Genomic DNA, 144,179 nt, shown 5'->3' with positions numbered 1-144,179 from the left:
ATTCACCTGGCACCACAGGAAGGAAGAATTTGAAAGGACTGCAGGTTGTAAAACAGTTGATGGACAATAACTTGAGAAAAATATTATTTTGTTATTGTTGTTTTCATCCTATTTTTTTCCTGAGTTGGTTTATTTTAGGGAACTATGGATTGCAAGAACTTCAGACTCCACCTTCCAATATCTCCAGCCTCCATCCTTTCTATTTCCTTTTCCATGTCACCACTCAAGCCTTCTTCAGCTCTCAGCTGGACTATTGCAATAGCGTCCCAACTGGTCTGACAGCCTCCAGCCTCTCCCATTTCTGATCCATCGCACACAGCTTCACCAGATTGCCTTCCTGATTAATCATTGTCACCAAGTCACTACAAGATCAAATTAAGTACAAACCACTCACCATCTCCCTGATAATCCAGTCCCAGCCCACCTCTCCAGCCTTGAGCTTTGATGAAGCAGCCTCTTTCCCTGCTCCTGGTGTCCTGTGCTTAGGTCTCTGACTCTTCCCCATCTGGGTTCATTATGATCCTACCATTTCTTCAAGCTTTGTTTCAAAGAACACCTTCTCTGTGGAGCCCTTCCTGATCGCCCAACAATCTCACTCACCTCTGAGTCCCCACAGCACATTCCTTGTACCTCTCTCCTCTAGCAATGAGTACTTATGAAGCATCTCCTCTGTGCCAGGCAAGGATGAGTAGACAAGACCTTGGGAGCTTGTGTCTAGGAAGGGAAGTAGACACTTCAACAGACGATTTGTATGGCAACCTGATAACTGATGCATCAGAACTGAAGCACAATTTTACTGAACACTTAATAACACTTTCAGGTAAACGGCAAACTCAGTCTAGTCCTGAGTTATTTGTGTATCTCCCACACCTTCTACCACCAACTGACTGCAGCTGATTGCAGGTTACCTGGGAATGTGTCTTACTCCATCTAGATCCATGGCAGTGATTCACACAATGCTTGGCACGCAGACATTTTTTTCATTCAAAAGAATTTCAATTTGAATAGAAGGGACAGAAAGAGTCAGCTCTGATGGCCTAGCGGTTAAAGTTCAGTGCTCACTGCTTCGGCCGCCGGGGTTCACTTACAGTCATGGAACCACACGACCCGTCTGTCGGTTGCCATGCTGTGGCTATGGCTCACATGGAAGAACTAGAGCAACTTACAACTAGAATATACTACCATGTACTGGGGCTTTGGGGAGGAAAGAAAAAAGAGGAAGATTGATGACAGATGTTAGCTCAGGGTGAATCTTTCCTTGCAAAAAAAAAAAAAAAGAAGGGACAGAAAGTCCTGCTCATCTCCAGTCCACATCCCTCTATCACCCCCAATGGACTAGGAGACCTACATTCACCTTGCTCTCCAAGCAGCAAAAACAGTACAGCTTGACCACATACCAGGGTACTGAGTAGCCTCAACCCCCAACTACATCCCTGTCTGGGTTTAGAAAGCTTCCTCTACAATATCAAAATCTATACTGGCAACTATTTTTCCCCAAACCCCAATACCTTCCAGGTCCTTGAAATAGAAACAAGAAGCAAAAAATAAAACATAGGAAACAAGGAACAAAACTAGACAATTGCACCAGAGACAAGACATAATATATTTAAATTCCACGGTATTGGCATTAAGTAAATTAAGGGAATAAAAAAAGTCCAACTCATAAGAACAAAGAATAGAATTGCGGTTACTAGGGACATGGGAGAAGGGGAAATAGGGAGTTGCTAATTAACAAGTATAAAATTTCAGTTATGCAAGACGAATAACTTCCAGATATCTGCTGTACAACATTGTGCCTATAGATAACAATACTGTGTTGTACACTTTAAAATCTGTTAACAGCATAGAGCTTATGTTGTGTTTTTACTATAATTTTAAAAAATGAATATGACCAAGTGATAGACCATGAAATCCATGAATGAAAGGGAAGATGTGCAATAAAGGAAGATTCTAATAATTACATTCTGGAAGAATGAAAGTCAAAGTATGTGTTGACAATCTCATAGCATTCAAATTGTGATTATATATATTATATATATATGTACACACACATACGTAAACATCCACACAATGTGGAGTTGAAAAGGGCACAGGACTTGGTATCAAAGGACGTGGGTTCCAGTTCCTGTTCTTCCCTCTTGTTTGTCCTTGAGCAAGTAATTTGACCTCTGGGACTCAGATGCCTGCGGAATAAAGGTTTAGACTAAATGATCTCAGAAGTGACTTTCAGCTTTGAAATTCTAGAATTCTATGATTACATTGAAGAGAAATAGTTTTTCCATGATCCTAAATGGATGTGATGCTAACTTCCTGCTGTTGCTATAAAACATAATTAATAGGAATGATGTTATACTCCATAATTACAAGAGGACTTTCTATCGTTTTAATTCTGACTAAAGATCTGAGAATGTTGGCATTAACAAGCTCAGAGAAGTGTTAGGATTTTTATTTTAAAGTGGCTGCAGCAAAGAGTCTAGTAACATTCAATAACACAAGTTTTTTTTAGAAAGGAGTTCTAATAAACAATAGTTGCTAACTTATTTTCCATTTTTAAATAAATGTATACAATACTGCAAATCCAAGGAGATCACAAACTATAGAAGTAATAAAGAATCAGTGTGAAGAGAAAAAGGAGTTACTCTAAACTAATCTCTTGGCCTTTATTGTCCTTTATGATATGACTGTAGCTATTGGTAAGGCTGCCCACACATCCCAATTTGCCTGGGACAGTCTTGGTTTATGTCTTTTTTCCCCATGTAATTAATGAAATCTCTCCCTTTTATTTTCAAAAATGTCCTAGTTTGGATGCTAAATTATAAGGTCACCCTACTGTTAGTAGATTCCTTTCTGCTTTGCTTAATTCCTAAACCCACTTCAAAGATATCCTTCATCTGGTTCTCAAATGTTTCTTCAGATAGGCCTTATGAAAATCAATTGCAGCTAGAAGAGTAGGTTTTCCTGTTTCTTTATTTTTCATTTCCTAGCTGCAGCATTATTAAGAGCCAAATTTGCAATGGTGATCCAAATTGCTGATATTAGAGCAGTTTCTGCTCTGACACGTTATGACTGCAGAAGTTGTTACTCCCCTCCTTATGACAAGGAAAAGCTGGTCGAACTGAAAATCAAAGAATTTTCTTGTCCCTAAAAGAGAAACTCAGGTCACAGGGCAAAACACAGCCCCCAAATCTGGAGAGTTGGTCACAACCAGTAAGATACCTGGAGCAGAAGCTGCCAGATGCCACGCTGGTAGGAATATTTAAAGAGTAATTTTGACAAATTGCTGGAGGCTGAGTGCAGACTAGCATAAGTGTGAAAAACTCCTGGGGGCCACAGTCATGGAGTGGGGCCACACTTTCACAGGCTTTTCCTTGAGGGACCTCATCAGGTTCTCACAAAGAAGATTCCAAAAGCTCCCCAAGTGAATCGTTAGGGGCAAAGAAAGAGTTGTCATTGTGAGACCCTCTCAGACTCTTTTCCCTAACAAAGGACTGACTTCCAAGGGGAAAAACTGAGGAGACAATTCTGAAAACTTATCCCAGCTGAAGAAGAGAACTGTGCCACTCCGGCCTACTTCAGCCTTTCTGTCTCACCTAAAGAAAAATAAATAAATAAATTAGTAGTCTAACGGGGTAGGGGGCTTTGAGGAAAAAATCTGGGAATGCTAAAGCCAGGAAAGGGACTGAGGGCAAAGAAGGGGGAAAGCTCTACAGGAAGAGAAGGGACAGAAACACTTCTGAGACACACTCCTGAGATGGGACAACTAAAAGATTGAGAGTTAATTAGGAAAGTAGAGAATTTCCCCCACAACCTAGCACTACACTAACAGAAATGATAGCTGCAGTCATAATGGATTAGAGCAGAAAGAGCTGCAAGACACGGCAGTTCAAAAGGAAGCCCCAAAACCAAGCAGGGAAGAAAAGACAAACCACTAGAGGAATTTGAACCCCTGGTGCGTATAGCTGCAACAAACACTAAACACAGCCCAACTGCTAACCAGAGTATCATAAATCATTACACAAACAACCTATTTATCTCAGTTATTATTACCTGATAAAAGATTCCCAGCTTTCCAAAAAAAAACTCAAAGTGTGCCAAAAGGCAAGAAAAACACCGACACAGAGACAAAGCAACCATCAGAACCAGACTCAGCTATGACACTGATATCAGAATTATCAAAAATGTAATTAAAAGTAACTATGATGGGGACCGGCCCGGTGGCTGAGCGGTTAAGTGTGCGCACTCTGCTTCGGCGGCCCAAGGGTTCGCAGGTTTGGATCCCAGGCACGCACTGACACACCGCTTGTCAAGCCATGCTGTGGCGGTGTCCCATATAAAGTAGAGGAAGATGAGCTCAGATGTTAGCCCAGGGCCAGTCTTCCTCAGCAAAAAGAGGAGGATTGGCAATAGATGTTAGCTCAAGGCTGATCTTCCTCACAAAAAAAAAAAAAAACAAAACTTTATGATGAATATGTTAAAGGCTCTAATGGAAAAAGTAGATAACATGCATGAACAGATGGGTAATGTAAACAGAGAGATGGAAACTCTGAAGAAGAAACAAAAGGAAATGCTGGAAGTCAAAAGCACAGTAACATAAAGAATGTCTCTGATGGGCTCATCAGTAGACCAGACACAGCTGGCAGAAGAATCAGCGAGCTTGCAGATAGGTCAACAGAAATTTCTCAAACTGAAATTCAAAGAGAAAAAAGAATGAAAAAACAGAGCAGAATTATGGGGCAATTATAAAAGGTGTAACATGTGCATAACTGGAATACCAGAAAGAAAATAGAGAATGGAGCAGAAGAAATATTTGAAGTAACACTGTCTGATAATTTTCCAAAATTATTGACAGACACCAAACCACAAATCCAAGAATCTTGGAGAATACCATGTTGGTTAAATACTAAGAAATCTGCAGCTAGGTGTATCATATTTAAACTGCAAAAAACCCAAGACAAAGAGAAAATCGAAAGAAGCCAGAGGGGGAAAACACCTTATCTGTAGAAGAACAGGTATAAGAATTACAGCTGACATCTCCTCAGAAACCATGCAAGCAAGAAAAGAGGGGAGTGAAATGTTTAGTGTTGACAGAAAAACTGTCAAACGCAAATTCTATATCCAGCAAAATTATCCTTCAAAAATGAAGCAAATCAAGACTTTCTCAGACAAACACTGAGGAAATTCATTGCCAACAGACCTACCCTACAAAGTTAGAAGAAAGTCTTCAGGCAGAAGGAAAATGATATATGTCAGAAACTCAGATCTACATAAAGAAAGGAAGAATATCAGAGAAGGAATAAATGAAGGTAAATATATTCTTTTCTTTTTCTTATTTTTAACTGATATAAAAGATAATTGTTTAAAGCAATTAGATCAACAATGTGTTAGTTGTTTATAGCATATGAATAAGTAAAATGAATGCTAGCAATGTCACACGGATGCAGGATGGAATTGGGAATACTCTGTTATAAGGTACCTGCACTCCACACGAAGCAGTACAGTATTATTTGAAGGTAGATTTAGATTAGTTGCAAGCTATATTGCAAACTCTAGGGCAACCACTAAAATGTGTTTAAAAGTTAAATAATACAATAGAAGAGAGATAAAATGGAATCAAATAAAATGTCAATTAAAACCAGAGAAGGCAGAAAAAGGGGAAAAAAGAAACTAAGTACAAATGAAACAAACAGAAAACATTTACAAAGATGGTAAATTTTAATCCAACTATATTGACAATCACTTTAAATGTGAATGTTCTAAACACACAAGTTAAAAGACAGAGATTGTCAGATTGGATTAAAAAAAATAAGACCCAACCCAGTTTAAAAATTAAGACTCACTGTGTTAACCATGTTTCTAGCTTCTGTAACTTGATGCTTTAACATCTGCCCTACATGTAAGTGCTAGATATGTCTTGTTCTAGACAAACTGTTAATATGCCTGAGTCATCTTGCCTCCCTCATTGCCTTCCTCCCAGAGGAGTGTGCTTGTCAAATACAAATGAATCCATCCAGGTCCCACCCTCTCTTTTATCTGGCTTTCACACTCCGAGTCATTATCCCCTTGCTCTAATCACCAGGGCCAGGTGCCCCTATGCCCCAGAGCCCACTGAAATTATTCAAACTAGCCAATCCTGTCTGCCCTTCCTTGCCATTTCCGTCCCAAGGAAACCATAATAAAGGCTCTTGCCCATCATTCCCTCTCTCTCTGCCTCTTAGCTGACCCCAATCATTCCTCCCGTGGCCCCTTGTGGCATGGCATGCCCTGTCCTCTTAGGAACTGTGTGTAATAAACTATCTTTTTAATGGCAATCATCCCCTGATCTGTTGGCCTTACTATACCTCAGATTTTCTAATACACTATATTTTGAAACACTCAGATACATAAAACGTAAAAAGATGGAGAAAGGTATATCATGCGAACACTAATAAAAAAAAAAAAGCTAGAATGGCTATATAAATTTCAGAGGAATTGTAGTTATCCTAAAATAAGATGAGGGTTTCTAAGCCATCGCACAAGCACTGTGATGCGATGAGATTTCTGTAATCCCTTGTAATTTTAAAAAAATCCCTTGTAATTTACAGTTCCTGTCTACCAGGATAAGGCATTAGGTTGGAAAAGATGATGGGATTGTTTTGCATTTGAATCTAATGTGTGCGCTGTGCATAAAAGCATTAAAGGTGAAGATGGAGAAGTTACATGAACTTTCTCAGTGACTGATGGGCTCTGGAGGACTAATGCTGAGAACAATGGCCTGAGACAGGTAGCTTCCAAACAAGTGGATGACCCGCTGGGCTGGATGGGGACTGTATTTACTTTCATGTTGAAATAGGTGGTGAAAACAACTGCCACTTCGTCCCTTTCGTGAGCAATGATTCAGCTACAGAAACAGGACAGAGTTCAGCACTCTGTCATTTGGGGTGCATTACTTGTACTGAAATATTATTTGCCATCAGTCAGGGATCTGAGCCAGATTAAGAAGCTGCCAAAAAAATATATTCTCTTTTTGTGGGAGCTAAATATAGAGGGAAGTTGCATGTCTTAGAACTCACGGGTTCCCCAATCCTTTGTAGAAGGTCTGTATCCTATGAACCTGTCCACAAACAACCATGCCATCATTTATCCATTCAGGTAAGATCAAAGAGGCTAAACATTTTACACAGTGGCTGTAGTAAATGAGATTATTTATTCTATGTACAAGGACACCAACCTTTGCAATTAATTATAATTCCCATTGAAAATTAGTATTAACAAGTGTCCTGACTCCTTGCTCCTTTCTCCCTCTTATACAAACACCCTTAACTTTCCCAAATACAGTGTCTTTCTTTTCTTGACTTAGTTGGCTTGCTATGTCCCTCTCTTTTGTGATGCTGAGAGTGACTGGCTAGGCTAATCTTGGACACCCTTTTTTTTTCAGTAAGTACCCTGAAAAAATTTCAACCATCCCCAAGTTGGATCTAAAATTTTTATCATTCATTGTGGATCCTATTGAATTGATTTGACCAACACATAGTAGAGCATCAGAGCATGCCTGCCCCAATACTTTATAAACTGTTACAAATTTATAAACTGTTAGTGTTTTTGGTTCTCTTCTTACGCTTCTACTTTTACTTTTTTAAAAAGATCCCTTTTCTTTTCATTCCCACATCAGCTCCTCCTTCTCAATAAAAGGGAAAACGTTTATAATTTGTTTTTCCATTTTGATAAGAACATGGACATAAAGCACTTACCCCAGCACCTGCTGTCAAGTGGATGGACAAGAACCGTTGATTTCTACCCCTTCCCTAGGGGTGATTAAAACCAAAAAACCCCAAAACCTTCTTGCTTTCTGGGTCTCTCTGTTGACTCCCTCTTGGAAGAAGGTACATCTGTGAGAATTCGAACTATCTGATGTTGTCAAGAGGTCCTTCTCTCTCTTCTCTCTAGGCCTTCATGTGGTTCCTCAGCCCCGAGGTTGCACCCATCCCAGCCCAGGGGATGCTTTGCTCTTTTCTGGAGGACGGGCTGGGATCCCTGAGTCTTGGGCCTGTCCCTGGGAGCCTGACTTCTGGCCTGTCTGCTGAAGTGCTCCCCTTTACATGACATCATTCTCTTCTCCAGTTCCCAATGGCCTCTCATGGATTTAGTCCTAGGGAAGAATTTTCCTCCCACTTTCTTCACCCAGGGTATGTCTTTTAAAAAGTGCGTTATTTGAAAAGAATTTAAGTTGATGTGGGGTTTGGGGAAAAACAAATAAACCCAACTTGTGTGGTGGGATTTTATTCCATCCCCCACCCCACACATGCTCCGATCTAAACACTATCATGGCTTTAGGGCTTCATTCCCCCACTGAGGCACTCTCGTGCTATGACAGGGTCTCCTGTGCGCACACACACCATACTTCCTGCTCTCCTCAAGCCTGGCTGGGAAGGGAGACCTTGGAAAGGCAGGGTGGAGAGTCGTCCAAGTGATGCTTCGATAGTCCTCAGAAGTCTTCTAGTTGCTCCCTTCTGGCGAATGTGCAAGACCCCTGTCTGCTCTGCAGTGCGTGGTAAGGGCCCATTACAGACCTTGCAAGATTGTCAGCTGTCAATATGACTGGAGGGCTTTTGCAGCCACACAGGTGGAGTTGCCAGAACCCCACAACTACTGAAGGCAAGGGGGACCCAGGGAGGGACAGGTTATCCTAGATAATTCATCCGCTAAAAACAAAGGAAAAAGTCTTCAGGCCATATGATTCCATTATGTGAGATTTTAGAAAAGGCAAAACTATGGTGACAGGAGGCAGATCACCAGTTGCCTGGGGCAGGAGTGGGCACAAATGTGCAAAGGAACACAAGGGAGCGCTTGGGGTGACGGAAGTCTTCTACATCTTGATTGTCATGGTGGTTAGATGACAGTATAGACATGTCAAAACTCTTTGAATTACACAATTAGAATTGTTTGTTGTTGTTAGTGCCGTTGAATTGATTCCAACTCCTAGCAACCCTGAGTACAGCAGAATGGAACCCTGCCCCGTCTTTTGCACCAGCCTCTCACTTCTGATGCTATATGAGACAAGGCTCCACTGCTATTCATAGAGTTTTCATGGCCAGTTTTTTCGGAAGTGAGTGGATAGGTCCAGAAAGGTAGGTCCTAGTCTGTTTTAGTCTGGAAGCGCCACTGAATCCTGTCCACCATGAGTGACCCTGCTAGTATTAGAAATAGTGGTGGCAGAGCTTTCAGCATCACAGCAACATGCAGCCGCCACAGTATGAGAACCGACAGACAGTGGTGGTGTTCTTTGACCGGAAATGAACCTGGGCCACAGTGGTGAGAGCACCGAATCTTAACCACTCGACTACCAGGGCTGGCTACATTTAAAATCACACTTCAATAATTAGCTGATTTTTTAAAAAATCAGCTTACTTAAAACAGGTGGGAGAGGCAAGGGTGTAAGCTGAACCGGCTCCCCCGCTTCCTTCCCTCCCACGTCTCCTGGGGGTCTCCTCCACTGGAGATCCACGGTCCAGACGTCCTGAACATTGACCAAAGGGAAGGAGCCCCACTGAGTGCAACCAACTGCTTTCTTATTTTCTCACTTTCCTTGAGGCTCCAAGGGTGCCGTGGAGGGTGACAGCAATACATTATAATAATGAAATAAATCTGGGATCATGTTCGCCTCTCTCCTCCTCCTAACTTGGGCCTTCTTGAGAACCAAGGGTAATCATACCCAAACCCCCAATTCCATTTCCCCGCGTCCTTGTAAACGCAGAGGCTATGGCATTCCCTCCCCTTTGACGTTTTGCTGCGACTGGAGAACACGGCGTCCTGCCCTGGCACTGCCTGGCCCCTTGTAGGGAGGGCTGGCATTAGACCAGCCCTCAGGACCTCTTTGCCCTCTCTACCCACTCTGTTTCTTCAAGAATGTCTCTTCAGATCTTCAGGAGATTCCAGAACTCACTTACAGCACAATGTATCTTTATATGTTTTTATTAATCCTGGGACTCAGGATTGGTATGAAATTTATTAGAGCACATTTAAATCATTGCACAATTTAATTGGAAGACATTCTTGAAGAGATTTTTTTTTTTTACTTAAAAGTTTAATAAAGTAGCTCCTTGGGCTACTTTAATCTGCCTGGGCAGTTGGTGGGGATGTGCTCACATCTGCAGTGACGTGCCCTCCAGACTTCACTCGATTATAAATCTGTGATCTCAACTCACCTACCCATGGCACCAAGAGTCATGAAAATGTTTTAAATTTACTCAACCCTTAGGGAATATCTTTATAATTACAGTTATGTATAAAATTTTGCAAAATCAGTGAACAGCTCCTGAAGTTATTATACAACAAACACCAAAATGGTGAGGAGTTGCATTAAAATTGAAGTCCTACTTCATTCACTCAACAAGGAAATGCTTTTATTGTCTATAACTTATTTATTTTTAATCAACTTATAACCATTACGAAAGGACATTTCTCAAAGAAAATTCTACTAAATCCACAGTCCCTTGTGATGCTGCAAGTGAGGGCAGGTGTAGCCGTTGAAACCTCCCTCCCAGGAGAACGCGAGGGAGAGCAGAAGCCCATGGGAGCTTCTACTTGTTGACTCAGGATTTGGACACTAGAGGACCAGGGCCCCTATGTCAGGACGTTGTGACTTCTTATTTCATAGTGTCTATTTCTCTCTGATAAAGTGGAAAGGGCCTTATATTCACCTTTGGAGAGAGTAAGAAAGTGGGAGCGGAAGACAATTCCATTTGGAGGACAAAGAGCCCAAAGGATAGACCCCGTGGTGGTCATCACTGAGAGGAACACATCTTTGGCATCCACAGCAAAGAAGCAAGGAGAGCACAGGAGCTGGCCCGGGTCTAAGGTATAGGCGGTAGAAAGTGTCCCCCGTGTCATGGCCTGAAGGCTCTTGGCTGTCTCGTGAGAGAGGGAGGGATGTCATATTTCACTTGGCAGGAGCCCCACTTAACACCTGGAATATGCCTATTGGATGCCCAGCATTTCTTCCTTGTAAGTATCCTTAATGTCATTTTCTGAGATATGAAAAATAAAATCTTTTTTGAGTGCCCATTCTGTGTCAGACACTATGGCAAACATCTTCACACACATTAGCTCATTTACTCCTGAACATAAGCCTTGTGAGGCAGACGGCTTTCTCCTCAGTTTACAGGTGACATTTAACTAATGAAATCTAATAATAACACCTGTCACCTTTGCCCCTCATGGACAGCTATGGAGAGTCCACAGAGCCCATGGGTCACTGCAGGTGAGCCCCCCACCCAGGCTTGCTCCCCCATCTCAGCCTGATGGGGCGGCTCTCCTGGCTCTTTGCTGGCCCTGCTCTGCTGTCTAGGAGATGAATTCTGTCTTCCTCATCCAAGGACCACTATTCTTCTGGAGAACATCTTAGCCGAGCGAAAGGCTATTCCTTCCCAGCACCACTAAGATTCCAACCCTCTCCTCCTAAAGTCCCAGCCAGTGTTTTGTATTGTTTCCTGTTTTGGCTGGAGTTGGCAGTGGTGCTGTGTCCTGGTGAAGCTGCCTTTCCTTTGTGTGCCTTGGAGGCTTGTTTCTCGTTCTCCTCGCAAGGTGTCAGTACCCTGATGCTAAGAGAACTTAAGATGGGTGAAAACCCTTAAATCTGTGAAAGCCATTACAGTAGAGCATTTATGAAGCAGACTCAAAAAGAAGTGCACCATGTCCCAAGCTTTTATTAGACGGATGACAGTAATTCCAATCTTTTCTTTGTAATGTCCTAGAATCTGAGAAGAAAAAAGCAAAATCTTCAGAATCATAAAAACTGCATTGCCATAAAATAGAAGCCTGTCCATCTTTAGTCATTGTGAAATCCAGGCTCTATTCTTCTCCTGAGGCCTGGGGGGTCATGAGGTGCTTTCTTGTAACACAGGCCAGACTTTCTCTGTTGGACACTGGCTAAAGCTTGTCCCTTGGCCAATTCAGCTCAGGAAGGAGAGCAACACGATCGAAAAGTGATGGTTGTTCTGATAAGTTCCTGTGGTGAAAAGGAAAGGTTTCAGAAGGACTTAGAATAATTGTGCCCAGTGTAAGTTGGCAGGAAGAAGACCCCAGCCCCTTATCCCAGGGACTTCTCAGGCCTTCTGCCCGACGCTCTGCCTCTGCCGCGTGTCACCTGCTTCCTGTGTGCATCCTCTCTGGTACCTTCCCCTTTGTTTAGAGCTTCTGTTTAGAGCCTCACAGGCAGAGGCTTGTGAATTGCTGCTTCTTGTTTCCGCGGGGACTCCCAGCACAGATCAGAGCCATTGTTGATCAGGACGGTGACTCTGCCCCAAACTCTTAGCATCTGCTCCAGAGGCATCATTTTTCTACCGCTTCACTTTCTGTTATTTTCTATCACCAGGGAAAGTATTTGGCTTTCTCTTTCTGAACCAGGGGGACCCAACTCTTCTTCATCTCATAAGCATCACCATTGATCAGATGGATCCGGAGAACAAAACATGGCTGACCTGGGGCTATTGGACGGTGGAAAGGCCCTTGGCTTGTGCGTCTTTGCAGCCACGAGTCCAGGTCAGAGCTGCACAGGGCGGGAGTAGTGGTGAATGGGGGAGGGAGCTACGCGCTTCCAGGCAAGAAGGGAGCAGTTCCCACTGACCGCCAGGCTTATCGTCAAAATCAATTTTGTCCAAATTCTTGTACCGTGCTTTCTTAACATATAGATCTCTTATAGGCTAAACCTTTGAGGAGAAAATATTCTACACCTCTCTGCTATGTCTTTTACATTTCAGAACATTTTCTGCTTTCTTGCCGTCACTGCTGGGTTGTTGTTTGTTTGCTTTTTTAGGAGCTGGATAGTTTTAATATTTCCAGAACAAAGACGTTAACTAATAAAACGGAGTAAATTGTCAGCAGTCACATCATACCTCAGATATCATCATTTAAGTTAGACACTAAGTTGCTTAATTTCAGGAAAACTGTTAAGCCCCAAATCTAAGAGAAGTTTTCATGTGAAAAAACAAACCAAAAAAGCTATAATAAATTATAACCTGGATAAATTGTTTTCCATGCCTTTAAACTCTCTACCAACTAAATCGTAGTGAAATCTGAAAAATGAAAACTAATCTTCCCTGGAAGTTGACTTCTTCTTTTTTTTTTTGCAAGGGAAGATTTGCCCTAAGCTAACATCTGCTGCCAATCTTCCTCCTTTTTTCTTCCTTTTCTACTCCCCAAAGCCCCAGTACATAGTTCTGCATAATTCTACGTTCTTCTGGTTCTTCTGTGTGAGCCACCGCCACAGCATGGCTACTGACAGTCAAGAGGCATGGGTCCCTGCCGAGGAACCAAACCCAGGCCTCGGGAGAGGAGTGCACTGACCTTTAACCACTAGGCCATCAGGGCTGGCTCGAAGATGACTTCTTAACACAAGGACACACCTCTTAATTCAAGGTATGAGGGACATAATCGCTTCAAGGGCCTATCTTAATATGTCTTTGTGGTCAGAAGACGGCAAGAAATATCATTCAAATTAATAATTGGAGTGGGGTTTTTTCTACCTAATCTGTATTCCAAGTATTTAGGAAAGAAGGGGAAAAAGTAAATTTTTGCCATTTACATTCTAGGCAAACTGCTACTTTGGTTATTTGTGATTGGAAGGTGCCAGTTATTTCAGCTGTGTTTCTTCCTTTTTACAATACGTTTTGAAAAATCATTCAGGATCAAAAACAATATATATTACCTAATCACTTGAGTTTTTTCACTTGAGACGTTTTAGACTTTAATTGAACCGATTTTTTTTCTCTTTGACTGTTTATTCTTAATAAAGGTATAACTTTGTGAATAACAATCTGATATTAAAATAAGCATGAACTTATTAAGAAAGGGAACTTTATGTAAGTGCTGAGTTAAAGTTAAATGACACAGTACTAACTTGTTAGAGCTTTTCACATTCTAGAACTGACACTTGGAACTGAGATCTGCTGTCTTATAAGGCTTAAGTTATTTTGTAACTTTTAAAAAGTGACTATATTATTATACTTTTTTGTGAGTTTGCATATCTGATAAAATGTCTTTCAAATACATTATTTTTGGACTGAATTTTTGAAAATAGAAGTAAGCAATTTATAAGCAGATTTTAGGTTGAAGTTGTAAATGAAACCAAGTTATTTCAATTTGATTATTCAAGCCATTTGAGATTATAGGCACTTTCATTTCATTGTTCTTTTCAGGTTTTTTCCCCCAAGAAATTAAACAGATTTATTCACAGGGGAAAGAAACTGCATAAGCAAACACACAAAGGCAAGGAAGAACATGGCACATTCAGCAAAGGACGGGAAGTCTGCCTTGCCCAGGAAGAAATGTTCTCCCTCACCACGGTCAGGCAAGTCCTCATGGTTCAGACCAGCATTTCCACGTGCCACTGAAATCTGCTTCTTTGGAAGTTAGTATTTTGAGAAAAAGGGAGGTCATGGCAAATAAGTTTGAGAAACAGTGGCTTAATTGAGTTAAACAGGCATTTTTTTCATACTGCAGGACTTCTTGGAATGTTTGTTATTGTGAATGTGTACAGTGAATAGCCAGCAGGGCTGATAGCATTTCTCAAACTCTCTCAACCAAAGGTCCTTTGTGGTTCTTTTCAGTTTTGAAATAGGTTTTAAAGGAATGTATGTATAGTGGACGGAAGAGAAGTAACCAGAACCACCATTGGTTCATTTATGTGACTGAACACTAGATGGCGCTGTCCCCTGAGGGACTTGACTACAGCACCAAGCGTCTTTTTAAGCATCTTGTCAGGGGTTGGTTATTTTGTGATTTCCAGAAGTCAGATAAAAATATTCCTCTCATGATGTAATCTAGGCAGAAATAGAAGTACAATGATGTACACCTGAAACTTTTACAATGTTATAAATCAATGTTACTGCAATAAACAAAAAATTAAAAAAAAAATATTCCTCTCACTTTTTGTTCTTATGGGAGTTTTAACTTTATGAATAAGCATCTACACTTGAAACAAACACGGACTTCTTGAATAATGTAACTCTAGGCGAGATGTTGGGTAAAGGAAATGATAGGATGGGAACTCTTGACGGCTTCACAGTACCAAGAACAGACTCGCGGAACTTGATTACCTGTTTGCTGTTGTTGCTAATAAACTTTAATTTTAGAACAGTTTTAGATGTACAGAAAATTTCAAAGATAGTACAGCGAGTTCCCATACACCTCGCATCCAGTTCCCCTGTTATTGACATCTTACGTTAGTGTGGTCCATTTGTCACAACTAATGAACTGATGTTGATACATTATTATTAGCCAAAGTCCACACTTTATTCAGATTTCCTTAGTTTTTACCTAATGTCCTTTTTCTGTTGCAGGACCTCTTGCAGGTTACTACCTTACATTTAGCCCTCATGTCTCCTTGGGCTCCTCCTGGCTTGGCAGTTTCTCAGACTGTCTTTATTTTTGATGACCTTGATGGTTTTGAGGGTTACTGGTTGGGTATATTATAAGTTGCCCCTCCATTGGAATGTGTCTGATGTTTTCCTAATGATTAGACTTGGGTTATGGATTTGGGGAGGAAGACCACAGAGGTCAATTGTCATGTCATCACATCATATCAAGGGTGCACACTATCAACGGGACTAATCACTGTTGATGATGTTGACCTTCACCGCCCGGCTGAGAAGGTGTCCGGTTTGTCCCCTCTGAAGCTACCTTTCCTTCCTCTCCATTCTGCACTCTCTGGAAGGAAGACACTATGCACAGTGAACACTCCAGGAGTGGGGTGTTAGCTTCACCTCTTTGAAAGTGAAACATCTACAGAAAATATTTGGAATTCTCATGCATGAGAAAATTTTCTTTTCTCCTCCATTTATTTATTTACTGATTTACTTGTTTATACCAGTGTGGACTCATGAATATTTACTTTATGATCTGGGTTATAATCCAATGCTACTTTATTTGTTACTCAAATTGTCCCAGCTCTGGTGGCCGGGAGCTCTTTCATTGGCTCCTGTGTCCCTCTCACGTATCCCCTTCCATGTGGGTTTTTTTTTTTTTTTTTTTAATTTATGTTTTGTGAGGAGATCAGCCCTGAGCTAACATCTGCCAATCCTCGTCTTTTCTGCTGAGGAAGACTGGCCCTGGGCTAACATCCATGCCCATCTTCCTTCACTTTATATGGGACGCCGCCACAGCATGGCTTGCCAAGCAGTGCGTTGGTGCGTGCCGGGATCCGAACCTGGGAACCCCAGCTGCCGCAGTGGAGCGCGTGCACTTAACCGCTTGCGCACGTGGGGTTTTTTAAAAAGGAACTTGTTTACTTTTTAATAGACTTTGTTCAGTTCAAAGAATGAAAAGACATTTCTGTCATTTTGTTTTGTTTTGTTTTAAAATTATTTTTTCTCAAAGGAGAGAGGCCAGTCCTTGTTTTGCATTACTTGGTGTAATAACACGGGCGTTTCTGTGTGGGGTTTTACATTCAGATTTTAAACCCTATGCACGTTGTTGAACACTGGTTTGGGGACGTGTGTCTGGGAGGGAATCATGGCCCCCAAATTCTCCTCTCTGAGGAGCCCCAGGGGTTTTTACTTCTTCCTCTCCTCAGACTTGTGTCGTCTCCTAGAAAGAGGGCGCTATTTTTTAATCCACAGCCCTTGCCCCAGAAGTTTGTACATATGTGAATTCACTCCTTAAAGGGATTCTTGTTACGTTATTGCTTAATAAGGAGAAAAATACTTATTCTTATTTAACTCTTCGGAGTTGAGAGTTTTAATCCTGTAAGGTTTGCACCTACTCTTTTTCCTTATTTCCTACCGCAGACTGAGCAGCTATCTGGAGGATGCTTTGGATATTTTTGAAGCTGTTGACAGATGGAGAGCTGCTGTTCAGAAAGTAAAGTGACAAGGTGAATCACTGTGGGCTGTGTGTGGGGTGGGGGTGATGTTTGTGTCTAAGATATTCCTTAGTGCCAAACAAATTCCAAGTCGTCCAGAGCCTCGCACACAGCAGGCAATTGATAAAGAGTAGTTGATTGAACAGATGGACGAAGATCTGGTATTTTATTGTTATATATGTCCCGCAGTTGAGAATAATTCACTTCTATTTCCTATCCATGAGCTCTGGTTTCTTTAGGAAATCATTTTAAATGACATCAACAACAAAATACCACGATCTCTGAGGACTGTGGCAAGAAATAATAAGAAAGTGTTCTCTTTCCTGAAATAATTTTATGTTAATAAAAGAAAAGGCTTAGCATATCCCTTGGAATAACGATATAGAGGAAGACGATCGCGACTGATGATAATTACTACCTGTGTGCGTAAGTGCGTGTGCCCATGACTGTGGCTGAAAACATATGTGCTCATCGTGTTTTCCCATCATAAGAATCAAAGACGGCTCTGTGGTTATTGCGGGTGCTGAGAGCTCTCTGTCCTTTTCCATTCTCCCTCTGGCGCTGAGTGGCGGCCTCAGGACGCGGATTGGGACCCAGTGGGGCAGGCTCAGCGAGGTACTTCCTCGGGATGCCTGATGAGTATTTGAAGCAATGCTGCTCCTCACTTCTGAAGTTCCTTCCCTCCTCTCCCCTCCCCTCCTCTCTGCCTTAAAATTGTCCTTATTTTAAGCCCCCACGGAGCAGCCAGCTGGAAGCCACGCCTTGCATGGCCTCCACGGCTGCATGTGTCAGTGCACGTGACTTCACACACTCGGTCTGTCCGTGCAGTGATTTTGCTGACGGCCTTTCCCAGTGACCACGACCAACACCGTCCACTGCAGACGGGGATGCACTTTCACATCCTTTTCTCGTTGAAACTCACCAGCCCCGTGCACCCGGCAGAGTAGGTCTGGAGCAAACTAAGGCTCCAGGAGAGGTTCAAATGGCCTTCGGGTTGGGCAAGCCAGGGCACAGCCCAGCAGGGGCCAGGCCCTGCGAGGTGGGATGCTACTGCAAGAGGGGCTGGAGGAGGTGAGCGGGCTTTGGTGTCTGTCACAGGGAAACAGGGACATCCTGACTGCTCTGCCCAGCTGGTGCAGTTTGATGTCGTGGGGTTGCCTCTTTAGTTCATATTGTCTGTTTCCTGGGAGACTGACTGGTATGGCTGAATTGTGCCCCCCAACCCCCAACCCAAAATTCATATGTAGAAGTCCTAACCCCAGTAACTCAGAATGTGACTGTATTTGGAGACAGGGTCTCTACAGAGGTAATTAGGTTAAAATGAGGTCATGAGGGTGGGCCTTAATCCGACACTTATCAGTGTCCTTATGGGAAGAGGAAATTTGGACACAGACGTGCACAGAGGGAAGACCATGTGAAGATACAGGAGACGGCAGCCATCTGTAAGCCAAGAAGAGGCCTCAGAAGGAACCAACCCTGCTGTCTCCTTGATCTTGGACTCCTACCCTCCAGCACTGTGAGAAATAATTTCTGTTGTTTAAGCTCCCAGTTTGGGGGCTTAAACAGCAGCCCTAGCAAACTAGTGCATCGAGCTTTAACAGAAGTCCTTTGTGTCGGTGCAAGCATTCCTAGGCTGCGGCAGGAGCGCTGCCTTGGAGGTGACCGGGCACAGCTTCCAGCGTCAGGAGGTACAGGATGCATTTGGCGATCAGCGGCATGGGCGGCTCTGAGCAGTGCCCGGCTCTCTCCCTGGTGCGCTAGGAACACACGGCCGCACTGCAGGGCGGGATTTCCATTCGTTCTTCTCTTCCACACTCACCTCAACTGCCCCAAACCCTGGGTGCTGTCATCACAGTTCAGTCCCATCCATCACTTCCATTGCGTGGCTGCCTCTGCTGCTGGATAGACGGAGCCATCAACTGGGCCCCCACCCAGACCCCAGCCTTTTCACCCTCCCTCTCCTCCTTCCCTGATAGCTCAGCGGGGAACATCCTTTCTACCCCCTTCTCTTTAACCGTTCGCAATCCTCTTTCTCCCCGCACTTCCCAGAAAGAGCTGGGGCTGAGAGGGGCTCTTCCGGGTGCTGGGGATGGGACACTAGCTGCCGGATTCCTGCCCTCAGGAGGCTTATGCTCCTCTCATGGCAAAGCCCTTCTCTGCTCCCCCCACCATGTTTATCTTCCTCCACCTTGTGGTTGCCTTTGACACTGTGTCTCAATCTTGGGTTTTGTTTTGTTTTTTCTGTATTCCGATGCTTGGACATCTGGGGCCTTACTGGTCTGGCCCTGGAGGGACTGTCGGTCCCAGGGTAGCCAATCCTGAGAGATAGTAAATGACTCTCCTGTGAGCACGCCTTTCACATGCAAACCAACCAATGCAGAGCCCACACCCCGACCACCTCCTCTATCTGCCTGCCACTCAGGGCCACCATCCCCAGGGCCAGGTACCAGATAACAAAGGACACCCCCACCCCAGAGCCTGCCGACACTGTTCACACTAGCCAGTCCTCAGGCTGCTCACCCTGCCTGCCTTTCCCACAGAAACCACAGTAAAGGCTCTGGTCCACCTTTCCCCTGGCTCTCCCTGCCTCCTGACCAACCCCAGTGTTTCCTGGTGTGGCCCCCCCTGGCGTGGTGTGCTCTCTTCTCTTGAGAACTGTCACAAACTATCTTTTCAATGGCAGTTGTGTCCTGATCTGTTGGCCTCGCTAGACCTGAGTAATAATAAAATTTACATTTGAAAACGCTGCTGCCCCCCTCATCCTCTGGACCTCAGGTGGCACATCATCCGCTCGCCTAGTTTCTGCCTTAGCAACCTTTTTCAGTCTTGTTTGCTGGCCCAGCTCTCCTCTTCCTGACTGCAGATTCTCCCTCTTTCTGTTTTCCACAATTTTCTCTTTTATCAGCCACTCCTATAATTTCACTAGTCTACTGCATTAATTTGCTACGGATGCTATAACGAAGTACCACAAACTAGGTGGTTGCAACAACAGAAATTTATTGTCTCACACTTCTGGAGGCTAGAAGTCCGAGCAGGATCAAGGTGTCGGCACGGTTGGTTCCCTCTGAGGCTGTGAGGGAAGGACCTGTTCCAGGCCTCTCTCCATGGCTCGTAGACGGCCGTCTTCTCTCTGGGTCTCTTCACAGAGTCTTCTCTCTTTGTATGTTCTGGCTCTTCCCAGGATGTACTTTTTATAAGGGCACCAGTTATACTGGATTAGGGGTCTACCCAGGATGTCGTCTTATTTTAACTAATTACATCTGTAACAACAACTTTATTTCCAAATAAGGTCACATTCTGAGGTACTAAAGGTTAGGACTTCTACATACCATTTTGGGAGGACACAATTCAACCTCAAAATCGAATTCCCTAGTTGAGTTTCTCAGGGTTATAATTTGAATACTTAAATCAATATCACAGAAGGAGGAGGCTGTTTAAAAAAAACCACACACAGATTTCTGCACCCCACCCCCAATCCAGAGAAAACCAATCCCTGGGTGTCGGGCAAGGCCCTCGGAGGGTCTGCAGCTGTTTCCCGCCGCAGGATCACGCATAGCTGGGGAGCTTGCTTTTCCTCCACTGGGACTGCCACAACAGCTCCTCGCTGGTTTTCCTGTCCACCCGTCCCTCACACTGCTCACTGACTGGACGTCATAGTGAGCTTTTCTGACACTGCATTTTATTTAACATCTTGGTCCACACACATCTTGATTCCACATCTTTATTTCACGGACACACTGACTTAACTGTGTGCCTGGCTCACAATGAAGTATTACTGCATTTATTCCCCATAACAGCCCTGTGAGGTGAGTACTATTCTTACCCACTTTGTAGCTGAGCGCAGTAAGCAGAGCTGGGGTAGGAAGCCAGGTGATGTGGCCCCACAGCCCAGGGGGCGCTGGCTCCGTGCAGTGCTCCCTGGTGTGAGGCTTTCTCAGGTGTGCAGTGCTGCCACAGCACTAATAAAGTCCATGCTCCTCGCCTGGGACGCCACATGTTCTTCAAGATGTGGCCTCATCTTGCTTGACTGGGTTCCCCTGCTGCTGAGCACCTGTACATCCAGTGGGTCTCCAAAGGGTGGTCCAGGACCAGGACTGTCAGCTGCCGTTCTCAGGTCTCTCCCCAGACTTACACCCCAGAACTGGAAACTCTTGGGTGGGGGGACCCCAGTGATCTGTTATAATAAGCCTTCCAGGTGATTCTGATGCACACTCAAGTTTGAGAATTTTTCCCTAATTCCATCAGTCCGGGGCGCTCTGTGCTTCCATGCTGCCCACATTTCTCTGCCTCTGGCCTTCCACATCTTCCTCTGAAACTGCTCCCTGCAGTCTCCTTTCAGCTGCCAGCGCCCTGCCCTCTTCAAAGCCAATCCTGAATGTCACTCCTTTATGAAGCCTTCTTTCTTTACCTCCATGCCTGTTCTTGTAACCAGCTCTGCGATCTCGCCTCAGAATGATCTTCTCCACATTTTGCACCTATATTTTTCCCTTCTAATACTTTTCTTGCTCTACCTATATCATCACTGTACTTCTCCCCTTAAAGCAGGCCATTTGAGACTAAATATCCATGTCCCTCACACATCTACTACCATTCCTGTGTTCAGGAAAGTGTTCTATAAAGCACTGTATTGAATGATTACTGTTAATCCACAGACACCTTATTTAAAGTTAAGTACACTGATCAAAAAGAGATTAGGAGTGATGATCCCCTCCGGGAAAAAAATGTCCTACAAAGAAGGATTCAAAATATAATTCTTTGACAGAGCAAATGTTTTAAAATGATTTCATTTATCTCTCCATCAAAACATCTGTGCCGCAGCTCCCATCACCTGCCCAAAGATTTCCACAGTGGACATGCTCCCCATTCTTTCATGCACACCCATCACCCACATCAAAGTGACTTTTCCGGGACAGTTAAGATTTGAGAATCTGCCATCAAGAGTTCAGAATTGAATGTAATGCTCCCGCACGGTCTGACTTTCGCGTTATGAAAGAGCATCTCTTTGTGGGTGGCCTCTTTCCAGCTCCTAACGTAGCCTCCTACTGCATTCCTTAACCATTTTAGCAACCACAGGGCACCGGCAGCTCTTGTGGTCAACTAAAACCATTAGATATTTATCCCCACTTGAACTGCTAAGTAGCAGACCTCCCCGAGGTGGTGTATTTGGTGAGAGATTATTTTAATGACTATGTTGTTTCAAAGAGACGCATAAATATGTTGCATCTTGGAACATAACTGCATAAAATGGGTTTTGAGCAACCACAATCCTGACGCCCTCCATTTGTATCAGATGCGCCACTGATACTAAAAGGTCTGGCACGTTCTTCAAGCTCTCTGGCTACAGGTCCATCCCCTTACCCACAATTCCAAAGTCCAAAAAGCTCTGAAAACCAAGTTATTTTAGATCTCATTTGGTGGCAAAACCTGACCTGAAGTTATTTATAGGCTATATTCATCCCACTTACTATGAATTCAGGCATTTTTCCACAGAAATGTTTTATTTGATTAAAGGTTTCTTCTCCAGTGTTCACTGAGGGCTTACCACCAAATATTCAGTACTGTATATTCATTGTATTAACCTTTCAAATAAAAAAACAAACCTGAAATCAAAAATACACCTGACCCTAAGAGTAGCAGATGAGGGATTAAGGACTGTTCAAGCCTAGAATAAGTGTAATAAAAACAATTCAGATTGTTTTCTTGCCTTGTGACGTGGTATCTACTTTTGGTCTGTAAATAAAACCACCTTTGATTCTAGGAGTTCCGTGTTAACTTTGTACATTGCCCAATCTAGGTTATTTCTGACTAATCTTTCCAATGACCTAGAGATGGGGGCCACTAAGACTGCCCCTATCATTTCTGCATTTAAGGGAAATACCCAAGATCACACGGTTGTCATCTTGGGAACCCTGTGACATTTTTGGCACTCACTCCTACCTGAAGTGTAAACTCATAAGAACACAGAAAATTAAATTGGAAGGCTTTCCTCCTACACATCTATCAGAGTAGAACTTTTTGGGATTAAATCGTAACAGTTTAACACAATTTCATGTTATGAAATGAAGCATGTCATCAAAGCATTTTATTCAAAAGTGTAGTCTCTATAGTCTTTTTAAAAAGGGTGAGTGGTGAGTCGAATTCTTGCATGAATTTTCTTCCAAAATTAAACTTAGAAGAAATTTTCCCTCACATCTGCGTGGACCCCGGTGGAGCATTTTGTAAGTAATTCCTTTGCCCACTTAAAACACCCACCTAAGCCAAGGAGATTCCACTACAGAGGTATTTCATGTGTTTTATGTCACAAGGAAACAACATGAAGGGAAGTCAATCTGTTCCTTCTGTGGCCTTTGATTTCAGATGACTGTGTGCATCTGACTTCTCAGCCGTGAAATAGTGACAGTACTGTCCATACCTTCAAGGGTTGTTTTATGAGTTAGAGGTAATTTGTATAAAGTGCCAAAGCACAAAAGAGAACACTGAGCAAATGGTGGGTGATGAGTGTCTTTGTGTATTTATAATCACCATTTGCAACAAGAAGAATGGCAAGGCCTGTCTTCACTTAATCTAAAAACTTCAGGCAACCAAAATGTAGGCGATAGAGAACTGGAGTCTCCATTCAACTGGGCAGAAGAAAATGAAGATACTAAAGGGAAAGGTAGGTGTTGTGATCTCTGAGAGATGCTGTTGGCTGAGAATGCAAGAAACTGACTGGTTGCGGAACATGGCAGTTAAAATCATAAGGGCTGGGGAGCTGAGCTATAGGATGAGCATTTGTTTTAATTCATTCTAACAGATCAGATGCTGGTGTTTCAGTACTGACTATCTTTTAACAGCTACTGCCCCGGATGTAGTATGTTCAAACAATGGAAACATAAGGGAAAGCCATCACCACAGGCGAAACTGGAAATGGGTTTATACTTATGTTTAATGCCCTCGCGATCTATCCCACCATGTAAGCAAATAAATATGGTCCCTCCTTTTATGGACCCCTTATACACTCTTGAAACAGGAGTCAAGGCTTCTGTGGTATAGGATCTCCCGTAGAAGAAGGCCTATGCTTTTCCAGTGGGATTCTGACAGAGCCTAGGGAGGTGTGCTTGGAGGGGCTACGGAAGCACCAAGTCTCCCCTTCTACTAAGGACACTGGTGTCAAGCCTACAAGTTTTACTTTAGGTCTAGTGGGCTTCAAGTTCATAAGAAAGGAAAAAGGCACATTTTCTCCTCCTCCTCCCTCCTCTACTCCTACATCCTCCCTTGGGAAACCAAACCATCTAAGGAAAGAGAAGGTTGGTCTTCTTTGGAGCAGGTAAATTTGCAATATGGGTCACAGCAGGAGAGTGGTTTTCAAGCCTGGGCACACATTGTATTCACAGGGGAAGCTTTTCAAACGTGCTGACATACACCCCTCACTGCAGAACAGTGAGGGCGGGATCTTGGGGGAAGGGGAGCGGGGAGTCTTTGTTTCAAGGTCTCAGTAAGGATCTGGGATGTGATGATGTAAGCCACTCTGCACACCACTGGAGACCCTAAGATTTTACAAACACCTTCTCAGCCCCTCATTTTGCCTGTCAGTCATGAGGAGGCTGGAATCCTACTGCCGAAGGAAGAGACTGTGCTTGCTGTCCACTGAGTACTCTGGGCCTGAGCACGTGCCGAGTGAGTGACAAGGCCCAAGGTGACGAAGGAGACCTTGGAGGAAAGGGTCACACACTTGACTGAGAGGGAAAGTTGAATGTAAAATGGCAAAAGGAAGCAGCATTGAGAGAAGAAAAACAAGGTGAAGATAAATTTAGTAATTTTCTAGAGACTTCTTTTTGCTTTAGGGATTCTTTACATTGTCTCTCCAAGTAACACAGTGGGTTATATGTGTGATTCTGAAGTAAAATGTGAACAGATGGGTATATGCAGAAAACGTACCATTGTGAATCAAGCTATGCCAACATTATATGATGATAATACTCTATCTTTGTGAATACGGCACTTGTGAATCAAGAATTTTAAAAGAGATATTAAAAAAAATCACACAGGAAAAGAAGTTAAAATTTAGGGGAAAGTAGAATATTTTATCCCTTCCCCTAGGCACCCAACACCTAGCCAACACATACAAAATGAAATTTTAACGGTGCATGCTAAGCCTATTTGAAAACAAATACTATTTGGCTCCCATAAAGGGATGGTCAGATGTCCAGGCCATCAACTCCTCAGTTCTCCAATCTGAAAACACTGAAAGGATGGAGGTAGAACTTGTACAAGTTTTTTAAACAACGTAACTATATGGAATTACCTCTCATTTTCCCCCAGCTGGTACTCATTTTTATGTTGGAAATGTTAAACACAAGTAAAAAGCTTGAGATGTTATTGGGCCAGGTATATTAAAATAAAATCACAAAATAGAAATATTATGTATATACACAACAGTAGAGTGAAACATGATGTGATATAGCATTTCCCATTCTAAGCGTACAGTAGAAAAGTTTAGTAAACAAAACCTCTCGCATCTCTTGCTACAGTCGCTCATCTGAGCCTCAAGTCACTCATTTTCTCTTATATTCTTGTATAAATAGTCTCACACACATCTTAACACAATTTAGAAAAGATTGCTGAATCACAAAAATAACCCAGAATATGGCATTTTACTTTCTAAAGTACAACTAAAGTTAATATTTGATCATTAAAATAATGTTCAAATCATTCAAAGCAATAAAGAAAACTCCTGTGTTTTATAAGGCCCTATCAGGTTCTGCAGAGATTAAATCTTACTGTTCTTCCACACTACATAGTCAAAAAAGTCTGTATTTAGGAAACTGTGGAATTGAAAAGCTGGACCATTAAAAACATTCCTTCTGAAGAGAGAGCAGTTTCTGAGGGTTTTCTCCCTTTCCAGGGAGCTCTGGGCAAGCCGCAGTCGGTGGGCTCCTCGTCACCTAGCTCAGCAGCTCTGCATGCTCACCAATGACGCTTCTACAGGGAAGTGCTGCTGCTGCCTCCTATCTGGGGTCCGAGCAGTCCCCACGGAAGGAAAATGTGTAACAGTCTCAGATTTTAGGGGGACAGGAGATCACTGAAATCTGGGAAAGATATTTTTAAGCTTCTGACTTTACCTGCAAAATCTAACAGGTTGGATTAGTAATTTTTTAACAAATAAGCCAAAGCACAGAGAAAATACAAAGAAGTGTCATGATCTGCACCTGGTTATTTCACCTTCATGAGTGAGTTTAGTTCTGCTACTATTGGGGATTTATTGAAATGGCCCACACATCCAATTGCAATCAGGAGGCCAAAGTGGGTGCATTTTGGATAGAACAGCTGTTTTCTTCTCAGAAGGTTGTATTCAGATGTGGGTCTAGTAAAGCAAGATTGCCAGCTGGGAGCCAACCGAGCTGCAAACCGTGGGCATCAGCCTATGGGAAGAGAATCCTTTTCCATGTAGAGAGTGTTCTTCCTGAGTAATTCAGCCTCACTTCCAGGAAGCAGGGACGGTGGCTCATCCCAGTACATGAAATGACTGGTGCAATCAGTGATTGTTATTTTTTCTTTTTTAACGAGGCAGCCGTCCCTGCGAATGGCTATGAGTCTTCCTGAGCTCTAAGGCTGCTGCTGATACTGCCCTTCTGTGGCAGTGTAGAAATCATCCAGGACGCTCTGTAAGTAATCAAACGTCGGCCTCTCTTCCGCCTTCTCTTTCCAGCACATTTTCATGATGTCATAGAGCTCATCCGGGCAGTTCTCCATGCGGGGCATCCTGTAGCCCTGCGACAGGGCGGTCATCACATCCGCGTTAGTTCTCCCTAAGGCAAAACAAAGCCATACTATTTAGAAAGCTGACCGAGGTCAAGCATCGTGGTAGTCTTTTTGCTACCCACATCCTGCATCCATCGCGGAAGCAGGCTTTAGAGGCTGTTAGGGCTGACCTGTGCTCCCCTGCAGATTCATATGTTGAAGTCCTGGCCCCCAGTACCTCAGATGTGACTGTATTTAGAGATAAGGACTTTAAAGAGGTAATTGAGTTAAAATGAGCCCTAACCCAATCTTACTGGTGTCCTTATAAAAGAGGAGACTAGGACAGAGAGAGGCGCCGGGAATGCAGAGGCTAGGCTGCAGGAAGACAGGCAGGAGACGGCCATCTGCGAGTTAAGGAGAAGCCTCCGGAGAAACCAGCCCCGCTGTCACCTCGATCTCAGACTTCTGGCCTCCAGAACTGCGAGAAAATACATTTCTGTTGTTTAAGCCACCTGGTCTGTGGTATTTTGTTATGGTAGCCCTAGAAACTGATATGGAGGCTAAGGACATTTCTATAAGCAGCTAAACGTATAAATTTTAGTATGAAGGGGATGAAGACAGCATTCAGTTTGCCCAAGTGAAAACAGGCAAACGTGGTAAGTAGAAGACACAGCAAGTCCTCTTTAATGACAAAAGGACACTGGACTTGCCTGACCTTTTGAATGAACTATTCAGGCCCAACTCCAACCCTGAATCTCCATTTCTTTTGTGGTATTTTTGTCAGCTTCATACATATAGCAAAAAAATTCATTTTTACATACATTATCTCATGCCAATTTTTTTAAATAATCTGCTTTTCATTGTAAGTTTACTTAAACAAGTCAGGACCCTTCAATCAGCCAGACAAATTGATTATGTCCCAATCATTAGATTGTCCCATCTTTAGTACTGGCCAGAGTCAAAGCTCACACGGACCATGGGGTGTGCACACTCTCCCACCCGGTGGGAACTAGGGTGTTCACGATTCCTACTGAATTCTGCAAGAGGACTGATCCTGGAGGAGGGCTTTTAACATGGTCAATGGTCTCAGGGTACTGCAGAAGGTGAACTGTCCATTCTTAATACTGAGAACAGCTTTAAGGAACAAAAGATCACTTCAATAACATTTCCCTCCATTATTAAAATGGGATAGAGAAATGTGCCTATTTAGCAGTACCTCTCCACATCTGTATGTTTTGCCTGTTTTCTGGATACCTTACTCTATGGATATGAGCTCCTCTGAGAGGAGCTGTATTTCATGTGGAATATGTACAATATCTGGCATGTGAAGAACTCCATTCATCACAACAATTTCCTTTCCATAGCTATCTCCTTTCTGTAGCCACAGACTTGACCACTAGTGGTCACTGGAAAGATTCTAAAGGATAGCTAGTACTTTAGGGGAAATGTCTTTTACTAGATTTGAAACAGAACCTTATTTTGAATTTATTCTCTAATCTGTTTTCAAATGGTGGGTCATCACCCACTTGGGATCAACAAATTGATATTTTAGGGAGCTACCAATATTTAAAAAAATAAATTATAACAGAATAAAATAAAAAAAAGATCAGGATGCACTGCACATAGTAAAAGTCGGTGTGGTTCTGTGAAATGTTCATTTTATATATGGAGGGGGTTTCTGTATATTTGTTACTGTAGGTCATGACCAGTGACCGCTGAACTCCCCTGCCTTTAACTAACCTTTCTGCTTCTAAGGACACAGTGACTGAAGGGCCCTGCCTGGCGTTAAACCCCTGGAAGAAGACAGGGTTATTTCTGTCTTGGAAGAGCCCTTGTTTTTGAAACTGAAAGATCCAAACAAACTTTATAATTGTTAAAATCTCTTGAAAGTTATTTACATGGTGAATTAATTTTGCTCAAGTCTACTTCTGAAACACCATCTTCAAATATTTGTGTAACCGGAATGTTCTAACTGGAAGACTTCATTTGATTCCCATTGCTTGAAGCCAAGGGACCGATCTGCATCACTTTCTTTATTTGGGGCTCTAGTCTCCATAAATTATGTGGCTTCAGTATCGCTCTGGCTCCTGTAACTAGCCAAGCTCACCTGGATAAATTTCAGAAGAAATAGCTGTATTTACTTCTACATGGGCATTGGGTGAAGTTCTGGGATCCTGGTGGGAGGACTAACACCCAGGATGACAGAAACAGCAGCTGGACCTACAAACTTGGTTAGGAATACCTCTTTCACTTCCTTCCTGGAGAACCCCAGTTGCATAAAAGGTCAGAATGTGCCCACGGAAGGTAAAGCATGGCACGTTAAGGCCTCCCGTTGTCGCACTACAAAGTTTTCCTTCTTCATTCCTGTATGTTCTCCTAACTCTGAAGAACTCCCTCAATGATGCAAATAAAGGCCAGGCATGATCCATCCTGCCTGGGAGATCTGACTTGATAAGACGAATAAAAAGAAGGAAATCTGAAGTCGATCTTTTTAGGTACAAGTAAACCAACACACAAAATGAGGCTATTAAATGACAAATCCTACGGAAGAAAGGAGAGGGGCAGGGAGATCTCAACCAGACCTAAGATTAAACCCAATACTTGGTAACTGGTCTGTTGCTGGGTTAAAGAAAGCAAACAGCCATCGGGTGGTGATCTTAAAAGGTAAGCAATTTCCTATTCCACCCTTCATTCCTTCCACGAGCATTTATTGTACTTATTATGGGTCATGAGCTAGCACTAAGTTCTAAGGGATACAAAGATAATTAAGACAGAGTCTTGTCCTCAAATGGCACACAGCCCAATGGGGAAGATACTCTTAGGAGAGGGAAGTGGGTAGGGAGCAGAGCAGGAAGTGACATCTGAAATGCGTAGGAATTAGCAGAAACTAAGGGTTGGCGAAAGAGCACAGGAAGGAGAAAAATGCAGTACAGCAGAGATTAGAAAAGGATTAGGGGTTTAGCAACAGGAGATGAGAGTGCAGCAGCTCCAGGAACCGTGACAGTCTTGAAAGACACAGGGGCCTTCTGTGTGCGTGTGTGAGGGAGGAAGTACCAACTACCACAGGACCACAGTCTCCCACCAACAATCCTTCCAGAAGGGCAAATTATTTTTTTTTTCTGAGCATTGCTTGTGACTGAGGTGAGCATTTGCAGCAGGATGAGTTTCCTGATTCTGAATTACATGTAGCATTAAGATGCTAGATATATCTGGTAAGAAACAGCCAGAAAAGACACGATGCTTCAGAAAACTTTGTCATTTTCAAACCTCTTTTCTCTTCACGAGAGCAAAGCAAAACAAAACCCCAACCACAAGGTTCCCTCTATTTTCTTTAGAAAATTCATACATAAATATTAACACAGTTTTGCTTTTAAGATAGTGAAGTAAGGATCTTTTGCCCTCCCCCTTTCTGCTGCCTTTAATTCATCCCAAGACAAAAAAGAGAACAAGAAACAGAAACTTCAACTCCATCTTTGATGAAACCAGGAGACACCTGTCTGCCAGAGGCAGAAGTGGTCTGAGCCAAGAGGAGGAACGTGAAACCAAAGCGCCTAAAAGAGGGGACACCGACAACAGGCAAGATGCTTTATCGCCCCCGGCCCTGAGAAGGGTCCACGCAGAGTCACCACACATGCAAAGGAAGGGGTGAGGTCGGGGGCCGCACACAGGACTGTGCCCAGAGCCTCCCTGGCGGGTGCCCAGGTTAACACTAGAAAAACTGAAGGAGAGAATCTCCATGCTCAGGAATGCCAGGCCCAGTGGCGGAGGAGGTAGAGTGTGGGATGGAGACTGGGAGTGAGGAGAAAGGCTGACCATGAAGAAGTGAGACACTGCTGACACCTGCCACAACATGGATGAGCCTTGAGGACATTATGCTGAGTGGAATAAGCCAGACACAAAAGGACAAATACTGTATGATTCCACTTACCGGAGGGACCTAGAGTAGGCAAATTCATAGAGACGGAAAGTAAAATAGCGGTTGCCAGGGGCTGGGGGGAGGGGGAATGGGGAGTTAGTGTTTAATGGGTACAGTTTCAGTTTGGGAAGATGACAAAGTTCTGGAAACGGATAGTGGTGATGGATGCACAACACTGTGAATGTACTAAATGCCACTGAATTGTCCACTTGAAAATGGTTAAAATGGTAAATCTTATTCTGTGTCTATTCTACCACGATACAAAAGAAAAAAAAAAAAGACACTGATGTCCCCTCCCTAGTGAGCCTCCAGAATGCTGATAGCCAGGCTCGTACCCCACAGGCAGGGCCTAGAAGATTCTCTTCTGAAGGAACTAAATGGTCCCAGAGAACAGACCTGGAGATCCTGACTTGTGAGGGGGCTGACAAGTTACCCTGGTGGTCCAGAGACCCTCGTTCCCATGAGACATCTCATCAAAGGAAGGGCAGGAAAGTAAGCGGTACAGAGGGATAGAATGACAGGGACAGAAGAGCAGATGTGAGACTCAGAGAATCACCCCAGGAGGTCTACCATCCTGCCAGCAAGTGACTCAGAAAGAGAACAGAAAACGGGGAGGAGAAAATTTTCAAAGAAGCAATACTATACGAACATTTCCCAGAATTTATAGCTACAAGTTTCCAAATAGAAAGGACAAAACCAGTACCCAGCATAACATAAAAATGACAAAATGCCACACCAAGGTACACTGTCGTGAGATTTCAGGAATAAAGAGAGATCCCGAGTTCTTCCCCAGAGGAAACAAGATCCCAGGTAGAGGCAGGATTCAGAAGCCACCAGCCTTCGGCCCAGCCACTTCAGATGCTGGATTCAGGGGAGGAGGTGGTTTACAATTCTAGGTGAAAATGTTTGCTGTTCTAGCATTCATAACATAAGCAAATTTGGTAACTGTACTTATTTAGCTATTTAATTTTATTTAAGTCATGAGTCTCTCAAGAAAAAGTCCTATTTGGGAATGCATTCTATCTTCTAAGTATGAGTTAGGAGGAGAATATTAACTTAGATGCCTCAAATCTTCATGAGGAAACTCCCAAGTCACGTACAGCAAGAATTGTGATAAACCATCTTGACGCATTTGGTGCTCACTCGTCAGTGAGAACAAGAGATTGCTTGAAGAAAGCAATTCCTCACAGCTTTGAGTCTATGGGGCTAAACATTTTAAAACACAACAAAAAATTGTTGAAATGGACCAATAGTAATTGAAGACAAAAGATTTTTGAGATTTGCCCAAAATACGATTAATAGGTGCAAAGCCTTTTTCTAGAAATCATGTTACGAAAAAGCCTTTTCCTGAATTATATTTGACGTGCACAGAAGTTCATGGTATTGGATGTGCCTGCTCAAAGTATCTATTTCAACGAGTAGGACTGCAAATGGGACACGACACTCCTACACTATCTTACCACACATTTAGTATCTGACTTCTAGAATTTTAGTACATTTTATTGACAAAATTGCATATGTAATTTATTCTCGTATTCCCAGAAGTTTGTTCTTTGTTGGTGCTAACAGTTCCGGCATCCAGCTGATATGTGTATCTGGTATACCTCTAATTATATATGCATGGATATTCCTAGAATGATACACCAAAAATTGATAACGTGATTGCTGATGGCGGGGAGTTGTGTGGCTGGAGGATTGGGGTGAAAGACACACCTTTCACATATACCTCTTTGTATCACCTGAATTTAGAACCTTGTGATCATATACTTATTTAATAATAAGTAAAATTGGGGAAAAAACTCTACTTAAGAAATAATAGTATGAAGATAATATTTAGAACTATGAGCAGCAAATATTAGAATAAATAACCAAGGTTCCTGAAAGTAGATGCCTTTGAGAAGCATCAGCAAGCATGAGGCAATTTTTTATTAGAAGTCTTTTTGCACTACCTCATTCTTTAATGTGCATATATTACTTAGACAAGAATTAAAATATTTAATAAAAACATGGTTGTAAAAAACTAGAAACTTCAGAAATTTATTAAGAAAATTAATATAACCTATTATCTCATTGCCCAAAGATAGTAACATTTTGATATATTACCCCTTTTAGTCTTTTTTTCTCTAAAAATATGTGTTCAGTTTATATATGGCTTTCTTAATTATTTTCTGTTTTTTTCCTCTTTTATAGTATTCCCTTTTTATTTTGCAAAGCTAGGCACATAGCTTCCAAACTACTTAAAAAAAAAAAAAACAACAGGGGCCGGCCCCATGGCGTAGTGGTTAAGTGCGCACGCTCTGCTGCTGATGGCCCGGGTTCGGATCCCAGGCGCACACTGACGCACTACTTGTCAGGCCATGCTGTGGTGGCGTCCCATATAAAATGGAGGAAGATTGGCATGGATGTTAGTTCAGGGCTGATCTTCTTCACAAAAAAAAAAAAAAAAAGAAGAAGAAGAAGAAGAAGAAAAAAAACAACAACATATCCAGCACTTTTCCTGGCAAAGAAAATATCCTCAGATGACTCAATTATCAGTGAGGTCTCCCCCATAAGCAGTTTTCTAACAGTGATGGAAATGGCACATTTTGGCAATGTTCACCAACTTCTGTGCTATCTGTGAATCGAGTCCTTTGATATTTAAGTCATTAGGATTGTTCAACTGTTCACATGTCCTCATGCTAGAGGCTCTCCTAACACACAACTCTTGTGACTGGAAACCAAAGCAATATAGAACTCCCAAAGATATCGGACATCCCCAGAACTTGCAAAGGACAAGCTAACCAGGGAACAGACCAGCCAATGGCTTCTGGTTGGTCCTATCATATATTTTTTGTGATTTGCACCATTTTTCTACTGGTTCTTTTATATCTTTTATGATTTTTTACCCAAAATATTTTAAATCCTAGGCACTCACTGAGCACAGTGGGTGAGAGCCAGATCTTGGGAGGCCCATGGGTCTGGAGTTCAGAAGCTCCGCCAGGAGCTAGCAAGGCATTTCTGGGCAACAGTCTCCTTCTCTGAGCCTCAGGGGCCTTGTATGTACATCATTGTGGAGTATGTCATACCACACAACATCGTTTTATGAGGTTATATGTCTATTTGATCAGGTATCAGATTATATATATAATCTGAATATATAATCTTTCTCTACAGATATAGATATAGATATAAAATATCAGACATCAGGGTTGATCAATAAATATTTCTCCTGTTTTATAGTAGTGTTATTCATTAACTTCAGGGTCTATAGCAGAGTGGCACTCAGAATATGAAATGTCGGCACAAGAGAGATTTTACGGGACAGTCAGCCCACTTTGCAGGCACCCCCTGAAGGCTCTCCCCTCCCAGCTGGGCCCCCGTCATCCCCCACTTCTCTATGGCTCATCCCCAAAGAGCAGTGAGAGTGATCAGGAGTGGGGAGACAACATTGCTGCTCTGTCCAAAAGCCTTCCATGGCTTCCATCTCAAGCAGAGTAAAATGCTAAGCTCCTCCATGGCCTCTAAGGCTCTCCCATCCACTCCACCCCCAATTCCATGGCCTCCTCCATCACTCACACCTCCTTCTTTCTCATCCATAGCATGGAGTCTATCTTACAATTAAATGGCTTAGATGAGTCATTCATTCATTCAGCAAATACTCACGGAGGCCCAAATCATGTGGCGTCCTGCTCCTGTTCAGGAACCCATGCACTGGCTGTTTCCCCTGTGGGACACTCAGCCCCTGGACAGCCCCACGGATCCCTCGCTCACTCACTGAGTCCCTGCTGCTGCCAGGACCACTGTATAAAATCAGCAACCCTCCCTCTCCACTTGCCAATCCCTAATCCACTCCAGGCACTGTCCATAGTGCACTTCACCATCCAACACACTGTAGTCTACTTGATTATTATCAGTCTCTCCCTCCTGGAATATTAGCTCTCAAGGGCAGGAGCTGTGACGGGCTGTACCTGGGTACCTCAAGAGTGCCTGTCACCTGCAGATACTTTTTGAATGAGAGAATGATTTAAACACTAAAGATTTAATTTTAAATTCACCTTATCTATCGATTTTGTTAAAAGCCAAACATTAATAAGAATGTGAAGGCTTTGGGGGAAATCCCTCTTCTTGCACATTCCAGCACAGATCCTGGAAAAAGGGATGATTGGCAGAATCTGGAATTCTCCAAGGGCTTTGGGTGTCAGGAATCTGGAAATACGGAATGATGTCCTCATATCCAGTAAGTTAAGGATCTGAAGGATCTTTCACTGATAAACAGAGGTGGGTATTTCCTGAAGAGTCAGAGACTCCAAAGTACTTTATACAAACCTCTGTTTTAAAATTAACCAAAAAGCATCGCAAGTCCTCATTTCTATGCCTCTTTCCTCTTTCATCAGGTGCACTGCTTAGGAGGAAAGCCTATGTCTAATCCTCTAATCCATCCTCATATCTGCAATTCCTACGATGGTGCCAGGTACACTCTAGGCGTTAAGTAAGCGGCAGGATTAATTAGTGAAGAAAAAGAATATGCACTCAATCAAGTAAGAAGGCAGAGAAGGGTCTAAGCATATCTTAGAACCCTGTCCACTAAAATAGTCAAAATCACGTTCTAGCCCAACGGGCTCATTCTTGTTTATCTTTTTTATGCCTCATGCCATTTGGCTTTGTCTATACACACCACTTGAATGGACACAGCTAGGTAAACCATACCTGGGTAGGGGATTTTCCCATAGGTGACGATTTCATACAGGAGGATGCCGAAGGACCACACGTCAGACTTGATAGTGAAACACCCAAAGTTGATGGCTTCTGGAGCGGTCCACTTGATGGGGAATTTAGCACCTACGGGAGAAGACACGTGAGTCTTACTTGGGCCTCTGGGCTGAAACAAAAAGTCAGGGGCATTTGACCCTCATGCTTTCTTTCTTTGGGGGAAATTTTAACTATTTATTTTGAATAGGTAACACATACACATAGTACAAAAGAGAGATGGTACAAAATGTCATACTAAAAATGTGTGCCTCCCTCCTGTCTTTCCCTTTGGGGCATTCCCCTCTTAAGAGGCAAACTTTCCTGGGTATCCTCCCAGAGACATCAGAACGAGCCCACTTTAAACAAGAAAGAACATGACACAAAAGGAGAGGCATTCTCAGCTTGTACATTTTGCCCTCAACACCAGTCTCTAAAGCATATATCTCTAGTGTTCACATTTTCTCTAACGAATCCATACCATGTTTACCTGGAATATAAATCTCTTCTGATGTGTATATTCTTGTAGATAAACCTCTTTAAGCCTGTACCAATAGGAATTTTAGATGCCACTCCATACTTTAATGTCTCGTGCTCTCATTTGACAAGACCAAACATTATTACACTTTCAGGAACTGGGTAGGATGCTGATCTTCCCAGAATGAGATAGCAATGACACTAGGTTTCTCATGAGGAGTTGGCGAGGTTAAGGGACACTCAGCTACCAGTTCACATGAGAGGCAAACCCGGCCAGGGGGAACTCTCAGTGTTACGTTGAGGAAAGTAGGGGCTCAGGCACAGACTCTCATTCCTATACCCTGGAAAGGCTAGGAGTTTCCACCAACCATATTTAAAACTTTTAAACATATTTGTCTTTATTATGTTTTTGCTTTAGAATTTTTTGTGGTGTCAGACCAAAACTGGAAATCTGAATAAGAACAATAAGGATAGCAGAAAGCCTCGAGGGGCAGCTATCGTGTGCCGGGCACTCACTGTGTACATCCTGGCATTAACCCCCCTTCCCCCTACCAGTCCCCCCCCACTTCCCCAGGCAGCAGGGGGCAGGGCAGGGCGCTTGGTCAGGTCCGAAACCCGCAGCTGGGGTGTGAACCCCAGTTCTGCTGTTTCCAGCTGGGTGTGACCCTGGCAAGTCACTCACTGACTTTGTGCCTCCTTGGTACCTCCATCTGTGAAGTGAGGAAACAGAAACTCCCCCCCTTGCTGTCAGGGTTAAGTGGGTTCACCTGCACCCTTGGCACAGTGTAAATAGCAGGGAAAGGTAAATATCACTGCTGTCGTCCTGACATGGTTACTGTTTAATTCTAGAGCCCGAGTTCTCTGCACTAGGCCACCTCTCTCCATGAGAACAGTTATTTTTGTGAGACTCTGGGCTTGTCAAATTCAACAAAACCAGTGGAATAAATTCTAGCTCATGTACTTTGAGGCTAGAACTCCTGGGCTTGAATCTTGGCTCTACCACTTACTGTGGGACCTCAGAAGCTGCTGAACCTCTGTTTCCTCATCTATAAGGTAGGAATAATAATAATAATACTTATCACTTAGGGTTGTTGCAAAGATAAATGAGATAATGCAGGAAAAGCACTTCGAGTAGTGCCCGCCACACTGCAAATGCTCACTACAGTTCAGAGATTATTTTTTTAACTCCTTTTCCTCCAACTCTTCTCCTTCACCTGCCTTTCTGCTGAGGATAATGAAGGCCAAGGATAAGTTAAAACCCACCTAGGAGAACACAGGCTTGAGGCAGGAGGAGAACCACCTTAAACATGATGGATGCAAGAGATGCTCAACAAACGAAAACGGTGTTTTCAAACTGTTTGTCACCTCTATAAATCCTGCGGCCATCTTCCAGAAATAACACACAGGTAGTTAAAAGGGAAATAATCCTTGTTTAACAGTTCTTAGGAATGTCAAGAAAGTGCTTGGCTCTTTAGGGAGAGAGCAAGCACTGTAAAAATATTCACTCAACTTCCCTGAGTGAGACTCGCAGACTCCTCAGGTCATAGGCAACATGGATGAGCCTGCAACAGGAAAGGCCGTGGGCCTGGCCACAGAGCCGTGCCAGGGGATTGGGAGGCTCCCGCTTGTCTGTGCGTTTTTGGTTCACGTGTATAATAGGGAACGTGGGAAAATAAAGGAGTGATTTTTGTAGCGTTATATTTACTTCTGTGGGTGTGATAATTTCCATGTTTTGATTTGTAATTAAAAGGCCAGAATATACAATTATTGTCACAAATATTTTCTCTATAGTTAAGGAAAGTGTACTTCATTGTCTGGGTGAAAACATAATATAAACAAAGGATCTTGATCTTGCCAAATCTCTTTTTGTTTGGCTTGCTTAATTGAAATACAAGTGATAGCATTTGTACACTTTATAAAAGTATCAGGTGGAGTTAATCAAGAGAGTAATTTTTTAAAACAGTCATTAAAATAGAACCACAAGCAGCTACTATGGTACATTTTGACTATTTCACCAAATGAGTTCTTTTTTTAATGATGACTATTGTAACTTTCTTAAAAACAGACAAAAACAAAACCAAACTGAACAGCAACTAAACACCTGCAGACTGTCACTACACACCTTCCCTTGCCGTGTACTCGTTATCCTCAATCACCCGAGCCAGGCCAAAATCCGCGATTTTGCACATGAGGGACTCGGAGACCAGCACATTCGCTGCTCGGAGGTCTCGGTGAATGTAGTTCTTCCTCTCGATGTACGCCATTCCCTCCGCAATCTGCAAACAGGAGAAGGTTCTCAGTTTTTGATTAGGCTGTCACAGAGCGCCATCAAGGAAAACCAAAAGTCTTATGGGTTCCTGAAATCCTTTCATGTATATTATTCTGATCACTCAAGTTTTAAAAACTTGGGTAAATTACAGTCACCATTTGGAGTCCTTTCTAAAATAACTGCCCCCCTCAATGTGCAATGATGGTAATCATGTCTCAACATGGTTTTTTAAATAGCTACATGTCTCCACATTTTCTAATGTGTAGAGAATCTTTTTAAGACCCTACTAAATTCTTGCATGTAGATACACAGATGTCATTATCCCAGTGTTTCAAATGAGGAAACAGGCGGAAAAGGCAGCACGCTAATACAAGGAAATCACTGCGGAGTTGAGAACAGGAGGCCCTTGGTCAGCGGCACCCTTGCCGTCAGGTTCATCAACAGCCCACAGAACTGGTTCTCCAAGTTCTCTCCACACAGTCCCTCCAGGGCGACAAGAAAGATTCACCCGGGCAACAAAGCATGACAGGGGGGAAGAGTCGCAGATTTACACAGAACAGTAAAACAGGGCAGGGGAAACTACTACACATCGCTTACTAGGAAATTGGGTTTTTAAGGAAATCAAAATCAGATTTTTAAGGAAAACATTACCAAATTATAAAGATAAGGATCTGGAAGGAAGCAAGGAAAGAACGAACGAACCAAATAGCTGTATCTGGTGAGCAATTAGAAGGAAAACTCTAATCAGGATTATGTGACACAGGAATGAATATCTTCTGCCAGATTCTACCTTGAATTCCCAGGGGCTCCGCTTGGCGGCCCCGACTCTTCCCACTCATCCGCAACAGCATCTCTCGTTACCACTCAGCTCAAAGCCCAGCTTCAGCCAGGCCATAGGGCTTAGCACAGGTTTAGTTCCTTCTCCCTGGGCATGCCTCTCCTGGCCCTCCACCTGGAACACCTTTCCTCTCTTCTCGGCCAATCCCTCAGCTTACCTTCTGCCCAGGGGGCCTTCCCTGAACTCCTCTTGGATAATTTCTCTTCACTCCATGCCCACCCTCAATGGTCGATTTGTACAAAAACTATTTGCACCTACTGATCGTAGCTTTGTCATGAGTTTTATGCTGTTTGCGCAGTGCTTATTGTTGTCATGCCCTCCGGACAGTCAACATCTCCAGGGCAGGAGGCCCACCTCACATCTTTTCTGTTCTCACTCGTCTCTAGGGGAACCTTCAACCTTGTCGCCAAACCTCTTCTCAGAGCCAAAGAAAGTTCTTGGGAAAGCATGCTGGGTTTTTACTACTACCAGAACACTACGCTGTTGGCACGCTGCTGTAGGACTTTGGCAGATGTTCTTGTGGCCATAAAATCTGGCGTATAATAATCAGTCTCTGATATAATAATCAGTCTCCAAGTCCTGTCAGCCCAGGAGTTCGCATCTGACCGGCACCAAGGAATACTGTCTCGAACACAGAAAATCATAAATCAGAAAGAACAAAAGAGGTCTGACCTTTTCCTGTAGCAGAAACGACGATTTAATAACGTATAGCTTCTATAACCAAGAATAACGCATGCGGTGCTCGAGCGGTGCAGGTGATGTGGAGAAGACCCAGGCTATGTGATGCCTGCCGGGTGAACTCCACGGTCCCCGCCTGGAGAGCTTGGCCAGCTCACACTTCTTTAGTAGTTTGAGCTACTGCATCCCTCCACAGGAATACTTTCATCCTTTGTGCAAGTCCAATCAGGTCACCCCCTGCTTAGAACTAGCCTCAGGACAATGTCTGACCTTAACACTGCTGCCAAGGCCCTGTGTGACCTGGCTCCTGTTTATCCCTCCCGCCCCCCGCCCATGACCATCTCCTCTCCTGTATCCCGGCTTCCACACCTGCCTCTGCCTGGAACATTTGCTCCCTGCCCCTTTTGCTTGGCTAATTCATTCCACAGGTCTCAGCTGAGGTGTCACTTCCTCTAAGAAGCTTTGCCCCGACTCTCCTTCTCCCCTGTGGGGTCCCAGGTTCCCTGCTCCTCACCTGTTTACCTGTCTGTGATCATCTCAGGCATGTCAGTCCCTTAGGGCAGGTGTAGGGTATGCACATTCCTGTTCTTTGGCACTTATGTAACGTTCCAATAATTATACACAAACTGGCCAGGAACCCGAAAGAGCCGAAGTTGGCTGCAATCCCAACTTAGGCCTGAAGCTGCAGGTGACAGTAGCAATCAGGAACCTGAGCTGGACACGGCTCTGAGGATGCTTACTGAGCCACACAGATGGGTGCCGGTGGCACTGACAGAGCCTCTAAGACGTGGCACCAAGGACCCACATCTCTCATTCTTGGTGACGGATTTTCACGACGAGTTTGTTAAGAAAAGCATTCTAGGAACTTGTTGGTAAGGGTTTTATCACATCTACCCAAGTTCTGCATTTAGACAAATCTGAATGCATTTTTAAAAATGATTATCTGAAATAATAATACTTGCAACAAGCCCAGTTTATCTTGGCTTTCTTTTCCACGTCACAGTGCTTTAAGGAGCTCATGTTCCAAACAATAATAATAGTATTCACCAAGACCAAGATTCGAAACAATAGCATCAGCCAACTTGAATAAATAATACACATGGGAGCAAAATAAAATCTTTTAGATATGACTTGCTTTTGAGGTCATAAAAGACAACAACTCTCTTCTTACATAAAAATTATTCTTTCCCTGGTCTATATGTATTGTTTTTTCTTGGTTACTTTTTCCCTCAAAACTTAATTTTTTTTTTCTGCTGTTGTATTTACTTTGGCTAAAGTAAATCCGGCTCTATTTGGCAACAGCAGGAAGAAATGGCTAATGGAATCTAGAATCAACTTGTCTTTCATGGAATACCTTCTTCCTTCCCCAGGCCACTTGGGCTAACAGTTGTCAGCACTGCAGAAAGAGCTGTCGCATCAATACGGGGACCCAGGGAGAGGGGAGCACTTGCCTCCCACCCTCTATTGCTCTGTTATCCTGGAAAGGCGACTCGGGAAGGATTATATGGAGTTGCTCAGGTCTGGTGAGGAAAGAATTTGACTCAGGAGATTGTCTTGTGCCCACAGATATTTTACTATGATGATGATGACAGGTAGGTAGAAGACTGATAGGTACATAGATAGATATATAGACGGATAGATAGATAGATATTAACAACCACCACTTCTGCCACCACTAATTGAGCACTCATTATGTACCAGACACTGTTTTACATCCTTTACACCCAATTCATATTTCATTTGAATAACAAATCTACCAGGTAACTTTATTTCCGTTGTATAGATGCAAATGAGGCTTTGAGAGGTACGAGAACCTGCTGAAAGCCACAGAGTGAAGGAGAGAGCCAGGATTTACACCCAGGTGTGTCTGACCTCAATATCCATGCTCTCAACACCACATTCCAGAATGTCACATCAGCAAGAGAGCTCAGTACTAGATAGATAACTAGATGCTTCTGGAACTCAAATTTTTCATCGAGAGAATACTTTTTTACTGAGAAGACAGAAGAATGCTTTTGAAGTTTTCTCCCAGAATTCATTGTGGTTAAGGCCAAATTTCACCCCTCAGAAAAGGTATCACAAATTCTCCCCAGGTAGAGTTCAAGATATCCATCTCAGGAAGTACCTACAAGCTTAGTTTGGGTTGTCTCTGACTAGGACAGAGTTTCTCAACCATTTTTCATTATCACCCCCTGAGAAGAAAAATTTAATTAAATTAAAATTTTAAATTTTAATTAAAGTTAATTTATCCTTAAGAGAAATTAAATACAAAGAAATAAGATTTTGTCAGGTAGATTTGAGCTTTGCAGGGCCACAAACTATTGTAATATCTAAGATTTCCTCATCCCCCAATTTTCACTCCCTTGGGGGTGGATCTTGCCCCCATTTTGAATGCTTAGTCTAGAAGATGCTAAATTGAACAAAGAAGGTTTAAAGTCAATTTTGCCTTATGACTCAAAAGAGGGAAACAAGGTGGACGATGATATATTCTTGGCTTGGATGAGGTTAACACTCTGTCAGAATGAAAACAACCAGGCTAAAATTAAGCAGGAAAACATTCTTTCACCCAAATAGCCCTATATGTTGTTAAAAAGAAAAAAGCAATAACTGTCATTCCCTTTGGAACTTTGATGAGGCCAAAAGGAAATTACTTTCCCAGAGTCACACCATAGGTGAGTGCAATGGTTTGGAAGTGAATTTAATTTCCCTTCTGTGCATTTTAGCGGTTAAATTGAGTTTTAACCCTTACACTAGTATTTCTTAACTCTCGCTGTGTTACCTGGAGAGCTTTTAAACAATACCACTACCTGGGCCTCACCCTAAAGCAACTAAACCTGAATCTCTAGGAGGGGGGCCTCCCAGGTGAGTCTAACGTGCAGGCCAGGTGGAGAACTGCTCTAGGCCCTTGACATGTGGCATTTTGGACTCTGACCCTGATTTATTCAATCAGAATCTGAATTTTAACAAGCTCTCCAGGTGATCTGAATGCACACTACACTTGGAGATGCACTGCGCTAGATCATATGCTTTTAAACTTAAGCTATTTTAGGATTTAAAGTTCTAAATAGATTGGAATGAAATCTCACTCACAACACGTTGCCTACAAATAACTTCACCAAGTGGACTGTTGTCTTTATAATGCTTGGGGAAGGAAGTCCAGATGCAACTCAGCTTGAGAAAAGAGAATGAGGGGCCGGCCAAGTGGCACAGTGGTTAAGTTTGCACGCTCTGCTTTGGCGGCCTGGGGTTTGCGTGTTCAGATCCTGGACGAGGATCTACACACTACTCATCAAGCCATGCTGTGGTGACGTCCCACATACAAAAAACAAGAAGGCTGGCATGGTGTTAGCTCATGGACAATCTTCAAGCAAAAAAAAAAAAAAGAAAGAGGAAGATTGGCAACAGATACTAGCTCAGGGCACATCTTCCTCACCAAAAAAAAAAAGAAAAGAGAATGAGCAAGATGTGCGCAGCCGCAGTGAAGAGCCCAGGGCAGGAGGTGTCACGTGGGAGCCAGGGAAGGGTCAGGGCCAGATGACAGAGGTGCTGGGAACACTCTGGCAGAAGTCCTAGTGCATCAACAGCCTGGAACATGAGTCTTGAACTTCGTAAATCCCATAACTTAGGGAGAAGGAGTCCTGGGCCTCACAGCCCGGAAGCAGGGGACCCCAGCATCTCTCCCTCTGTTTCATGGCTCTGGGGCTGGGCTGTTGCTTAGAGAGTTTAGGAAACTGATTTAATCTTTAGATTTTAAATCATATGAGGGGATTCTCTTCGTCTTGGGCCATGCCAGCATCATGGTGCCAGGCCTGGTGAGGTACAAACACGAGACAAACTCGACTTTCTAAACCACCTGCCAACGCTAAAGAAGTAACTAAAAACGTTTCTTGTCTTCATGTGCTAATTTCTAACTGTATTAGAGAGTGTGTGTGTGTGAAGCTACTGGAAATATGAAGTAAAAAGCACCCCCATTACCTAAAATGAGAACAATCATGTAAGAAGATAACGTTAGTGATGCTTTCCTCCTCCTATTCAAAGCTAACTGGTTTAGGTTTAGATGTGCTTTGCATTTCTCCTGCTCTCTTCAGCTCAAATAGCATGGCCAATGTGCAATTCTTGGTTCCTCTTTTTGTACCTTCAGTGGAAATATATGATGACGACATTTTCTCCCTTTGACGTTTGTGTGTGTGTGTGCGTGTGTGTGTGTGTGTGTGTGTTGCTGTCCTGGGAGGACAGACAGGAACTACCAGGAGAGTGAACCACTGGGATCCCAACTGGAGCCAGTAACCAGACGGGTTCTGGTGAGATTCTAGGCATCTAGTACCCGGTGGAAGTTCTAGGCACAGAGAAGATGTTAAAAATGATGTTTCCTGAGTTAAAGAGCAGCCTTATCTTGTCAGGTGCTAAATAAACAGACTCCCAGTCTCATGCAATGCAAGTCTCCCAGAGAGGCCTTTCAGATGTCCTGTGAGAAGAAAAGGAGTTGGCCATCAGGTGTCTGCCAATCAGCTTCCGCAAGGTGGAGAGCTGAAGGGGCCAGAAGCACATGTGTGACCAAAGAGAAAAATAAGGTATTACCGAATGTGCTGACCCTAAACACGCAGGCTTGCCACTCCCATGGCTGGTGTGAAATAGCAAGTGTCAACCCTCCCAGCAGATGAACTCTCGAGGGCCCACAGGCACAGTTTCCTCCAGCTGGAGGTGACCCAGCAATCTTGGCTAGTTAGCGAGCTGGATCAGGGATGGATTTCAGACCCTCATCAGCCTCTCAGAGGACCATTATGGACACATACTCTGCACAGTAGTATTGTCAATGTGTATCTATTTTTCAGTATATCCATATCTACATATATGATTTACATACACACACACACACACAAATACATACAATCCTATGGAAAGTTTTCAAAACCCTAGCATTTTGTAAAGCATTACTGCTTTTGTGCCCTCTGCTCATCGTTTTCTACCACGTATGCACACATTTACACACACACACACTTACATACATGCATGCTTATGATGGGCAGGGTGGGGACAGAACACAAAATCTAGAGTCCCATTTACTTTGCAAATAAATTTTTTTCCAGGGTATGAGGTCAGAAATGTTAAATCAGACCAAAGTCTTCAGAAGCATTTGAGTCAAGCATACACATTTAAATTCCCTCTCCAATATCAATGTTTAAATAGAAAGTCCTATTCCCAAAATGAGGAGTTAACGTTGTGAGCAGTCTCAGCAGACTGTCTTCACACACCTCCGCCTGGACTCCTCTGACAAAGGCCACACAGGTCCCTCCCTCTCAAACAACTACAGCTTTGCGTCGTCAAATACATCTACCGAGAAGTGAGCTGCCCGGGACTAAATTGGGGCTCGCGATACAGTTATGCTTGGGATAGGAAACCCCTAACAACTATGGCCCTTGGGCATATATAAGATAGATTTATTTTATGTGGAATACCATTCTAGAGAAAAAAAATCTCAATTATATTTTATACACCAAAGCAGAGCTCAAATAATACCACTTACAAGTGACCTTTCTTGCTAGCAATGACCACAGAGGTCACTCATCTTTCCCTGTTTTTCTCAGAAATCCAACCAGAAGCCTGTCAACCTCATCCCACACAGTATGCTCCAGCTTCCAGCAGGCTCCCCTCCACTCGTTCAGATGCTAAGGGTCTGAGCTACCAGTAGCATTCTCATGCATGTGCTCTGTGAATGGTTTGCTCAGCGCACACACTGGGCTGATGTCACCAGTAATTCGAGTGATGCTTTGGACAAATAACGAAATGTTTGTGTGGATGGCCTGCTCTGGAAGTCTTTTTAGTGTTCTTGTGTTCATCCTAATTGCTATCGCTTTTCTGAGAAACTGGCAAATAACAGGCTATCTTGCTTAGTGAGTTATTTTTTATTTTAATGGGAAGAAACGCACATTTGAGTCACATAATAGAGGGAACAAAGGAATGAAAGGAACCTAATTGAGGGACTCAACGTGATCTCTCAAGCAAAGCTAAACTCTACCCCAGGAAATTCCAGCTTAAATGAGAAACTGGAACTGAAAATGCAACCTGTCTTAGAACTGGCTGGTTGGAAAACATTTGTCATCTAGACAAGCAGTGAGACAAATTAAACAAGAAATCTGCCAAAAAGCAGGAAAGAATAAAACTCTGGTTTTCTTGTCGCTTTACCTGTAGGCATTGTGTGCCTCACTCTCTAGCTATGTATTTCCTTCCTACACTTGGTTAAAGTAGAATTCGAATAATTAATTACTTTCAAAAGCCCCAGGAAGCCTATGCAATAGTGATACTGATAATATTAATCAGTTGGAACTGAACAAATGAGTAGCAATTGGGTAAAACCTCCAGTCTCTCTGAAGGTCCTTTATAACAGGGAGCCCCTGGGGTCAATCCCAAACTGACATAAAAAGACCATTTAATGACAACGGAAGAATAGAATGTAAAGAAAACAGGGAGTTTGCAAAAAGAAAGTTTAAGTAAGAACACATCTCCTCTGTACTCCAAATATGACAGCACTTGTTTTACAGCACTTGACAGTTTTTAGACAAGCGCTTGCCACCTATTATTATTCATTGATCCTCCATACCAGATCCTATACTCTTTAACCCATAGTTTGGATGGAGGAAGGGATGGACTAGAGAGCTCATTCCTTGCTGTTTGGGGGTGAAAATTTCTTAGAAACTTTATTTTAGCTTCGTTGGGTTATTATAATATTCTTCCTTATTCCTCCTTTCCAAGCAAAACTGCTAAGAAATAATGAAGTCTATTACTCTGATGATAATGGTGATGATGATAGCTACCATGTATTGGGCTGCCTACTCTGCCCACGCAGTTACAATCCTTACAACAAGCCTATGGAGGAGCCATTACTCATAGTAAAGATGAGGAAGCCGAGTCTTGGAGACGTTAAAATTTTTCCTAGATAGACTTGGATTTGAACCCAAGTCTGGCTGGTCCCACCACTGTGCTCTTAACCATCTGTCCACAATGGCCTCTTCCTTTAAAAAGAGGTACAAACAGTGGAATGCTCACAAGTCAATGGCAGGAAAAAGGAGGGAAAAGAGAAATAAAAAAACTAGATAATTTAAAAAGTGGCTAAATTAAAGTTTGCAGTCTGTTATACCTTCATAGCTCAAAGATAAGGGCAGAGTTTGGCATATACAAACTTAGGGCTGGTGAGGTTTCTTTGACTGGTCAAAATTTAATGAATCCAACAGCATACAAGGACTCACAATGCCTCAGTCAGACATGATTTCCATAAAGACAGCTTTACTGAATAATCATATTTAAATCAGTAAGTTTCCATGAAAGAGATTTACCTTCTCTAGCAGGAAAAAAAGAAAAGTTTGGTAACTAATTGAGGATGGGGAGAAACTGGAACACTTATGCACTGCCAGTGGGAAGGTAAAATGGTGCAGCTACTGTGGAAAACAGAATGAGTGTTTCTCAAAAAATTAAACATAGAATTACCATATGACCCATTGAGTCCACTTCTGGGTGTATACCGAAAAGAGCTGAAAGCAGATATTTGTATACTCCTGTTCACAGCAGCACTATTCACAATTGCTAAAAGGTGGCAACAACCCAAGCGTCCATCTATGGATGAATGGTTGAACAAAATGTGGTATACACATACAATGGTATATTATTCGGCCATAAAAGAAATGAAATTTTGACACATGCTGCAACATGGATGAACCTTGAGAACATTATGCTAAGTGAAATAAGCAAGTCACAAAAGCACAAATACTGTATGATTCCACTCATATGAGGTACCTAGAGCAAATCCATAGAAAAGTAGAATAGAAAGTAGAATAGTGGTTGGGAAGGGCTGCTGGGAGGGAGAATGGGGAGTTGTTTGATGGGTACAGAGTATCAGTTTTGCAAGATGAAAAGAGTTCTGGAGATGGATGGTGGTGAAGATTGCACAACAACGGGAATGTACTTAATGCCACTGAACTGTGCACTTAAAATGGTTGAAATGGTAAATTTTATGTTATGTATATTTTACCACAATTAAAAAATACAACTACTCTGGAAGCTTCCACCTGTAGGAGAGCAGGAACAGAACCTTGTAAAGGAAAGCAGCCAGCACTCACCACCCACACCTGTGGCAGTGCGGCTTACGACCAAGGAAAGGGTTTGGCAGCTCGTGGTGGAGGGGAGTGCCCACACACACAGGGCAGGACTAAGCCAAACTGGGAGCCATCAAAGCTCCTCCCATGTCACTTTCTCTCCATCGGCTGCTCCTCAATCCAGCCGCAAATAAACCTGGCTGTGATGGGAATCCGTAATTAGGGACTAGCAGGAAGTAGAGAGACTACCAATGACCCCTCAGAAGAAAGCTGGACAGTTACAACTACGGATCAGAGACTTTAGAACAGGTCAACTTGGGTTTATATAAAACAGGGGCAAGTTTCTTCTCCAGAGTTTTCCACTCTACAAAATGGCGATAATAATAGTATCAACCTGGTAGAGTCCTGGTGAGACTGAAAAGGAGAATGTAAGAATGCTCAATGCAAGACGGCTATTAACTGTTAGTATTATTAATATTAATACTACTACTATTAATAATGAAAAGCCCCAAATCCAAATTTGGTTCATAATGGTGAAACGACAAACAGTAGAGCTGATCTTTTAGAGCCAGGGGCCAGTTGGTGGGAAGCTGCCCACAGGTACACAAGTGCGGTCTCAGGCACACTGTGTCCCTTTAGCTAAGTGGCTGCCATCAACCTGGGGAGAAGCTGAGTTCGGGATTCTGGTGTGACTCGGCTCCCTTTACCAGCTGCCTGAGGGTGTGAGGGGTGACCTGTCCATGATCCATCCCGCTTCTTACCCATGAAAGAGACTCACCACTTCTGTATGCCCAGGACAGGGCGGTGAATAATGACACTGGGGGATTAGAAATCTCTCCTCGTCTAATCAATTTCACTGCTACTACTATACTACGATCTAAATGACCTACCCCTTGATCTGTGGCTAATGAGCCCTGCTTATTACTTTGAAAGGAGAAGAAGGAAGCAGAAAGTTCTCAACTTATCCCAGCGAGGGAGGAAACGAGAGAAAAGCCATTGGCTCTTATTTCACTCTTTTGCAGGAGACAGGAGGTGCGGCTGGCTGGATGCTGATCGCCTCTGAGGTGAATGAGACTGACCAACACACCCCAGACACCCCACATTGAGAAGCAGTTCACTCTACTCAAATGCCAAACTTTGCTCAGTGAAAACAAGCTGTGAATGTCAAGAGACTAAAAACATTCATACTCTGATCTTGTTATCAGCTACTGGGGGATGGGGAAATCTACAGTAAGGAAATAAGGTGAAATAAGTAAAGATTTGTCCACAGAAATGTTTTGTATTGTTATTCATACTTGTAAAAAATTGGAGATTCTCCAAATTATCTATAAGAGAATGTTAAAGAAATCATGATACAGTCATAGGAATAGAATATTATATTGTAATAGGTACATACACGTTTATGGAGATTTTTAAATACAACGAAGAATTATAAATTCAGTTCAATACATACAAAACAGCACATATGGTGCAAACCTAATGTGTAATGAATAGAATAATTAAAAAGGATGGACAGTGATGAGCTAATAGAAAAAATGAGCAAGGGACTTAAAGAAAGAGTTCCCAGAAAAATAAACTGCAAATAAAGAATAAATATGGAAACAATGCTTGAGCTCATCTATATGAAATAAACACAATTACAATAATGGAATACTGAATTTGACCTATCAGACTGAATTAGAGAGTGCACACCCACTTTGGGCAAAGGTGTGAAACAAAAGGTACTCTCGTTTTTTGTAAAGAATTTTAGGAATAACTATCAAATTTAAAATGTATACACACTTTTGGTAAAGTAGTTAACAACCTAGAATTTATCCTTCAAACATACGATATGAACATATATATGCACAAATATATGAACATATATAGAGAAGGATCATCACCATACACTGTTTGTTACAGTAAAAACAGTACAAACAAATAAAACCACCCAGAAAAGCACATAAATGTCCATAAATAAGGGAATAGTTAAATAAATCATAGGACATCTATAAAGGAGAATGCTAAGCAGCTTTAAAAGAATGAGGTGGATCATTCTGTACTAATATGAAAAGACAGCCAAGTTACATCACGCTAGGATGTTGCAACGTAATATATATTGTATAATTCCATCTGGGGGGGAAAAGGGCCATAATCTATGCTGTTATATGGAAGGATGCATTAGAATTGTTAAACTTGGTACCAAGAAGTCAGGGTATAAAGTTTTTGTTTTATAAACTATAGTGGAGTTTGACGTTTCTTCTTTTTTAATCCATTATCAATGTTAACGCTTTAAAAAAATCATTAGAAAAATAAAACTGAAACATCGCATGAGAACACACAAAAATGCCTGTAGCAGTTGCTTTTGGAATCAAAGGACCTGAGTGCTATTTTTTCAGTAATCCTTTAATAAACACCCATTGATTTCTAGTCAGGGAAAAAAAACCCCTACTTTAAAAAATGAGAACTGATACAGATTCACACTTTCCCAGAATTTCCCAGAGCATGAATACTTATTTTGTGCTAGATGAACTCTGAAAGACTTCCAGGATTATTCACTATATATTCACATTTATATAACCATATCAATACATGTATATGCCACAGTGAGTTAACAGAAAACAGCTAGGGGTATAATTTAGGGTTCTGGTCATTTGTAGCTTCACTAGCATGCTATGCCTGGAGGACACTCATATAGTAAAAGACTGAAGGTCAATGTACTTCTTTTTTTTTTTTTTTAATGTTCTTAATCTTTTTTTTTTTTAATTTTTTGTTTATTGCAGTAACATTGGTTTATAACATTGTAAAAATTTCAGGTGTACGTCATTATACTTCTATTTCTGCATAGATTACATCATGTTCACCACCAAAATACTAATTACAACCCCTCACCACACACATGTACCGAATTATCCCTTTCACCCTCCTCCCTCCCCCCTTCCCCTCTGCTAACAACCAATCCAATCTCTGTCTCTATGTGTTTGTTTATTGTTGTTATTATCTAGTACTTAATGAAGGAAATCATACGGTATTTGACTGAAGGTCAATGTACTTCTGAGGCAGAGTTTTCCATTAGCCTCTGAGGACTGTCATTCATTCATCCTTCCATTTACACACAGTCCCGCCTGCCTGCTAGGAGCCCTGCCCTGTTCTAGGCACAGTAGGCAACTGAACACAGTCTCTGCCCTGTGGAGTTTACTTTCTAGAGGGGCAGACAGAAAAGAACACATCAGCAAATAGATATACACGTGTAAGACCGCTAAGAAGTGAAGAAAATACACAGTCGGCAAATGCACTATATAGTAGTCCCCCCTTATCCTGGGTTACTGGTTCCGAGACCCCCAGCACAAATAGTACTGAACTCTATATATACTATGTTTTTTCCTATACATACATCCCTATGATAAACTTTATCTTATAAATTAGGCACAGTAAGAGATTAACAACAATAACTAATAATAAAATAGAACAATTATGGCAATACACTGTGATAAAAGTTACCGTAGATTTTAGCAATCTCAGCATACGATTTCTTTTCTTTCCTTATTAAGTCAAGAACTTCCACCTTTTCACTTAAAGGAAGCACTTTCCGGCTTCTCTTGGGCACATCCGAATTGCCAGCATCACTGCTCTTGCGCTTTGGGGCCGTGATTAAGTAAAATAAGGGTGACTTGAACAGGAGCACTGCGATACCCCTACGGTTGATCTGACAACCAAGACGGCTACTAAGTGACTGACTGGCAGGCAGTGTATACAGCGTGGATACGCTGGACAGAGGGATGATTCACATCTGGGCAGAAGGAGCAGGAGCAAGATTTCATCACGCTATTCAGGACAGTGCACAATTGAAAACTTGTGAACTGTTTATTTCTGGAATTTTCCATTTAATATTTTGGACCACGATTGACCGTGGGTAACACACCATGGAAAGCAAAACTGCAGATAAGAGGGAACTACTGTATTTCAACACCAACAAAATACCTTAAAGAACTTAACTTTTATTAAGCAGGAAGAATTCCCTGGAAAGCTTGAACTCCAGCTCTGAAAATAATCCCTGATTTAACCGTCCTGTGACAAATTTAAAGGAAGTCTTTAAGGAGATGTGATAAATTCCAAATATACCTGAAACAGATTTGCTATAATCTTTAAATTTCAACCCTTTTTAAATGAGTTGTCAAAATAACATGTGTTTATCAATGGAGCCTGTGCAGGTTGCTCTCTATGGTGCTCACGCATTTCCCTTTTCCTAAGGACACGCAAGCAGGAGGGGGATGTTGGGGTGAGGGGCCGGAAATGGCTGAATCGGAGGAAGAAGCACTGTCAAGCATTTCGCTCACCAGGTAGAAGTCTTCCAGGCCTGATGATCTGGGGAAACAATTGCTGGGCTTCGCTCACTTAAAGTAGGGAGGGAAGTACCCTTCCTCCCTAGCGACTATAGCTTTATGATGAGGGAAAGAAGCCTTCCTTTTTAAGATGTATGACCTAGAAAAATGATCACTCACTTAGTTCAGCAAATTCTCAAAGGCAGTGCTTCCCAGACTCACCCAAGCCCCCAAGGCACCTGTGGCTCTGGCAGCACCCTACTCAATTACTGATGTCCAGGAGAGGGACCCAGAGTAGGTTTTAAACAAGAGCCCAAGGCGAGTCTTATGATAGGGCAAGTACATCAAACGCTGCAACACAGATTTCCACACAAATATCAGAATAAAAAATGTATGAAAAGAGGTGACTTCCGAAGAGAATCTGTGAGAAGACTCAGACTGCAGGCAAATAGCCACTATGGGGCCTTCAGCTCGTATTCTGAGTGAGGCGAGGAGCACAGGGAGGCTGAGAAGAGGACAGTGTCGATCTCGTTTTGTTTTAAAAGCAGCACTCTGGCTGCTGTGCTAGCAATGGGCTCTGAGGAAGCGAGCTGAAACACAAGACTAGTCAGGCAGCTACCAGGAAATTCATCCTGAGAGACTATCCAACCTGGGTCAGACGGACAGTGGTGGAGAAGTTAGGAAAGTGAATCGATTTTAAAGGTAGAATCAACCAGATTTGCTGAAGGATTGAATATACAATGCAAAAGAAAGAGAGTCAAGAATGACTTCAAGGTTTGAGGCCTGACAGCTAGAAGGATGGAGTCACCATCATCGGAAGGGGAGAAGACTGTGGGTGGGCAGGTTTTGGAGGGGGAAGGGCAGGAGCTCGGTTTGGGAAGTGTTCAGTTTGACATGCCTGATGCACATCCACGTGGAGATGCTGAGTAAGCAGTTAGCTCAGGGGAGCAGCCTGAGCTAGAGATACAAACTTCAGAGTGGTCAGAGTATGGACAGTTGTACTGGATCAAATGGTGTTCCCCCCACCATCAAATTCACAACCATCTAGAACCTCAGAATGTGACCTTATTTGGAAATAGAGTCCTTGCAGATTTAATTAGTTAAGGATCTTGAGATGAAATCACATCCCGGATTCAGGGTGGGTCATCAATCCAATGACCAGTGTCTTTATAAGAGAATGGCAGAGGGAGATGTGAGACACACAGTCCAGAGAGAAGCCATGTGAAGAAGGAGGCAGAGATCAGAGCGATGCTGCCACAAGCCAGGGAATGCCTGCAGCCACCAGGAGGTGGAAGAGGCAAGGAGGATTCTCCCCTAGAGCCTTCGGGGAGAGCACAGCCCTGCCGATACCTTTATTTAGGACATCGGCCTCCAGAACTGTGAGAGAGTAAATTCCTGTTGTCTTAAGCCACCCAGCTTGTGGTAATTTCTTACAGTAGCTCTAGGAGAGTAACACATGGCTTTCAGTAAGATCACTTAGGAGGGGAGTATGGAGAAAGGGGAGGTCTGAGGACGGAGCTCTGGGACCTTCCAATGTTTAAATGTTGGGAGATGAGGAGGAAGTGACCAGTCAGGACGAAGGAAAACCAGAGAACGAAGTCCCAGAAGCCAAGTGAAGAGAATGCCTGGGAGGAGAGAGAGACCAACTGCACCAAACACTGCTCGTGGGCCACCCGAGAAGAGGCTGATGAATGCCCTTGGACTTAGTGTCGTGGGGGTCACTGATAACTGTTTAGTCAGGTGGTGGGGGGTTCAAAAGGAACCAGAAAAAGTGAGTATAGTCCTTCAAGGACTTTTGTTGTAAGGGGGAGGAGAAAAATGGAGGCATATGTAGCTGGAGAGGGATGTGGAGGAAAGGGAGGGATGTATTATTATAATTTCTATGGGAATGGTAGAGAAATGAGGGGAAAATGCTAACGCAGAATTTCTAGAACAATGTCTTGCAATGGCAAGAGAGGACAGGACCTGGTGCATAATGCAGGGTGGCTGTCACATCAGGAAGAAAGGAGTGTATGGGGGCTTTCTCCTGATGGCTTCTCCTTTCTCAGTGAAAGACACAGTAAGGAAATCCACCGAGAGGGAATGGGAAGGAGAAGTTAAGATTTGGGGACAGAGGAGAAGGAGAAGGTGAGAAATAGCTGTCTAGGAGCATGTGAGTGGGATTAAGAGGCACCTCCGTTACTGGTCTTGAACTAGAAGTGCAGAAAGCTAAGTCCCGGGCCGGCCCCGTGGCTTAGCGGTTAAGTGCGTGCGCTCCACTACTGGCGGCCCGGGTTCGGATCCCGGGCGCGCACCGACGCACCGCTTCTCCGGCCATGCTGAGGCCGCGTCCCACATACAGCAACTAGAAGGATGTGCAACTATGACATACAACTATCTACTGGGGTTTTGGGGGAAAAAAAGGAGGATTGGCAATAGACGTTGGCTCAGAGCTGGTCTTCCTCAGCAAAAAGAGGAGGATTAGCATGGATGTTAGCTCAGGGCTGATCTTCCTCACAAAAAAAAAAGAACGCTAAGTCCCATCAGCCAAGCTGGTCACAGCTGATGTGTGGATGCTGGGGCAAAACAGGTAAAGAGCTGACTTAAACAAGGCATGTGAGACAAAGGGAGAGCGGCAAGTGGGTATACAGAAGCCAGGTAAGGAGAGAAGAGAAACACGAGGTGGGTGGAGACGTGGGAACAGGTGGAAGGCTGGACGGACTGGAAGGGTTGGGAAGGGGATGAAATAGTTGGAGTTGGAGTACTAGAGGGGAGCCAGGCAGATGGGAGGCGACGGGCTCGAATGGGAATTATGGAGGGGCAGAGTTATTAGTCATATCCACGGAGTGGCTCAGGGGGTGAGAGGAAAGAGGACAGAGTCCCGGCGGAAAGGAAGTCGAGAAACAGAAAGGCCTCAGTTTGAAAGTCTACCTGCATGGAACACTACACACAATGGCAGGGTCTCCAGGGGCTGGAGAGAGAGTAAGTGGGCCAGAGGCGAAGGGCAGCAACGAGAGGAAGTGCCCAGGCATCCAGGACAACCACAGCGAGGAGGGACGATGGCCTGGCGGACCCCAAAGCTGCGGTCCTGGGAGGCGGGGAGACAGGAGGTCTGGAAACGGTGAATAACGTCAAGGAGCACAGCTCTTTGTCACACATCAAGGTCTTTAACACGCCATGGGTCCTGCTTGCCAATGCTAGTGTAAGTATGATCTTCATCAATACATGTGCAAGTCATTCTGTAACATACAGGATTACCCAGATAATTATGTTATAGACACTGGCAGAGATGTGGGTAGAATAACTAACAAAAGCTGGAAATCCTGACTTTTCGAAGAAGAATCCACCAGCCCCATCGCCACTAGAATTCCAGCGTTATCGCCTCTGCCAACTTGTGCATCGCAGACAGAAGGCTCTCCCAGCGCATGGGAAGGGCCACAGAAGGACCTGAGGGACACTGTGAGAGGAAAAACTCATTCACTGTTTCACTTTTCCCAAATTAAATGCCTCTGCCACTGGCTTCAGTGTTAAATATTTCGTTTACAGTTTCTCATTCCTCCTGGTATTCTTTATTCCACAGAGAATGTGAAACAAAGCAGCTCTTTGTCTTTTCATGAAAGCCCAAATACCTGTATTCTACTTCCTTCTTCTTTTCTCAGTTTCATTTCGACCAATAAGGTAAGTTTTGTGCAGGAAAGTAAACACGGTGAGAGGAAGGGGAAGAAGAAATGTATCAGGAAAACACTTTACGGTTAAATACACCTGAATAGTGATCCAGAAAACATTAACCACACGTGTTCTAATTACTTGTTCAGAGGTGTATGAAGCAGAGAATAAGGAATTTGTTATTTTAAACTAAATAAAATATAGGCAGTCCCCACTTTGGTCAATACAGTCATTCAACAAATATTTATTAGCACCTACTGCATACAAGGTGCTCTGCTATGTGCTGAGAATACAAAGGTAACAGGAACTTCCCCAAACATTCCCACTGCAGTAAGTGCTGTGAAAGAAATGGCAGGAGCACAAGATAGAGAGGAATGGAGTGGGGTGGGGGAGGCCTTGGGATGGAAAGATTTTAGGTGGGATGGTCAGGGAAGGGGTCCTTGGGCAGGAGGGGCCACAGCATGGAGCAGAGGGCATAGTTTCCAGGCGTGGGCTTGGGACGGGCACTAAGACAGAAAAGAGCCTGGTGGGTTCCAGACCTGAAGAAGGCAGGATGCCGGGGAGGTGTGCCCACAGGCTCAGGAGTTTTTACGAGTGTGATGGAATCTATTGAAGGTGCTTAGCAGGGATGCAAAAGTCATCCAGTTGGTAAGAGACCTCCTGCAGCTAAATTCATAGAGACAGAGAACAGAATGGTGGTTGCCAGGAGCTGGGGAAGGAGGCAATGGGGAAGTCAGTGTTTAATGGCTGGGGACTTTCAGTTTGGGAAGATGAAAAAGTTCTGGAGACAGGCATTGGGGATGGTTGCACAACAATATGAATGTTTTCATATGGCGGCTTAATGCTACTGAATTGTATACTTAAAATTTTGATTAAAATGGAAAATTTATGTAATGTTATGTATATGTGACCACAACAAAAAATACAAAAATGAATTTATCCAATTGGCTCTGCCTACTCCCTGGAGCTTGGAAAGAGGAAGCCGAAGAGACAGGAGGGAGACCCATTAACAGTAGGGTTGCCAGGTAAAATACAAAGGAAATACTTCTACTAAAAAATTATTCGTTGTGTTTCCAAAATTCAAATTTAACTGGGTGCCCTGAATTTCTCCTTGCTCAATCCGGCAACACCAGTTAAGAGGTGAGTGCAATCACCCAGATGAGAGATGACCGTGGGCGGGAGGGGGGAGATATGTTTTGGAAGAAGGAACAGAGAAGGTTTGCTGAACAGCTGTCAGGGCAGAGGGTGAAGAGGGGAGGGAGTGGAGTGGGAGAGCCGGGCAGGAGCCATCGCTCCCTGAGCCCACCCCCTGGGGACTGCGACCTGGTGGAGAGCCGCCCTCGCCCTCGTACACGTAAGCTCTGGTGGCCACCCTGGAGCACGGGGCTGGTGGTGCGGGGGCAGGAGGTCGGGGCCTGCACCTCCCAGGAAGGGATCTCAGTGTGGGGAGGGGGCAAGGCCGAGTGGCGGCACCTGTGGCAGGGGCTCTGAGGGGCCTTGGGCTGCGTCTAGTTGCCCCCTGGCGGCCCCGTGGGTTGTTATGGTGTCTTTCAGTCCCGCGGGCGGGACCTCAGGCTGCCTGCTGAGGCCGAGATGAGGGGCGGAGTCAGGGAGGCCAGAGACGATGCAATTTCCCAGTGGGGGACCCTGACTCTCAGGGCTCTGCCATGCTGGGTGGAGGCCCTGAACCCGACACCAAGTAAACCGACACCAAGTAAACCGGGGAAGATGCATTCCAGGTGCCAAACTGACCTCAGGATAAGCTCTGAAGACAACAAAATGTTCTTAAATTGGGGAGGGGCCTACTTTTGGTGACAATTTAAAACAATTACTATATTGCATTTTATGAAACCCCAGGAGCACTGGAACACTAACACCTTAAAGCACGTGTTCCAAGGATGGGGAAGAAAGCTTTTATCTACAGAAGACTACAAAACTATGTTTTTAAAAAGGCCAATCATTTAAGTCACTCTTTAAGTAATTTTATTTCATTTTTTTCCTTCATAGAAAAAAATCAACATGAGTCTGCTTTTAAATTAAGGACGTTACAAGTCCATTTACGTAATAGCAGAAATAAGTTGCTTCTGGAGTGTGGCTGCGGAGTGTTCAGGGAAGGGCTGACAGGGAAGAGGAAGCAGAGGAGAAAGAAGAGGAAGGGGATGAGGAAGAGCCAGCCCAGTTTAGAGAGGAAGCTGCGGAGAGCAGGATTCAAGGAGTCAGGAGCGGGGAGGAGGGCCAGGAGCGGGGAAGGGAAACGAGGCCCAGCGTTCAGCCTCCATGTACACCACGACACTGAAAATGGTCTAGCCGGGTTCTCCAAGGACCTCCTTGTTGCAAAATCCAGGGGACATTCTGAACAGGCCCTGCCTCCTCTTTGTAGCGCTGTCTCCCAGGACCACATGCCTGGTGTCCCCAGGCTGGCCTCTGCACGTGTCTCTCTCAGCCTTTCCCGGGGGTCTGCTCTGGCCATCCTCTGCCCGCTTCGCACATTCTCTCAGGGACCTCATCAAAGCCCCGCTGAAGTCCACGGAGCCAGGCTCCCAGAACTCTCTTCAGCTCACGCCCCACTTCCAAGCCCCAGACATTTACATTAAAACATCCAACCACCTAGGACATCTCGACCTGGGTGTCCCGTGACACTTCAAACCCAGCACGACAAAACTGATTTCATCAACCAACACCCTCCTCCCCCACAAACCCAGTGCTCGAGATGCCAATCGCTCCACTGCTCAATCTGAACACCCGAGCGTATTCTTCGCTTTCTGCTTCTGAGACACTTGTGAGGCTGAGTGCTGACGTCGCTCAGCCCCATCCTCTCTCCCGTGTCCACGGACTCTAGCTTTCCTCCCTTCTCACCGTGTCTGTACATTGTGGCCAGGGCAGGACTTAAAGTACAGATCTCATCATCTCACAGTCCTGCTTGGATGTTCAATTGCTCCCCACTAGTCTCAGGAATAAGGGGCAAACTCCCGCCAAGCAACCTGCACAGACTCACGGCTCAGGCTCTCACACCTGCCTCATGGGGAAGCCACCTAGCTGAGAGGTTTAATTCTCTCCAGACTCAGTGTGAACTCCCTCAGGTTTGCGTCTCCCAGACCAAGGTGCTCTTTGCTTTGGGGGCAGGGTGGTGGACTGGGTGCTGAGAAATCTAACTGACTGAAAAATTTTAGAATGAGTCCCGTCCATTTCAGGGTGTAACCTTTAAAGATGAGCTTGGACCGGAACACAGACTCTCCCATTTCTTTTCCACCCCACCTTTCCTAGTCTCAGGTTTAAAAAACAAAACAACAACAACAAAAGAGCAACGAAACAAACTCTTGGGAGCAGAAAAGCAGAGTCCTGTGGCCCCCAATAGTCAAAACGGACCAGTTTCTGTAGCAAACATCTCGGGGGTGTGTGTGTGTGTGTGTGTGTGTGTGTGTGTGTGTGTGAGGCATGAGTGGGGTGGCACAAATACATATACAACACATACCAACAGCACCCACTGATTACTCAAAGGTAAAATAAAACTAAAAGAGCAAAACTATAACTCCTAGGAGACTATTTGCTGAGTATAATCACTTTTCGTTTTTCTCAATACATTTTCTCAGTTATCTACAAAACAGTTAACTGGTCCTCCTACGTAACCCAAGAGTTGACAACACTTGCAGTTTCCTTAATGTCCACATCTACCTTTCTCAGTGTCCCCACTCCCATTCTCTCCACACACCCCCATCTGCACCCCCTTGTACTCCTGTGCTACATCCCACCCCTTCCCAGGCTAGCAGAGCTAATAACCCTGGCTCTTAGCATCACCTCCTCCAGACAGCCTACCCTCTCACTGCTACCCTGCCCCACTGGGTTCCACCCTGCTCCATGTGCTCTGAGAACAGCCTGCAGTGCCCGTCCCAGGCAGCCCTTGCTGTGTTTCTAGTGTGCCGTCCACTGCTCTCGCCTGTTACTGATCTGCCTCCCACACCAAGCCATATGCTCCCTGAGGCAGGGACATGTCTTGCTCATCCCCTCCCTAGCACATGCCTGGCTGTGCTCAGTCCATGTTTGGGTGAAAAAGAGGGAGACATGCCAAGAGGAGGGGAACACACAAGCGAGCTAAGAGCTTAAGACAAAGATCAGCTGGAAACTACGCTCTGCAGCTCCCTTCTAAGGGCTTTCGTCTCCACTTTGAAATTGTGAGCAGCTGGCAATGAACTCGGCCCTCTCCTCAACTACTGCAGTTTAATTCCGGCCTGGCAGGCTTCCATGATGAGTACCCGAAGAGGAAATTATTTTGTGACTCACAGTAGCACTGACTAGAAATTGCCAACCCCGGACAAAATGATACCAAGATAAGAGGCAACTCTGGCACCGCCCCTTTCATTAGCATAAAGCTTCTTATTGGTGCTAGAGAGTTTCCCAATCAAAATGAAAACAAGAATAACTTCTTCTGCCTTATTTGCTATTTTAAACAACCAGCCATGGTTCCTCTGCTTGAATATGCTAAACATCACCAGCACCACCTACAAAAAAAAAAGAGTTCCTGTTTTATACTATTTTTAAACGACAGTTTTCTATTCTTTCAAATTTTCAGAAGGAAACTACATATGATCCAGTTTTGCAATTCTGACAGTAATTGTAGTTTCATTTGTCCATTTTGTAAGTTTTCATGGCCAAAGCTTAAGCCTCAGACATAAAAATCGTTATTCAAAAAGATAGAGCTTTTACGCGCCTGAGACCTGGGTACTTATTCACGTGAGGCATTCATATTCCTTTATGTAGAGCCATGTCAAAATCTTATATCAGTGTCATCTGAATATATTCAAAATCATTGATTATAACTTTTGGGTAATGACTCACATAGATGTTCTAAGTAGGAGGAGATTTTCTTAGTCAAAGAATGTCCGAGTCGAGGCTGGGGGAAACCTAACCTGTGCCTCTCATTTCACAGATGAGGACACTGGGGACTACGAAGTGACTGTCCCCAGGCAGGAGCAGGTTTTCCACCTCTCACTTAATGCTTTCTCCACCATTAACATCATCTACAGCTCCATTCACAAAATGACAGTGATATTTCCCATATTCTGTAGAAACTGATTACCATGTCCACAAGATATTTTATATTGGCAAAGCTATGGCTTCCAACCAGTGGCTCCCTCGTGATGCACACCGGGGGATCACCACCTCCTAATGGCTGTGTGGCCCCTTCAGCCAGAGTGGCATTGGCTCGGACTATTTTATGGAATTAATTAATTGTCTCTTCAGTGCTGGCCATTTCTCCCTTGAGGAGGCTCTCGTGCTTGCAGGAAGAACTGAGAATGCGGGGTCTCAATACAGAGTCACGTGTGCTCGTGTAAAGAGGTGAGATTAAATATGGAGTGGGGGGGATCTGACCTCCTGGAAGAAACGCAAACCAAGTCTGTCACCTAAGCTTTCCACTTGCCACTGAATCTGATTCAACATCTCAGTGTAATTCTTCCTCCAGTTTAAGTAAGTTAAATGTGAGGACACTATTAACCAAGAGTTAATATTAATAAAGGTTTTGAAAATAAAGTAGTTGCTTCTCTATGATATTGTGGGGTGGGTGGTTGGAGGATAGCCTTGAGCTAGAAAATGAGAACCTAACTTATCTTTTAGGTTCCTTACAAAGAGGCAGAAGGAGGAGACCCATGTCTGATGGGATTGACAAATACTGTAGAAATTTCCCCAGAACATCCTCCTTCAGACACTTCAAACTGAATTTACCACCAACAGACTGGTGGGGCCCAACCTAGAGTCACTACAAGGAATTCCCAATCTATATATTTTCTCAGTCAGTAGATCTATAATGAGGGAGTATCCAAAAAGCTCTGACGTCAAAAGGCAGTCTTACTCAGAAAGGTTGAGAATTACATGGACAGACTGAGGTTTTCTACTTCTTCAGTTTACCAATTTCCAACTTAAAATGTGGCTTAAAATTTAATAGTAGGGGGCAAAATATATTTGAGCATAATCACTATATGACAGAAACATCTATGTCTTAGCAATAGAGTTTTTCGGAAAAAAGCTGAAGTTATGAATTCTGATAAGCAAAATCCATAAAGGCGAAAAATGCAAATCAGCATAGTGTCACATGCAAAATGATCACAGGAGCAACTCTGATCATGGAATGACAGCGGGGTGCAGAGGAAAGAACCAGTTATCCTGAGTCAGGAGACCCAAGATTGAGTCTAGAAATTCCACCTACTACCTCTGTAACCTGGATAAGTCCAAGGCTACCTTCTCATTTGTAAGATGTATTAAGTAACAACAGAAATGCTTTCAAGGTTGTTGGGCTCAAATTAGATAATAGATGTGTAAGTGCTTTATTAACCAGAAGGAGTTAAAGGAATGTCACTTGTTGCCATGATTATAATGACAACTTTGATTTTTCCGTTTTTATCGCAGTTTTACTCACACATAGTTGTCCATTTCATTTTTGGTAATTTTTTCACTTCAAGGATGTTGCCACAAAAGAGCAAGAAATGCTTTGATTCACTTGGCCTGAATTATAAGATGATTTATCTGACCTCCCTATTGCAACTGTGAGTTTCCCACTTCTTTTTCCTCTCAGTTTTACAAGTCTACGATTCCATTTCCGCTTCTGCTGAGGAAAATTCCCACAGATTTCAACCCCTTCTCTTTCCAAGTTCATTTTTCTTCTCTTACACGAGGCAAGGCTGGAAGGGAATTATGCAAAGTCTCTGCTCTGAAAATATCAAACTTCATTTGAAAGGGAGTAATTTTCCTATTTCAGCACAAAAAACACAAAATTGCTTCATTTAACACAAGAAGAAAAGCCCTGGGTAAAGCTGCTTTAGTTGGGATTTCTTACTTCATTAAATGGAGAGGAAGGCAAGAGGGCTGAGAGGGGCAATGGAAAGGGTGGATTACACTGGGCTCGGAAGAGCCTTTCAGAACTCATCCTGAGACAGGAAGTGATGAACCCAGCTCTCACAGGAAGTGAGAGGCCATCATGTGCACTCGCCCCACTTCCTGTCTCAACTGGCATATGGGGAGAATGGTGAGGGGACAGTAGAGCATGGGGAAGTAGGTCATGGGGACAGGGAAGAAGAGGCCAGATGAGAGACTATGGGAAAAGTCCCACCACTGCCCCTCACCTCTGATCCCTTACTCTTCTGGGGCTGGGATTAAGTAAATTGGTTTATTTCTACTCTCGATCTCTCACTATGAAAAACTGCTGAAGTTAACTATATCCTCTTGTGAGCACTCAATTTCCCAGCTCTTTAATGCTATTGACAATGCTAATGGAAGGAAGAAAGTATAAACACATTTTACAGCCTACTAATTGTTAGTTTGAGGTCAAATCCCAAATGGACTTATATAATTCTGCTGCTGCTTTACCCTATTTCCACCCTAAATAGTCAAGTGGAGGAGAAGTATAGGAAAGGCTGAAATACTAAGTATCTGGGCACTAGGTATCCTCCTATCACCTTGGGTCAGCTTTATTAATATTTACTATGCTCACATTATTCACTATAGAAAAATTGACAAAGTTAATTGGTGGCATGTGATGGAGAGGAAAAGGAGAAAACTTCAGAGATGACTTTCTTTGTACAGAGAGACAATTTCAGAAAGGTACATGAAGAAGAAGGAGGAGTGCTGGGTAGTACCAGTCATAAAGGGAATTGACGGTATCACAGCGGGATCTGGCACTGGCGTGGTTAACAGAGAGTGGATGGGTAAGGTATGTGATTTGAGACTGAGACTGAGGTCTACAAGCCCCACTCCTTGGTGCAGAGGTTCAGACCCCCTCCTTGTGTTATCGATATTATAATGAGAAAAGCCGGAAGCAGATGATAATTAAGGATGTGGCAACAGGGGATCCCATGAGCTCCACCTTGAGGGAGGAACTGGGGAAGAGTCTGGGTGAGGTTGTACCATGAACAAAGATGAACTCAAAAAGAGATGGTATTTGGTTGTAAAGAACATGAATTTTGTGCTGAACCAACACGTTTAGGGACTTCCTGGGTGTTGCTGGCCTGTGGACTCTCCCCCTGACACTCAACACCGCGTGCACTTAATTCAGATGTTCCACCAGTTCTACCCAAGGTCACTGCTGGGGAAGAAACCCTGGGATAGGCAAACAAGGGCTCACCCAGCAGGAGCTGGATTCGGCACACTGGTTTGGTCATGGCCTTGATTGCCCCCGGCCCCTCCTGTCACCGAGGGGGGCTCAGCCTCATCACAGCTGACAGGGGAGTCAACTGAAGCTACCTGGAACCTACAATTTGAAAGTCATGGTCAATGCCAGGCTCTGGGATAATCTTCCTTGCAAGCTACAAAGGTTCAGAAAGCAACTTTTTTCCCCAACTCATTTTTAAGTTGGAAAAAGTTACCATTCATAGTAATAGTAGTAATTTACAAAGTTAAATTAGAGAATAGATACAGAGACCTTGAATTGGACCTTAAAAACTTAGTCTATTTCAAGATAAAGTTTTATAAGATAAGCTATGCAAAATCAAATACAAAATACCCATTTGACAAAACAAAATCCTTCCCCAGGTGTAGTACACACCCTGATGCACAATTTCTACCCTACAGAACTGTTGGCACAGATCAGACCCTCAGGCAGACAGGAACAGCTACGACTGTTCAGACCTCCAGGCCACATGTCCCACTTTCCCATGTCCCTGTCAGCCCCTTTCCCTTTCTGAGAAGCAGATGTGACAAACCTTTACTACACTCAAGTCTCTTGTCCAATAGGGGCCGCCCAAATCACCGCCCTGAGCAGAGGGCCTCATTTATCCGTGTCAAGTGTGACACAAGTTTATGGGGCTTCTACTTTCTCCATTTCCTGACTCCCTATCTACACAGGCTCTAGAGCTGCATCCATCCAAATCATCGTTCTTCTTACCGCAGAGCAGTGGTTTTCAAACCGTCATCCTGGAACCCTTGGGGTCCCAGAGAGCCTCTCAGGGGCCAGCTTGGAGAGTTTGAGGAGAGGGTTAAAAAGTCAGGACCGTTGGATCCTTTCTCTTCCCCTAGTTGCTCTACAGCAATTTTGCTTCTTTCCATATTAGAGATTGAGGTTCCAGATCACATCTGAATTTCCTACTCAGATAAGGAACCTACTAAGCTCGCCAGGTTCTAGTAGATGAGGGCTGAGCAGGATGACTTCATCACACACCTTTACTGGAATGATGGGGACTGTCATCCCCAAGGTTTCCTCAGCTTTCACCACCAGGCTCTGAAGTGCTTGTGTCCATGACAATTCGTTTGATTTGACCCCCAACATCTCCCTAAAGTAGGAATTACCATTCCCATTTGATAGGCAAATAAACTAATCCAAAGAGGCAAACAACTTTCTGAAAGGGGTATGGCTATTGAGGGGCCGAGTCACGACGCACTCAAGTCTTCAGATGTTCAACTCCAGCTCTGCCCACAACCTCCACTGCAGAGCACATGTTCTGATCCTATCTTACTTGACGTACTTTACCTGTGTACTAATTCCTTCCTCTGATCTCATTTTCCCAGGAAGGCCTTATCTTTTAAGAGGGTCTGAGGGAAGAAATGAAGATCATAAAGACCACCCTTTCCTACAACTTCTGGAAATCTCTTGTGCTACCTCAGGCTTTATGTGGTCTTCCCAACGTGAACTACTTACATGGCCAGTATTGAGAAACAAAATAAGCAAATTACTGAACATGACTAATGGACACAATGAAACTATGAAAAGTCAGTAGCTGGCATCATTCAAATGAGTGTTTCCTTGATATACCAGGCACATTGTAGGGTTTCTGGGTAACTTCCCTCTGCTCTTAAATACACTTCAGGAAACATGTGATTCCAAAGTAAACAAATTTTCAACTTCTAGGCTAGTACTAGAAATATTATAAATGAATATTTCTCAGAATCCTAAGGACACACCCAACAATAAGGACTGAAAGGGAGTAGAATAGGAAAATAATATAGTTCCTCTGTTTCCAAGAATACTAAGGACTTAAAGTATCAGTACATTAGATTAGTAACTTAAATACCACATATGCATCATTTAGAAGGTGCTGTTCTAACACTGAGCGGAATTCCTTTTCCAAAATGCAGCGCACAGTTATCAACTCGGCTGCATTGTTTCCATCACTTGTGTGGAAATGAATATAAGTATAAAGAGGCTGACTTGTCTTTGGGAAGAGGACATCCAAGTGAAAATTCGACATAGGCACACACATTCAACACCCATTACTATCTCCAGGGAAGTGTATGTACTTTGGAAGGTCTTTTTCTCATAACCACCTCTGAGAAACAAGCGAGGGAAATGCCTTCTCCCTGGAACAACAATTTCATCACGAATCTGCACCAGGGAGGTCTTTGCACATTCTCACATGCACTGGCTTTTTAATACTTCACCTGAGCAGAAAAGTCGATGAGCTTTGGAAGCAGTACTTTGCCCCCTTCATCACTCTTCAAGAAATCCAGCAAACTGCCTGTTGATAGGGGAGGAACAAGTTAGTGTAGCTCGAACACTCAAGAAACAAATCCAGAGATAATTTAAATGATCATTGCTGTTGGAGGAGGGAACCCCACAAAGTGACTGGCTTTGCAATTCTGTATGGCCATAGGGCCTTTTCCTGAGGCTGGTCAAACCCAGTCCTCTTGAACCTGTTACCTTTGACCTGCCGTGAAATGTACATGTGCTCCAGGTAAGAAAGGGTGGTGGTGGAAGCTGCTTTTCCTGCTACAAGTGTCTGAGAGCAATGTATTTCAGAGCGCTTTGTACCTGCCACCGTGATACACTTACTGCAGCTCTCTGATCTTCAGAGCTTCTTTGGCACAGACACCAGCAAGGCCTCCTAGTGGGCCTGCCCAGAACAGGCACTTGGCTGGGCTTGCTCTCATCCATGTCCAGCCAAAGCACAGAACCTGACACTTGCCACAGGTGCTCAATGAGTATTTGATGAACCAACTGTGCTTTGGAAAAAGTCAGACCTACCTAAAAGGGAACGTGCCCACAGACAAACTGCTGCTTCCTATGGCTTCATCGTGAAAACAAGATCTGCTTTTCCCCTAGAACTTAAAGTGCAACTCAAGGGTAGCCTTGGGCAAGTTACCGACCTCGTCCAAGGCCCTGCACCGTGGGCATGTCCTGGCAGCTCAGAGTCCTCGGGAGGACAGATTTAAAGCACATGCCATGGCGCTCGGCAGGTAGTAAGTTCACAATCAATGTTCTGCTGCCTCATTCACAACACGGAACAATGGTACTTAGTCCTCAGACTGCTGAAAAGACTAAGTGAGAGCACCCAGGGAAGGCATCAAGAATAGTCTGGTATATAGCAGGTGCTCAGTAAAGGCTAGGTACTGTTATCAGGAGAAACTTATATTCACATTTATGATTAAGATTACTCCTGGTTAATTAATTCAACAAGTATTTACTGAACGCCTACAATGTACCCTGAGCCTCATTTCTGGGCTATAGCAACTTAAGCCATAGGGCTAGGTCTTTTTTTTTTTTAAACAATGCCCTTTTTTGGAAGGACTAATATTCTCAAATATTAACATATAATATTCATCTTTCTAACCTATTCAACTATGACATCACACTATAATCTCCATTAAGCTTAAGATGATTGTTAATCCTGGATTATTGCTAATATTTCTTTCCTTTCTTCCTTTATTCTTTCTGAAGACTTTTAAAAAATCATTTGGGAGCCGGCCCCGTGGCTTAGCGGTTAAGTGCGCACGCTCCGCTGCTGGCGGCCCCGGTTCGGATCCCAGGCACACACCGACACACCGCTTCTCCGGCCATGCTGAGGCCGTGTCCCACATACAGCAACTAGAAGGCTGTGCAACTATGACATACAACTATCTACTGGGGCTTTGGAGGAAAAAATAAATAAATAAAAATTAAAAAAAAAAATCATTTGGCAGTTTATTAGTATCTCTGCTGAACTAGCGGGAGAAGGATGGGGATTCACGCCCCTTTATCCCAAGGTAAGAACAGTGGGAGAAAAAATGATGGGTTGAAACCTCTTCTTCAGTGAATCTATGATTACACAGGAATTCAATCTCAACAAATTTTTAAAATATTAACATTTTGAAGTGATACCCTAAACACTGAGATAATGCTAAAGAGGAAAATGAACTAGTTTTGGAATTTTGAGAACTCACATTTTAAATATATAACAAAAACACTCTTATTTGAAATATATATTTATTTGGCAAATATTTATTGGGGGTCTACTAGGTATGGGGTACTATTTTTGGGCAAATACATATATGGAGACAAATGCAGAGAAAATAGGAAGACTATATATTAATTTTATAACACGGATTACTCTCAGTGAGGTGGTTTATGAAAATTCTTAGTTTTCTCATAGTCTCTGTTTTTTTGCTAGTGAGCATGCTCTTTTACAATTAAAATTATTTGAGTATTCTCTGAACATTAGGCATTTTCCTTTTGGAGGTTTAAGCCCTTTAACAGTGCTGGGCACGGGGCGCTCACCCTTGGCCATGTACTCGGTGATGATGTAGATGGGCTCCTCTTTGGTGACCACGGCGTAGAGCCTCACCAGTTTGTCGTGCTGAAGGGTCTTCATGAGGTTTGCTTCTTCCAGGAATGCTTGCACAGACATAGTGCCTGGTTTCAGGGTTTTCACAGCCACTTTGGTACTATTGTTATAGTAACCTAGGAAGAGAGAAGGGAGGGCATGCTTTACCAAACCCAAAATCCAAAAACTTTACACAGAGTTAGAAGAAAATTTACTTATAGATAGAACAAACTTATATAAAACTCTACATAGTGTTAACATTATATAAAACTCTATATAGTGTTAACATTAGGGGAGGCAGAGTGAAGGTATATGGGAATTCTCTGTGCCATCTTTACAAAAAAATCTAAAATTATTCCAACATCAAAAAGTTTTTACAAAACAGTGCTTAAAAGAAAACTCTATATGCACTCCATCATGGGAACTAAGATTTTCCTCTAATTAATAAAATGTTCTTTATCTAAGACCAAAAAAAAAAAAAACACACCAAAGCTCTATGTATTCACACACACACACACACACACACACACACACACACACACACACAATGGTCTGTAAGAAAATACACCAAATACTGGCTATCTCCAATGGTACAATTATGAGTGATTTTAATTTTGTTCATCATACCTTTATTTACCAAATTTTCTACAATGAATACGTACTATTTCTATAATCAGAAAAAAAAAGGTCTGCACTTAAAATATATATATATATATATATATATATATATTAACTTTAAAGTACAATCTACTAGAGTCAAATAAGCATCTCCCAAAGTTCTCAGAGAGAACCGGACTTGGGTGATTTTCCATGAACAAAGGGTTCTGTGCCGAAATGTTTGGGAACCACTGCCTGCCACACCCCTCCCCCACCCAGGAGATGCAGCAGAGGCACTGAGAGCCCTTCAGTGAAGAAACCTGTCTGACTTGGCTAACCTCAGCATTTCCCACACTTTTTTGACCACAGAACACATTTCCATGTACTTTTTCACACCATGGAACACACTTTGGGGAGTCAATATAGTTCCTCCAAGGCACCACTTTTCTAGAACCTGCTTCAATGATGTGCTTAATTCTGAGCTTGACTGTCGCCTGGGAAAGCCTTTTCTCAGTGGTTTGGCAAAGCATAAATAGAGCTAATCACATTCCCCTTTCCTTCCCTCTTTCCATACTTCTCTTGGAAATGCCAAAAAAAAAGATGAGGAGGGGATGTAGCTGGTTACCACGTTGAGTGTCCCTATCAGTTACCTCTGCCTGGTGCGTTACAGTTTTCCAGCACCCACCCTAAGAAATGGTGAAGTAGAGTGTCTAGTCTCCTTTTGTAGGTCACATAATTATCTGTATATGTACAGTATAGAGAGATGACTGGAAGATGCTCAGTAAAACATCAACAATGATGATCTGTGGGTGGTAGAATTTGGGGTGACTTTTCCTTTCTTTTGTTCTTTTCTATTTTGATTAAATTTGTGAAATGAGTATGGATCTTTTTTTTTACAAAAGGAATTATTTTTTAAAAGAAAATAAATTATGTTTCTATTTCTACAACTTCAAATGGGCAAGAAAAAGTATTAGTTTACAGCTAACATCCAATCCTAGTTACTAATTATTTCTCTTCTGATCATTAACACTGATTTCTCTGTTAACACTTTTCCTTTTATATGTATTTAAAATGTATTTTCCATCTAAATGGATAATTACAATCAATATGACCTGTCCTATGGCTCTTAAGAGTAAATATAAAGTAAATTCCACAAACAAAAGTCCTTTAATATTACATTTGAATCAAGAAGATTCCATTTGTTTAAAAGTTTATAAATAGATCCTCAATTACATGAATATATCTGTGGCAAAGTAGACTAAGAAAATACACTCTCTTTGATACATGTAACCGACAAAGGACTAGAGTCCAGAATATATAAAGAATTTCTACAAATCAATAAGAAAAGTAGAAAAATAAGCAAAGGCTTGGATGGGCATTTCAAAAAGAAGAAACCCAAATGATGAACAAATATGCGAAAGGAACTCAATCTTATTAGTAATAAAAGAAATGCAAATAAAGCCATAGGGAGAAAGCACCTCCCAGGCTGACAAAAATTACAAAGTCTGACAACATCAAGTGCTGGTGAGCCCATGCCCCTTGGTACACACACTCCTTGGTAAGGAAAGTAGGGCAGCTCCCAGGGCCCTTTTCTGTGCTCTTTTCCGAGCATCACTGAAATTCAGTTGTAAAGCTTCTGTCTTTAACAATATTCCCACGGGCCCATAAAGGATGCTGACAGCACAGCCTCCTTTCAAGTGCAGTTATCTTGAGGGACCACACACACATGCCCACACGCGTGCACACACACACAGAGGCTGTGCGGACCTGGGGCCCACATCCTTCTAGGTGCAACTCTGTTGGTCAGGAAATGGAACACTGAGAACTCTTGTACATTGCTGGTGAGAGTCTAAACTGGGACACACACTTTGGAAACCAAGTTAGCAGTATTTAGAAGAATTGGAGGTTCATACTCCTGTGAGCCAGCAAATCCACTAGAAAAACCCATGTACCCTTGCAACAGCAAGGACACAGCACAAAAGTGTTCATAGCAGCATTGTCCATAGTAGCCAAAACCTGCGAACAACGATTCCTTCAATAAATAGTGAAATCAATGGATAAACTGTTGTACATCTTAAATACACACACAACACAATACTATGTAGCAATGAAGATGAATGAACTGTAGCTATACCCAAAAATGTGGGCATAACAAAAGTAGTAGAACTATAAAGAAAAGCCAGGAAATTATCACAAAACTTAGAATTGCAGCTGCCTTTGGGGGCAGGTGGGGTTGTGGTTGGGAGGGGATAAGTCCCCAAGTTGCTGGCAAGTTTCCAGCGTATGATCTCGTGTGGTCACCACAGAGGTTTTCATTGTGTAATTATTTGTGGTATTGAATATCTGAGTTGTATGCATTTTTCTGTCTGCTGTTATATTACATAGTAATAAAAGTGAAAGAAACAAAACTATTCTCCCCTTGTCATCATAAAAGCAACAGAACTCATCGAGACTTTTACATAATATAAAATTATGGGTAAAGGATGAAGAAAAAAATGCTTTCCAAGGGCAGGGGGAAAAGTCATCAGGAAATATTACAGCTGCTAAAGATATTAAAAATGCTGATAAAGAGATAAGATGGACAGTGAGTAAAGCAGCTGTGTCAAACACAGCTCGAGAACGGCAGCAGCTTCCAGTAAGCGGTCTCTTAGGGCTGTGGCATTTAAACAATAGGGTAGGTTTCCACCTTGCACTAAAAGCATGATTTTTATTTAGCACTAAGGATCAAATTGTACTTTACCAAGATATTCCCCAGTAGTGTGCAGGTCCAATTACTCTAGTCATGGAGATTTGGGTTGGCATTACAGATGGAAAACGATTTAAAAAAAAATCTTTTGAAGGTAGTAAAGAATTTCTCGTGGAGTGTCACTTTGCCACAGTTAAAGAAAACTGGTGTGACGATTGGAGAAAGCTCCATTTACAGGGGTGATTAACTTGCTAAAAAGTGCCTAAGTACCTCAAAATGGAGGGTGGTCTTAAAAAAAGATGTCTGTAGTTGATTTTGGAAGTTGGCTGGTGATTAATTTTAATGCAGTTGGCTCAATGAAAATTATTCAATTCAAAATAAGCTTCCTTTCTTCCACAGTGTCTCTTCATAGGCCAAGTGGTAACAGGAAACATCATCCTTAGCTTCACTGATCAGTCATCTCGCTTGGAATCCAACAATCCACAGAGGAAAACGTGTCACCAAGCCAGATGTCAAGAGGATCACATGAACAAGAGGAAACAGCTTGAGGGAGAGACTCCTCTTCCTTTTATCTCTGCCCTCAGAACAGGTCACTTCCTAGTATTTGTTCACTGTATTTCAGACCAAAAAATTCAGACCATAAAATGTGACTGGTAGTCTATGAACCATTTCTCATGCTTCACAAAAATATTAACTTACTTGATTAATGGTGATATAATTTTATACCCAAAATATTTGGAAACAGAATCTCAAAGAGATATTTGTGCACCATGTTCACAGAAGCATTATTCACAGTCGTCAAAAGGTGGAAGCAATCCAAGTGTCCTTGGACGGATGAATGGATAAACAAAATATGGTATATACATACAGTGCAATATTATTCAACTTTAAAAAGGAATAAAATTCTGACACACGCTACAACATGGATGAACCTTGAGGACATTATGCTAAGTGAAATAAGCCAGTCACAAAAAGACAAATACTGTATGATTCTAGTTATTTGAGGTACCTAAAGCAGTCACAATCTTAGAGACAGAAAGTAGAATGGTGGTTGACAGGGGCTGGGAGGAGGCGGGAGAGGGGAGTTGTTTATAAAGAGGCCCAGTTTTGCAAGATGAAAAAGAGTTCTTGTGCATGTGATTGTTCTTAACAGTACTGAACTGTACCTTTAAAAACAGTTAAGATGGTAAATTTTATGTTATAAACATAGAACAATTACATACTTTCCTATGCCCCATTCTCGTCCCTTAAACCTCAGTTTCTCCCAGGCACCACCTGGGTACATGCTAAATGAAAGTTCTCTAGAATCAAAGTCTGAACATTTAGCACACAGCCCAGTGGAAGCCCATGAACGGGACAGGGCGAGAAATGGGCAGGAGGGTTTAGTATATCTGGAATTGGAAGCAAAGAGGTTTTCTCCATCCCAGAAAGGACCAGTGTGCTTGAGCTCCAGGTGACAAGGCTTGAGCGCAGGGTTGAGCCGCTCATGACAGAACTGCGCTGTGGGCAGGTCTACTCAGGCTTGTGCCCCGCTGCGACCTTGCTCTTGACTTCCCGCTAGCTCACAGCCTCGGCAGTTTCTTTGGAATGGACGAGCTGCGCGGGCAAATGGCAGCTGTGAGCACCACCGTCATGGAGCTGGTGAAGAGGTTACCATTCTACTTGCTGGTAGGCCTCAAGAAAATTTTAAGAAAACACAAGAGGACTATCATAATCTCTTCCCCCTCAAAGTGATAACTTCCCAGACCAATAGGTCTTATTTCTTCTCTCTTGGATGCAAATAGCATGCAGTTCGATGCCTTTATCCTGGTTTCACAGCTGAACACAAGAAGGTTGGAACAAAATTCCAAACCATCACTTCATTTGCAGGGCTACTGTTTTAGAGCAGAGGAGTACGTCCCAGTTAAGCTCCCTCTACCTTTTTCTTCATGACAGATATGCAATTCCTTTGCCAGCAAATATCCATAGGATGGTCTAACTGGAGTATTTATAGCTTGAATTCATGATTAAAATTGGGGAAAATCCATTGAAATATAGCTTCCAGTGACTATAGTCAAATACAGTAAAACGAAAATAATAATAAAAACAGAGCGCACAGAGCCAGACTCTAGAGGAAACACTTCAGATGCATAATCTCATTCTTTCTTTTACCAACTGATGAGATCGTTGTTTGCCCATTTTACTGCTGAGGAAACTGAGGATAGGGAGGTCAAATTAACTTATAGACAGCTTAGCAAGCGAGTCCAGGTCTATGGGATGCCAGAGCAGCTGGCTTCCTCACTGCCTTCAATGACTTTGGGCAAGTTGCTTATCTGATTCTTAGTGTCCTCACTTATCAAATGATGGCAATAATTCCTATCTTACGGTGTTATTGGGATAAGCATGTGAGATAATCAATGAAAGTGTACCTGAAAGGGGGCAGTGGACACTGTGCAGCTGGGACATTCTTTTCTCCCCTCCTCCCATTCTTCTTCATCCCCTTCCACACCTTGTCATCTCCCCCTCACTCAAAGTCATGGTAAATATGGAGAGGAAAGAGCACTCAGATGGACTCAGCGACCCAGAGGACAATTAAATGTAATCGTGAACATGTATTCTCCTGCCAATACTCTCAGTGAAGAGACAAGGCTGGAAAGCGGCCGCCAGGGAGAGAAGGCAGAGACCCTGGTTACGGAAGTGAGCCAGTGGGGTTGGAGAAGACATGTTTAGGGGAGTGTGGGAGGAAGGCGAGGATGACTGCAGCTCTTTAGAGAAGTTATGGCTTCCAAGATGCAAGACAACTCAAAATGAGCAGATAATGCTGAAACCCTTTGGGGAAAGTTCTTTTAGAGTGCAGGATATTTACACAATCTTAAAGAATCTTTCCAAAGATTATTAATTAATTACAAAAGGGAATTAAAAAGTAACATTTACAATGCAGAAATCTGCTGGACCTCCTTAAAATCAAACAGAACATCAGCAAAAACGGGACCACCTAATATTCTCTGCCTCCTGATGGAGACACTGAGGACACAGCATCACTTACTATTTAGATACTACTCAGGCACAAAGACATAACCCGAGCCAAATTACAGGAAACATCAGAAAAATCCAAATGAGGGACGTTCTACAAAACAACTGACCTGTATTCTACAAAATGTCAGTGTCGTGAAAGATGAAGATGGGCCAAGGGACTGTTCTAGATTAAAGGAGACTAAAGGCATGTCATCTCAAGGCAAATACATGATCCTAGATAGTGACAAGGACATTATTGGGCAATTAAGGAAATTCGAATATAGACTCTACACTAGATAGTAGTATGTATCAATGTTAAATTTCCTGAATGTGATCTTTGGGTGAAGAGTCATCACGTCTGCACCTTACTCCCAAGTGGTTCAAAAACAACAATAACAACAATAAAATATGTATGTATACGTGTGCGTATATGTATAAAAGAGATAAAGCAAATATAGCAAAATATTAACTGGTGAATCTAGGTGAAGGGTATACAATGTTTATTACACTATTCCTGTCCCTATTCTGTGGATCTGAAAAATATATATATTAAGAAATACATACAAATACCTCAGGGGAAAAAAGGAAGGTGGCATGTTTTTTTAAAATGAACAGATAACAGCTTGATGGCGCCTCAAAGAGTTAAACATAGAATTACCACATTACCCAGCAATTCCACTCCTAAAAGAATGTATGTACCCAAGAGAAAGGAAAACATTTGTCCACACAATAATTTGTACATATAAGTTCATAGCAGCATGACTCATAATATCCAAAAGGTGAAAACAACCCAAATGTCCATCAACAGATAAATTGATAAACAAATTGTGGTATATCCATACAACAGAATATTATTTGGCCATAAAAAAGAATGAAATTCTGACACCTGGTAAAACATGGGTGAACCTTGAGGACATGCTAAGTGAAATAAGCCAGTCCCAAAAGGACAAATACTATATGATTCCACTTACATGAGGTACCTAGAGTAGTCAAATTCGTAGAGACAGAAAGTAGAATGGTGGTTGCCATTCTACTGAGGGAGTGAGAAATGACTGCTTAATGGGTACAGTGTTTCCTTTTGGGGTGATGAAAATATCTTGGAACTAGTTAGAGGTGGTGGTTGCACAAGAATCTGAACGTAGTAAATGTCATTGAATTGTTCACTTTAAAATGACTGATTTTATGTTACGTGAATTTTACCTCAATAAAAAAAAAAGAAAGAGGGGGCTGGCCCGGTGGCACAAGCGGTTAAGTGCGCGCGCTCCGCTGCGGCGGCCCGGGGTTCACCAATTCGGATCCCAGGTGCGCACCGACGCACTGCTTGGCAAGCCATGCTGTGGTGGCGTCCCATATAAAGTGGAGGAAGACAGGCACGATGTTAGCCCAGGGCCAGTCTTCCTCAGCAAAAAAAAAGAGGATTGACAGATGTTAGCACAGGGCTGATCTCACAAAAAAAAAAAAAAAAGGAAAGAGCAGACAAAGAAAGGAGGGGGCAATATTATGACCTAGGCACAGAGTGCGAATGAGAGGAGACCACATCTAGAGGAAGCGCTCGCACCCACAAATCTGCTGACTGGAATGGAAACAGAGTGCCTGATACGCACTGCCGACTGGCTCTGAAATACTCCAACCACAATGAAGAACGTGAGGTTATGTAATTATAATTTACCCAAATTCTGTAAATATGTTCACAAAGACTTACGTGTGATAAGAATTAATTACATGGTGGATCAGTATCTGCCATATTTAAAAGACACTTGGGTTACAGCAGCAACAACAGGAGAACATGGGCAAAGCTGTGATCTGAGGGGCCAAGATTTTAGAGGACAAACCTCTCCCTCACAGACTCCTGGGTGGGGAAGGGAAATGACACATGGCTGCCACAGGCTGGAAGAGTCTTAGTTTCCTCTCGGCAGGGGCTGGACAGTGTTTGAAATCTGTCCACCCCTTCTTCTCTTCAGAAATCACGTTTGCTCTCACTCACACAAAGCTGGCACAGAAAAAGTGATCCAGTAAAGTGTATATGACCTAACGCATTATCTTTTCCAGAAATTTCCAGAAAACTGCGTTTTCAATTAGAACCATGAAAAGAACACGATGCTCTGTAAAAAAAAATTTTTTTATTCTTATTGCAAAAGTAAAAGAAATTCACATTCACTATAAAAACTTGAGAAAAGACTCATGGGCACAAAGAATCCTCTGGAGAAAGCCACTGCTATAATTTTGGTCACCTCTTGCCAGCCTGAGAAGGCAGCAGGTAATGATAAGGAGGGACTCATTAATGACAGCACGTTGAACATCTTTAGAAACCTTCCTGGTGTGAAACTGCAATAAGTGTGAGGCTCCCTATGAAGCCTGCTAGTAAGGATGGTCCTAAACCCAAGTGTAGCTTTCCCTGAGACGGAAGCAAGGTTCCTGCACTTCAATTGCACGTCCAGAGAATGTGATGATGAGAGAATCACGAAAGCGCAGACAGAACAATCAGGACAAATACCCACTGCCCTCCTCCTTATAAACGTTCACTCTGAAAGAGAATTACTAAGTCACAACGAAGAAGAAGAGTCTTATCAAATAATTCTGCGGGCCCGTTCTTGGCATAAGGTGGACAGAGAAAAGCAAAAGAAGTGATGCTTCTGACACAGGTTAGTGTTTGGCTGAGAAAAGTGACAGGAATCAGCTGGAGCCCTTACTTCTCCCGTTAGCCCCCCGAGTGCACTTGGGCTGCAGGGCCGCACGCTCACCCATCCAGACTTCCCCGAACTGCCCGGCACCGAGCCTCTTCACCAGCTTGATGGACTCCCGCGCGATCTCCCAGGCGTCCTTATCCCACGGCTTCTGCGGTTTGGGACTGATGCATGCCTTCTCCAGTCTCCTGCACAGGCCGTCGGACTGTTCTAATTTCCAAGAGAAAATAAAGGTTAAGAAATGTCATGCTTGGTATTCTACCAGTATTTGTAGAGAAGTTTCGACTGTCAGTCTTATAATTTCCAACTTGTCAAAGTCTACGAACCTAAAACGCTTGTGGGGTATCTTTTGCGTGAGCATGACTTTTGAAATTCTTAAATGAAAGATAATTTAAGACATACTTGATTTTATTCATTAATACTGTTCACATATAAAAACAAAAACAACAAACAACAGATAAACAAAGGCTGACAGGTTGTCATACTTCATAAAATGTAGTTTCAGATTACTGAGCCCACGATAAGCGCCTCAGGGCACAACGGTGGGGCCTTGGCCATGTCACCAGGGGGCCCCTGGCCCCAGAACAGGGCCAGAGCGCCACCAGCACTCAACACGTATGCCAGACAAATAAATGAATGGGGATGACAGAGGGAGGGAGGGAGGATTCTACAAAATCTGGTGTACCTTGCTCTCTCCATATTTTGAGACCTAAGCAAATTTTATAATGTGTATTCCTTAGAGCAGGTTGTAGAAATAAGCAGTAACAACAGCTGCCCACTACGACTGACTTTGGTTCATTCACACTGGGAATGAACTTAAAGGCTGGTCACGGGTACAGCTTAACACGGCTTGAGAGTGCATTAGAGACGGGGGACCACTGACTTGCCACTTCTAAATATTGTGTTGTTATTTCTGCTTTCTTTTACCAAGAGTATGTATTTCTTTTACAAATACATACACATATACACAAAGACACAGATCTGCAAATCTGCATTCCTATTCCAGATAAAGAGAAGTTGTAAAAACACACACTATGCAAAAATAACATTCATTTTTCTCTTCATAATTTTGGAACACTAACTGTCAAACAGCATGGACTAGGTAGGAAAGACTGAGATAATTATTCACAAAGATTAAATCTAACTTTGAATGTATATTTAATTGTAGATTAATTTAGAATCAATTCTAGAAGATGATCCTCCAACTTTATACAAAGAAATATGATGCATAAAAATTTTAATATAAGAGTGTCTGACACCATACACTTACCATAATAAACATATTTTGTCTTGTCGGACCTTCAGTTTTTACTTACTTTGGTAATGCTTAATCATGTCACTGATACAGGGAAAAGTAATTCGTGGAGAGATGTAATAACCGCCATTGTCCAGACTCCTAATTTTGTAGTGCTTAATGACATCACCGTGCACAGGGTCATAGTCTCTGACAGACAGAGAGAAACTTCCTGTAAGGGAACAAGAGCAAGATTACACTTATATTTTATAAATAAGATCTGTATTACACAACGGTGTGGTACACGTTTTGCCATAAAAATATGTAAAACATAAATTATGTATATAGTGTATAATTTTAAAAGTCCTATAAAAAGTCTACTTGACAAATGAAGCTAGCATTTGTTTGCTATGAAGCTTACAACATGCCATTTTCCTTCTTCATGATAGCTTTTTTATTTTTCACTGAATTGAAAGGTTATTCTGATTTTCGTTCTTTTAAAATTTCAAGATTTACTGTAAACAATAATGTAAGAGGCTCAGGAAACATAAAGCGTGGTAAGAAATCACCATAATTATTTTGCTTTCTACGTTACTTTCAGTAGCAAAACTAATAATTTGAGTTTGTTATTTGTTATCAAACTATAAAACTTCCACTACCAGAACGTAATATATCTTTTTAAAAAGAATTCTAGAACAGTTTCTAAGAATGATTTCCTAAATTGTTTTATAAGAGGCCTTCAGCCACTTCCTACCTTTTTTTTTTGGTGAGGAAGATTAGCCCTGAGCTAACATCTGTGCCAATCTTCCTCTAATTTGTATGTTGGTCACCACCACAGCATGGCTTGATGAGTGGTATATGTCCGTGCCTGGCATCCGAACCCGCGAACCCCAGGCCACCGAAGCAGAGCATGCGGATCTCTAACCACTACGCCACCAGGCCGGCCTCCACTTCTTACCTTTTAATGTTTCACTTTCTCTGATGAGAAAAGCTCCAGCACTGTTCCCAGGTGCCAGCAGCTGCCTCTCTGCGTCTTTCCTGGTTATATCCTTGAAAAACCACCTGAGGAGACATTGTAACATTTCATGGGTATTATGCTCCAGGGAAGGAAAAGATAAAAATGAACAAGAAATTCAACGCAGCAAAGAAAACCATCAAGATGACAACATGCAAGGACTTACTCTTCTGTTTCCAAAGTGTTGACTTTGGCGACGTAGTTGCTAGGGATGAAGCCTTCTCTCTTTGTGGAAAGGGACTTGGCTCTCCACCATTCTCCATGCCTGGAACAGAAACACACATCAGAAAGTGTTTGTGTCCAATGACTCAAGAAATACAATAGCAATTGTCTTAAGATGTTTGTTTTTTTTGTGAGGGGGAGGGTGGGGAAGATCCCTGGAACCCAGAATCCAGTGGGAAAATTCACTCCCCTTGCTGAAACAAAAATATGTTTAGAGACTGAAGCAAAGGAAAACAGCCTCACAACTGAAATGTGGGTCACTGTGCTCAGGGCTGCACAAACAAGAGTTGGTGAAAATGGCTCCCATCTTGCAGAAGCAAAATGTTTGTAACTTCCCCCAGGTTATCTAAGACATGCCTTAGGGTCCTGATATAAATGGGAGCCAAGGGAATAATGATCCAAAATTCCCGTGTTATAAACGCCTTTGTTAAAACATCTAGTTTCCATAGATGGACACCATGGAAAAAAGAAATAGAAAACCATAAAATAATTCCAAGCAGGTAGGCCTCATCACCACGTTCTTGCCCTCAGCATGGAGCCAGGAGGAGGCTAGGGCCAGTGAAGGAGGCAGGAATGGATGGGCTCTACGAACCTCAACTATGTTCCCCGCCAAATTCTCACATGCAGATGGGATCCTTGTCTGTATGCATACACATGTAATCCTCATGTCAACCCCATGACATGTATTGTTGTTCCCATTTTATAAGCAAAGAAACTAAGGTACAGAGTTGAAGTGACTTGTCAAGGTCACACAGCTATCAAGTGGCAGGGCCAGAATTAGGCCCAAGTTCACGGTCAACCAGTAAGCCAGTAAGTGACAACTGCTCTCAACCACTTAACGCCTTAAACTTAATAAGGGGTCTCCCTCCTCTAACCCTTGTTGACAGGCCAGGGTGACAATGCATGTGAGATTAGTAGGGAAAGCAAGCTAGAACTAAGACACTTGGAGTTCCTTATTCTCGGTACTGTCCTGAGCCCCTAGGGTCACAGGTCTGTGAGTCAGCATGCAGGGGTCAGGAAACGAGGATGTCCCAGTGTCTTCACAGAAGTGTCACAGAAGTACCACACTGCTGAGCAAGGGCTTTTCCAAGATGACTGCTGCTTCAGCACAGGGTCCTTATAAATCAAACCAAGTTGGGCCCATAAACCCAGTCTGAAATTGAGTAATATAACAAAATAAAAATGGCATTTAAAATAATATGCAAATTCCACACAGACCTGAACTTCTTAAGGTGGCAGAGACGGATAAAGACAGAAACTCGTGTCTATCTTCAAAGGGAAACCTCCTGGAGAGTGCTCACAGCCAAATCTAAGAGAAAATTCCTTCGGCCCTACTCCTTTCACTCCTAAAGCCCTCCTGGCAGCAAGGAGGCTGGGGCCACATGCCCACCACAAGAGGGGGGTCTGGCTATCACTGTGCTACTGGAAGCAAAATGAGGGGGACAGTGTGCCGGCCTCAGCGCCTGAGGGAAGGAGCAGCAGGCCCAGTGTGCTCGGTGCACTTACTCCTCCAGGACTTTCATCTTCTCTCCCTTCTTGAAAGACAAGTCGTCCGGGTGGATGCCATCATAGGGGTACAAGGCTACCACAATGTCTCCCTGCTCCTCTGGATCTAAAAATGAAGAACGCAAGCAAAGACCTTTAAGAACCCATCAGCAGAAACCTTTTAACACATCCTCATCAGGCCCAAAACAATGAGATGATGGGCTGGAGAGTGGGGCAACTGGAAAGAATGACATGTGCTTCCTCCCTAGTGGGGCTCAGGGCCTACCATGGTCCACAGACAGTAACACGCCGTACACACCGAGTACAGTGTTTGTTATCTCAAATCACACAGACCTACAGCTATATTAGTTCCAACTTTATATTTAAGAAATGATACACCCATGTTCATAGCAGCATTATTCACAATAGCCAAAAGGTGGAAACAACCCACTGTCTAGTGACAAATGAATGGATAAAGAAAAGGTGGTAGATACATGGAATAGAATATTATTCAGCCTTAAAAAGGAAAGAAATTCAAACACATGCTACAACATGGATGAACCATAAAGACATTATGCTAAGCGAAATAAGTCAGACACAAAAGGACAAATATTTTATGATTCCACTTATATGAGGTTCCTAGAGTAGTCAAACTCATAGAGCCGGGAAGTAGAATGGTGGTGCCAGGGGCTTGGGGAGAGGGATGGGAGTTAGTGTTTAATGGAGACAGAGTTTCAGTTTGGGAAGATGAAAAAGTTCTGTTGATGGATGGGGGTGATGGTTGCACAATAATGTGAGTGTGCTTAATGCTACTGAACTGTACATTTAAAAATGGTTAAAATAGGGGCCTGCCCGGTGGCACAAGCAGTTAAGTGCACGTGCTCTGCTGAGGCGGCCCGGGGTTCGCCGGTTCGGATCCTGGGCGCGCACCGACACACTGCTTGTCAAGCCATGCTGTGGCGGCGTCCCATATAAAGTGGAGGAAGATGGGCATGGATGTTAGCCCAGCGCCAGTCTTCCTCAGCAAAAAAAAAAAAAAAAAAAAAGAGGAGGATTGGCAGATGTTAGCTCAGGGCTGATCTTCCTCACAAAAAAACAAACAGTTAAAATGGTAAATTTTATGCTATGTGTATTTTTCCACAATAATCAAATAAATAAAAACACCCAGGGCAACTACTTTATAGAGTCTCTAACAATAAAGAAAAGAAACTACCACGTTGCTATGAAAACATACCTTTAGTTTGAAACCTCTGTCCTGGTAAAAGCTGAGACTCTGAAACCTAGGAGAGAATATTTGTTATAAAAAAATTTTATGTTTAGCTTTTCTTACTCACATTCATGTTGTAGGTTATATCATTTTTGTAACAGTAGCAAATGAGGTTCAGATTTGCTAATTTATCAAGCCAGAAATAAGAGGCATACAGAGAAAAGATTCTGTAAGCCGGTCTCGGCCTTCACAGCTCAGTGAAATGGCTCTTCCTTCAAAAGGGTCATTTGCTTGCAGTGGCAGGAAATGAACAGGGCTCTAGGCAGGGGCTGCTAGAGGCTTACCCAATCATCATTCTCCCTCTGCTTTGGTAACAGAACCCTAATATTATTTGGGGTGGCAACTTGCCAAGCTAAATGACTATGCTTCCAGATTCTCTAGCATTCTATACAGATGGGGGCAGGGAGTGTATCTATAAGCAAAACAGTTGTGTGGGCTCTGGGGCCGGCTCTCCTTTTCCCTTGCCCTCTTCTTTCTGTCTAGAAACAGGTGAAGGCTGGAGGCTCAGGAGCCATGGAAACCAGACACCGGGGACAGTAGAGCAAAAGATGCAAGTGGTCTGAGGCCCTGGTGACTGTGCAATTGCCACCCCGGTCCAGAACTGCTGATCTCCACATTTCCCAGACTTATTTTAAGAACTGTAGTCGGGACTCTGTCACTAGCAGCTGAGAACAAGTCTTAACCAATCTAGGCTTTCTATGGCTGACCCTGACGCCGGCATGGGGACAGATGGCATCCCTTGTTCTTTTAGTTGGGAGGTGAATTATCAGGAAGGGTCTGGTGGCACAAAGGCCACCTCATTTAACTTCTAAATCAAATTCCTTTTTCTCTTAGTGACCATGGGGAGGATATATAAGACCTCTTGGGCCCCTTTTAAGGAAGGTCCTGCCAGAGGCCTATACCCACAAATCCTGAAACTTTTCTCTTTGATTGAAGTGATTTAATGGAATGGGACCAAAACAGTTTGTACTGAAATTTAAATTTCTGATGAAAGTCAGCCCATAAAATCTCTAATTGTGAGGTTGGTGGGGGGAGATTACTATATTTTCTGGCATCAGAAAATCATGCATCCGTGTTATCCTTCAATACTTACTTCAAGAAGTTTTATACTGATTTTTTAAATCATTTAGATTTGCACAATTAGGATGTATGCTCAATTTTAAATGATTTAGAGGAAATAATTAGAAGATGAGAAACCAATTAAATCATTTTGAAAGCAGCAAGCTGATTTTCAAATATCAAAGGTCCTTAATTTACAAATGTTTTAATACACTTTTTATAAGACCAAAACAAATATGTGCATTTCAGCTACCATAACTCTTTTTCTTTACACTGTCTTTTCCTTAGAGTGTTGTTGAATTTGCATCAGTTCGGCCTCACTGTCTCATCAGACCCCTCTGTAATCAATGCAGGGTGTGCATTTTGGCACATCTGGCCGGAGAGGAGACTGTTACCTATGGCCATGGAATAAAGCCAAACTAACCGGCTCATGAAACAGGATCACCGGTGCCCACAAAAGGCACAGACTAACACACTTAACGGTACACAGGAGGGAATGGAAAGATTTCAAACACATTGATTACTTCTGCTTTCTAATTTAATTTTTAACCTCTTTTACTCTTAATAAGAGGAAAAACAGTGTGTAAGTCTGTACTATTTTCCTTTGCTTTTCTAAATAAAGGACATCTTTGTTCATCATTTAAAAAAAAAAAAAAAAAACTTGGGTTTTAAAGCATATAAAATCGAATATGTGATACCAGGAAAAGCCAGAACCTTTTTATGAGATCTTTGAAGTCTATTATAAGAAAACTATTTGTGACTCCAATTCCTTACATCATTTTATTTTCTATTAATAATATTTATATAATATAATTCTACATCTATACCTATTTATATAATGTGTTTTTAAATATTATATGTATTTATTATCACTAAATTATTAAAGCTATTAACAATATACATTTTGAGTTTCCATAAACAAAATTACTATGTTAATTTACCTATCTAGAAATATCATGTCTGATAATTAACAGCATAATGTATTCACTCTTCATTTCCACTTCTTTGTAAGAAGGCCAATGGTGACTTATCAATTTCAATGACATGAGACTCTGACATACATCATACCTGCAGGATAATGGGGACAGTGGGGGAGAGGGCTGGCAGAAGGGCTTGGTAACAGAACACACTTCTAGAAGGCCAAGGCATTTGAAAACATGTCAGACTAGAGAAACTCTGAAAACTCTTACTAAAGGCATTTCGGCTAACCTGGAATAAGTTGTTTCCAGCTTAAATGATGAGGAATTCCAGAAAAACCAGGCTATGGGAAGATATATATATATATATATATATATATATATATATATATAGTATAAGATAGTGAGAGAATATATGGAAAGGATAGAAGATCTGAAATAAAGTGCATTTAAGGTTGTAATTATCCAAAGTCTGCTCCTCTTTTCCATGAAATGTGATAATAGTTCCTCCTTTGCCAAGTATTTCCAAAATGCATCAAATGGCACATCATTCATATAAAATTTCTGGTACAGATATGTGTCCAAGGTTAGGGCACAGTTTTTTAGCTGTTTTTTCTTAATCTTCTAATTCTCTACAATAAGTCACGACAACTTCAGTATCTGTACTATTCTGAATTGAAGAATGAAAAGATGGGATAAAGTATGATATGCCAAAGGACATATTAGCTATTACCTATTTTAGCTCTGACTTGAATCCAGCATTCCCTTCTGCTTCCAGAGCACTGCACTAATCTCACGACCTGTTCTAACTCACACAAACTCGGCTAGATAGGTAGATCTTTATATATAAAGAGTGGGTCTTTGCTCCAGTAATATGAAAGATGATTTTTCTCCACACATAAGAAGGTGACCAAAGGCCCCTTTAGTGGACAATAAGTGGCCTGGTTATCCCTAAAATTTACAAGCTCTTTAAAGGATTGAGTTACGAAGCATATCAAAAATTGAGGCCCAAGTAAGTGACGTGATTTTTTGCATGCACATGTTACAGATTTGGTGTTTAAATTACGCAGCCATGCTTTGATCCTGCTGTGGGAATTCTCCCCTGAGACTATCTACTTACTGGCCTTTGCTGTTTATTGGACGTTGGATCTCTCACATAAATAGTTCGGTCAGTATTACGTACTGGTTGAGTCTTCAAATCTATTCCATCGTCATTCAGATTGTCTTTCCTTTTTGATTTTATACATCCCATATTTCCTGTTGGAATATAAAAGCAATGACATTGTTTTACCATTTGAGAACTGGCTTCAAGCCACCAAAAATCCCTCCATTAACGAAGAGTAAAAAGAACATACTTTTATTCTTTATCGTAGATAGTTTAACACACTCAAATGTGGATACTGTTCACAAACCAGTTTGCTTGTTCATTCATTCATTCAACAACTATTTACTGAGCATCAATTTAATGTCAGCAAGACATAATTCCTGCTCTAAAGATGCTCATCTTCTTGTGGCAAATATGTGTGAATTAAAATTACAGTACAATGTGACCAGTCAATGACAGAGGATGCAGAGGACCTAGGAAAGGACATCTAACTCAGGCAAGAGGAAAAGGAAGTGGTCAGGGGAAGTGTCCTGAAGGAAACGCTCTGTGAGTCAACCTGAGAGGGATGTCAGCCAGGTGGTAAAGTCAGTGAGGGGATTCCAGGGAGAAGGAACTTCACACGCAAAGTACTGACTCTGAGAGAACATGGCCCCTTCAGGCAACTAGTCAATCTCACTCCTTCAGGGAACTAGTTCAAGCGGATCCCTTCAGGGAACCACTTCTACAATGTGAAACCCTTTAGTCAGGGAGCAAGTAGGGAAGGCCAGGAGTGGGGCTGGAGGGGGAGGTAAACCTTGGGCGAATGCTCAGAAGTTGTTTATTTTTTACCCCAAAGACGAATGACACAATGTGCAAGGCAAAGCGAAGGGGCTCAAGGAGTCAAAGGCAAGCATGACTGAGAGCTAGAATGCATAGAAGGCTGCTCCAGGTGAGTGTGGCTCTAGGCCTGGGAAAATGGTGGTGGCCTTCACCAAGGCTGGAAATAAAAGAGAAGACCCAGGAATGGGAGAAAAGATGCTTGTAGGAACATCCAAATGATCAAATCCAATAGGCTTCCCAGTAAGACAAGTGAGTGTGGGAACCAGGAGAGATGGCGGAGCCAGAGACACAAATGATGGCATCACACTCCACGACTGTGCGTAAGATTTCGGAGGCAGAACGTGGACAGAAGGGGCTTATGCTTCACCAGTGCAGAATGACATAACCCTGCTTCTAAAGGCTAAACTCTTTGATTCGCTCATTCAGCTAATACTAGGATGTGCAGAGCACCACACAAAGCACGCTGGGGCTAAAAAGATGATTTTAAAATTTGAAATCAGTCATGAATCTTGCCTTACAGTATAGCCTCACGGTCAAATCTACACACTAAAAACAAAGCAAAATCTGTTATGAGCTCCATTAGAAGGCCCTGTAGAGCAGTGGCTCCCACACCTGAAGGAACACCAGAATCATCCAGACTCAACAGAACAGATTCCCTGGACACATTCCAGGAAATTCTCTAGGGGCCCAGCGAGGGCAAGGCACTCCCATATGATCTGTGTCATTCTGAAGCACCGCTATTTGGGGACCACTGCCTGGACCTTTAGAGGAAGGAGAGATGATTTAGAGCTTGGGGAAGGGGGCTGGTAGGAATTAGGGAAAATGTCCTGAAGAGAAACTGTTCCAAGACATCTCAAGAGCTCGTCTCTAAACTGTCACCCACGCCGCACGGTTGCCACAGCTCATCTCTGAGTTTCGCTCCTCAGGCCTCCAGTGAGTCTGCGACCTTCCACTTGTTTATCATTTCATTAGTCGAAGTACAAGCCTCTAAAGGGCAGTCACACCTCTTTCTGAAACTAGCGAGCTGTAGTTCCCAAAATAAAGGGGAAGCAAGTACTTTGATTCAAAACAGCACATTTTTTTCATGTGCTCAAGTTTCTGAAATGGAGATGGGCTTTAAAGTTGATCTGTAAATAAGCGAGATGGGTTTAGAGTTGATCTGTAAATAAACAGGCGGGTTCTTTTTTCACCAGCCCCCACCCCCGACTCCCATTCTCCAAAAAAGCTGTTTAACTGACAAGCCATTAAAATGGTGCTGTCTAAACGGGGGAACATGGGAACACGGTACTGCAAAAGGCCTCCCAGCCTGGCCTCCTGAGCACACAGAGAGCTCCGGATAGGGGCCCTGCAGGGTACCCCCGACCGCGCACCCCGCCCCCACCCCCACCCCACTGACGCGCGCCCCGACCAGACGCCGCGACCGGGACACAGGAACCCCGCACGCCGGGGACTCCCGCACCGGGCCGCCGGCCAGGTCCTCACCGCTTGCTCCAGGTCTGTCTTCACCTCTCTCTCCCTCTCTCTCCCCCTCCCTCTCTCTCTCTCTCCAGTTCTCTCTCTCTCTCTAGCTCTCTCTTTTTTCTAGATCTCTACACAAATGGTACCTCCCCAGACAGGTCTTCACTAACCACCCTATTGAAAACGTCCTCCCTCTGCCCAGCCCTCTTGCTGTACACTCTTACTGTTCTTCCTATGACTGACATTCCATTCCATGTTGGCTTATTTATGATCAGCTCCCCAACAGAATGCAAGCAGAGGAGGGAGGCTGCCCACCTGTTTCTTCACCGCAGTTTTCCCAGCACCTAAAACAGTGCCTTTGCAGAGCAGGGGCTCCAAAATATTTAGGGAAAGAATGAAGGGATCAAGCAGCGCTGGCTGCGGCACTCAGGGCTTCCCACATGCTCATCAGACTGCTCTTGCTAAAGGGGGCCAAGGAAAAGGAAGGGAGGAGAGATCTGCATCAGTCCTTGTTGTGCAAGACACACAGAGACAGAGACCACTAGGACTAATTTCTAGTTTACAGGAAACACAGAGGTTAGATGAACAAAAATGATCAAATCCATAATGTGCGCTCAAGACAACTAGCCTGGACACTTCCAAAAGTACAGGGGGGAGTGAGGGGACAGACCATTCCATACGAAGAGAGACTAAAGAGACACGATGTGTGAGCCTTGAATCAATCCTGGATGGGGGAGGACACACGGCTGGGAAAACTGGGGAAATCTGAATATGTCTGAACATGATATTCAGAAATTGCTAGGTTTCATTTATTCATTTATTTACTTATGTGAGGAAGACTGGCCCTGAGCTGACATCTGTGCCCATCTTCCTCTATTTTGTATGTGGGATGCCGCCACAGCATGGCTTGATGAGTGGTGTAGGTCTGTGCCTGGCATGTGGGCCTGTGAACCCTGGGCTGCTGAAGTGGAGCACACAACGACTGCGCCACTGGGCTGGCCCTGGGTGTTGTTAGATTTTACAGGCGTGATGATGGTACTGTGGTCATGCAGGACGATGTCTACATCTTAGGAGACACATGCAGAGGTGTGCAGGGATGCAGGCTCACGGTGCCTGCAACTTTCAACACTTCAGCCAAAATGAAAAAGATAACAGGGGGAGGGACAAATGTCGCAAAATGTTAAAATATTAGTCAATTTTAGGTGAGGTCATTCTTTCATTTTTCTTCTGTAGATTTGGAATTTTCAAAATAAAAAGTTGGAGGAGGGAGAAAATAAGAGGATACTATGAACAACTTTATATAAAAAACTTGTTCAAAATGTTAGAAACCCCTGGGGTGTGTGTGTGTGTGTGTGTGTGTGTGTGTGTGAAGGCAGGAGATGAGATTAGGAAAGTATTTGCAGGGTGTTATTTATATGTCATGCCAAGCAGTGCAGACTTTATTTCAGCAGGGATGGAAAGTTTTTTTAACCAGGGAAATGACATGAAAGATCTCTACTTCCGAGAGAGAATTCTGTAGGAAGGGAGGAGGGAGAAGAGAGCTGGAGTGCGGAAATCCAAGACCAGCCCTCTGAAGAGGTCCAGACAAAGAGATGACGGCGACTGTCCCAGGGCAGTGGCCGTGGGAAGGAAGAAGGAAGAAAGTGAAAAGCAGGTGGATGTGTGAGGGGTGGTGATAGTCCATCGATTATCATTTATTTATGCTTATTTCACGTTTTCCCCTCCCTCCATCGCCATGGATAGTGGAGAACCAAATGTATGTACTGTAGGTGGAAACAATTACAATACTACCCCGAATGGAGTTACTGTCCCTTCAGGTCCTGCAGTTCAGACACGTTCCAGCACGAAAGGAAGAGCTTCTTCTTGTGACGTGGGAATGAACAACTCGAACTCACACCAGATCTTGCAATTCCCTATGCTGTGTGAAGGTACCAGAAAAGTAGAAAATACAATGCACCCCCAACAAAAACTGAGGAAGTGGTTACATGTTTGCAAGTGATATGAGCTACACATTATAATGATTGACACCTTAGTATTTTTTTTCTTTTTTTTTTTCTGTTGAGGAAGATTAGCCCTGAGCTAACATCCACTGCCAATCTTCCTCTTTTTGCTGAGGAAGATTGGCCCTGAGCTAACATCTTCACCAATATTCCTGTACTTTATATGTGGGATGCCTGCCACAGCATGGCTTGATAAGCGGTGTGTAGGTCCAAGCCTGGGATCCGAACCTGTGAACCCTGGGCTGCTGAAGCAGAGCATGAAAACTTAATCACTATGCCACTGGGCCAGCCCTTACAATGATTGACCCCTTAGCATTTTTTAATCAAACATTTATAATTTTCTAAGCACCTCATTTAATCCTTGAAGAAACTCTATGACCCAGGTATCATTAACCCCACATTCCAGAGGAGTAAACTGAGGCTGAGAGGTTAAATGACCAAATCCCCAAAGTCACAACACTAGTGAATGGTGGCACTGGGATTCACACACAGCTTTAGCCAAATCTAACCTGAAGTCTGTGCTATTACATTTTGCCATACAATGGCTACTTTGAAACTTGTGTTTTATCTACTTAGTAATGATGAGATTATTTTTGTAGCCTGCTTCTTTCTCAAAAGAATTTGGAATACTTTAACAAAAGAGACAATAATGAGGTTAATAAAATGAAAACAGAAAACTCCAGCCAAGGAAAAGAGGAAAATGCAAATGTGGTAAGACGGTGGCTAACAGATTTGCCGCAGCAGGTTTCCTGGCAGGAAGACCAGGGGGCAGCGTGAGTCACCTCGTGTCACTGCACAGTCACAGCGCTTTCACGCTCTCACCAGGGGAAGAGGAAGTAGACCAGGCTCTTCACGGGAAAGCCAGTCCCCAGCCAGGAGTCTAAGGTTTCTTATGATGGACTTTATGTAAAGTGCTGCGGATGACGTAGTTGGCAAAGTCTTCGATTTTTTTTTAACAGTAAATGAAGGCATATTTTATATGGGGAGACTTTGGGTTAGTAATAATAATAACTGAGGGTTTGACATGCAAATTCAGCTCTGAGATGTTCATCACACAAGCTCAACTAGATGGTCTACAGAGACACAAATAGCTGGGCAACCCTTTGCTCACAAAGGGACATCCACCAACACATCCAGAAAATGGGAGGCTGGTGACTTTTCTTTCCAGAAATTTCTTTCATTGGAAAAAATATCCACTGGGGTGGCTCATCCTCATTCAAGGGCCTTAGAATACTAAAATCCTTTAGGAAAAAAAAAAAAAACCAAAAAACCAGACTCTTGGGTAAAAGACTAATTATGACTCTTTGTTTATCATCCTGCTGCCTTTGGTAAGATGTAATAATGCCTTACAATTGATTATCCATCTCCTCAACAAAGAGGCAACTGTCCACTTGGAATTCCACTTCTGGGGGATTTGTTCTTTTTTTGTTTTCACCAGCTTTATTGAGATATAATTGACATATAACATTGTGTAAGTTTAAGGTATACAATGTGATGCTGTGGTATATGTATATATCTCGAAATGATTACCACAAGAAGGTTAGTTAACACATCTATCACTTCACATAGTTATCAGGTTTTGGTTTGTTTGTTTTTATGGTGAGAACTTTTAGAGGATTTCTTTTTTTAGACACACTTGCACAGGGGCACAAGGATGTTCCCCATCAATAAGGGATGGTTCATTAAATCAGGTCAAACTGACATATTATGAGGGTGGGGTGGGCTAAAAAGAGAGATGGGCATAATTTGGACATTCTTGACCACCAATCATTAATGACTGAAAAAGTTTTATATATATCAATCAATTTATATCTCTTAAAAATTCCTAAGGAAGATACTACAATTTGCAAAATATTTTCGAGTCAAGACTGTGGAGTTAGATTGCTGAACTCAAATCTTGGGTCCATCAATTATTAGCTGTGTGATTTGGGGCAAGTTGCCTAACCTCTCTGTAACTCAGTTTCATTCTGGAAAATAGAGATAACCTTATCTCGCTCATTAGGTTGTTTTGAGGATTAAATGAGTTAAATTAGTTAATATTTGTAAAGTGCTTAGAAGAGTACTAAAAACAGCACACAGTAAGAGCTATATACATGTTTGTCAAATACAGAAATGCGGCCCAAATGCCAGTTTTTCCTCCAACACTGGAGGAGAAACAACTCCATGATGAGATGCACAAGGACACCCTGCCCCTCCCCAAAGAGGGAGGAGTAGAAACACATCTCCCACCTCAGCCTCAGGCTGGCACTTGGGCTACCTGTACTGTATAAATGGACATTTTCTCCCCGCCCCTTTTGGGCAAGGTACCCTATATGCCACGTCACTCTGCTGGGCACTTCTGTATTGCATGATGACCTGAATGCAGATGTATGTGTTACTCTGTAGTTAAGGAGTGGGGAGAGAAATGGTGCCATGAAAGATGTTCCTGAGTTTGGATAGAACATACATTTTGGGTAATATTTTGTTTTTCATCATAGGTTTCATAAGTGTAAAAGGTATTCCATCATAGATATTACATTTCGATCTGAAGTCTATACAAATTCACCTCCTTGTCTGCCACATGAAGGTTTTAAAATCACTAATTTCTCATGTCATCAGAGCTTAGAGAAATCAAAAATAGGAAATTGGCTGCTGCTCCCCCCCATGAAATCTGAATCCACGTTTTAACAACTATTTCACACAACCCTAGATCTTAAAATTTAAAAACAAAGTTACTAGAATGTAACCCCTCAGAACCTAAATTTCTTGCCTTTACAAAGAGCTACAAAAGAAACTTTGTTGGTACCATGTTTTGTTTTTATTATGACTCATGCATTTTCTGCCCTTATTCCAGCAGCCACCAAAAAAAAAATAAAAACTTTTTTTTTTTTTAATTCACCACAAACTGAATGCTTGCATTTGCATTGAGTTTTCCCAGCAACAGTGAATTTCTCATCCAGAGGCTCAGCGGGAGCTCCGAAGTCTTCCTCCTCTCACTGACCTGTTCTTGCCTGACTTGGCAATATCAGGGGTCATTCTGGAGTAACCAGAAATGTCTATGGTGGTAGGAGAACAAGGAGGTAGGGGAGAAAAGGGAAGAGCGTGTCATGGCCTCCTCTGTGCCTGGCATTGCACACACAGGAAAGCAAAGCCCAGAGATGCACTGGTGCCAGGTTATCAAAAGTCTTCGGTAAAACTGGAACTTGGCCCTTCGCTTCAAAGCTGCCCTTCTTTACCCATCCAAGGCCTTGTTGCCTGTCTGTGGAGGGAGCTCCAACTCCACAAGAGTTTTCTGAATCAGGGAGCTTAGAAAGACAAGAGAAAGAGAAAGGAAGCCCCAAGGACACAGAGATGGGTGGTAAAGAGCCCAAACAAAAGTGATCTTGAGCTTCAAAAGTAGGTCAAGTCTGGTTCAAGGATCATTCATAGGAATCCATCCCTAAACTAACGCCCTCCGGCTCTCACATGTGCATTCCAGTGCCCGGTTATTTAACTCAAGAGATGGACTCTGCCCGCCCAAAGAGAACCCTTTAGACACCGTTTCATTGTTTCCCTTCTTCCTTTACCTTAGAGACTTTTTCAGAGAAGCAAAGTCTACGGAGGAGTTGCCAAGTTTTCGCCAAACTACCTGTCCGAGAGAAAGGGGGTCAGGGAGCCTCAGGCCGTGGAAGAGGAGAGAGCGCCAGAACACAACTCCACATCAACTCCAGCAATTCCTAACTTAAGTACTTGTCTTTTCTTTTGTCAATTTTCCTAAATTCCTTTTGAAAGAGATAGAATTGAAAAGGGTGTAGCCAGACGCTTTTTACTTAGGCAACAAAGATTTTTCTTCTTATATACCCTGGCAATCATTTTCAAACATTCTCGACATTTTGCCTCTATACAATCTCTCAGAAAGCCATGCTGACACAGCTGGTAAGCTGGTAACCAGGTCTGCCTGGCACCAGAGCCTGACTTTCTTATTTGACCAGCCTCTAAAATAAGGCCCTCCCTAAAGTTTAGATACCGCCTGTAACAGGAACAGTGTCTGGGGGTGATGAAGGCAGCGTCGTTTCGGTATTTGGTAATCTCTAGCTCCTAGGTCTCCTCTGGGTTCCATATCAAGAGCAAGTCCTTGCCAACTCAGACCACAGAGCCGCTGTGCGGTATGGGTATCACCTCCAGTTTGTTTTATGGATATCATCTCCAGTCTGTGACTAAGGCTGAGGCATCAAGCTCCCCATAGAACGAAGAGGGATGTGATTTATAAGAAGTACTTCTTGATTTACAAGAAGTGAGAAAAAGAAGCCTGAATGAGCATTAGCAAGAGTAAGACTGGTATAGAACCTGTGTCCAAGGGGCCTGCCGTCCCCCATCCACTTTTACTATTAAGGGCCAACTGGGAAAGGGAGGTGGGGCGGGAAGTGGCTTTAAGAATATCTGGATAGTTACAGGTCTGCATCCCTAGACCCAGCCTGGAGGAGGCTCCAGGTCTGAAGGAGGGTCCGCTTCGCTCCCTGCTTCCCATCTCCCACAGGGTGAAGCATGACGGTAAGGAGGTCAAGACAAAACGGCGGGAGGCTGCCTTGAGGCTCCCCTCACTCAGCCTGGTGAAGGTTTTCAGGGGATCCAGAAGTTTCCAAGTGTCCTGATGTGATCCGTTCACTCTCGGGGTGGCTGTCAGTATAACATCCCCCCAAATCAGCAGTGCCCAGTCATGTGTCAGCATACAAAGCCCATGGAGAGAATCTGTGGCTTCTTTCTCCCCGAATAGCACAACAGAAACCCTGTTTACCTACTTAGATACCACGTTGGAAAGGGGCAGAAGAGGAAACGTGAAGGACTACGCTCTTCTCTTAAAGAATTGGAGTTATGATGGAAGAGAGACTATTTTTCCATCTCTCTGATGGAAAAGATTCAAACTCTGTTAGTAAACTTAAGGCTATTTTCCCACCTGCTGCTCTTCAGAGGGCTGAGGAGGGAGAGTTAGAGAACGTGAAGCCTTTTCTCTTCTTTCTGTTTTTTGTACAGTTGAATCGCAGGGTGTAGATTCTACAAGCCTGCTCCACACAAGATGTAGTGGGTGCTAGAATCAGATAGTGGTAAAGGTTTTACAACCTCACAAATATACTAAAAACCACTGAATTGTCCACTTCAAAAGGGCGAATTTATGGTATGTGAATTGTATCAATAAAAGATTAATTTTAAAAAGCCCCCCCCCCGCCAAAAGAGAGCTACAGTGCAGTATGGCTGCTTTCCTCTTTCTTAATTTTTCTTTATGCTTTTGTGATCAAAGTCTGATAAATTTTAATTTACCTATGTTGCTAATGTCTCTGTCTGGTTTGAAACCATTTCTTTATTATTTGCTGTAAGACATATGTGTAGCAGCAGAAAGACCCAGGGGTTATGTAGTTAGCTGTAACATGGAGATGTAGCATAAAAACGTAAAGCTAAGATACTGAGAGATTCTGAAACAAAGATGCATAAAAAGAGCAAATTGTGTTTAGCGGAACCTTAATAAACCAATACAGTTTTAATCACTGCATTTATTAGAGTGAGTCCAGAACAGAGTGTAAGACAGTTAAAGAGGCAGACGAGGGCTCCAGCACCTGTGAGTTGGGAGTCGAGAGCAGAGAAGTTAAAGAGTATTTGACTGTTGCCTGGAAGAGAGAGCATGGAGGGTAACGAAGGTGCAGGGAAGTATGAATCAGGAAACCTGGCTGCTGAGTCCAGCCTTGACGGTCCTATAATTATGGACAAAACCCTCTCTTCTATGGACTCTTAATTTCCTCACCATAAAATGAAATCGTTGGGCTTGGAATGAGAGGGTAAATGATACAATCTTTAACTTGACAATACGTATTACAGTCCTTTAAAATGTATGCATTTCTTAACCCAACATTACCACTTCTAGCAATACATTATTTCTAAGAAAATAACTGGACAGTTACACAAAGCTCAGTATAATCAGAAATATATTTGTTTGCCAAATAATAGGTCACCAATTAAATAAATATAGACTAGCTCTCAAAATTAGTTTCACCTAAAGCCAGTTCTCTGAGGGTTTTCAAATTACAAGATGATCAATTTACCAAAAATTTGTATCTTTTACTATTTTGTGAGGTTTATATAATTTCATATTAGATGGGATGGTTTTAACAACTTAAGTTTACAACACTTTGTATTAGTTGGAGTGGTTTTAATAGCTTAAGGGTATAATAATTCTTATCAAATGTAACTGTTTTAAAAGCTTTTGAAGATTTCTATGATGCCTTCTGAGGAATGTTCTATTTTTAAAAACTAAGGATTGTTGAGTCTTCTTAGGACTATGTTAACCTTAGTTAATAGTAATTAGTAGCTTAATCATTAAAAATAATTATAAGACAATTGGAGAAATTCAATCATTTATTGGATATTTGATGATGATAGTATATAGTATCACTTATGTTTAATAATGGTAATAAAGTTATGTTTAAAACTTGAGTCGTTATCTTTTAGAGATTAAAATTAAAATATTTATGGATATAATTTTAAAAATAGTACTTAGTAGCTTAAGTATAATATGAGATACGGATGTTTTTGTAGTTTCCTAGTTCTTTTCTTACTTTACCAATCCTTACATTTTTAGGATTTCAAACTAATTTCTAAAAATTTGTTGACGCTAGTGATACATTTTTGTTACATTTGAGGCTCAAGTCTTCTGCTTCTTTCTAGAAATTCCTCTACACATCCTCACTTCCCTTCCACATCTCAGGATGGTTCTATCCTCTTGTGCCAAATGGTTTTGCAAACAGCCACCAGATTAACACATCCTAATTTCTCCCTAGAAACTAGAGTTTTGTAAGTCATGTGTTGGGAATGTTTTGGTCACTTCCAATTTCTTTCTGATGCTTCTAAATTTAAATTTAAGCTTAAATTAAATTAAATTTTTAATTTTTTAATTGCAGAAACATCAAGGCTGATATGCCATTTGAAGAACTAGCAGGAAAACATTAAAAACGCATCAAGTTTTTTAAAAAATAGAAATAATATTCAAGTAGTTAAAAGAAACAAGTCTTGTGGTAAATTAGAACATTTGACAAATTCATCACATTGGCCTTCAGGGAACTGGCTTTTGGAAAATTCACCTAGAACATGATACATCAACACAAAAGAATACTATGTAGTCATTAAAATATTGTGTGTACATATATATATATATTTATTGACATAAAAAGATAGTCACAATGTATTTAAGTGGAAAAAAAGTTAAAAAACAGTACATATAGCATGATAGCATTTCTGTGGGGAGAAAATATGTAAATAAGAAGAAAAAAGTCTAAGAAGAATTATCCTAAAATATTACAATGTTCTCAATGATGGGATTGCAGGTATTTTTGGTTTTGCCTTTCCAAATTTTTAAATTTTCCATAGATGGATAGATATATAATATCACATGATATTTCCTATCACATATATATATCCATATATATATATATCCATATATATCCATATATATATATCCATATATATATATATACCATATATATATATATATCCATATATATGTGGTATATAGGTGTGTGTGTGTGTATACATCAGAGTTTGAAGGACTTTAGGTCATATTTTCAGTTATCCTTATTCTAAAATTTTAAAAGATGTTTTTCCTATTTTGTATCAATTACATATGTATATATATACACACAAGTATACAATGTATTTTTATTATACATATATATAACATGCAATACACACAGACACATGTATATGTAAGCTGGTACAAAAATGGAAAACATTTTTGAAAATTTTAAAACAAAAGAAGAGAATCTGAACCCATGGCCTAAGGTCCTTCAAACCCTGAGAATCTGCGGGAGTGAAAGACTTGGAGAGGATGCAGCTGGACCTGTGTCTCTGCTAAGAATGTAACAGGAAACGAAATGTCAATCCTGAAGATTTTTACCAGACATAAGGAAAACTGCTTGACGTCCAGAAATGCACCTCTGGACGTGTGTGCTGGAGGATGACAAGGTCCCTCCAGAGACGGTGGGTGTCTCAAGAGGTGACAATCACTCAGGCTCCCATGTGAACACAAGAGGCAGGTTGAGCCTACAAGTCCCCTTCTCTTCAACTCCTAGCAAAGCTGGAAGGTCTAAGCGAAGGGAGTTGGAGGTAGAAGAAAGAGGCCGTGCAAAGGTCCCATGACTGGGTTGAGGTGAGGGCAGAAAAGGAGCTGGTATGGCTGGAGTGAAGCGAGCAAGGGGCTGAGCAGTAAGAGAGAAGGCCAGGGTCCTGAACCTCCTACGAGAAGTGTGCAGCTGACAACAAACACACGAAAGACATGGGCGCTGTTCCCCCAGATCTGCCTGCAGTTGAAGCCTCTCCCACATGGCGGATCCCATTTGCATAGCTCTTAGTCGAGCAATTTCACACTGAGGAAGACGACAGGGATTGCTGAAACAAGGGGGGTTTTTTGGTTTTGTTTCTCTTAACAACAAAAGGGAACACTATGAAAACAAGATGAGCTCATGGAACTTATGTATCAGAGGGAAATGTGTCATTTAAAGGACCAGAAGAGGAAATTAAGAGCAGAGTCTGAATTATGTATGTAACCAACCAAGAAGTGTATCAAACATCAACTTTGTTTCTAGCCTCAGATTTCATGATCAATGATCTTGCCACCTGTATTCAGAAATATATAAAATTATGTATTTATATTCCACTTTAAGAGTTAAATCAGCATTACATAAATGTGTATAACATAACAGAAACTATTATGAAATCAGGAAAAAGTAAAACTAAGCCCAAGACAGCAAAAAGAAGCTGAGGGTTATATCAAACCATAAGTTTCTGCACAATTGTTAGATGTAGACTGCAAATCTACAAAAGTCTAGGTTTTCTAGAGGCTGAAGCAAAGAGGAAAACTTGCCCATGGATATAAATAAATCTGCGTCTCCGTACAACAGGGTTTCTCAACCTCAGCACTCTTGGCATTTTGAGCCACGAAATAATTTTGTTGTGAGGGGCTGTCCTGTGCATTGTAGGGTGGTTAGCAGCATTCTTAGCATCTACAAGATGCCCGTAACACCCCTCTCACCCTCCTCATGGCCAGTGGTGACAAGCAGGTGTCTCCAGACACTGCCGAATGTCCCCTGATGAAAGCCGCATGGCAGGAAATCTGATGTTTTAATTACTGGTAATGACCTTGAATATTGATGTTTTCTGTTACAGGTGGAGCTGAACAAAATGCTTTGTTAGTCACCAGTGAAAGATAGGTTTAATATCCCATTATAAAATTTAAGGCACGGCCCGAAGTCTTGTCCAATGGATGTCTGTCTGCCTGTACACACACACACAGACTCACAAAGACACACACATAGACCTGGTGTTTGTTGGAATAGATCCAGAAACTTTTTATGAGACAATCATCACCCTGACTCTATACTTAAATATAAACTTATCTCATGAGCTAAAGCTAGAAGAAACAGTAAGAATGATCTATTCCATCTATCTATTAATCTATCTGTTCGATTCTATCTATTCTATCCGCCTCTTATGAGGAAAGTAAGGATCAAAGAAGTCAAACCAAGATTAGTTATTAATAGATTTTATTTTCACTGAAGGTCACAAAAAAAACTCTTTTAAAAGTATATTGTAAACAGAATAGAGAGCCCAGAAACAGACCCACAGAAATACAGTCAGCTGATCTTTGACAAAAGAGCAAAGGCAATTCAATGGAGAAATGATAGTCTTCATAAATGATGCTGGAACAACTAACTGGACATCCACATGCAAAAAAATAATAATAATAATTAATCTAGACCCAGATCTTACATCTTTTATAAAAATTAACTCAAAATGGATAACAGAACTAAATGCAAAATGCAAAACTATAAAACTCCTAGAAGATAACAGAAGAGAAAATCTAGATGACCTTGGGTTTGGTGATGATTTTTAGATACAATTTCAAAAGCATAATCCATGAAAGAAAAAAATTGGTAAGTTAGATTTCGTTAAAATTAAAAACTTCTGCTCTGCAAAGACATGGTTAAGAAAATGAAAAGACAAGCCACAGACTGGGAGAAAATCTTTGCAAAACACAAATAAAGGACTGGTATCCAAAATATACAAAGAAAAATTAACAATAAGAAAACAACCCAATTAAAAAATGAGCAAAAGGGGCCGGCCCGGTGGTGCAAGCTGTTAAGTGCATGCACTCTGCTTCAGCAGCCCGGGGTTCGCAGGTTCGGATCACGGGCGCGCACCGACGCACCGCTTGGTAAGCCATGCTCTGGCGGCGTCCCATATAAAGTAGAGGAAGATGAGCACAGATGTTAGCCCAGGGCCAGTCTTCCTCAAGAAAAAAGGGGAGGATTGGCATTGAATGTTAGCTCAGGGCTAGTCCTCCTCACAAAAAAAAAAAAAAATGAGCAAAAGATCTGAACAGACACTTCACCAAAGAAGATATGCAAAAGGCAAGCAAGCATATAAAAAGATGCTAAATATCATATGTCATGAGGGAATTGCAAATTAAAACAATAATGAGATATACCATTGCACACCTATTGGAATGGCAAAAATCCAAAATAGTAACAACACCAAATGCTGACAAAGAGGTGGAATGACAGAAACTCTCATTCATTGCTGGGGGAATATAAAATGGTACAGCCACTTTGGATGATAGCTTGGCAGTTTCTTACAAAACTAAATATACTCTTAACATACAATTCAGTAATCGTACTCCTTGGTATTTACCCAAATGAATTGAAAACTTAAGTTTACACAAAACCTGTATATGGATGTTTATAGCAGCTTTATGCAAAATTGCCAAAACTTGGGACCAAGATGTCATTCAGTAGGTGAAGGGATAAATAAACTGTGGTACATCCATACAATAGAATATTATTCATCGATAAAAGGAAATGAGATATCAAGTCACAAAAAGACATGGAGGAAACATACGCATATTGCTAAGTGAAAGAAGCCGATATAAAAAGGTCACAAAGTTTATGATTCCAAGGATATGACACTCTGGAAAAGGCAAAACTATGGAAACAGTAAAGAGATCAGGGGTTGCCAGGAGCTCAGGGGAGGGAGGGATGAGTAAGTGGAGCACAGGGGATTTTTAGGGCAGTGAACCATTCTGTATGACACTGTAATGGTGGACATATGACATTATACATTTGTCAAAACCCACAGAGTGAACCGTAAGAAAACTGTGGACTTTCCTTAATAATGTATCAATATTGGCTCATCAATCATAACAAATGTACCACACTAATGAAGATGTTAATAACTAGGGGAAACTGGGGGCGCAGGGGGTGCTATATGTGAAACTCTGTACTTTCCACTCAATTTTTCTGTAAACCTAAAACTTCTCTAAAAGATAAAGTCTATTAATTGTTTTAAAAAGTATCTTGTGACAGAATAGGCACCAATCCACATACTTCTAAGTCAGTATTTCAGAAAACGGATCCTCAATTTTGAAAAGACTATTGCCTTAAAATATTTCTGCTTTGAAAAGTTTCACACACCCACATAATGTGCTCCTTGTTAACACCTAATATTCTTTACAATTATCAAGGGCAAGCTGTTACCTGCTCTGCCTTAATAATTACGATATAAAATACAACAGAATTTCATTAAATCTTCTTGGCTGAATTCCCAAACTTCTACAATTTTAGCTTGAGAAAATAACTGGCAAGAGCTGGGAGATCTATTAATGTTTAATAATGAAGTCGTCATTGTTAACATTATGCCTGTAGCCATTTATGATAAATGAAAGGTACAACTGAACTAGACCTATAAAAATGGCAAGGCAAAGTACATCTGATAATGCAGCCCTGAGTTTACGCATATATGTTTGCATAGTGAACAGGCTTTTATCAGCAATTAATAATCCTGCAGAACCACCACTGTCAACCAATAGTTCATTAAGTCAATTAATTAAAAACAGCACAAGTAGCAGGTACATAAACTATATGGTACCATTCAGGGGACTACTGTAGAGCCAGCGAAATTGAGGATAAGGAAGTGGTTGGATCCAGTTTGTAAAACTGGATAGGGGGCATTAGGAAGATGGGGTAGGAGTCTGCTGTTTTATGTTAACAGTTTTTAATTGTTTTGGTTTTTAAATTATGTACAAGTATCACCTTGAAAGTGATAAGAATTAATTTTTTAAAGTTGGCTAGGGGGCCAGCACCGTGGCTTAGCGGTTAAGTGCACACGCTCCACTACTGGCAGCCCGGGTTCGGACCCCGGGCGCGCACCAACACACCGCTTCTCCAGCCATGCTGATGCCGCATCCCACATACAGCAACTAGAAGGATGTGCAACTATGACATACAACTATCTACTGGGGCTTTGGGGAGAAAAAGGGAAAAAAAGGAGGAGGATTGGCAATAGATGTTAGTTCAGAGCCGGTCTTCCTCAGCAAAAAGAGGAGGATTAGCATGGATGTTAGCTCAGGGCTGATCTTCCTCACACACAAAAAAACAAATAAATAAAAAATAAAAAAAATAAAATACTTCTTTAAAAATAAATAAATAAAGTTGGCTAAAAGAATTATGTAACTAAATAAAAAATGTTTACAATGTAATTTTCTTTAAAAAAGCAAGATAAAAAGTTTTATATACATTATGATATATGTAGAAAAAAGTTTGGGAAGGAATATTAAAATCAAAATGAAAATAAAAACACTTTTATGCTTCTATGGTGGGTCAGTTTTTATTTTTCTGCTTCTCCATTGCCAAAATGATTACAACCAGCTACAGTGTTTTACTTTTATAAAAATACAGTTGTAAAATTGAAAATCAAACAGTGAGCCACTTATTTATACCAGGCATCCCCACCTAGGGTGGCCTCTTCAACTTTCCCATTAACTGGGGACAAACTGCCCCTCCAGGTGATGTTTGTGTCCTGCTGCAATGCCTTGACATCACAGCCAGCCTCAGCTTCCCCAGACACGAATGGGGTAATAATAGCACTCACCAGCATGGAGTTGTGGTAGAGTTGAATGTATTCAAGGGGGACAAAAGCACAGAGAGCCCTTCCTCCTCAGGGCCTGTGGTCAAGTATGATGGTTAAAAGCCAGGCAGAGATTCTAACCTGGAAGACCAGAGGTCACAGGGCCAACATTTTAAACACAAAAGAAGTAAGGTGGAACGAGGATTGGAAACGGTTCTTTGGACTAAGCTTGAAGACAAAGCAGTGACTTATCAAGTGTAGTGTAAGATACCAGCAGTGGACTGGAGAGGGTCACTTTACACTCACGCCAGGAGTTTGAAAGTGAAAAAGAGGAAACTGGAGGCCATGGCTGCGTCCAAAGTTACTCTCTTAAAATGGGTATGGCCAAGGACTGTCATAAGATTGAAGACAAGAAAAAGATGGTAGAGAACAAGTCTTTACCACGATTCCCAAACGGTGTGTTGAGGCACCCCAGGGCGCCACAGCAAACTCATGGGGCACCTGGGGATATTTCAGATTTTAAAGGGCAACACAATGACATCTATTGGACACCATGAGAACTATTAGCTCAAGGTAGTTCAGTTTCAACATTAGATTGTGTTGTATTCCTTTCAACAACCTCCTATCTGTGCAAAACTGGGTTTTCTGTGGTTGCTGTGATAAAAAGCAAGTATCACATAAAAATAAACATGGAACAGGAAGTGAGGATGGTGGTGTCCAAATATGATTTCAAGAGTTGAGAAGCTGTGTTGCACAGGTATACACGTCGCATTAGTGCATAATCATGTTCATTTAAGAATAACATAGAAATATTACTTTTTTGTTTTCAATATATGTGTATTATTTTTTCAAATGGTACTAAGTTGCTATGACAGACACGTATTAAGTTGTTTGGACCTAACTATGTAATAAATGGAACTCTTCAGTGTTTCCTCTGCTCTAGGACTGCCATGAGAAAATTACCAAGACACTCAGGGTGCTGTGAACCAAGAATGTTTGGGAACCAGAGAGCCTGTAGTTTTAAAAAGTGAACAGCAACAGATAGCGGGTTAGGACAGGGCACATGGGTGCTGTCAGCTTGAGCAGTGAGGCAGAAAGACTGCAGCGGGTGGGGTCACCAGCCAGGCACCCCCATGGGGAGGAGACAAGGTCTCCTGGCACTAGGAACCCACCCCATCTACCTTTCACACTGCCAGCACTGCTGTGAGGAGAAACAGCTGATGCTCAGCAAGTATTAATACTGTGAGGATGCCCCCAGTTTGTTTCAGAAAATGTTAAATCACTTAAACAGCATGACAGATATTCTATTGTAGTTCCATTTTTCTTAGTGTAAAGTTCTCCTTTTTCTCACCATCCCAGTCACCCAGGCTCAAAACCTCCATCATCTTTGCAACCTCCGTGTCACATTTTATTCATGAGAATCAACTTTCCATCAAGCCCTGTCAGTTTCACAATATAATGTGCTTGGTTTCTAGGCTTAGGAAAAGGCATGGACCAGATAAATAGTGTCTTCTGACGCATTTTCCCTGCACGAGTCTTTTTTCTCTACCACACCCTCCATGACATCAACTACTCAAAGGTGTAACTATTCTGGATTGCTGTAGCTGCCTTCTGCTAGTCCCTACGGCATCAGTCTCTCCCCTACTCTTTGCTCAACATTGTGAATTATATTTTCATCATGTCACTTCATAGTCAAAATTCTTCAAACTGCCTTCTATTATGGACCTGATTAAATGAGTTAATACATACACATACACAGAACCAAGCTTTAAAATTGTGATGTCCTCTCATCCATCCCCTTCCTGCCCACTTCTCTATTTACGTTTCCCCACAGCAGTATTACAAGAATGTAGATGACAGATCTATTTTACCATCTGTCCATCTCTGCTCATGTGAATGTGAGCCCACGAGAGCAGGGATTTTGTCAGTTCTGTACACAGTCATATTGCCAGTGCAGACAACAGGCACTTGTAAATGCTCTATAAATATCTGTAGAATAGAGTACCCAGTAGAATAAATGCTCAATAAATGTTAGATGTTATTTTTACTATTATACCATCACCTCTAATACTGCTATCAAAACCACTACTTGCCAATAGGATAAAATCCCAAATATTCAACTTGCCCCTCACAGCCGCTCACAGCCTGGCCCCAATCCACCTTGCCATCACCTGTGTTGCTCCAATCACAGGACTCCAGCCACAGACACTTGTATTTATTGACACGGCGGCATCATCCTTTGCATCTTGCCTCTTAACCGTTTAGGCACATCCTACCTATCCTCCAAAGCCTAATCCAAACCCAATCTTGCCTACCTCCTTCATCCTTCTCTCCCTCTGATTTCTTCTCTCCATAATCAATTTGGAACTTAGTCACAAGCCCCAGGACATCTCTTACAATGCTATTTTATGTTATTATGTAACTCTTGAATTGTCTATCTGGCAATGTGTGTCCGGCTCGCTCCTCAACTAGACTGCAAACTCTGAGGGCAGATACTATCTTTTCTGCCTCTTTGTGGACCACTCTGCCTCCGCCACCAAAACATACACAGTACCAGTACCCAGCTACCAAGCCAGCAACAAAACACCATTTGTTGAATTAAAGTTGAACTTAGGAATCCCACGGACTATCTTTTGCAGTCACAAGCAATTCTACAAGTAGAACCCATTATCTTTACTAGCCACAATCTATCTGGTGTATAATAGATGATCAAAAAATGTTAGTTCCCAAAAAATTGTTTTAGTTTCAGACATATCTAGACCATGACAACAACCAAAATGCCCCTATTAACTGAGAATCTGTGATCATTCAAAGAATTTGGGCTGAAAATGTCTGCTTTAAAAAAATAATTTTCCCAAAATGAAGTAGCAAAGGGCTTTAAGATGAGGAAATTTGGGTCCAACCTGGTTCCTCTATTTATTAATAGCCATATAAACATCAGCAAGTTACTCAATCAAACTTCGTTTTACTCATCTGTAAAATGTAGATAATACTCCTTTTCTCAATGGTTACTGTGAGGATTAAATGAAACAGCATATGTTAAATGCTTTACCCAAAACAAGTGAATAACGAGTAACTTCCCGTTGTCCCTGCTTATCCCCCAAAACAAGGAGAGCCAGATTATAGTGATATTATTATACTTAAGTGAAGAAAGGCTCATGTGACCTCTTGCACAACCAAAATTGTTAAATAAAAATTGCTAAGGAGCCTTTATGCGTGTGAATTTCACTAACAACTAAAGCAGTACGATTCTCACAGCTCTGCAGATAATTTCTCATGACCTCCCCCCGCCCCTCTCTACCCTGATCCTAGCCCTCCATCCACTTTCCTGACATTTAAGTGGTCCAGATTTCAGACTTTCCCCAACCCACGCTGGGCTGCCCACAATTAATCTGTGAAATCATTTTACTGTATTGACGGGCCACACTCACACATTTGGCAGGAAAATTAGTTCTGTATTTGCAGATACTTCTTTTTCAATCGGCTTTGAGCTTTTTCTCTGATTTTGTCACCAAGCGAGTAAAAAATGAAGAATTCTATTTTTTGGCCTCAAGGCATGCTAAATTGAAGGACAAAGGAGACAACGGAGCACAGAGCGAGGACACAGGACAGTCAGCCAGGTCCTTCGTTTTCCCAGGCGTACGCTGAATTGGATAGCTGCCCCTCACCAGCTTCTCTGCCAGAAGAGCCACGTTCCAGGCCTCACACTCAGCCGGCGTGGACTCAGCTCTTATCCAGACGGGCGGGTTCTCTCCCCCATCACTGCCTCTTTGCCTCTTGGACGCCTCCCGGGCCAGCCCCACGCTGAGCAGGAAAGGACTCACGACAGGCCATTAGGGTTCAAGCAGCCCAGGAGGAGGAAGTTAGTTGTTCCCACGGGCCTGGGTTTTTCTTTTTGTGGGTGTGTTTTCTCTTTCTGAAACCAGGAAGCTAAATTTGCCTAATGGTTAAACCCAAAAGGATTACAGATTCTTTCTTCAAGAATCCACAGAGGCCTGTCGTCCACCCCTCTGGGTTTAGTCAGTCCATTTCTGAACGACCCTGACAGAGGGAGGCTTTCCAGTCTCCGCAGTGAAGCCTATTCCATTCCATTATTTTTACGAAAAGTACTGTATTAACAGATCATCCATATTTAAGTTTCCCACTCTTCTCACCAAAACCGTGAAAGTGAAAACACTAAATTATATCTCAATTTCCTAAAAAGACAAATATCAAAATGTCATTTCCCCTCCTCTATTTCTTTCTCCTCTTTTAACTAAACTCCTTTTAGGTTCACACTCTCACACACTCACATCCTTCACATTTCCGCTAACTAGCCTTGAAGGCCCAGCCAGTTCTGCTTTCCTTGCAATCACTGAGATCCTCTTTCTCGCCTATCACTTTTGCTAAAAATATGTTCTTCCTTGGTAACATACCCAACATTCAACAGCCCTGCCAGCCACAGATGTCTTCCTAATGTCTTCCTTTGCCGTTGAAGCCACCTCTGCTGGTTTTAACCTCTAGACAGGTGGAGAATCCTTGCCACAGCCTGCGTACCCCAACAAGGGAACCTGTGCGAGTTGCTCAGAGTCTCCACACACTCGCCTATGGTTGTGTTTGTCAGAGAACTGTGGCCACAGGCTGAGTTTGAAACTCAAGCTACCGGTCGACTTTGGGAAGTTACTGAACTTCCCAGCCTCAGTTGACTCATTTGGAAAATGAGGATAGTGCCACCTACCCCACTGTAAGGATTGATGGAGATAATAATACTCCCAGAGCACCCAGCAAGCATGCAATCCAGGACGGCTCTTGTCAGTGTCACTTATGTGTGGTTACCTACAAATGCCTTATTATTCCTTAATAATTCTTTCTAGATTTGTCATTCTTAATTCTTTTAAATATTTTCAGCTGCACTGGATATAGCAATACATTCTGTATTTGTTCTATCAACGTATAAGGCCATGATTCTTAACCTTGGCTGCACATTAGAACAACCTGGGGGCTTTTAAGAAAAATACATGTGCTACGGCTCTACCCCAGACCAGTTATATCAGAATCTCTGGGGGTTAGGCCTGGGCATAAGTATTTTAAAATCTCCCCAGGTAAAGAAGTAAATATAAGACATCTAGGTGGTGGTAAGTGCAATGAAGAAAAAGCAGGGTACCAGGAGAGGGAGGGATGGGATGGTTGGTCAGCAAGGCCTGTGTGAGCAGATCATGCTCAAGGGGAGGCCTCCGTGGGAGGAAACAGCCACGCACTCTCACATCTGGATCAGAGACAGAGCTGTGAGTGGGCTGAGCTGAGACCGCATCGGCGGCTGGTGATCCGAGAGTCGCTGCTGTCCCCAGACCACCCTGGTTCCTTCCCACTGCCATTTTGCTTGCTCAGCTCTTCCTTTAATTCTGTGCAATTTTGTGCAATACTTCAGCTTCCTTCCAATAATTCCCCATTTTTGCTTAAGCTGGCCAGAGGAGGTTTCCAGAGAAACCCAAATAACTTCTACTAACACAACAGGTTATTTCGTTTAAATTAGTCTCATTTGTGTAGTCATATTTGACAAACATGGAACTTCAAATCAGGAAACTGGGGGGCATCTATTACAGCCCCTACCATTGAGTATCCCAAATATATTCCTTGACTTTTCTGGGCCTACATTTTCTCCTCACTTATAAAACAAAGGGGTCAAACTAAATACCCACCTCTTCCAGCTCAAATTCTACACATCTATGAATCTGGGATCATTTTCACTTGTTGAACATATTATAAGAGAGACACTGGAGGCATAAATACATGCAAGACATGGCCCTCTCCTCAAGGAGCTGAGTATCTTGTGTCTTCAAGTTAATGGAGGATAATTACCCAGTGCGGGCATTTTTAGGGAACTCTTTTCCTTTCCTTCTTTCTTTAGTTCATGTCACCAGCTCATCAGCACCAGCCTCCCCTTCCCCACTCCCTCAACTTCACAAGTTTGACAAAAGATTATTAGTGTATCCAGTATCCAAAAACTTTTAAAAGAGCAGTTTCAAAATTATAACTCTCCTTGACCTCAATAATCACCCCAAATTAACAGAAACCTGATTTTTTATTTTTCTGTCCAGTGCAACATACATCCCCCCCCACACACACACACACAGAGGCAGCATTTCATTATTCTGCACAGTCTGAAGAGCAGTGTTATCATTCCCACATTTCTAGGATACAGCGAGACAGAGGTCGGTTTGTGCTCCTCTCTCAGGGTGGGGGCATGGTAAAATCCAGCACTTGCTGAGGGATTGATATCTTCCTTCACATCTGCTGCTCAGGAATCATCATCAAAGACAGGATACCCATCTAGAACAATTGTAAATATACGTCTCCATTGCTCTATGATCTACATTTTGCACACACCCTTCCAGGGTGGTATCATGTTTGGAAATCCGGAGTAAATCTTTCAAAATCACCTGAAATACTCTGCAAAGTCCAGAAGAAGTAGAAAGGTTAGTCTTAGAAGCTCTATTTTTACATGAGAAAATAGGACTGTGTAACAGCCTACAATGGGAAACACAAACTCAACACTTTCAATTTATTCACGTTAAAAGCACACAAATGTTGAACACGTCCAATGTTTCTCTCCAGTATTGTCCCCTTTCTCCCCTCAAAAACCAAAGTAAAATGTTTCTTTAGAAGCAGTACTTCTTTAGCCAATGATCAACTCGATAAATTTTTTTCTGAAGACTTGGTTAACAAATGGAGTATCCCAAGAAATAATTTACCATAAAGTGGAATCACGAAATTGACTTACTCAAAGTTCTATATTTTCCTGAACCTAAGATACCACTGATTTTTATATCATTATTTTATGTACTGTTAAAAAAAAGAAAGAGGATGGCTACTCTTTAAATATTAAGATGCCATTAACTATGATTTCAGAGGAATTACAATGTAAAAGTATGCGTGTCGTAAAGCTCATGAAGTACCTGTGTAAGCATACACGTTTACTGAATATCCATCCCTTATTTTAGAGATCATAAGCTCTGTTCCGTTTTATCCTTAAATGCCTTTTTTTTTCTTGGCATTGCTGCTTCATATTCTTTTTGGGGAGAATTTAATTATTATTAAATTAAGTTTTTGTTTTTGTTTTTATGAGGAAGAGTCCCCCTGAGCTAACATCTGTGTGAACTTCCTCTATTTTGTATGTGGGTCGCCACCACAGCATGGCCGCCGACAAGTGGTGTAGGTCTGCGCCCAGGAACTGCACCCAGGCCGCCGAAGCAGAGCATGCCAAACTAAACCGCTAGGCCATAGGGCTGGCCCCTTAGTGAACTTGAGCAAGAAGCAGGTCTATCTTTTTTTTCCCACCTAATGGTGAAAGTGAGTAGTATCTGAAAAGCCTGGGGTGTGGTTTACGTACGGTTACTGCATTATCATCATCTCTATCCATGCTGAACTTGTTTTCCAATTTGAACCTAGACAGTAGCTGATAAAAGCTAACATCTAATTAACACTTACTGTGTACCTGGTACTATGGCAAGCACTATACACGGATTGTTTCATTCAATCCTTAGAATAATCTTTCAGATATTATTATTATCCCCATTTAATGGAGGAGAAAGTTGAGGCTTAGAGAGATAAAGCAACTTTTCCAAGGTGGGACAGAGGCAGTAAGCAATGGACCAGAGATGGGATGCATCTCTTGCATAAGCATCACTTGCTGTTCAAGGGATATTACGAAAAAACCCCGAGTCCACACTTCAGGCTGCACAGTGAACATGAGGACCGCTGTCCACTGCTGCCCACCTCAGAATGGCTGCACACTGAGAACGGGGTGTGGGCTGGCCTTCAGATGCCAACAGGGGGAGGGTTTCTTAGTGGGTGGCATGAACTGTTGAAGCAGAGAAAGGGCCACATGGGAGAGACTGGAAGAAGGCTGCAGGAGCAAGGAGTAATTACAGAATATACGTGTGAAAGTTGAGGGCAGAAAAGGGCAGACACAAATATCTATGCGGGAAATGTTACCATCTCCTCTTGATGCTTTACAGAAAAGCAAAGAAACGAAATTTTTGAGCTGGAGAAGACCGAAGAGGTTGTCTAGACCAGCAACCTCAGCATGTCCTGGGAACGGGTTAGAAACGCAAATTCTCAGGCCCCACCCCAGACCGGCGGAATCACTCTTTGGGGCTGGAGCCAGCAATTTGGGTTTGAGCAAACTCTCCAGGGAATTCTCATGCCTGCTAAAGTTTCAGAATCACTGATTAACTAGTCCAACCTCCTTATCTTACAGACAAGACAGTGACGCCCAAGGTCCAGCAACATGGACGTGGAGAACTGAAAAAACCAGAATCCCAGCCTTCAGGATCTTAGTCCAGAACCTAAAATACTTCAGTGTTTGGTTCTGATTTCACAGAATTATCAAGTTTCAAAGAATTTCAATTTAATAAAATATATTTAAACAAACAATAGTTAATATAAGAAAATCTGGATATCACGGGCTCGAGGATATCCAGAATTGCAGAATGTAAGTTCACTAAAGGTCAGACAAAGAACAATAAGCACTGTAATAGGGAAAGCAGGCAGCATCCAGCTCTAGAATGCCAGCGAGTGCGCAGCCACAACGCAGCATGACGGAAACGGAAATAAAGAACACATTTCCAAAGAGAAGAATGGAGAATAGATAAGGCTTTAAGGCAGAGTGTGGCTTCAGTCATCAACTCACGGTTAGTTAATATAAGTATTATAAAATGTAACTTTTCACCTAATTAACAAACCAATTTGTACTCTCCCGGTCTAATTGGATATTACTAAATTATCCTAATTCAAAGCACGTGAAACCCCAGGCACACAAACAGACAGCAAAGAGCCGATTTCAAGTTTAGCTGGCCCTGAATCCCACCTGAAACAAATCCATTAGCAGTGTTCACCTTTTCTGCATTTGTTTGAAACTTGGCTCCACTGTTGCAAACAAAATGAACATGGACAGGGAGAGTTAAAAGAATAGCAACTTCCTTGATCTTTCTTATTTTACCAAGTAGATAAATCTGCTGGATTTTGTTCTGAAATAGTTTTCTCATGTCTGGAAGGGGAGAGTGAGGCTGGTCAGAAGGAGGGACAAGGAACACAACCACCTTATCTATTGTCTGGATTCCCATCAAAGTCCCTGGAAAGAAGGCCTCAGAGAACGAGCCCACAGCTTGGGCTAGCCGTTGGCGCGCATGCAGATAGCTGGAAGGGCTGTGGTCTAACCAGAGTCCCTGGTCGCAGCAGCTGATCAGGCCTGATCCACCCACACAGTCCCTTCCTGAGCTCCAAAGGAACTGAACACTTCTCACATTAGGCACTAAGAACATTCTCTCTTTTTCTTCTTTCACTCTCACTTTAAGGGAGGATTTGCACTCAAAGTACAGGGTCGTCTCAGCATATTTCGTGTTAGAAATGTACCATGTTTATAGGGAACAGCAGGGCTGGCCTCCTGACGGCACATTCAGTGCTCCCCCATTCCCCTCCGAAGCCGTTCCGGAATCCCACTTGCTCCCTTCAGAGCCCTATCGTACCTCACAGAGCTGCACAAAAACTCTCCGACCTGGCTTTCCCTTCTCTTGCTTTCCCATTCCCACTCCATTCCTGTCTCCCACACACATGCACACACACACACACACACACACACACACACACCACCACCATTCTCCATGCTGCACACTGCTGTTCCAGTTATCTTTCCAAAAACAACTGTGATTCTCTCTCCCCTGTTTCCTCGTTCCTCATACAATAGAGCTTGGCAAGAACTCTCTTCACAAGAATCTACCTTCCTGGTATTATAAGCCGCCCATCTCATTCCAACCCATCCTATAGAGCAGCCACATGGAAAGCCAATACCCTAAGGCTTTCATACCTCTTCCCTGCCTTCAAACCTGCTTCCTTCCTGGAATACCCCCACCCTACCAGCAGCCTCCTTCTTCTTTCAAATGACCCATTTCAAAGACCACATCCTGTGTGAAACACTGCCCTGACCTCCAAGCAGAACTGCACCTCTCTCCTCCCATGGCCCCACCTATTTCAGGTAGAGCACTTGTTTCACTTCTAATTCCACTTACTTAGTATCGTCAGTGCCCAGGATGCTTGCTGCCAAGCCCATTAGAAGACACTCAAGAAACTTTGCTGATTTAACTAATAAAATAATTTATGTGCAATTAGTTCTCCTCCAGCCTCTCAAAAGGCTCTTCACTCATGCCTTTAATGCAGTTGGAATTCAACCATCACAACCTGAATCCTTTCACTCAAGCCCGTGTATTCTAGACTTGCCAGTTCACAAGAATGACTGGGCAATTTGTTAAGAATGCAGATTCTTGGGCCCCGCACTTGGCAGCCCTCTGGATTGGAACCCATATGGAAGCTGCAGGCATTTGTAGCAAGCAATACAGGTAATTCTTATACTGATTTGACTCAAGTGACACTTTGTCACCTAGTAAAATGTGAGTACCTCTCTAAAGAGAGCCACACAGTAAACTTTGTTAACTATTTACACCTTAATGTGAATTTTTGGTAAAATTCTTTACTAAAAGATTTTTTTTTTGTTTTTTTGATGAGGAAGATCGGCACTGAGCTAACCTCTGTTGCCAATCTTCCTCTTTTTTCTTGAGGAAGATGGTCCCTGAGCTAACTAAAGCTCAGGGAACAGCAGGGAACAGCAGGAGGCCAGCCCTGCTGTTCCCTATAAACATGGTACATTTCTAACACGAAATATGCTGAGACAACCCTATACTTTGAGTGCAAATCCTCCCTTAAAGTGAGAGTGAAAGAAGAAAAAGAGAGAATGTTCTTAGTGCCTAATGTGAGAAGTGTTCAGTTCCTTTGGAGCTCAGGAAGAGACTGTGTGGGTGGATCAGGCCTGATCAGCTGATAACTGTGGCCATCTTTATTTTGCATGTGGGATGCCTGGCACAGCATGGCTTGATGAGTGGTGTGTAGGTCCGCGCCTGGGATCCGAACCCACGAACCCTGGGCCGCCGAAGCAGAGTGTGTGAACTTAACCACTATGCCACTGGGCGGGCCCCAACTACTAAAAGATTTTAATAAAAGGGGTGGAGAAAAAAAAAAAACCATCATGGACTACATCCAGTTTTGATTTTTGCAAAATATTCTCTGGATCTGAGGCCATTTTACATCCAAACTCTCTATAATCAAAATACTTATCTAATAAAATGGCTTCAATAGGCAGATCTCCCACTAACTATACTACACACTTGATTTGCAATTATTAATATCAGTAATTCTTCTAATGGTTAAAATGCTGATAATATCAGATTTAGATTTAATTATGGAATTTCACTATTACATAAGAATAAAGTCAAGATGAATAAACTTTTTACACAAGGGCCATTTTAAAAGAAATTATATTTGCAGTCCATTTTTAAAAAGATATATCTTTTTAATCAGGAAATATAATATCATAACTGTGCTTATGTACTCTTGTTTTTTCCTCATAATAAAAGAATTTCTTATTTGGGCTAAAATTTCAGAAAATACTTAAGTGCAGCCCTCGTAGGGTCTAACTGTAATGCTGGATTTTATGAATGTTGTGACTGAGACATTTTTGAGCCTGGTCTATCTTGTCTGTCCTTGACTGCACACATAACCACCTCATTGCAAAAACTGTTTGTTTCATTATGCCTATCAATGCACCCTTAAAGACACATTGCAAAAGCGGCACACAGAAATCTGTTACACAACGAAATAGAAATATTCTTCAGTCCAATTCCTATGAAGTATATTTATTTTTCCCACCATTTCTCTCAGCAGCAGCCTCGCTGGGGTTTAAAGCTTCATTTAGAAAGTAGCTTGTCCCAGTCACATTGTGTTCGGAATTGCTCCTCTCTCCTTCCACTTGAGCAGAGAAACACCAGATGGGGGAGAGGGAAGGGAGAAGGCGGGAAGGGATGGGAATGGAGGGTGTAACAAACCACGATGATTTTTAGCTCACTCAGAATCAAGCTTCCACACTCCACTTCATGTTGTCTCTACCCTCCAATAAGACTTGTCCACATCACGATACCCGCGCGACCCACTCCTCCCAGCTTCTCCATCGCAGTACAGGGCACCCTCAGGTTTCGAGGTTGAAAGCCAAGAAGTTATCCTGGATTCCTCTTTTTCTCACTCCCCAAATCCAATTCACCAGCAAAGTCTTTCAATCAACACGCACAACCTTTCCCCAATCTGACCCCTCCTCAGCTCCACCACCACGGCCTCCTGCACAGGTGACCCAAATGCCAGATAAAATACAGGACACCCAGTTACACTGGGATTTCACATATACAGCAAATCATTTTTTAGTATAAGTATGTCCCAAATATTGCATGAGACATATTTACACTAAAAAATTATTTATTGCTTACCTGAAATTTAAGTTTAATCTGGCATCCTGTATTTTTTTCCCTAATCTGGCAACCCTATCTGCCCCCAAATTCCCCACACAGCCAAATCTTTATTGATTAAAACCCTCCCACAGCTTTCTTCAAAATTTAAAATAAAATTTCAGTTTTTTACCAAGGCCTTCAGGGCCCTTGGTTGGAGAAGGCGGGAGAGGCTGGAGATGGCCCTCTGCTTGCCTCTGGCTTCAGCCACCGGGGCTTGCTTTCTTCTCAGCAGACACCCAAGCTCATCCCCACCTCAGGACCTTTGCACTTGCTCTCCCCTCTGCCTAGAACCCTCTCCCCCTCCTTGTCTTCCACATCATTCAGATCACCGCTCAGAGATCGCCGCCCCCCACCTGCCCCAGCCAACCTAACTAACGTAGCACCCCTCACCATCCACATGCCCTCGATCTCATTACTCAGTCTTATTTTCCTCAGGGCCCTTCATCCAACCTGAAAATATTTAAGAGTCTATTGTCTTTTTGTGCCCAGTAGCAATGCATGTACCATTAGAGTAGAGCCTTGTCTCCTGTTCACTGTCTCCAGAGCACCTAGAACGGAATCTGGCATTTAATAGTCCCTCAATATCCATCTGCTGATGAATGAATGAGTTTCCCATCCGTAAAATGCGATTTCCTTAAATTCTAAGCAGTCTTCACTTTTGCATGTTCAACTTTATAATGTGAACATCCCTAAACAACCTTTCCTGCCCCCAATTCAGACTTTTTCCCACCAAGCAGCAAATGCACATTTCCACCTGTTGCATGGTGGTGCTGCCCGCCCCTTCAAGTTCAGTCATCAGGAGTGGCCGCCCCTCCAAGTTCAGTCATCAGGAGTGGTGTCTGAGTCTGTACAAGGTGGTAGTTGGTGCAGTTACACGAGTGTTTCATTTAAACTTTGTAATTTTAAACCTTTAGTAGAAAGCCAAAACACCAAGGTGTTGATATGAATACTATAAAAAGCAGAGATGCTATAAACCTAATTCAACTGCAACAAGATGAAAATCATAAGGTAGGCTGAAAGCAAGGACTCTTTAGCCGTAAGCAAAACACTCTTTTTGATGTAAACTGGTAGCCTTATTGTGAAGAAATGCATAAAATTAGAGGCAAGGATGAAATGCTGAACATATACTGACAATTATGTCTAAATGGGAATGTGCAATTAGAAAGGGTACAAATTGTTTAGCTGTCTGGGAATGGAAGCCCTTATCACATATAACTATTTTTGGCCTTCAGGCTTAGGAGAGGAAGAAGGGGCTGCCTGGGGGCCGTCTGTGGCTACAAAGCAATGTGGCTAGGTCCTTAAATGGCAGCATATGATAATCCCTCTCGTTATTTCATCATCCTCCTTATTCTTGGAAACTGTTGGGGTTTCTGAAAAAGAAAAACCTGAAGTTTTAGTTTTACCTCTTATGAGCTGCTAGGAGAATAAAACGTTTGCAGTGGTCACCCAGGATAAAGTGTTGTGTTGTTTAGATAGACAATTCGAAGGCAGGACAGGAAACCACAGGGCACAGGAGAGAGGGAAGTGCCTAAGTCATGGCATTGGGGTGGCAGGCCATAAGCTGACTCCAGCAAGAAGGAAGAAAAGAGACAAAACACACACGTTAAATAGAAGCAAATAGATCCAGGAAGTCATAGTCGATGCTCCCCATTTCAGGATTCTAAATTCTTAGGTAGTTTCTTTAATCATTTTACAGATATAGTTGCAAAAACTATGGGCACATATTTTCTTTAAGAAAAGCTTGAAAATGTCCCAAGCCATGTTCTGACATTGGGACCACTTGGCGTTCAGCACACGTTCCTGAAAGTCTTCCTTACATGGATACGAGGGAACAGAGGATGAGCAAGACAGTCCCTCAGCAGTTCAGGGAATAGGGAGAACCAGGCAAATCAGCGCTAATGCCGATGAGACGCAACAGGGGCCGTCATAGAGACATGTTCAACACGTTCTCGGGCCACAGAAAAGAGGAGGCAGCCCTGAGTGTCGGAGTTGCTTCACACATGCACCAGGTTAACATCTCAGTTATAGGTTAACTGGAACTCACCATATGACATTATTTTTAGTTTACTTTTCTTATTGAGGCAAAATTTATATCTAGTGATCTGGAGACGGATGGCAGTGATGGTTGCAGAACAATGTGAATGTACTTAATGCCATACAGTACATTTAAAAAGGTTTAAGATGGTAAATGTTACATTACATATACAGCCGTCCCTCGGTATCTGCAGGGAAATTGGTTTCAGGACCCCCAGGGAACCACAATCCACAGATACACAAGTCCCTTATATAAAATAGTTTAGTATTTGCATATAACCTACATCCTCCTATACACTTTAAATCATCTCTAGATTACTGATAATACAATGCAAATAGTTGTTGTGTTATACCGTTTAGGGAATAGTGACGGAGGGAAAGTCGTACGTGTTCACTACGGACGCAGCCACCGGAGGCCTTCTGATCGGCGGTTGGCTGAACCTGCGGATGCCGAACCCGCGGATACGGAGGGCTGACCACATTTTACCACAACACAAAAAAATCAAAAAATAAATTTTGATTTTCCACCAAAAAAATCATTTACATTGCAATGCACAGATCTTAAATGCTGTATGAGATCAGTTTTGATATACGTCTCTATCCACATACCACCTTCCAAAGCACGATACAGCACATTCCCATCACCCCAGACAGGCCCCTTGTGTCCCCCTCTAAGTCCCTCTCCCCATGATGACTGTTCTTGAACTTCATACAAACGAAATCATACAGTGTGTATTTCTTTCTGTCTGACTTATTTCCCTTAATATAATGTTTTTGAGATTCAACCAGTCAATGCATGTATCAGTATCTTTTTTTTGTCTGAGTGGTATCCCATTTTATGAACATATCATCCAAATTTATTGAAGTACTCCTCTGATAATGGATATTTGAGATGTTTCCAGGATTTTTAGTTTTTTTATATACATATATTGTAGGAAAAGCTGCTATATACATCATTGCACACGTCTTTTTGTGGACATATGTTTCCATTTCTCTCGTGTAAAAACCTAGGAGTGGAACTGCCCGGTTGTGAGGCAGATGTATGTTGACTTTATAAGAAACTGCCCAAGTGTTTCCTGCACTGGCCGTACCATCTTACACGCCAGTCTCCCCACATCCTCGCCAGCATTTTAGTACGTCAGTCTTTTTTTCACTGACGCACAAAGAGGAAAATGACTCTCGGACAGGGTTACTGGTATCCCAGAGGGCTGCTCCTTCTCCCTCAGGCGGGAGTACACCTCTGGCTCAGCTGGAGTTTAAACGGGGTTCCCTTCATTTCTTTCCTTTTCTTTTTTAACAAAGCACTTTCAGATACTCTTTCACAACCAATCCTGACAAGGAATTCTATCGGATGGCAAAACAGCAGCTCAGAGATGAGGGACTTTGCCCAGAGTTCACAGGGCAGACCTCACCATCCCAGTCCCCTGACTACACAGCTGCCCCATTTCTGAGCATATCAGTTGACCTATGGTATGTACAAAAACAAACACAGTACTGAGTGATGAGTTATGATGGACTCTGCTACATCATGCTTTCCTACCACATACTTCTTTCTCACTCAGGGGTTGCTTTGAGAGACCCTCGCTTTGCTGAAGTCAAGACAACGGGCAACCCTCAGAACTGCCAGAGCCATGTTCCGGGGAGAGGGGAGCGGGCCCCTCGCACATGGGAGATCCTCTGAGCCTCAATGTGAAGTCCCCAGAGCGAGGGAAGCTCTCTGTACCTCACACAGCTTACAACAGCCAAGACAATGCTGGTGCAGTGAGTAAGGCTGGCCCAACAAGTGGCGTGTCCGTGTCCCACTCCAGATGCTTCTCAAGTGTGTAGGGGAGACTCAGGGGAGCAAGCGCTGTAACCCCAGGAAAACTATCCACCCTCCCAACTGGTGCGCATTGTGGTCACCTTTCCTCAAGCGGGGACCTTAACGTAGCTTTTCCAGCTAGGTAGCTATTCTGGGCACATCTCAGCACTCCAGGACATCTGACCCTGAGGTGAGAACTGGCCAGATATTAACAGGACCACTCTAATTCACAGATCTGAACATTTTTTATGATAGCCCAAAGATTCTGCTATGGCTGGATCTAGTGAAATCATTCTCAACCTTGGTACACAAGCAGATCTCGAGCACAGCTCTAAACGTACTGATACCTGGGTCCCCCAATATTCCCATTTAATTGGTGGGGTATAGCTTGGGCATGGGAAGGTTTAAATGCTTCCCATTGATTCTAATGAGCAACCAGAGTTGAGAACCACTAGAGAAAACCCTGCACTACAACCTCACCTGCTTTTGAAAGAGAAATTCACAGTCCAATAATGTTGAGAACCTTATCAAATACTGAACTCCACGTCAGAATTAAAATCATAACAATGGAAATGCCACGGATGGCTTAACTTCAGGCATCCTGCTGGTTAACGGCTGCAGTAATTACTCCATATGGCATTACAATTCATGCCCTTATTCAAGAGCAGGGAGTGGAATTTATCCACTGCCAACCTAACCCCATACCTGAACTCAAAACAAAAAAAATGCTCAGAAAAAAAAGCTCTGATTGATAAATAGAGCCCACAATTGCAAATACATTTGCTGGTGTGCAGTAAAGTTGAATTCATATCATATTTTTGCTTCTGTGAACTTTATTTTTGCTCTATAAACATGATAGCCAAGAGAGGAAAGTTATTTAGTTTTGAATTTTGTTACACTATAGCCAAAAAGAAAATGGTAGTATTTACAAAGTATTAGCTTTGCGGTATATTTTCTAAAAAACATAATTTACTTATACTAATATCAGATTTATCTATTATAAAACTATCTCTATCATTTTCCTTTATTTCAGGAGTTATTCTATCTTATGTTTATAATCAACTTTCAGAGAACAAATATTTTTATGATTGATAAAACAATGCTACTTCATTGAGGTTTAAAACCTCAAGATCTACGTAAAGGACAAAGACTTTCAATCTACATAAACAAACCACAGTCAGGCTCATCATAAATAGATGATAAACCACTTCCAATAAACTCCAATGTATTCAGATTAGACTCTCACAGAAATAAAGAGAACGTACAACGAAGAAGAGCTTTTCAGGAAACAATTTATCCCGAGATCTTAAAGGTGAAACTTAGAACAGCAGAAAATTTCCAACCTGCTCATTTTATGAAACACTGGTCGCCAAGAACATTAAAAGTAATTCAGTTCATTCTTCTTCTCTTGCTGGGGTTTATTTCATCTTTTTTAACTTTGCCCCACAGGTTTGGTATAAAGAAGCCTTAATAATTTTCATTATTCCCCACTAGCTCACTTTGTTCTTTTGAAGACTTTAAATAAACTCTGCAAAGAGGGGCTCCACTCTTCTATTTGCTCCACTGTGAGGACACCTTCCCATTGGTATAAATACATGAGACATTTTTTAAATGATGATACATCATCACTGACTCAGTTGGTTGTTCTAACCCCAGATTCCTTCCTATGTCTGTTCAGTGGTGAATCCATTACTACTCAGGTAGGATATTAACTCAAATCACAGTTCTAATGCCCTCTTTGGCTTAGGTTCTTCTCATCTGTTTATCGTTGGTTGAGCCAGGAAGTGCAACTAGATAACGACTTAGCACAAGCTGTGCAGCTAGGAGCCCTCTCCTTGCTGCATCCGGCTCAGCCTCAGAAAGATCTCAAGTGGTCGATCTAGGATGGAGCAGTGGTTCTATGGCCTACAGTTCTTACAGGCTCAGCCAGGAGTCCAAACTATCAGTCAATGGGGTTTATTTAAGTGTAGGCCCCATGTTCTTTCTGAATCGACGTGAAAAATATTGATACATGACATCCCCAGCTCCACCCCCATCCCCACAGAAAGCAAGAGTGACACACCACTTCTGCCCACACCCAGTCTTAAGCTACCATATTCGGGGACTATTAGTCCAGGGAAATCACCAGAAGTGGTTCCAGTTAGGCCACAACGGGTACCAAAAAAGGATCCTGCATGAGCCCAAGAGCGAGCACAAGGACTGATGCTGAGATTAAACAGCTCCTTTTATGTTCAAGTCAATGTCAAAACACTTCTGCTTATACCAACTTCATCAAGACAAGAGAAAACTGGGGTTTTTACTTAAAGAGCCACCTGACACCGCAGTGATGAAAGGAAGGAGAAGGATCCTAATACATTTTCCTTTTTAAAGTCAAAGTCTTATCCATTTTTCTTTTAACTTCTTTTTAGAGAGCTATCACTCAGAAATGGAAACAGCCGGATATAGGAGACTTCAGTCATGGCGTGCCCACGTGCTGAACAAAAGCGTTGGCTGTAGAGTTGACACTGCTTCCCAGGGAATAAACCGGTTTCCCTCAGGCATCTTGGACACGTTGCTGCAAAGGCCACAGAGAAAAGCGAAGGGCAATGAGCTGGAGATGGATGGCTGTGGGACTCACCTGATCCGGACTTCTCTGCCTACGGTCCTACCTTCTGCTAGCAGTAACCTATTAACTACAACCCTAACAACTTTTCAAAGTCCATGGTTCTGCAGCAGCATTTTAAGATCAAGAGTTATGAGAAGGTAAGCTATCTAAGAGTTACTGCTTCATGGGAAGAAAAAACACAAGCTAAATAAGTATTTAGCAAAAGAAAAATGTGAGATAGATACTGAAGAAAGGCTTAATCCAATCATGATTCAGTCTTAGCTATAAAACACACCATTTGCTTTGCTTTGCCAGAAGAGGAAAATTAGTCTTTCCCAACAAACAGTGACAACTATAATAGATATAAACTGGGTTGCCAGCTTAAATTAATGCGGATAAATTCAACTGGCTTAATCCTGATCATGCTTTAAATATTTGATTTAATGTTTAAATTTTCAGTTCAATTTCAATGAATTTTTTTTCTCTTCGTCTTTTCAAGCTGTGATTATAGTAAAAATTACACCAAATTGTCAGAATTGGGGGCTGTCTCTTGTTTGGGCTATACTCACTGGTTTTTAGCGTCTAGGCTTTTGTCTCCTCCAGGCAGAGGGACTTTGCATTAGATTCGTGTAGTGGTAGAGCTGGGCTGGAGAGCCAGACTCCCTGGGGACAAGTTCCAGCTCCACCTCTCAGAGCGACATGACACGGGGCAGGTTAATTAACCTCTGTTTATCTGCAAAAAGGGGATGATAACTGTATCGATTTCATAAGGTTGTTGTGAGGATTAAATGAATAAATACTTAGCAAGTGTTTAGAATAAAGAATGACACATAGTGTGTGCTCGATAAGTGTTTCATGCATATTTATCATTAAATTCTCAGGAGCAATTGTATTCCTGTGTGTACACTTAAAGTTAATGTATAAAGTCAACTTGATAAACTAAAGTCAAGGACATTACCTTCCACATATTATAATCATGATTTTTGAAAAACAACCTTTCAAAGTTAAAGAAAACACATCAACTTGGGAGTCAAGCTGGCTCAGGTTCCATTTACTTAGTAGATAAAGGAGCAAATTATTTATCATCTCTGAACCTTGGTTTCTTTATCAATAACAAGAATATCAATAACACACCTTGTAATGAGTCAGTCACCTAACAGAGGACATGCATTCAATAAATGATTGCTATTTTTATTCTATTTTCTGTGGAAGATAATTATTGCCTGACACAAAAGTAAAACAAGTAATAACTGTGCTAGCATCATTATAAAATTCTTCCACTTAAGACAGAAATTTGCTTTCTCTTCTGTGCCAAAACTAATCATTTCCAGCTCCTTTTTCTCCTTGGTCCTCATACATCAGTCTTTCGTCTGAAGAAAACGATTTCAGATTGGCTCATCATTAGGTAGTCTTCAGTAAGTAAGACTGCCTGGATTTGAGGGTCTAAGAGCCAGAAAGTTCCTTTGGCTCCCTATAGAGACTAAGCAATGCATGGAAAACTTAAGGCATCCTGGTGTGTGTTTCTCCTTTGTCCACCGTTCATCCAAACATTCCTTCCCTTTTAGCAACACGCTGTGCTTCTAACCTTTAACAAACATTTCACAATGCAGTGCTGGCTCACGCCCAAGCATGCGTCCAAGCTCAGACTACCGTAGCCTTTGCAGAATCTTTTCAGTAACTTCCATATAATTGCACAGAATAAGCTCCCTAAAGACTACAATGGCCAAAAAATGATTATTTTAGCAAAAAGAAAAGCAAATATTAAATATTGGTTAAACCTCTATTATGTTTCAAGTACGTCCACATAAATAATCACAGCTAAACTTCAAAAGACCTTCTATTATTAATCGTCACGTAACAGATGGCCACAGAGGAATGACTAGTTTTAAGTGACTTGCCCGAGATTATACCTCCAACAGTGAGAATCCATACCTACAAATGTGGAGACAGGTCATGTGACCAGGTCCTCTGTCCATCATTCCCAAATGATGTTGCCTCTCACAAAGAAGAGAATGACTGAGAAGCACTGGCTCAAATGACCATATTTCACTTGATGCCTGTGAGAGCCCCTGAGAAGCTATGATCATGTCCACTCTCTATGTGGGGGAGAGCAGAGACCACTCCCCAAAAGTCAACCTGGGAGTTAAAACCTGGGAGGCAGCAGGGAGGGGTGTGCAGCAGAATTCAGGAGGACAGAATGCCCACAGTTTACCCTGGGAATTTAAAATTCAGCTTCCCAGGATTCCCTCCCAAATAACTGTCATTCCACTGTGAATAACACTGCCCTTTCCCATCTGGGAGGATTCTCATGGAGAGGACCTTTATTTTTTTTTAAGTAGAAGATCTAAAAGAGAAAAGCTACTTTGAGTATCCTTCTTGATAAAAGACAGAATAAAGTTTTTCCCTCCAACAATATTATGCTTTATAGAAATTGTGTTGTAAATTACACCTCGAAATTCTGCAAAGTTAAATCAATAAAATTGGAAACAGTTTAGTCTGGGAAACATCAAAAGCCAGGCACAAAATATCATTAAAAACAGTTGCCTGGAATCTATAGCGACAAAAAGTAAATCAGAGGCTGCCGAGGCAAGAGGAGCGGGGGTTGGGGAAATGGAAGTGACTGCTAATGGGTACAGGGCTTCTTTTGGGTGTGATGAAAATGTTGTCAAATTGATTGTAGTGATGGTGGCACAACTCTGTGAATGTACTAAAAACCACTGAATTTTATACTTTAAATGGGTAAATTATATGGTAGGTGAATTATATCTCAATAAAGTCATACTGTAAAAAAGGTCACATACAGTATGATTCTATTTATATTACATTCTGGAAAAGGCAAAACTGTAGCCCTGGTGGTCTAGTGGTTAAGACTTGGCGCTCTCACCACTGTGGTCCAGGTTCATTTCCCAGTCAGGGAACCACACCACCCATCTGTCGGTTGTCAGACTGTGGCAGCTGTGTGTTGCTGAAAGCTGTGCCACCAGTATTTCAAACACCAGCAAGGTCACCCATGGTGGACAGGTTTCAGCGGAGCTTCCAGACTAGGAAGAAGGACCTGGCCACCCACTTCTGAAAAAATTGGCCATGAAAGCCCTGTGAATAGCAGCGGAGCATCGTCTGATATAGCGCTGGGAGGTGAGAGGATGGCGCAAAAAGACCAGGCAGGGTTCCGCTCTGCTGTCCACAGGGTCACTAGGAGTCGGAATTGTCTCCACAGCACTAACAAGAAATAGTGACAGAGGACAGACCAGCAGTTGCCAGAGGTTAGGGGTGGGGATACCACAAGGCAGCTTTCTGGGGAGTGATAGAACAGTTCTACAGCCTTATTAAGAGGACGGTTAAGTGAATCTATTCAAAGCCATAGAATTATATAGCAAAATTTTAAAAGTTGATTTTAAAAAAGTTTCTTAAAATCAAAGTTATTTTCATTTAAATTTTTTTACTCTTTTCAAAAGAAAAGATTGTGTACTAATCTTAAAAAGTTATTCTGGTTGCTTAGAGTGCTGTATCCCTTTACTAAAGGGATTTTGAAATATTTCAGAGTACATATTAAGTAGCAGGTTTCCCATTAAACTAGGAGAGAAACCAAGGTAGAACAGGCAAATTTCAGAGTGAGACAGAGGGGACTGCCAGCCAAACTGTTGTTAGAACTCTGGGGGCCTCTGCACCCAAGGCCCTTGAGAACACCACAGGGAAAGTCAGAGGTCTGCTCAGCATCTGAAAAGCTGGTTCCTGATCTCAAGGTGTTTTTAAATTTAATAAGACTTCAAGCATCATGTAATTTATTATTAGAGGAGGGAAAAGTACCTTTTAAGATACAACAGAGAAAACTTTACTTTCCTTAATCTAAAATCTGAATTTCATTTACATGGCATGATAAGAGGCTCATGAATCAAAACTCGAATGTACTAGTGTTTGCTCCTCGTCTCCATGTCAGGAGGAAGGAGGCCAAGACTGCCACGAGGTCACTCAGAGGATGCAGTGGATGCAGAGCCGCCATGAAGTCAGCTCTGGGTCAGGGGTGCAGTTCTCCAGGCAGCTCATCCCACTGCGGGCACTTCACTGCAACAAGGGCCATTCACCCGAGGGGACGGAGCCTGGGGATGCACCTCTACCAGATTAGACAAGGTTTTTCCTCTCTGTTTCTTTATCTATAAAACTAGTGCTTTTTTTTTCATTTCTGCTTTATTTCTCATGCTTAAGGATCGCCTATTAATAAAAGAAAACGTTTCCCCTTTGCCTTTTGCTTGAACATTTTAAGAAGAATGAATTTGCATCTGATGTGTTCACCAGGTCTCCGTTTCACCCAGGACTGGGAGTGAGGTATGAATGAACCCAGTCAAAACAGGTCAGGGGGTACCATGAACTGGGAGGGGGACGGGCATCCCCCCAAATTAAGAAAAGGCTAGAGGTACTAAAGTTTAACCCAAAACAATAGCCCAAAGTGTGTAATGAGTTAGATTTCTCCAAGGACTCTCAGGTACATTGCCTCATTTAATCCTTGCAACACCTGGATGAGATACACGACAAGCATGTTATTACTGTTTTATGGATCAGGAAAATGAGGCCTGAAGAGCTTAAGGGCCTTCATCAGCTGCCCTAAGACTAGACTCGACAGAGCATGGATTAGAACCCAATTCCTGACTCAACTATGATGTGACACGCTCCTCAGACACCCCGAAGTTCATGAAGTTCACGTCTCTCATAAGCTCCTACATCGTTACTAACGTACAGCCCACGTCCTTCAGCAGGGTAAGGAAGGAATCCAGCTGGTTGCCCATCTTTTCTTGTTTTATTCTAACTTAGGAACGCACTTCACTTGGAAATGACTCTGCTCTGGTCAGTCTCCTTGGCCTAATGCTCTCCTCCCTCCATCCCCAGGATTCACTGTAGCGTCCAGCGGCTGCCAACAGAGGCGAGAAAATGCAGAGATGCCAAGCATCAGAAACTGTGGCCGGAGGCAAGGTAAACCGGGGCGGGGGCTGCAGGCAGTCAAACTGTGGGCTCCATGCCTCCTCTTGGGCTGTGTTTACTCCCGGCCTGGACCTGGACCACCACTGCGACTTTCTTGTTTGTTTGTTTGTTTTGTGAGGAAGATCAGCCCTGAGCTAACATCCAGCGCCAATCCTCCTCTTTTTGCTGAGGAAGGTTGTCCCTGGACTAACATCCGTGCCCATCTTCCTCTACTTTCTACAGGACCCAGCCACAGCATGGCTCGACAAGCGGTGCCTAGGTCCACATCCGGGATCCGAACCTGCGAACCCCGGGCCCCTAAAGCAGAGCGCAAGCACTTAACCGCTATGCCACTGGGCTGGCCCTCCACTGCGACTTTTTCACAGGAAGATGGGCACCTCGGTACTCCGCTGCCTGTGTGTGTTCTTCATTCTTCACATGAAACAGAAATTTATACTCCTCATTCTACTTTTTAAAATATTTTAACTTCCTGAGAATATATGGAACAATTCTGCTATTGAGAACTAATGGATGTGCATGCATATTTATGACCAGTGAGTATGAAAAAATGTTTTCTGAATGATGAATAAATGAAGCATTACTTCATGGGTCAATAAATTCCACAGGTCAAACTCTGGCGTTCTCTCACCCCCAACAAAAATAAATGTCAAAACTACATGAGGCAGAACAAACAGTCAGTAATAAGGGTCCTGTGTTCCTTCACATCAGAAAAATGAGTCCTATTTTACTGAAGAATATCAGAACTGAATTCACAAAGCCAGTTAGTACTTTGCACAGACTGGCTCTGTGTCCTATAGCAGAATGCTTGATTACATCTGGGTCACTGGAAACCACCCTATCACACTCACATTTATAAATTTGCATTTATAAATTTACTTACCATGCAGAGATGGGTAGAAAAACAAGCTATATATGGCTAGAGCCATCTAATTTTACTAATGGTTGAATAAAAAGGTATTTTAATAAGGCTCTGATCCAACTCACATGTGAGAATTTCAGCACCTGAAGACTGGGTATGAAACACGGCAGGGACTTGCTCTCCAATGAACTACAGGAATTCGACACACAGAGATGCCCGTGCCAGCCAAACCCACAGCTTGAAAATCTGTTTATCTGCCAAACCAAATGGCTTTGTACTGCTGTCCTGCTTTTCAATTTCTTACACGTTACTGTTAAAAAGCCGACATTGGAAACTAAACTAAAACCAGCAGCAGGATGGTAGACGCCTTTGAGGAGGAGCAGTATTGTGTGGGGGGCACACAGGGAGATGCTCGATGTGAGCACTGTTCTGTTTTTGATCTGGGGGTGGTCACATGAGCGCCTGCTTTGAGCTAGACTTGTCTGTTTTTTGTACTTAGCTATGCGTGTTCTACTTAAATTAAAAGAAAAAAATTACTCCCGCATTGGGAAAACTTTTAAAAAAACTCCCCTTCAAGCCTATTAGGAAGAACTCCATTAGAAATATTTGTTCCTGTTATGTAATTTGGAATTGGCCAATACATGGCTAGAAAGAACAGAATTATCCAATCAGAAAGCACCTTTTAGAGCCATATAGTCCAAACTTTTCTAAAAGGTCCAGCAAGAAGATCGCTTAGCCTGTGCTTACAAACTTCTAACGACAGAGAGGGACCACTTTGCACCCCAGCCGGGTCCCCTGCAGGCAGCTTTGATTGTTAGAAAGCTCCTCCTTACTCTCTAATCCACAGTCTCTGCCTTCGTAAAATTCTCCATTATCATTCTTTCTCTCACACACCACAGCCATTCCAATATCTTGTCAGCCATCAATCCACATGGCTCTGTATTAAATGTTCAAGACCCTGTCCCCTCCCCCTCAAAAAAGTGAACACCAGTCTGCTTGGTGGGCAAAGGACAATTTGTCAAACTCATCGAAATATCCTCTAGACCACCCTCATCTATTTGTACACATTTCTGCTTATCAATCAACTTTTTAAAAATCATTTTTTTCATTGTGATAAAATACACATAACAAAATTTACATCTCAACCATTTTTAAGTGTACAATTCAGTGGCATTAAGTACATTCATATTCTTGTGCAATCCTCACTACCATCCATCTCCAGAACTCTTTTCATCTTGTAAAACTGAAACTCTAGACCCATTAAACAATAATGCCCATTTCCCCCTCCCCCTCGCCCCTGACAACCACCATTTTACTTTCTGTCTCTATAAATTTGACTTCTCTAAATACCTCATGTAAGTGGAATCATACAGTATTTGTCCTTTTGTGACTGGCTTATTTCTCTTAACATACCATTCTCAAGGTTCATCCATGTTTTAGCATGTGTCAGAATTTCCTTTCATTTTAGGGCTGCATAATATTCCATTTTATGTATATACATTTTGTTTATCCATTCATCTTCTGATGGACACTTGAGTTGCTTCCACCCCTTGGCTATTGTGAATAACGCTGCTATGATCATAGGTGTACAAATATCTCTTTGAGACCCTGCTTTCAATTCTTTTGTATATATTCCCAGAAGTGGAATTGCTGGATCATATAATAATTCTATGTTTAATTTTTTGAGGAACATTCATTCTGTTTTCCACAGCAGTTGCACCTTTACATTCCCACTAACAGCGCACAAGGGTCACAACTTCTCCATACCCTCACCAACACTTGTTATTTTCTGATGCTTGTTTTTGTTGTTGTTGGGTTTTTTTGATAGTAGCTGTCCTAAGCAACTTTCTTTTGATATTAACAATAACAATGACCGCCATTGGCTATGTGCTTCACACGCGGCTAGCTCTGAATCCATTACATCCTGGAATCCTCACAACCAATCTCTGAGGTTTAGATATGAGGACCCTGAGGCTAGCAAAGCCAGCACCTTGTCCCATGGCTAGAAAGGGACAGATCTGAACTTTGAGCCCCAATGTGCTTTAACCACCTCACACACTGGCTTCTGTCTTACCAGAAATATTGGTTTCTGTGTACTGATTCAGATGCCCAGGGATCTCCTGAGCAAGAAGGTTACTGTCCCACCCACAACCACAGCAAACTAGTCTGTCAGCCTTGTGGTCTGTGAACAGCCGAAAGAGAACAGAGTACAATCAACCCTTCTAGGGCAGGAGCCTCACACTAATGTTTATGTTTCCCCCCAAGCTCCCACTACAATGCCTAACATACAATACTCAATAAATACACATTTTAAAAATAAATTGTGGTTACAGAAGCCCAACTGTCAGCATTAATGCCACACCAGTCTATGCGACTAGAAGAAACAGAGGGGACAACCACATACCGTGTCCATTACATATTGGTAATCAAGATAACTTACAGTATTTTCCTTCCTATTTCTTGACTCTCACATAAGGTTTTTCATTTCTTTTTCCTTCTCTCACTTTCCTTCTCTCCTCCTTCCTCCACTCCTTTTCTGCTTATATCTTAGGACCATCTATGAAACATTACTTTGCTTAACTGATTACTGTCCAACCAAAGCATACTCATCCACAAACCAACCACTGGCAAGAACAGGAGCCCCCCTGTGGATGGGGATGGGGAGACTTCTGCTGCAACTTCAGTGGAGAAGATGGATCCTGAAATAATCTGGGTTCTGTTAGGAAGGGAGGTGGAGGAATAGTGCTGGGTGGGCGGGCAATCAGAAATGTCCCTACATCTTACACTTACAGCCACAGGGAATGGTCCATCTCACAGTGGCTGGCTTCAAATGTGTGAAAACAGTGCCAGACGGCTGAACTAGAACCAACATGCAGAAACTATGCAGCACGACAGAAAAAGCTTTCTAATATCCACAGCTGTCCACAAATGAAATGGGCCCCTTTGGACAACAGGAATCTCCCTGTCGCATGGTTTTTACCACGTGACCTCCATCACCTGCATTAGAATCACCTGGGGCAGATACTGACATCTGAGACCCAATGTTCAAGGGAAAGTGACCACCTGCTGAGGACTGTGTGTAAGACACACCACCAAGATCTCTTCCTTCTATAAGAGTCCATCATTCTAACGTTGGATACCAAGGTGGATAGGTGATGTCAGGAGCCCCGCGGTTGACACTTGACACCAGAGGAAGCAAGTCACTTGTTAAATTGGATTGTGTCCTAATACTTTAGTTAAAGACTTAGGACTACAGCAACAGTGTGACATTTGACAGTCATTGACCAAAGCATTCAGAAATTTTTTTCTACTAGATTCTTGAAAGATTATCCACCTGTAAAAGAATTTATGGAAAATTACAATTAAATCCTCATTTAGTGGTTATCTTAATTTATTTAAAACTTTTAAAATAACTGAAAACCATGAAGTAAAAGATACACAGGCAGTTACGAAATTTAACTTGTTAAAATTTACTTTTTATATACCTTTGGCATCCATTAAATCTGAAACAATTCAAAAAGTCACTGTGGTCCAGAGAGACAAAAACCAAGTCTTGTGGTGCACATTTGATAATACTGATGACCAGCAAGTCTATATTAAAAATTCATTTGAAGCCAGGGATTGCATCCATTACCGTTATTTGTCTGTCACTCCCCAGGTTACAAAGCCTCTCATTATTTAAGGATGCAGTCCATCCCTGTAGCCCAGGCCAGGGGACTCCTCACTTTCTGGAATCCCCAGGCTCTTTCCCCTCTTTGCCTTTCCCCTTCAGGCCTCCACCTGGTGAAGTCCTTCTCCCCCGACCAGACCCCGCTGCAGCGTCTTGTCCTCACTGTCACCCAGAGCACTTTCCTTCTGCTCGCAGAGCACTTTGTACATACATCTAGGACAGCACCGATCACACTCTGTGAAAAGCACGTTTATGTCCCCACGCCCCCACTACCAGGGCATCTTTGAATGCAGAGGCCATCCTACTCACCCCTGTAGCCTCTGGCAATTTCTGGTACCTCCTGAACAGATCAGAAGGTCAACTGACCAAACGCCCAAGCTTCCAGCACACGGCAAACGCCATGCTGGGTAGGATGGTTTATGACTGACTCACCTACTAGACTCTGAACTTCCCTGGGGCTGCGACAGTATATAAACTTTAACTCAGTCTATGTTTGCTGATGGAAGGAATGAACAGGGTTCCTCCCCGCTATGAGGGAAGCACACAGTAGTAAATACAGCTCCCTTTTATTATGTGCCTTCTGTGTACCAGAAACAGTGTTAGGAGATTGCATATTAGCTCCGTTAAACACCACCACAAACCTGAGAAGTGGGTATCATCATCATTTTATCAATGAAGCGATGGTGAGAAGAAGTAACTTGCCCAGAGTCAAGATAGGAACTCAGATCTATCTAGCTTGGAAGCCCATTTTCTTTCTGCCATATTATACTATCTCCCCTCAAATCTGAGTTTAATAATCCCTCATAGGCATTGAATACAGTAAACATTCAATATGCTATGTCTGATTATCCAAGGTAGTTACTTGCACAATTGCCAAAGCCATTTTGACCAAATACGGCCATTCCTAGTGATGACAATGCTTTTAATAAACTAATTTATATATTGGAAGAACAATCGCCAAACTAAGCTGCTGCTTTACAGCATATTCTCCTTTTAAGTCAAATGGAAAATGCTGATAACCCCACAGAAACTTAGATGTCAGCTCCACATTGCTTATTTCTTCAACAGTGTTGCCAGCATCGAGAAGATTGAGACAAATGTTTCGGCAAGGTCATCACCACTTGGGGCAGTTATCAAGTACCTACTCGCTAGTGATCACAAAGTTAAGCCTGCAGATGTCATGTAAAACAGAAGTAATATAAATGTTAAGTTCTGCCTCCAAATTAATCTCTGTGGAAGTCCCTGTGAGTCCCTCGGTTAATCATCCACCTAATCAAAGCAGTAAATGAGTGCTCAGTGCCTCTTCATTATCTGGCAACATCATAAACACCTTATTATGAAAGAGTCTAGGCAAGAAGTTAATTGTGATGGGAAAAAGATTGGCTTCCCACTAAATGGCTCCAATGATTCCCCTTTGTTTACACAGTGACATCCAACATTGAGCTCTGCGGACCAGAGTCCTCCCGCCTATCACCACCTTGCTAGCACACGTTCTCAGCCGCTCAATGACCCCTGTGCAGTCGGGTCCGCGCTTTCTCAGCGCGGCTCCTTCCTGCGTTCACCGGGGCCTCTGCCCTTCAGGATTTCCACCCACATCCCTGTGCCCAGCTCCTGACCCTGTTCCTGATTCACAGTAGGTCCCCAAGAAACGTCTGCTAAACTCAATATTAAAACTAAACATAAGAAGTGGATGCTTCTTTAAGAAAATGTTCTCTGTTTACAACATCCCTAGCGCATTAATTCTTCCAGGGGCAGATCTGCTTACAGTTATATCCACATGAGCGTCATAATGGCCACTTCTGCCCCAAAGTTTCCTGATTGCGCCTATCTTCCCTCTGCAATCACGCTGCCTGCATTTCATTGCTCACTATACTCCTGTTTTAAAAATCATATAACTGATGCCCTTTTTTAAAAAACAAAGATGTATAGAAGAAAAGAATCAGTATTCACCCATCACCCAGAAATAATCACTATTAAAACTTTAGTATAAAAAATAATTATTGATATGCATAGCTTACAGAACGTGTCCCACATAAGAATATTTTATTTCAAAAATGGTATCATATAGTATTACCTACATATTTGTGTTCAGATTTTTAAAACATCTTTCATATTAGTAAGTGTAATTTAATACTATTTTTAAAGGTATCTACAAAGCAGTCCATTGTATGGATGTATCTTAATTTGTATTTGCTTAATAAACCTCCCTGTTGGACAGCCATTGTGGAATTGCTGGGTCTCCTCTGTGCGTTTTAAACTCTGATGGATCTCTCCAAGCTGTTCTCAGGACTGCTCCGCATCACACTCCCTCAACAAGCTGAGAGGCGGGGCTCATTCACCAATTTCTGTTTCCTTTTTCTTTCTTTCATACAGAGAGCTGTGCATTCAGGCACAAGGTAAAATATGTTTCTTGATATGGGTTGTGGTCAAAGAAGTTAGAAAGTCATGGCCCTCTCCCCAAAATTTAACAAGAGGCTATAGCTTAAGTAATTTTAAAAATAGCCTGAACCATTGTAGATAGGATGAAGAAATTATTATACTGCCTGAACATTAAAGATTTTAAAACGTCTACTTAGAGTTTCGTAATGGTTTCCATGATGGGGGATTTCAAAATGGACATATTTCTGTTGCTGATTTAAACATGGCCACCATTGCTTCGCCACAGAAGGCTCTACACTGATGACTAGATTCATTCTTTTTCTTTCTCCTCCTGTCCTTCTCTCAAGGGCAAACTGAAAATGAACAGAGCAGAAGGTAGTAGAAAGAACCCTGAGGAAAAAGCAGTGTTGGGTGGTAGGGAAGGTGGGGCTCAGGCAAATGACCGGGCCTGGGGCCTTCGAAGCAGGAGGAAGTATCACTTCCTCGCAGGCCTCCTCCCTCGGGCTTCCTCTCTCAGGCCTCCCACTACAGTTCTGCTCTCCGTGACACAGCTTCCCCGTGGAAAGCAGAAGTGGTCCTCCCTCTCCAGACGGTCTCTCTGAGACAAGCTTCTCCATTCCCCTCAGCCCCTGGGGGTTAACAATTACAGGAAGAGTGGGGGTACCCGGAAGTCCCAGACACCAAGAAGACATCACTGCTATAGTTCAAGGCAGAATGATTCCAGACCCATCTCTCCAATCTCACTGGGTACTCTCACCAGCGCCTAAAAGTGGGCCCAAAGAAGTCATTACAGCTCCCACCAGATGCTGTACCGATAGAGAGAGGAAGGAGAACTGGAGAGGGGCGTTGGCAAAGAGCTTCCAACCAGCATGGCTTGGGGTCAATAGATAGTAGTAGAGTGACTTTAGATGCTCACAGAAAGGTGGGAGTGAGGGCAGGCCCAGCAGTCTCTGACTTTGTCTGAAGTGTGAACTGTAAAAAGGAAATGAGACAGACTAAGACCCTCTGAGCTACACAAATGGAGACCTCTTCCCAGTGCTCTACAACTCAACAAGAGCAGAGCCTAGACCATTAAGAAACACCCACTCAAATAGATTCTGTAAACTTACCTCTAGTTGTGTAATTTTCTGGAACATCATTTCTATATCTTAGCGTCATGAAAAATGAACACAGTTACAACAAGACTAACCAATAATCTAGTCACATAAATGGTCAGCTCCTATCATGTCAGTCCATGGTTTGAGGGCTTTGTATGATGGTGGGGAAAGAGGTGAAGCGGGGAGCCAGAGAAGGGAGATTGGAAACGTGTTGAGGGTTAATAAAGGACAGTTACATAATCAACACTTTGGAAGAGTGCTAGACAAATGACAACTATATCTTGAAAGTAAATATAACTTTCAAGAAATAGCTTTGTGGCCAATACGGAATGTTGACAGCTTATTCAGGACTAAGGGAAAGTGAAGTCCAGGACGAGGTTGAAGAAGCAGCCCACAAATGAAACAGAGGCTACTCTAGGCCCCTGCAACTTGTCAGCATGGAGGAGCCTTTTTAACACATCATCCCAAGTAATTATTAAAACTTGCTATTCTAAGTTACAGGACAGCACTTCCCGCTAACTTAAGCCAAAGATATCTAAAAGAAGCTCCAAGTCTTTAAACTGGCCTGTTTCAAAAATTCTAATGCTTCAATTGGCAGATTTCCATACTACTTTCTACACTTGGGCTTCTCCCCCAAATGGGAACTTACTCAAAATCAATTTTAGAAATGATGATAGAGTGAACTCAACGTTTCACAATTTAAGTATCAGGAAACTAGGCAGCTGTAAGAAATCTTTCAATATTTCTGACCGAAAAAAACAAACAAACAAACAACTTCCTCTTCCATGTCCCTCTCTTCATGACTAATCTTACAAGATGGGAGGCGTCACCTTGGCAGTTATCAGAACTGCCCCCTTCCCAAACAGGAGGCGGTGCTGAAAGGCACAAAACTCATCTCCTTAATACAGCATAAGTGCCCTGCTTCATGGTACATCTCTCATGCGTCCTGAGCAGCTAGCCACTTAGTTTAGACAATTCTCAAGTAATAGAAGAACATTACCTTGTGAATCTCTGCTTTACAAATATTCATTAAATAAAAACCTAATTTCTTTGCTTTTAAGTAATTGAGTGCCTGCTATAGCTCCAAAGGCAGAAAAGTGGGAAATGCTCTAAAGTTGAGCCAGAACACATACTACCCTGCCCAACAGCCACTTAACCAGGCCTGTGACCCTGGACATGACATCAACCCTCTTTTTCTGTAACTGATGCTGCCTACCCTGGGAGACCATGGGAGGTTCGAATGAAACCAGAGTTCAGGAAGGCTTCAGAGCCCTGCATAAGTGAAGGGTGTTAGCACCATCATCACCAGGAAGAGCTCTGGAGAGGTCTGAGGCCTTCTCTACCATCAATGTGTCACTCATCAATGTTCCAACTAATGACTGTGGTGACCTTCCATGTAAATACTATCCATGTCTCAGGCCATGGAGGTCACTGAGATCAGCAGTGTGAGTGAGCTGTAACAATGTTCCATGCTGTGGACATGTACACACTGTATTCTCATTTATACAGATTTAAAATCAGTATGGGTTTGTTTATGGATAATATAGTTTAATTCTGTTAAATTATAACCCCATATATTCATTTCAACCAACTGGCATCTCAGATGTTTTGGTGATTTATTTTTGAACACAAATACGGTAGAACTAAAAAGCTTTGAAAGTCATTGATTCACAAAACTGCCGGACCACTTGTCTGCTGAAAGAATGCCATTGGATGAGGGGTGGAGATCACAAATTCTCCACATACCTGTGCAACACCAATGACTTTAAGATAAAGTGGGTCTTTGTGATTTGGCAAACTACTTTTGCCAAATCTTACCACTCCAAATCAAGACCTGTCTCCCAGTGATACAGCACAGTAACCAGGGCTGAACGGAGATGCCCACTTAGAACACTACAGCTGGGATAACCTGAGAGGCCAAAAAGTCCCTCACATCCCCATTTTAGACACCAGGACAGAGAGGGCCAGTAGGCTGCAAATGCCTTAGGGACCAGCCCTGTTCCTCGGCCTTGCACAGCACCAGGCTCAGAGCAGACTTGCATTCCTTCTTCTAAGTAATCTCCACTATGGGACAGGCACCAGGGCTAGCATTTTGGACCAGACAGACAAAGCTGTTCTCAAGGAGCCTTCACTGTAGTGGTGAATATAGACTATACACATGCAGACAAACCAAAATATAACTCTAGTTACTGCTATGAAGGAAATGTTGGCTGAATAAATGGCCTAAGTAACTCATCCTAAATCACAGCTCTGGTAAATGGCAGAAGAGCCCCACAACAGGCTTCTGGTTCCTCCTTTCTCTTTCCCGACATCAGCTGCCCTCTCCTCTTCACTCAGGAAGCAGGTTAGCCCACTCTGCATCCAAACAGGCCCAGTCATCAAAAGCCTCTTGTAATCAAAGTAAATTTCTTCAGGCCTCAAGACGTTTACCTCCTTATTCCCAAATAAGAAGCAGAGACAACAGAATCCCACCCTTTTCCAGCGCACTGCCCTTCTCAGGAAGGACTTGCAGTACTTAGTTAAATTACAACTCCCTATATTCTCCTGTCCTCTCTCAGTGCCTGCTCCAGTCCACACTGCTTTAGGTGTTGCCTGCACAGAGAGAACACCTCTGCCCTCCTGAACCCTGCAGCCGGCTGGGGGTGGCCAGCAAATCAAAAGTCAGTCAGAGGTGCTTACTGGCTAGTTCTCAGGGTGAGTGAGACTCCTGGGCCCTGCTTTGGGACAGCAAATCCCTGGTGTATTTATTAAGCAGATTTACTAGTAAGGCCAGGTGGCTAAATCGGACATGTAGTCTTAGGTTTATAATCAACACATTACAAAGAACCAGGGAGCCTCGTTTTTATGGACAGAGTTATTTGCGATCAATAATAATAACAGCACTGTTTATGAAATGCCTAGTATGTGCTTGGGGCCTTACGTGCAATAAATAGCTCAGGAGGTAGATATATTCTCCAAGAGATGAGGAAACCCAAAGAGCGAATTTCAATAACAGGACCAAGTTCACACACGGTTAGGAAATTGCAAGGCCTGGATTCAATTCGAGTTTCTGAGATGGCAAAGAAGTTGGGTGGATTGGGCTTAATTAAGACAGACCCATACTCACACGGGCATACAAACAAAGGAAGACACAACCACACAGCCACGCCGGCTATTAGAAGGAACATTACAAACGCACAGCATCCAGCAGACGCCGCGGTCGCCAGGATAACGCAGAACAGTGCAAACTGTCGCTGACACCCTTCCCCCAAGGCGAAGGAAAGGCAACCCCTGAATTCTTAAAATAACTCTCGCTTCCTCTCCGCCGGCGGCAGAGGCACCGGACTGCTCCTCTGCAGGCCGAGAGGCGCCGGGCTCAGCGGGAGGGTGAGCACCACGCTCCGCCGCAGCCCCTCGACGTCACGCCGCTGCCCGGCGCGACCGAGGAGGGCAGCTGCCCGCGGGCCTGCAGGAGGGCCCGCGCCGGGCCCCATCCCTCACTTCTGGGGACCCAGAGCCCAGCGGGGAGACCAGGCTGCGCGACCCGAGGAGTCCCCGCCAGGATCCCCGCCGCGCGCCCGCTCCGCGCGGAGAGGGGCTTCCCCGCGGCGCGCCGGGAGTGGCCCGAGCGGGGACAGCATCCGGCCGGCGGCTCCGCGCCAGAGGGACCCGCGGCGCGCCCGCCTCCGCGCCCGCACTCCCACCACGCCCCTGTGCGCTCCGCGGGAAAGACACCTGCGGAGCCGCCCGCCCCCGCCTTCTCGCTCCGGGGCCGGGTCACCCACGGGCTGAGGGCATCGGGGTGCCCTCGCCGCCGGGACCGGCGCCCGTGCGGCCAGGAAGCGGCGCGCGCCCCCCGCCCCCGCGGCCCGTGCCGACCCCCGCTCCCCGTGCCGACCCCGGCTCCCCGGCCCAGGGCCGGCCCCGCGCCCCGGACTCCGGCCAGTGGCACAGCCGCGGCTTCCGCCCGGTCTGCCCGGCGCCCGCGCCCACCCCCGGCCTCGCGCGCGGGACTCACCAGCTCGCGGTGAAAGTTGCGGGGCGGCGGCGCTCCACGGTGACTCGAGTTCAGAGCCGGGGGCGCGACGGGGCGGCCCAGCGGGCCCCGCGTGGGGAGGGGCTGCGGGCCGGGAACGGAGGACGCCCGGCGAGGGGCTGCGGGCGCGGGGCCCGGGGTGGCGCGGCCGCCCCGCCTGCCGCGGGCTGGAGGCTGCAGCGCGTCGGGCCCCGAGGCGCCACGGCCGGGAGCGAGCGGCGGGCGGCCCGGAGCGGCGGGAGAGGAACTGACTGTCGCTGGGCTCGGCCGAGAGGTCCCAGCTACTTCCTGGTGCTCGGATTTGCATACTGCACCCGGAGGGCGGGGAAGTGACCGTTTGGCCTCTGCCCAAGGTTTGGGTCTTTCATGTGGCCGTCGCGCAGAGCCTTGAAGGCAGAGAAACCTGGTGTCCCAGTGTGCAGCTTGGCAGAGTGGAGCCTCCTCGGGCCCAGCATTCTCAGGTAGAGACGGACAGAAGCATCTTCCAGGGAAATACTCTGAAGCCTTGACGGTCGTAGCACATCGACGAAACCTCTCGCGTCTCCTTGCCTTGCCTTCCAGCCTACTCCCCAAGGTGTTAGGAAGTGTTGTGCCCCTGGCAGCGGAGGGGGCGCGCTCTGATCCCCCCAACATTTGGAGTTTTCTAGAGAGAGAATGAGATGTGCCGAGTTTATGCTCAGGGTCTCATTGTGTTCTTAATCAGTACAGAGTAAGCTCCTGAAGGGTGTACGAGGATGTTCAGGGTATTGATGGCGGTGGTGGCTGTGGAATTAAATAGCCTGGCAATTTACTCAGTTCCTCAAAACTTCTGTTTCCTCCCGGGAAACTGGAGATAAGGATGGCTAGCTCGCGGGGTTACTGGGAGGATGACATGTCTTCTGTAAAGGGCTCACACTGTGCCCGGTACACAGTCATGGGCCCTGTTATTCTGTCATTCCTACAATCTCTGCATCCCCACATGTTGCCCAGAGCTTGACACATAGCAGGTGCCTAATCAGTGTCTGTTGAAAGAGTAAGCTGCATCTTCAAGCTCATATTCCTACTCAGTAAATGCCACTTACAAATCCAGGATGTAATGTTAGTCTCAGCCACTGTGGATGCCCACTTGTTCTAAGCAGGATTCTACTCACTGGGATGCCAACGCTGCCCTACACTGTAGAATTTACGAGGAAATAAACAGCATCCTGTAGGAGGTTTGGTCTTTGTGTTAATAATAGCCAATACTTACTTAGGGCCTATTGGGCCCCAGACATTGCCCTAAGCGCTTCAGACCTGTTACCTTTTATTGACAATGTTCTTAAGAGGCTGGCCCCACCTAAGGAGGCTGCAGCCACAGCCCAGTGGGCAAGTCCAACTCCTTGTAACACAACCCCAAACAACAATCGTTGTTACTGGTAACAGAGGATGAAGGTTTGCAAACTACTGCCTTAAACGAAGTAGGTTGGTTTATACCTGTGATGTTTGCTGGTATGTAGTTGGTTAGTTTCCTGCTGAAGAGGAGGGAGTGGGGTTACCTGTTGGAAGGTGTTGCAAGTGTGAGTGAAATCTGCCACAGATCCTATGGAGTAATTCACTACCTCAGGGCCCGTTTCCTGGACTTCTCTTCAGGGTGACCTCTCAAATGTATTGGCCCTAACTTAAAACATCTGCTATTACCAATGAGTCCTTGAGATCCTGGCTAAAAGCATGTCACAAATAAGAATAGGATACAGAATGTTTGGTGTTGGCTAATCCATCTGGAATGTCCTGTCAGTGTTTTTGGTAAAATGTCTCTTGGCATAAGGAACAAAGCGTAAGCGGGCAGAGCTGGTCTTGCACCCGGCCCAACCACTTCTCCCTCCTCATGCACAAGTGTCTCAGCTAAGTTCATCTCTTTATTCTTATTTCGGGGGGAAAAAAAACTATTGTCATTCCCACATCTCAAGCTGTCTTAATATATCCTGAATATTTCCTCCACCCACTCTCCATGTCTATCTTTCCTCCTTCAAGTCCCATCAAAGTTCCATGTCCCCGAAAAGTTTTATTTAAAGCCCTCATTGGTAACCTTCTTTTCTAGATATCTAGAGCACTTACAATGTGCAACAGTCATTTTAAACTAGATTTAGGTACTTTTTAGCATTGTTTGCCTTTGTTTCATGTAAGTAAATAGTAAAGCCCTCTTTGGAAGGCATTGCTTCTTATATTTATCTCTTTCCCACTGTACCTCTCCAAAGTTCTGTTAGGTGCTTTAAAATACTTCATTAGTATCGATTGATTGGTTCATTGACTGAGGAACTGAGTTGTCTCAACAGTATTCTCTGTTGAAAATTGAACACAGAATGAAATGATCAGAGGCAGGTTGCAAATTAACAAAGACCCCCTTGCCAGGATAAGCCGACTTTGAAGAAGGTGAGGGATGTGACTGAGAATGACGCAGGAGGAAGTAGTGGAAATGGCATCAACCATGTATAGTCGATCTTCATTTTTTCAGACTCTGTATTTGCAAATTCAGCTATTCACTAAAATTTATTCGTGACCCCACAATCAATACTCACAGCACTTTCACAGTCATTTGTGACATGCGCCCAGGGGTGACTATTTGAGTCTCCCCACACACACACTCCCACACTTCCAGCTGAGGTCAAACTGGGTGATGCTTTGCCTTCTTATTTTAGCTCTTGTACTATAAACATGTGTCCTTTTGGAGATCTGTTTAGTGCCATGATTTTTGCATTTTTGTGCTTTTTGTTGTTGATTTCACTGTTTATTTATTTATTGTGAGGAAGATCAGCCCTAAGCTAACATCCGTACCAATCCTCCTCTTTTTGCTGAGGAAGATTGGCCCTGAGCTAACATCCGTGCCCATCCTCCTCCACTTTATGTGGGAGGCTGCCACAGGATGGCCTGACAAGTGATGCATCGGTGCGAGCCCGGGATCCGGACGTGGGCCACCAGCAGCGGAGCGCACGCACTTAACCACTATGCCATGGGGCCGGCCCCTGATTTCGCTGTTTAAAGTGTCCCTTGAGTGTAGTGCTGAAGTGCTGTCTAGTGTCCTAAGCACAAGAAGGCTGTGATGTGCCTTATGGAGGAAATATGTGTGTTATATCAACTTTGTTCAGGCATGACTTATGGTGCTCTTGGTCGTGGGGTCAATAATGTTAATGAATCAACAATATACATTAAGCAAGGTGTCTTGAAACAGATTTACACTTAAAACAAGGTTATCTATCAAGTTGATGAAAGTGTGGCCAGAAGCTCGCAGCAACCTAACCCCGTATTCCTCCTAGGAACAATTGTTCAGTATTAGCTAATTCATTGTTTGTGGCAACTTTATAGATCATAACTACCACAAAAATCGACTGCGCATAAAAACATCCCATCTTCCACTTGTAGGAAAATGAAAGGCCTGACCTCAAGGAAATTCTCCCTCAATACAGACCTTCAGATCCTGGCACTTATGGCCGAGATTGGTCATTCTCGGCACACACTCACGTCAGCCCACCCACCTCACCATCTGATCTGCAGCCCATCTCATTGCCACAATGTGGACTGTCCCCGGTGCCCCTTTCACTCTTCTGGAAGCTGCCCTTCAGACTCCCCAGGGCACCTCAGGGACTCTTACAGACTGTCTGCACAAGCCCTCTGGTTGCTGTTGTGGGGAGGGGCAGATTGGAAGCAGAGACTCGCCATCTGACTCTTGCAAACGTGGCCACAAACCTGAGACCCAAGCAGCAAATAATACAGAGCAGTGCTGCTCAATCCTGGCGGCACGTGAGAATCACTCGCCCAGGCCCTACCCTGATAATTAAAGCCCCGGGGGTAGGTTGAGGGTGGACCCAATCGTCAGAGATTTTAAAGCTCTCCAGGTGGTTCCAATGAGCCGCCAAGATTGGGAACCACTGGGAAAGAGCCCCAACCAAACATCCTGGGAGAATGTGGGGCATAGCTGCCAAAGAGATGAGTTTCTACTGACCAGTGATCCTAATAAAATATGCCAGCTGGCCTCTCATCTACACACTTGGGACTGATGAATCAAAAACGTTGTTTAAAATGGGGAAATCATAAAAATGATGTGAATGTGCCTTAAAACATTCACCTGAACTTCAACCTCAAGTACATTCATTCACTGCCAACCTCTCATGTAACGCAGGGCGTTTCCTCTGAGCCTGTATCTCCTACATGGCATTCTGGGCCATCTTTCCCACCTAAACCACACCCCTGGCACCTCATCCCTAATTTCCAATTACAGCTTTGTGGAAACAGAGCTGTCTCGCCCACAATCTCCTATCTTCTACACCTAATTCAGTGCAATTGTTTGCTTTTACCATTTTACCTGCGACTGCTTCCAAATATTGAACTTAGTTTTTGACATGGAAACAACTTTTTCACTCATATTTTTTAAGTTTCTATTTAATTAAGTTGCCTATTTGTGATAGCAGGCACACATTGACTTCAGAACAACTGGCTTTTGGGAAAGTATATGAGTGTTACCCAGAGGAAAGAGTTCACTTTGCTGGAGGGATCAAGCGGCGTGTTCCAGAGGGAAGCGAGAGTGTTGATTCGTCCAGAGTCTATGGAGAAGAGGTTGATTTCTGAGGCTTTCCATCACCACTCCCACCCAGGAACCAGGCAGGTTATTTTGTTAAAGCCTCCAACCAACCCTCACAACATCCAGGCTTTATTTTCTACATTTGATAGATAAGAAAACGGCCTCAGAAGGGGTAGGTGACTCGCCCAAATTCACCTTGCTGAAGTGGCACGTGCTGGACTCGAACGCCGTTCTCTCTGTCTGACTGACATCAAAGCCCGAGCTTGTACCCTTAGTTTACAATGCCTTCTGCAAAGTCAGGGCTTCTGAGCTGGGCAAACCACAGACAGAGCCTGGAAGTTAGCAGGGCTAAATCTAAGAGAGTCCTTCTCAGTTCTTTTACAGGAACAACCAAGCTACCTGAGCAAGAAATTGTTCAAACTGAGCCAAATAATAATGGTAATAACACCAATCACAAAATTAGGATTGAAATCTTATCAAATTTACAACAGTTAATTTGTCACTCAATGATACACAAGATCGTGCTACGTGGTAATTACAGTAGACCAAAATAGTAAACTATGCATAAAAAATTGTCTCATGTAGTCAGATTTAAAGTCCTGGAGTCTCCTGGGGAGTGTCCAGAAGGTACGAGGGAGAATTGCTCATGACTTCATTTCTGTTTTCTCTCTGAGGGAGGAGGCCAGTGCCATATCCCCTCTGTCCCTACCTTCTGATCATCAGCAAGGCTGCCCAGCCCCTCAAATGAAGCTGGCCTCAGGACCCTAGTGTCTGCCCTGCTCCAGTTTTAATTCTAGAGGTGCCAACCTGTTTTCTAGATGCTCTGATGGTATCTAGGAACTCGTATATTTAGCTTTTCATAATTTCAGACTTAGAGAAAAGTTCCAAAAATAGCACAGAGAATCACCATATATCCTTCAGCCAGACTCTCCAACTGTTAACATTTAACCGTATTTGTGCTCTAAGTTTTCTGAACTATTGTTTTAGAGTACATTGCAGACAAGATGCCCCTTTACCCCTGAATACTTCAGTGTATATTTCCTAAAAACAGACGTTCTCTTATCAGGAAAGTAACATTGATACAACACAATTAATCTACAGACCATATTCAGATATTGGCAGTTGTCTCAAAAATATTCTTCAGGGGGCCGGCCCCATGGCGTAGCGGTTAAGTGCACGCGCTCCACTGCTGGCGGCCCGGGTTCGGATCCCAGGTGCGCACCGATGCATTGCTTGTCAGGCCATGCTGTGGCGGCGGCCCATATAAAGTGGAGGAAGATGGGCACGGATGTTAGCCCACGGCCAGTCTTCCTCAGCAAAAGAGAGGAGGATTGGCATGGATGTTAGCTCAGGGTTGATCTTCCTCACGATAAAATATATATATACTTCATAACAAAAGAAAATCACAGATCATGCTTTCCATTTAGTTTTCATGTCTCCT

The 144,179-nt window shown here is 42.9% G+C and overlaps 1 protein-coding gene across 3 annotated transcripts; it reads right to left on the bottom strand.

Annotated features, from left to right (window-relative positions):
* Positions 1–24,607: 24,607 nt before the first annotated feature.
* On the bottom strand, positions 24,608–138,378 carry LYN (LYN proto-oncogene, Src family tyrosine kinase). 3 transcript variants are annotated; one of them, XM_058528722.1, is made up of 13 exons: positions 138,190–138,378; positions 85,268–85,404; positions 82,139–82,184; positions 80,926–81,031; positions 79,364–79,462; positions 79,141–79,244; positions 78,265–78,414; positions 77,006–77,158; positions 67,942–68,124; positions 65,850–65,926; positions 37,795–37,948; positions 35,157–35,288; positions 24,608–26,622 (listed from the first exon to the last, which is right to left on the bottom strand). In XM_058528722.1, the coding sequence occupies exons 2-13, from the start codon at positions 85,397–85,399 to the stop codon at positions 26,420–26,422; spliced, it is 1,539 nt and encodes a 512-aa protein (XP_058384705.1). In that variant the 5' UTR covers positions 85,400–85,404; positions 138,190–138,378; the 3' UTR covers positions 24,608–26,419. The 3 variants fall into 3 exon arrangements, with proteins under 3 accessions (XP_058384705.1, XP_058384707.1, XP_058384706.1); XM_058528724.1 differs by having other exon boundaries at positions 85,331–85,404; positions 138,190–138,377; XM_058528723.1 differs by lacking the exon at positions 138,190–138,378 and adding an exon at positions 106,098–106,232.
* Between the last annotated feature and the right edge of the window lie 5,801 nt (positions 138,379–144,179).

The sequence above is a fragment of the Diceros bicornis genome, chromosome 33 (genome assembly GCF_020826845.1).
Source record: "Diceros bicornis minor isolate mBicDic1 chromosome 33, mDicBic1.mat.cur, whole genome shotgun sequence".
NCBI classification, from domain to species: domain Eukaryota; kingdom Metazoa; phylum Chordata; class Mammalia; order Perissodactyla; family Rhinocerotidae; genus Diceros; species Diceros bicornis.
Note: the sequence above shows the minus strand (reverse complement) of the source record. Positions and strands in the feature narration are given on the sequence as shown.

Coding starts and splice junctions, on each gene's coding strand:
- LYN (XM_058528722.1), bottom strand. CDS start 85,399: ATGGGATGTATAAAATCAAAAAGGAAAGACAATCTGAATGACGATGGA. Junction 82,185..85,267: donor CCAATAAACAGCAAAGGCCA/GTAAGTAGATAG, acceptor ATTCTCTCCTAG/GTTTCAGAGTCTCAGCTTTT. Junction 26,623..35,156: donor TGGGAAAATCCCCTACCCAG/GTATGGTTTACC, acceptor GTTTTGCCTTAG/GGAGAACTAACGCGGATGTG.